This window comes from Paroedura picta, chromosome 7, assembly GCF_049243985.1.
Source record: "Paroedura picta isolate Pp20150507F chromosome 7, Ppicta_v3.0, whole genome shotgun sequence".
Taxonomy (NCBI): Eukaryota; Metazoa; Chordata; class Lepidosauria; order Squamata; family Gekkonidae; genus Paroedura; species Paroedura picta.
The window spans coordinates 21,611,947-21,733,842 of record NC_135375.1 but is presented as its reverse complement, the minus strand read 5'-3'; the positions used below and the strand labels follow the sequence as shown (position 1 = coordinate 21,733,842).

Below are 121,896 nucleotides of genomic sequence, written 5' to 3'. Positions count from 1 at the left end.
CATCTGTCTCTCCCATGCTAAGTTGTGGAAGACGAAATAAAGAGACAGTGCAGCTATGGCTGAATGGGAGAGCAGCCACTGGGCATGCAGTGGGTTCCAGTTTCGATCCTCAGCATCTCTAGCTACATAGATCAGGTGATATATGAAAGACCTCTGCTCAAGACTCCAAAGAACTACTCGGTAGTCAGTACTGACCCTTGAGGAACCCATGCTCTGATTCTATTTAATGCTGCTCGGAGGATCCAGTCTTGCAAAGTACATTGCATGTAGAAGAAGAATAAGAAGAGATGGGTCTTATTTATATACCTCTTTTTTTTCCTACCAGAAGGAGTCTCAAAGCAGCTTACAATCACCTGCCCTTTCCTCTCCCCACAATAGAAAACCTGTGAGGTAGGTGAGACAGCCCTGAGAGAACTGCTCAGTCAGAACAGTTCTACCAGTGCTGTGTTGACCCCAAGGCCACCTAGCTGACTGCACATGGAGGAGTGGGGAATCGAATCCAGTTTGCCAGATTAGAAGTCGCCGCTCTTAACCACTACCCCAAGCTGGCTCTCTAAGCACAGCATATATGATACATCATTCCGAGGCCTTTCTGGACTCCACTGCCAATCAGCCTTTGCATAGAGAGAAAGAGCTGGGGTGTTTAAAAGAGGTAAAAGGCTGAGTTTAGTTGTGTTTGGACTGCACAGAAAATGCTGGAAAGTATTACTTGAAGGCGTACGAAACAAATGATGCATGGCAAAGAGAAACTGGATAAAGTTTTGGGGGTTTTAAAAATATACCTGAATTCAGAGTCATCCAGCGAAATTGATGAGCAGTAGATTCAGGACAGATATTGTTTTTAGAACTGGCAGCCTTCAAGCAAAGGTTGGATACACACTTTTCTTGGATGCTTTAGGATGCTTAGGGCTGATCCTGCGTTGAGCAGGGGGTTGGACTAGATGGCCTTCCAACTCTATGATTCTATGATTCTGTGTAAAAAGCCTTTAGTCTGAAGTCGAACCAATTGCCTATATTTGTTTCTTGGGCGTAAATCAACTTCCTTGGGAATAAATTTCACTGAACTCCTCGTTCGCCAGAAAATCATTAATCCACAATTAAATTCCAAAACGAAAAATCTAGTAATCCCTTTAATGAGAACTAACCCAAACGTCACACAACAAGCTTTGCAAACTTTGGCGTTCTTTGCCAGAGAGAAAAGTCCATTCATGACAAGGCGGCAGACCACAAAGTCGTGATTCTGATTTTAAAAGGGGGAATTGGATGTCCTGCAGATTAGAACGAAAGAGAAGGAGCCAGGTGCACAATATTCTTTAACTGGCCTTTCCCTGGATTTGGGGATGACACGCCTGTCTTTGACATGTCAAGGCTGGACATTGGTTGAACTGGTGGATGATCTTTATTTAAAGCTGGATGGATGAAGGCCAGTTGTCCTCGTGGGTATGGTTAGTCCCTTCAGCAAAATGGCCTGCCTACCCTATTTGGTATATGAGCCTCTTGTGGCGCAGAGTGGTAAGGCAGCCGTCTGAAAACTTTGCCCATGAGGCTGGGAGTTCAATCCCAGCAGCCGGCTCAAGGTTGACTCAGCCTTCCATCCTTCCGAGGTCGGTAAAATGAGTACCCAGCTTGCTGGGGGGTAAACGGTAATGACTGGGGAAGGCACTGGCAAACCACCCCGTATTGAGTCTGCCAAGAAAACGCTGGAGGGCGTCACCCCAAGGGTCAGATCTGACTCAGTGCTTGCACAGGGGATACCTTTACCTTTACCTTTTTACCCTATTTGGTGACCAGGGCAAGCGGGTGGCTGGGTCTTGGCAATGCAGGAGTGGGACCTCCACAGAGAAATGCCCACCCAAAACTGCCCCCCCCCAGGTGCCTGACATCCAGTCACCCCCACCGAGACTGCCACTTTCTGGTCGATCCCTCAGGAAGTGTGGCCCACCGGGCACATTTCTGTCTTTTGTTGCATTCTGTGGAATGGGCTTCCTAAGGACTCCTCCACTTGGGTGACCTCAGCCTAGTCACAGTTCTCTTATAGCTGCTCTCTTAGAGTTCTCTCAGCCCCACCTAGCCAGGGTGAGGAAGGGAAAGGTGCTTATAAGCCACTTTGGGAATTCTTGTGTAGTGAAAAGTAGGGTATAGAAAACCCAGCTGTTCTTCTCTAGATTGGGGGAACTCCTATTTCTTTAGGTATTGTAAACCTTTGTGTTGTGGGAAAAAGTGGGATATAAATGTACAACTGAGTCTGCACTTGTATTGTGAACCACAGCCTTTAACCCAAATTGGTAATGAAATATGTTGTGCCTGTAGCTCTGCCCAGAACCAAGCTTGAGGTCCAGGCAGGATTGGAAGCCTGCACTGTAATTGATCCAAGAGCAGCTAGATCCTAGTCAGATACAGTCAATTTAAAGTGAAACTGACCAATAGCACACACTGGCTGGAAGATCTATAGGGGGGGGGGGGGCTGTATATAAATTTGGGCTGACTGTGGGTTCTTTGGGTCAGTGTTGACTCTCCTACTATCAGGCTGGGGTCACAATAAAGAGACCATTGTCCTGGCTTCCTTGAACCCAGGGATCTAACAAAATGACAGTCTACTAAGAACTATGAAGACCTATCGAAAAAAGCCTCAGCAGGACTACTCAGAAGCAATACCCGTGTTATTCCATGGGGCATGATACAGAAAGCATGCAAGGTAAAAAGGTGAATCATAGAGTAGGAAGGGACCTCTGCGGTCATCTAGTCCAACCCCCCCACAGAATGCGGGACACTCACAACTACCTGCCCACCCACAGTGACCCCAATCCCATGCCCAGATGATGCCTCCCCCCCAAAAAAACCCCCAAGCAAACCAGACTCCTTGGCCAGTCTGGTCTGGAGGAAATTCGCCTTCTGACCCCAATCACTTTGCAGCCTCCTAAAATCAGGCTTCCAGCTACATAAAACGGAGCCACAGCAGTCATGAAAGCAAACGGCTCGAGTCGTCAGTGCCAGGGAAAGGCCACCAAACGCGGCCCCAATAGCTTTTGAGGACTGAGCAAAGCCATACGGTCTCTCATTCTTGGTGGGGGGGAAAAGACCCCCTTCCTCCCCCAGGCCTCCGCTCCCTCCTCCCTCGCGCTGGAGGCTCGGAGCCCGCGGACGCGAGCACACGAGAGCGCGCTTCCGAACGGCCTCCTCCTTCCTTCCCTCCCCCGCGGGAGGGAAGGAGTTAAGTTTGGGCGCCCCAGACACGTTGAGGGGGAGTCGCCGGAGCCGAGGCAGCAAAAACATCGCGGCGCATTCCTGGGCAGCGCTCGGTTGCCAGCCGCTGATTAAAACCAGCTCGCGCGCTGTGAGTGGCTCGCGGCGCCGCGAAGGGGCGAGCGCGGCCGAATATCTCGCCGGCCCGACGGGGGCAGCTCAGTCGCCGGCTGCGGAGAGGAGGCGGTGGCGGCGGAGGATCATGCACGGCGCGGCGCGGCTCTAGGCGGGTGAGTCGCGCATCTCCCCCAGCCCCGGCAGGGAGGGCGGCTTGAAGGGGCCGCGGCGGCGTCGGGGCGCCCGGCTTTTGCCCCTGGGCCGCCGCAGATCGTCAATGGGCCCCGGCGGCGTTGCAGAGCCCTTTCCGGGCGCCTCTCCCTTGCAGCCTCTCGGTCTCTAGGAGACGGGCTTTCTTCATCCCGGCGGTGGGCATCTGGGGCTGCCAGCCCAGGCAGGGCTCTTTGCAAGGCTGCTCCGGGAGCGGAGGTGGGAATAAGCCGCCTCAAGCGCCTTCCAGGTCTGTGGTCCGTTCCGAAACGCCTCCCTTTCGCCCTATAGTACCGGGCCTTAAGGCTCAACTGGCTGGCACGGATTAGGAATCGCACCCCCCCCCCCAAAAAAAAAGCAGCCTTTCCTAAGGCTTTTTCAGAACCCCCCTTATCCATCCCTGCCTTCAGGGGTGGGGGAGAAATGAGAGGATGAATTGATGGGGTGGGGGGGGGGTATTGTAGTGCCAGCGGTTTATAGGATGCCACATCTGTGTGTGTCCCGGGTGGTGTCGGAAACTTGGCCTAAGGGAAGGTGTCCTAGTTTAGCACAAAAAGCCGAGATGGAAAATCCCACCCTGCAGCAGAGCCCTGGCTCTCCGCGGTGGAAGCCGGAGAAGCGGAAGACAAATAAACACGGCTTCCATAAGCTGGGGTGGGTGGGAGGACTTGAGGAAGGCAGGCGATGCATCCATCTACAAACAATAAATCTTTCCCTTGATAGAAATGGCTTCCCTAAAGAAGCTGCTCTGGGCCTGTTAAAGACAAGAATGGGTTTTTAAAAAGGAGGCCCGGCGGCATCCTTTAAATTTAGGACTGGAGGCCTCATGTTGGGGCACCACGAAGAACAGCGGGGTGTAATGGCTAGAGCATCTAGACCTCAGCTATGACCCCCAGAGTAGCAGGTAGAGAGACAGACCACGTCCGGACCTCTGTTCCATCATAGCCTTTGGGGGTCTTACCTACCTTTGGCCAGGTAGATGCTCAAGCCTACTCACAGGATAAAACGGAGGGGAGGAAATCTATGGGAGCTGGTGTGGGTTCTCCCCAGTGGGGAGAAGGGGCGAGGTAGACGTAACCAAAGCTTGCTGTACAACCTTGAGCCTAATTGAACGGGCACATTGGTTGTGAGCTGTACAGGGAGGTGCAGGGAGCAGTAGGTGCCTCCCCCTCCCAGCTCTTTGGAGAAAGAATGGGATTAACAAATGCTCCAGACCCTAATTAAATTCTGTAGCCAGCACTGTAGACTGGTTAAGGGAGCTCTGTTAGTATCCAGCTAGTTGTCGTGGCTTTCCCTGTGTCCTCCCAGGTGCAAATCATTATTGTAACCTCCTCCTTGCAGGAGTGAAAATAAACAGTGGCACACTTAAGTGGGCCGGGGCGGTAGTAAACTGTCCTTGTAAGGGGGCTGCTGGGTGAATGGGGTTCATTGTTCAGTGTGTGGTTAGCCGTGGATCATCTTGAGACCTCATTGCTTGCAGGGTGGTTTGGCGGCCCTTAATTAACTGGGGAGGCTTCTGGGACTCAGAGGAGTCCATCCCTTTTCTTCTCCCCTGCTGTGGGGCTCCTTAAAGCAGGCATAGTCAACCTGTGGTCCTCCAGATGTTCATGGACTACAATTCCCATGAGCCCCTGCCAGCGGTTGCTGGCAGGGGCTCATGGGAATTGTAGTCCATGAACATCTGGAGGACCACAGGTTTGACTACCCCTGCCTTAAAGGATCTGTAACTGGGAAATCTGGGAGCTGTTCTCCGGCAAGCAGTGTGAAAGGTCTGGGGCTGTTAGTTTCTAAGGAGGAAGAGCATCTCCCAGGGTGTCTGAAAGGTGTGGGATTAACATATGCCAAGTGAGGCAAGTTCTTTTTAATGCAGTTGCCACCTTTCTGACTGCTTGTGTTCTGTGCCTTTAAGAGCAAGGGCCCTTAACCAAGCTGGGCCAGCTGAAGCTTTTCCGGGCCTGCTGCTAAGTGGCAAGGAAAAGTTTCACCTTGGTCTTAAAGGCACAGGAGAGCAACTGTTGTCATGTAGGGGTGGCCAAACTGTGACTAGATGGCCATGGGCTATAATGACTGTGAGCCCCTATCAGCATGGTGCTGGCAGGGGCTAATGGTAATGGTAGTCCATGGACATCTGGAGGGCCACTGCTTGGCCACCCCTGCCTAAAGCATGACATTTCAAGCCATGTTAAAGGGGTCCTGCAGGGAGGGAAAAAGATAATAGATGGATTCTGGAGGGTCACGGGAAATCTCAGTGTCATTAAAAATAAGTTCTTCTCCTGGTGTGACTTGAATGAAGCACCAAGGCAGGTGGACGGTCCTGTGAAATAGGAACGAATGAGCATGTGTTTTTGTAGGAGTGTGAAAATGACTGGCACATAAGTAAAGGGTTGGTAAGCAGGATACTCCAGCGTTGCTAGGTGTCATGACTTGTGCCAGCGGAATAAAAAGGATCCAAAGCGGGCAGGCACTGCGGGGATGAGTTCATTTTCTACTCCTACCGTAGCCTGTAATTGGCTGAGCAATTTCTTGCTGTGTTCTGGCTTGCGGACACTCTGAATGGAAGAGTAAAACCTGGCAAGCAGCTGACTTGGCAAAAGCAGTCGCCCTGCAGTATCTCCTGCCTCTGAGTTTTTGAAGATGGCTACAGGTGGGACTTCAACAGGTACAGAGGCCACTGATATAGAAGCTCAAGTTTTGAGTTTTTGTAGGACAAGGCTGACTTATTCCAATGGCAGCATGGTATAGGGCAGGGGTAGTCAACCTGTGGTCCTCCAGGTGTCTATGGACTACAATTCCCATGAGCAAATGCTGGCAGGGGCTCATGGGAATTGTAGTCCATGGGCATCTGGAGGACCACAGGTTGACTCCCCCTGGTAAAGGGTTTAGAGTGTCATCCTAGGATCTAGGGCTCCCATTCTTGTATCTCCACTCTGCAGTGAATTTCAGTCACCCCCTCACCTTGGGTCAGTTCACTCCCTGACCTGGCCTACGAGCAGGATTCTGGCTATGAGGGTTAAAAAAGTCCCAGTTTAGCATAGTATTGGACTGGGATCTGGGCAACCCAGGTTCAACTCCTTAATCTGGCCTGCGGTCACCCAGAAAGCTTCTGTGACGGCCATGCACTCTGAGCCTAACCTACCTCACAGGGATGTTGTGAGGATAATAGGGAAGGTAGAATGAAGTAAGCCCCTTTGGGTCCTCATTGAGGAGAAAGGTTGCACAAAAACGATGTAAATACAATAAAATATAATACAATGTGTGGAGGAAGAAAAATATTCTCAATCCCATTGGATAGGAAAGCGTGGTTTAAAATCTAAATCTGCTTCCAATACTAAGTGGGACCACTTTTCAGAAGAAGGAGAGCGAGCCCAGTAGTGCAGTGGTTAAGAGCACCAGATTCTAATCTAGAGGGCCAGATTGGATTCCCCACACCTCCACATGCAGCTGGGTGACCTTGAGCTAATTACCGTTCTTTTAGAGCTGTTCCCAGAGCAGTTCTCCCAGAGCCTTCTCAGCCCCACCTACCTCAAAGGTGTCTGTAGTGGTGAGAGGAAGAGAAAGTTATCTGTAAGCTGCTTTGGGACTCCTTCAGGCATTGAAAAGCAGAGTATAAAACCCCCACCTCTTCTCTTCAGAAGACTCTAGAAAGCGTCTCTAGAACTTCAGGAGACAATGCAATGCAGCTGTCACTCAAAGGCCTAATTCCTTAATTGAGATAAATTGACTGGTGGAAGGAATTTGTTCAGAGGTACAATGATGAACAACCTGTCAGTGCCGCGAGGCGTCTTTCAGAAGCTTGTTCCGGATTGCTGCTTGTTCAAGTCTTGATCCGCGGTTGATGTGGTCAGTACAGGCCTGCCAACTCTGGGAGTTGGGATATTCCTGAAGATTTGGGCACACAGCCTGAGAAGGGGCCGGCTTTGAAGAGGGAAGGGACCTCAGCAGGGTCTCATGCCTTAGCAGGGGTGGCCAGACTGTGGCTTTCTAGATGTCATCGGGAGAGCCGCAGTTCGTCCCTCCCTGCTCTAGAACCAGTCCACCAAAGCAGCAGGTTCTCCAGAGGGGTTGAAAATCGTAATCTGGAGAAATTATAATTCCAGGCACCCTTCAGAGACTGGCAACCCTGGTTCAAAGGGACTGGACGGGGTCCCTCCTGCTGTAATTCTAAAGATAGTACAATGAGCAGTGTGGACAGGCGTTGTTAGGACATGCTGTAAGGAGAAACTGGCTAGCTCTGTATAATCGGTGGGTCATTATGCCAGAATTTGCACATGGAGGAGAAGGAGTAAGTGCTCCTTGTAGTAAGTTTGAGTGATACTTAGAATGTGCCTGGTCTGTGGGGCAAAGGAATGGCAGGGCCAAGACCTAGACCAGGGGTAGTCAAACTCCAGATGTCCATAAAATACAATTCCCATGGCTGGCAGGGGCTCATGGGAATTGTAGTCCATGGACATCCAGAGGGCTGCAGTTTGACTACCCCTGACCTAGACTGATGATTAGCTACCACTTGTGAGTTCCTTAAAATCCAGTTGACTGAGCCTTCCTGTTCTTGAATGATCTCGTTGAGTAGCTTTAACGGAGTGAGTAGACAGGGTGGCCTGTTGTTGAACTCTTTGCCACTGGCTGTGCCACTCCCGGCTATGCAGGGCAGGAAAAGCTACGCAGTTATTTCCAACGGTGCTGTTATGGCATTCCTGTGTGAAGAGGCAATCCATCCAGAGACGCAAAGAATGCGGTGCTCCAGGAAAAGGTATGAGATTATCTTGTGGTGAGGACGTTTCCTGGGCTAGGTGGCCAGCAGGCCTGGTTATCTGCATTTCAAGCTTACTCATAAAATAAACTGGGGATCGGGAGCAACTGTTACAAGAGGCTAGTGTTGCAGTGTAGAGTTCAGTGTTGAACTGTGCAGTCTGTTCAGCCTAGGGTATGAATCCCTACTCAACCATGGAGACGGGATTGCCCAACCCCTTGGAGAAAAGAAGTCCTGTCTACCTAATAAAGGCTCAGATGCAGTTTGCTGTTATGTCATTCAATGGACAATTTCTGCAGATCAAGACTCTATTAAAGGGGAAGATTTCTCCTTTTTCCCCCTCCAGGGTATAGCCACCCATTCAGGGGGACTTTGGACAGGTCACTCAGCCTAACCTCTCTTACATGGTAACTGGCGATGGAAAATTGCGGAACAACTTATAAACTGCTTGCATCCCCACTGGTGGGGAAAGCAGGATAGATCTTTCCCATTGGTGAAGAGTTGTAGACTCCAATCTGGAGAACCCAGTTTGATTCTCAACTCCTCTCTCTGTATGAAGCTGACTGGTGACCTTGAGCCAGTCACAGTTCTCCCGGAACTTTCTTAAGCCCCACCTACCCCACAATAAACATTTATGCAGTACAGTCGTACCTCATTTTAATGTCAAGTTGAAGACCCATATTGTGCTCCGAATTTGTGGCAGTCGTTCCAGATCAGACCTGCTTAATGGGCCCCACGTTTACTCTAGACGGGGTCAGTGCTCCTTCCTGTCACATTAACAGAGCCTTGCTTTGTTTTGCACATGCCCAGTAACGTTACAATGTATTTTGCATTGTTAAAAAAAGTCTTGCTTTGTAATGGGGGAAATACTACTTCCATTTTGACTCCTGTCACTGCTGGTTCCCTCCTAGCATCCTATTCAAGGTCCACTAAAACTCTGAAACCTCTGCTTGCCTCCATTTTCACCCATCAACTGAGTTCACTTGGGCTTCCCCCCCCCCCACAAACAGCAGCGTCACAACATACTTGCATTGGCAAAAAAAAAGAGCTTGCTTTGCAGAAAGTCTGGCTTACGTCCCTCCCTGTAAAGGGAACTATATTTTTATTAGCGTAACAATGGAGCAGATCCTGCAGGAAGAGCAGGACTGGCTCCTTTGCAGTCATTGGGCTGATCATAGAATCATAGAGTTGGAGGGGACCTCATGGGTCATCTAGTCCAACCCCCTGCACTATGCAGGACACTCACAACCCTATCGCTCATCCACTGTAACCTGCCGCCCCCTTGAGCCTTCACAGAATCAGCTTCTCAGTCAGATGGTTATCTAGCCTCTGTTTAAAAATCTCCAAAGATGGAGAACCCACCACCTCCCGAGGAAGCCTGTTCCACTGAGAAACCGCTCTAACTGTCAGGAACTTCTTCCGGATGTTTAGACAGAATTTCTTTTGGATTAGCTGCTTGTTATTAATATTACTGTTAAAATTATGTCTTAATCAACACTTTTTAAAGGCTTGGGGACAACTTTGGGGGTGGGAGTGCAATAGGCGGGGTTAATGTAGGTGAGTGCCAACACCAAAATGATGGCACGAAACTGGGGGCACAGCAGGAAAAGAAATTCAAGTTGGGGAATTCCTCCCTTGGAAACTAGGAGTCACAATTCAAAGGGAAAACATCACTAAGGGAGGGTTTGGAAAATGCAGGGTAAGGGGGCATGAAATTTGAATCTACTCCTGAGGAGGCAAAGTTTTCTGTGGAAATTTTTAAATTCTTTGACGCTTTAAGAAAACCGGTAGGGTTTGCTCTTGTGTGGAATTGTTCAAGGTGCCTGTTGCGGGGAAAGGAAGGTGAGGCGACTGTAAGCCGCTTTGAGACTCCTTGAGTTAGAGAAAAGCGGGGTTTAAAAGCCAACACTACTTCATCTATTACTGAGCCTATCATTGTACTTAAAACGTTTAAAATATTTTAATGCTGACTTTCCACCCAATTAGGCTTTACAAGGCAGTGAAGAGTAAAACAGTAAACACTAGGATTAAACAGTAAAATACAGTTAAAACTATAAAATTTGGTTGAAAACACAGCACTTCTACGGTACCATTGCCTGGTGCTTTGCCAGAGGAAACACAAAGGTGTTCCAGCTGCTAGCAAAAGACACAATGGAGGGAGACGGATGACTCTTCCAAATGTTTAACTGTAACATCCCTCTTAAAGGTTAACATTGTAGGCAAATACCAGATGCAAAACTAGGCTCCTTCTGGCATGACTGGTATCAACTGTGGTGGAGTTGTTATCTTTACTGATCAAAGTATGTTTAAGGCAGTTCTTCCCATACACACCGCTACCTCATTCAAGGAGGTAGGCTATGATGGCCCCGTCCATTTCCCTCCGTCAGCGCAAGTTTTTCCCTCTGTTTTTCTTTTCCTTTGCTGAATGAGCCATCCTCGTAATGTGTTTTCTTCTTTGCTGAAGAACTCCCACCCTGTTTTGGGTTTTGGCTCAAGCTCAGGATCCTGAGGGAATGATCAGGGGCCTGCTTCAATTTAAACAACTTAAATGACACTTGAGGCATTTTGCCATTCAAAAATATCAAAATATTTTATTTAATTTAGAGGGGAAGATCAGATGAAATCAAGGGCAGTAATTTTTCAGGTAAAAGCAGTAAATGCACAGACTTTAATCCTCATGTTTCAGGATATTGAGTTTCTTAAGCTGTTCAGAGTGACTTAAATCTTTATGTTGAGGGGCTTTTGTTCCAGTGTTTTCCCCAAACACTTTGAGTGATCTCTAACTCTTTTGTTTTCTAGTAGGCTGGTACACTCTTTCCAGTACCCAAAACTCTTCTCTTGAAACACCAATAATCATTATAAGTCTTTAACTGCAGTTTCTAACCTACTCCAGACCAGGGATCTCTGCACTTAACTCCCTCTTTGACTGGGTAGGGAATTTTCTTATTTCTCTAGTTGATTTATCCCCTTTCCTTGGCCCAAATGTCTAATTACCTACTCATCCTTGCCAACTTCCCCAAGTTTTCCTGTCTATGTTAAACTGCTCTCAGTCAGGGCTAAATTCTGAAACTGTCAGTTTCCTTCTCAGCTAGGTCTGAAATCAGAACCTTCTCAGTCAATGCAGAAATATGACTAACAGTCTGCTCAGCATGCACCTCTGTCTTTCTCTTTACAGTTGGTACTGACCAGTCAGATCGCTTGGAGTGGCGTGTCACTCAAAGCTCTGTTTCTGAGAAGAATTAACCCTTCAGAGTCATTTACTCTGTCCAGCGATTCCTAGCTTTTGAAGAGAGTAGTTCATCACATAGGCATAAGTTTGCCGAGGTCTTCCTCTTCCAGGGTGGAGCTTAGCTCTGCAGGCCAAGTCATGTTTTTTCACAGTACAGAGAAAAATAGGATCTGTGCTCAAGCTATAGGAAACTGTAAAGAAAGTATGTCTTCAGCAGAAGCTCAAGTATTCCATATCAAAAGCCCTGCCAAAATATGAAACCATCTTAAACTGGGCCATTGATTTGTCTAGCCTAGAATTATCTACTAAAAGGTTGAGCAGACTAAGAGCTTTTGGACTCAATCCGTTTCATAGGTGACTTCCCTAGTACTATAACAAGATGTGACTAGTGGTGTTTGAGTGGCCAAGAAATGGGACCAAAGACCTGTCCTTCCTTCATTCATGTTCAGAAGTGTATCTAGGATTCAAAAATTGAGGTGTTACTGTAGTTTCAGCTAGGTCAGACTGGAGTATGCCCTGTTACATAGCTGAGAAGCCTTAAAGAAATTAAAATGTACAAAATATTAGGACTGCTGCCCCTCATACTTGAAACCACCTTGGAAGTTTAACTCGTGCATGAACACATGAAGCTGCCTTATACTGAGTCAGACCCTTGGTCTACAAGCTCAGGCTGGCAGCAGTGCTCCTGGATCTCACCCTGAGATCTTTCATATCACCATATATTTTAACTGGGTATGCTGGGGTTGAACATGGGGCCTTGTTTATGCCGAACAGATGCTCTACCATGGAACCAAAGCCACTCCCTGTAATTAGCGTCTCAATGTATGAAAGAGTTAAGAGTGGTAGGCCACTCTTGTATCACGGCTATTCTGGTCCACACTTATACCCCCTCATAGTGGGGGAGCAATCCTTAACACGTCTCCTCAACTTGCACAATGGGACTTAGTCCCAGGAAAGTGCCCTTAGGATAGAAGCCTTTGTAATACCTCATTCCTCTGCCTTTCTAGTCTGCCATGCCACCAGACAGCCAAGTTTAAACTGAGTGATTGCATTGCATCAATGTCACACGTAAACACAACGTGACCGGGTTTGACCTGGTCTCTCCTCTTTGCTGAGGTTGTAAGAGCGCTCGGTTCATCCTGGGACTACAAGACTCACTGAAACTAGCCTGTGAGTGGTATCATATTGACTTGGCAGGCGCAGGTCCCAGAAGTCAGACAAGGGAAGGATATGAGGGTGGCCCTTTGCTGGTGCAAAAGGTGAACTGGCCATTAACAGGAGGTGAAGCACCTCCCAGGACTAGGGCCAGCTAAGGACAGCTACTTGGCAACCGACCTGCATTTCCCACTAGCTCAGCGATTCAGACTGCCACTGAGTAATGAGACATGAGGGATGGCTGAAACAGCCCTTCTCCTAGAAGGGGAAGTTGTGTGTCCTGCATGTTAGTCTGTGTTTGGTGACATGCTTGGATCTACCAACTGATAATCTCCGAAGCTCTGTTCCCTGGAGGGAGAAATGGGGGGGGGGGGAGAAAGACGCTCCAGTCCATGGCCAACCAGCACAAAAGCACTGTGAAAAACACAGGTAGCTCATCCCACTGCCAGCAAGCACTTCTTACAGTTGGGTCATGTTGATGGACTCTTCTGATATGAGCACCCTGAAGTCATGAATTAATTGTAGTCAACATAATCTCTCACTTGCTCTGCTTCACCTTTAGGTTGCACTGTGGGTTCTGGCCCAGAATCTGGGCATGCAAAGCTTAGATGTGAGGATGCCTTTCAAGATTAAAGTTGGGAATGATGTGGCACTACAATGGACCTCAATATGCAAAGCACAAGCTTTCCTTCTAAACTGGCCTTTCTCAACTTTTTTTACCATTGAGTAACCCCTAAAACATTCTTCAGAATGCGAGGAACCCCCGAAGTGGCACAGTCATGCAGAATATGGTTGGGAAGTGTAGCTGTAAGGATGGCCCCTCCCTTTCCCACCGCTCCAGGCCCATCATTGACCACTTGGGGCAGGTTGACATGAACATATATGGTCATAGGACCCAATGAATGTTTAACAAATTTAAAAAGTGTATTAAAAATGAATTTCCACCCATTCAGGAAACTCTTCCAGGGCCATCAAGAAACACCAGGGTTTCATGAAACCCTGATTGCAAAAGCCTGTTCTGGAATATACAGTAGGTTGCTGCTGAAATGCATTGAGGTGGAGCATCAGGCCATGGTTTGCATTGTATGAATGAGTCTTGAGTTTGTACCTGCCCTTCCCTCAATGCAGGGGCGTCCTTGATACAAATGACAATGATTGCTTGCCTTGGTACAAGTGACAAAGCTATGGCTTGTATAGTGAACCATAATGTAACTGTGCATTTGAACTTTCAGTTGCATCACAAACCATAGTTTGCTGTTATCAACTGTGGTTTGCCTAGGAATGGTAGAAGAGAGGGATTGTGGTACACTGAAAGCACACTTGGGTCTGTTTTCAGGTTTAGATGCTCATGGTGCTCATCTTTTTGAAATGAAGAGAAGACCCTGTCTGCACTTGGGGAAACACTTCCTCTTTTTTCCCCCTTTCAATCTCCTTCCACATGGCAAGACCTCTGTAAGTGGCTCACTTTTTTAGAAAATGCCAGGCCTCAGTGGGAGTTCCTGCTGAAGGATAAAACAGGATGCAGTCAGTTTGTAGCTGTACCTTTTCCCTTAAAACAGGCCCTATTGCACGGCCGTGGAAAAACAAAAGCCTGTTTCAGAAGGAAGAGACCAAGAAAAAGGTAGATCAGCATACTTCTATCTACTGCAGGGCCTTAAACAGTCTTCATCTCCTATGTGAAATGTGGACTTAATTCTCCCTCTGCTGGGCAGACTGCAGCTACGAAAATTCTCCAGATTACAAATACAAATGAGAAAACATCACTCACCTTGCAGCTTGGTAGGATTGCATTTCTAGAGCTTAAAGCCATGTCTGCCTTTGGAAATTCAACGCTCAGCATAATTAATATGCGGTTTACTTTTGTCTCAAAGCCCAGTAGCATCCATAACTCCAAATGCAGAAGACTCAAAGGAGGGAAATTCCCCTTTCTGGAATCCCAGGGCCGGGAGGACATTGAATGTAGGGCTGGTGATATAGGCATGGGGATGTCTTAGTTTATCCAAGGTTTGTTGCTGGTCTAGTAAATACAGTAATTCTGTTAGCTGCTGGTAAAAAAGGGGAAAAAGATGTTTTGTGGCAAGCCAAGTAATGGGTTTAAACTACAAGTACAACGATATAGGCTAGATATCAGGAAAAAAATTTTCACAGAGTTCAGCAGTGGAATAGGCTGCCTAAGGAGGTGGTGAGCTCCCCCTCACTGGCAGTCTTCAAGCAAAGGCTGGATACACACTTTTCTTGGATGCTTCAGGATGCTTTGGGCTGATCCTGCGTTGAGCAGGGGGTTGGACTAGATGGCCTGTATGACCCCTTCCAAGAGCCTCTTGTGGCGCAGAGTGGTAAGGCAGCCGTCTGAAAGCTTTGCCCATGAGGCTCGGAGTTCAATCCCAGCAGCCGGCTCAAGGTTGACTCAGCCTTCCATCCTTCTGAGGTCGGTAAAATGAGTACCCAGCTTGCTGAGGGGTAAATGGTAATGACTGGGGAAGGCACTGGCAAACCACCCCGTATTGAGTCTGCCAAGAAAACGCTAGAGGGCGTCACCCCAAGGGTCAGACATGACTCGGTGCTTGCACAGGGGATACCTTTACCTTTACCTTTATGACCCCTTCCAACTCTATGATTCTAAACCTTGTCCCTATGACTGACAACCCCTACAGCGGGCTTTCTTAATCAGTGTTTCTTGAAAACATGGGGTTTCTTGATGGCCCTTGGACGGGTTTCCGGAATGGGTAGGAGGTAATTTTTAAATGTTTTTTTAGTTTGTTAAACATTTATCAGATAATACGGCCCTATGTTGACACCCCCCCCCAAAAAATTTTTTTTTCAATGATGGTCCTGGAGGGGGTGAGAAGAGGAGGCACCCTGGGTGGGCCTGTGTACAGCTATGCTTCCCAACCACATTCTGCATGATCATGCCACTTCTAGGCTTTCTCAGAAGTTTCAGGAGGTTTCCAATGGTAAAAACATTGAGAAAGGCTGTCCTAGAGAATAGCAATCCAGAGAGAGAGAGATTGTTGGCCAGTTCTTTTGGCCTTGCAACACAGGAAGGGCCTGATGTCAGGGTGGCTATACATCCAAAACTGTCAAAGGTTTAGCCTTGCCTGTGGAACAGTCCTAAAACAAATCGGCTCTTCTGTTGCGGTTTTCTCCTTAAGAGTCTTCTGGTCAATTCTCTTACAAGGAATAAATCTATCCTGTTAAATGGTGAGTTGGTACCTAAATCCTGGTGAGAGCTTCATCAGGTAGCAGCTATGAGTTCCCCTTGGTCTATCATGGGGCAAAAGGTTAGTGCAACCTGGTTTCAGTGGATGAGGGCATTCTCCACCTGCAGAAGAACCCAGGGTTCAGTCCCTGTGATCTCTGCTGGAAACAGTTCAAGATACATCCCTCCCCTCCCAGATGGGAGCTGTAGTGTGAGCCCTAGTGCTCAGAAGCAAAACTGTTCCAAGGTTGCCCAAAATGAAAATCTTGGTCTTCTAGGGGGATGGACAGTTGGTATGTTTGTACTAGACTGATTCTCATAGTCTTTTCACCTGGTAAACCTGTGAAGTTCTTCTGCAGGTGGTAGAAGAGGATTAGAGTTTGCTTCTGTAGCTCTGGCAGCTTTGGTATACAGGGGTGCTGAGGCCTCTGTAGAAAGTAATCGTTGTAGCCACATTGGAAGAAGAGTTGGCTTTTTACACTTCACATTTTACTACCCGAAGGAGTCTCAGAGCCGCTTACAAACACCTTTCCCATTCTCCCCCCACAATAGGCACCCTGTGAGGTAGATGGGGTTGAGAGAGTTCAGAGAGAACTGTGACTGGCCCAAGGTCACCCAGCTTGGCTGCATGTGGAGGAGTGGGGAATCAAAGCCAGCTTTCCAGATTAGAGGCCGCTACTCTTAACCACTACACCACTGGGATACTAAAACCAACTATAGGCACAATCTAGGAGGGTAGATGTGACCTTCAGGTCGGGTAGCCAGATCTGGGTAGGGGAATTCCTAGAGGATTGAGGGTAGAGCTATGAGAAGGGTGAGGGCTGAGGATGGGAAGAACCTCTGCAGGGTATAATGCTAGAGTCCCGCCTCCAAAGCAGCTGTTTTCTCTAGGGGAACAGATCTCCAGCCGCCGCTCTGAGGCACCACTTTTGGGAGATGCTAATTCTGTCCACTGCAAGAAGCTTCACTAGAACCTCTAGGAAAGGTAGTGGTTGCTTCTTTAGAAAAAGAAGCTGTCGCAGACATCCTCCCCAAGAGGTCTGTCAGTGCTAGAGGAACAAAAATGGAAAGGCAGGTTCTGCAAAGGTACATAGTCGCCCACACTAGGTTCTTAACCGTGCTGAGAACCAGAGAAAAAATGCACCAGATACCTGTCCTGGAAAAGATGGGAGGGCATGGAAGAGCCTTAATAGACCTGATTTGACTTAAAGCTTGTGTAGGGATGATGGAGATTCATTTAACTTCCCTGGAATAATATGAAATTTAAAAGGAATCCAAGAACACCACATTAAATTTCAGTAGAAAGAAGCTGAAGTTTTTAGGGTCCTTTGATAGGTATCAAAGCCACAGGAGACTTCATCCTCCGGATTGCTAACAAAGTAAGCTTCATTTTTCCGGAGGATGACAGACTTGTACGGCGGGATGCACACTAGGGGGAGGAGTGGCCTTTAAGCCAAGGTTGGAGTGTTCTATTTAAAGACTTAACTTCTCAGACTAGGCGCTTGGGTAGAGAACAGCCCAAAGTAAATCTAAGCCAAGTGGGTTGGATGTGGGGGTTTTCTTCCAATGGTAGAGGTTCGTCACTGAGGGCTCCGCTGTCGGGCTGTGTAGAGATCACAAGGAAGGATGCAAATAGTCTTTGGGTCCAAAGTAGTGAACCATCTATAGAGGCACTTAAGGGAACCGTCTTACCATTTCATTGTGGAAGATAACTGTGACCTCACACATCAGCCATGACCTCCTGGTTTACTGACTTCATCTCCTACCCCTTTCCTTCCTGGCACGAGAGCAAGCATGGTATAGTGGTTAAAGAGCAGCAAACTCGAACCAGGTTTGATTCCCCAGTCTTCCACATGCAGCAAAGAGGGTGATCTTAGGTTAATTGCTGTTCTCTTAGAGCTTTTCTCACAAAGCAGTTCTTTTAGAGCTCTCTCAGCCCCAGGGTGCGTGTTGCAGGGAGAGGAAGGGAAAGGTGCTTTAACCCTCTTTGGGACTCCTTAGAGTTGTGAAAAGCGGTGTATAAAAACACCAGCTCTTCTTCTTGAAGTCTTTAGTTTCAGGAATGACCCTTAAATGCATTATCTTGGTGCAATCGTGGGGGCCATGCTGGTTTATTGATGGCCTTAATATAATAGATACGCTGGCCTTGCAAGTACTTAACATAACTGTTGGTGCAATTTGAATTCTAATCCAGAGGAATGCAAGGAGTCTGGCCACATGGATGCTGGCCTCCTTTATCTTTGTGTGCCTACCGCTAGAGGAAAATGTACTCCCTGGAGCCTTGCCTTTCTTCATCAACCAGAGATTTCTGCAAACCTGATAAAAGTTTCTGATCTGTAGCAGATAGAATGGGCTCCCTGTTGCAATGAAGGTGAGCATGCAGTGGAGTGAAAGGGAAGCTTGAATACAGAAAAGATGGCAAAATTGCACGTTCATGTCAAGATACGTGATTTCTGTGGGTTCTCTTGTAAACCAGGCTAATAATGTCTTGCTGTCCAAGCATGCATTCCCTAGGTCAGGGGTAGTCAAACTGCGGCCCTCCAGATGTCCATGGACTACAATTCCCAGGAGCCCCTGCCAGCATTCGCTGGCAGGGGCTCCTGGGAATTGTAGTCCATGGACATCTGGAGGGCTGCAGTTTGACTACCCCTGCCCTAGGTAGAGAGATGTGCTACTTGCAGCGTGGAGTGGACCCAAGACAGAATCTGACCAATATATCGAGGAGTCTTCTCCCCATGGCCCTGTTTCAAGGGAGGAAACATTAGAGCACTTATGCTTTAAATGTAGTGTTTACAGTGAACCCGATTAACTTGTAAAATCCAAGTTCTCTAAACAATAAATTCAAGAAGTTTAAAAAAAAAACCCAAATACCTTGGAGCCAAAGCATACACTTAACCTCTTGCCATGGAGAATTTTATGAATTACAGTGAGGCCCAGGAGAAGGGCGACGTGTACTGCAGCCTGATAAATTAATGGAAATATGCAACACTATGAGCCCTGCTTGCCTGCTTGATTGTGCATAGATCACAAGGGAGGAAGTAAAGCCTGAATAATAAGGACTCTGGTCAACAGACTGGGCTACATGTTAATACGGCCGAGGGTCATAAGCATCAAGAGTCTGAACCAAAGTCCAGAGTGCTTTCAGCTGTTAGTGGTCTTGAGGAACTAGAACTAGCCTTTATTGACCTCTAGCATAAAGAGAGACAAGTAGGTAAAAGGAGTTACCTGCAGGGTTGCTGGCTCTGGGTTGGGAAATACCTGGAGATTAGGGGTTGCCAGGTCTCTCAGAACAGCTGATGGAGGATGGGGGTAGACTTAGCAAGAGAGGGGAAGAACTATGGGAACCAACATGATGTGCCTACATGACCCAAAAGTGACTCAGGCACACCAGGGGACAACATCTTGGTATTGGGTAGAATTATCTTCTACCGTAGAGTTTCTCCAAAAACCAGAGCATCAACCCCCCCCCCCCCAACACCCTTTGCATGCTCATGTCACTTCCTTGTCATGTAGGCACATTATGTCAATTTCTGGTGTTCCTCCTTTTTTGTGGGGTAATTATCCCTGCTGGCTAGCTGGTCGGCAGCGGTGAGGTAGGGACTGAAAGTGGGAGACCTCTGTCTCCACCGCTGGGGTCTGGCATCCCTGTACCTTGCAGCTTTGTTGTGAGGATAAAATGGTACAGAACAGAGTGAAGTGAGCTGCTTTGAGTCTCGGTTGGGGAGAAAAGTAAATGAGTTAAATAATAAAACTTCCCACCTTTAAGGGATTCTCATGCAACACTGAATATTCAAGCTTTGGGGTCTTGCACATGACTCTGTTCTCTCACTATGCTGAGTAGACATTTTTTTTTCCTTCATGTTAATGCGTATTATGTATGTGTATATTTGCTCATGTAATAATAAATGAATAAAGTTAATGTATCTGAGTTTGTGGCGGGACTCACTTCAAAAAGGATAGATTCAAATGAGTAACCATGTTGGTCTGAAGTAACACAATAAAATCAGAGTCCAGTGGCACCTTTAAGACCAACAGAGATTTTTTTCAAGGCGTAAGCTTTCGAGTGCAAGCACGTGCAAGGACATGGACAAAATTGAGAGGGTGCAGACGAGAGTGATGAGAATGAACTGGGGCCTGGGGACCAAGCCCTGTGAGGAAAGGCTGAGGGACCTGGGAATGTTCAGCCTGGAGAAAAGGATGTGGAGAAGGGGACACAATTGCTTTCTTTAAGTATTTGAAAGATTGCCACTTAGAGGAGGGCAGGGAAAGATTTCTGTTGCCATCGGAGAATAGGACCTGCAGTAATAGCTTTAAACTATGTGTAGAACAGGACCAGCAAGTCAACAGGGGGAAATTTCACTGTCAGCATCATTCAGCAAGGCCTAAGGAGGTGGGGAGCTCCCCCTCACTGGCAGTAAGCAGCAATTGGACACAGACTTAGCCTGTATGGTTTAGGCTGATGTTGCACTGAGCAGGGGGTTGGACAAGGTGGCTCCTTCCGACTCTGTGGTTCTATGGCCTGGCTCCTGGGTCCTCCGTTCCGATTCACTAGAATGTTTCAAGCAACCAATCGGTAGTGTTTTGTAGCTAATAGTAAGGGTGCATTAATTAAGAAGAGTTGGTTCTTATAGGCTGCTTTTTTTCTCCCCGAAGGAGTCTCAAAGCGGCTTACATTCGCCTTCCCTTTCCTCTCCCTACAACAGGCATCCTTTGAGGTGGGTGAGGCTGAGAGAGCCCGTATATTACTACTTGGTCAGAACAGCTTTATCAGTGCTGTCGGGTGGCCAAGGTCACCCAGCTGGCTGCATGTGGGGAAGTGGGGAATCGAACCTGGTTTGCCAGATTAGAAGTCCGCACTCTTAACCACTACACCAAGCTGACTCTCCATTAAGAACCAATAATGCATTTAGAGGGCATGGCCTGAAGCAGTTGGCTATGTCAATGAAGCCTGTGTGTTCTCCCTGTTGCTGTTCAGTTTTCCTCCTTGTTAATAAAAGTTCTCTCCATCTTGAAGCTGCAGTGTCTGCGTCTCGACTGAACCCACAGATCTAATAACTTGCGTAATAGTATTCAAGGCTTCTCAGAGCTACTGCAAGGCCCTGTTGTCTTTATGTTCAGCCACCCTCTCAGAAGTAGGTTAGAGCACACAGAGGTGCATGAATATGCCATTGTGCCGTCCAAAACTGGGGATGCGTGCCATGCCAAAGTGGGCAGCTTCTTGGGAGGTATTTGCAACGAGAGTCCCTAATTTGCAATATTACTTCAGCTATTTTCTTCCAAATGTGCATTTTGGGAATCTCTTATTTCCATGAATGAATGAATGTATATATGAATGAATATATATATATATATATTGTCCATGGGATGGTTACCTGCATCTCAAGCAACTAGACTTGCTTAGGTTGAGTATAGCAGTACAACTGTTATTCAGAGGACATTTATCCAGTTGAGTTACTCTAGAGCAGGGGTGGCCAAACTCTGGCCCTCCAGGTGTCCATGGACTACAATTCCCATGAGCCCCCTGCCTTGTAGTCATGGACCTCTGGAGGGCCACAGTTTGCCCTAGTAGACATTTGAATGGGGAGAGCTGCTGTTAGTTCAGGTTCCATGGTTGCTCTCCAAATGTTTCAGTAGATACCAGGATTCTGGTCGATAACTGAGCTGTCCTTCCAGATATAGAGGCAGCTAGTTTCAGACCACAGCTAATGTTTGAGACTAACTTCTGTTTAATACCAGTAACTTCAACAGGGCTGAGCTCAGCTGTTTTGACAATTTTAGTGTCAACCACACATGGAGGAGCTGATGAGGTTATCTCTGCTCCCTCAACCTTGATAGGCCTACAGTCATAGCATATAGATCTTGCGAATGAGACCTTTGACCATACGGGAAGGGGGCAGATATTTCCAAATATCTGCTGTTTATGTAGACAGAAATAAATTGCTTGTCTGAAGCCGCAGTATCAATGTTACTGAAATAACTTTGAACGCGCTTGAAGTAATCTATTGGCCTTCCAAACATTGGATGGGGAATGAACTTGCTAGGCCACAAAATGGCAGCGATTAATCTTTTCCCTAGTAAGGAAGAACAGAGGCGTTTAGTCTACAGCAGAACTCTGAGTTTAGGAAAAAATTCTACTGCATCTTCACTCCTGTACATCAACAGTAAAATGAGATGGAGCAGGGGGGGGGGTCTCAAAAAATCCATTGATGAAGGGGTCTCTATCCACTCAGACTTCCCAAATGTATGGGGGGAAATGACTTGGTAAACTCAGAGGAACAAAGAACTCAAGGTGCCTGATGGTATTCCAAGTGGGATGGGATGTTCAGACTCTGGTTTTCTTGTTTGGGGGGTGTAAATTGTCAGGGCTTAAGTAGGCCTGCCTACAGAAAGATTGAAGGGGGTGAAGTAGGATTTCAAGTTTGTCCATCTGGTTCTCTTCATGTGGTTCATGGTTTACTACATGGAACCAGAGGATTGACCTGAGGGTCTATAAAGACACCATCTCCCGCACCCCATCTTCTTCAAGCTCCAGCGTAAAGGGAGACCTAGTGTGGTTGGTGTTGGTCTATGAAGCATTCGGAATAATCCAGGGCCACATGTGCTGCTGGTCTTATCACCCAATAGAGTTGGCTATAACATGGAGAGGAAGAGCATGTGCCCTGGTTTCCTTGGAGATTGGGATGAATGAAGTAGGTTGCAAGCTCAGGCTTGGAAAATTCCTTGACATCTTGTGGGGGGGGGGGACTGAGAAAAGCAGTGTTTAGGGAAGACGTTCAATGGGGACCACCCTCTGAAACTGCCATTCAAGAGCTCATCTCTTGTAGTCTAGAGCAGGGGTACTCCTGTGGTCCTCCAGATGTCCATGGACTTCAATTCCCATGAGCCCCTGCCAGCAACATGGGAATTGTAGTCCATGGACATCTAGAGGACCACAGGCTGACTATCCCTGGTCTAGAGATCACTTGTAATTCTAGGAGAACCATAGTTCCTGCCTGGAGATTGACCATCCCGGTGAGAAGAGACGCAGTAGATGGGGAGAATTTCACTCCTGTGATGCCAGGGGGGAGGGGGGTGCCCAGAGTCAGTGTTCCAAGGCCCCCTGTTTTCTGGGGTGACGGTCCCAGGCACATCAAAGGCATCCAAATCTCTAACGTATTAACTCTGCAAGACAGTAACCTTTGTACCTCCTGGACTACTTTGGTCAGCACTTCAGAGGCTTTAGCTAAGTGATGCATTACAAGCAAGAAGTAAACATGCTTTCATGTCTCTTTGGAAGGTACAAATCACTGGGGAAAACAGAGGCATGAAAGTGGCAATGAAAGCTTGAATTATAACCTTAGGCCAGGCGCACAATCTCAGCACAATCTGCCTGTTAATGCAAAATAAAGTGAGAGCAGTGTATGATACTTCAAGTATTTTGGGGGGTGAAGTGGGGTATAAATGAAAACAAACCTTGGGAAAACACTACAAATGCTGCCACCTGAGGATGGGCAGTCTTCCGAAAGACGTCAGCCCCCATGAAGCAATGTGACTCCCGAGTTGTGCGTTCAGCAACCAAGATTTTCCTGTGGGGCTCTGGAAGGCATGAAAGCCATTTCAGAGAAAGCTAACCCCAAACATCCAAGTTTACAGTGAATGGGGTAGTAAATGCATTACCATGCAGGAGTTCCCCTCCCAAGAACTTCCCCCAGATAAAGCATGCCGATAAGGCCAGGGTCCCCTGCCCTCTGAAGTCCAGTCTTATCTTGACTAGGATTTCCACCTCAGACTCGAGAGGAGCAATTCTGCCATTGTCCCTGGGTGTTTACTTCATTACTGGTCTTTGTTCCTCTTGCAGGGAGGCGTTCATTTCAGTTTGCAGGAGCGTTGTCTAGCCGGCAGTGATCTAACCAACCGGAACTGTCCAGTTTCCAAAATTATTATTTAATTTATAAGAAAATAGTTGGATAAAAGGCTCGACTGCATCTCTGTATGAGGTACTTTTATGGCAGGTTTCCCTTAAGGAAGCATTCAAATAGAGACACCTGCACCAGGTTTCTGAAGTGGGTATGACTTCCCAATTCCACGGTTTCTCTGGATGAACGGGTTCCATTACCAGCTTTTGCTGTGTTGTTCCGTCTTGTCACACAAGAGTTAAACGCCACTGCTGCATCCCAAGTGCTTCGTCCTCGCTTCTTGAAGAGCCATGAAGTTCCAGAGGGAGGGTTAGGAGAGCTCTCACAGAATAGATGGGTAACTTCTCCAGCTTGCTGCAACCAAACTATCACCCAGGAGTCATAAACCGGTTAATCTCTAATCTACCCCAAGGATGTACCTTGATCCTGCACCTGCCGGGTGCTGATCTTCGTGACATTCCTTTCCCCCCCCCCCAAAAAAAACCCATCTCCAAGCCAATGTGCTGAACAAAGTTATGCCTTGCTTTGATCCTGCAGTCTCCTGGTTGGTAACTGATTTAACAGAAGAAGGGCAGATGTTGAGTTTGATACCAGCAGAAGGGCTTGGCTTCCACCTACAGGCTCCTCCTCGGACAAGCTGGGGGCCAGGCAAACAGCTCTGGGCTATCTGTGCCTTGGTATGGGAATGTGCATTCCCTTGGGCACGTTTCCCATCAGCTGCATCTTCCTCAGACACAGGAGTGAGTGTTTCAGATCCATCAGAGCAGGGGTAGTCAACCGGTGGTCCTCCAGAGGTTCATGGACTACAATTCCCATGAGCCCCTGCCAGCAACAGCTGGCAGGGGCTCATGGGAATTGTAGTCCATGAACCTCTGGAGGACCACAGGTTGACTACGCCTGATTTAAGCAGTCCCACAGCAGGGGAGAAGAAAAGGGATGGACTGGAAGACCACAGGTTGACTACCCCTGCATCAGAGGAACAATGCTAAGGAAAGCCCGTTCGTATTGAGAAGAGGAGCATTGCTGCCCACTGCTTGTCACCCTGGGCCGGTCCAGAGGGGCAAAGGAGAGGAAGGCAGCTCAGTTCACTTGCCTCACTGTTCAACAGGCCATGCTGCTGAAAAGCGCATTAGCTCTGCCTTGTCCCTGCCTCAGCTCTCTGCAGTCTCTCGGAGGCCTTGTCCTTGCAGTGGACCCTCCTCTTTTGACTCCAGTACTGGGCAGAAGTTTCCGGGAAGGGACTGTTGATTGGGGGTGGGGGGGGTCACATATAAGCTTTATCACTTTTGTTTCTAGCGGAATGCATCTGTGTATTTGCATGCCTCATATGTGGAGGTGCATCACATCTGGTTTGGACCCCAAAGCCCTAGAGCAGGGGTGGCCAAACTGTGGCTCATTAGATGTCCATGGACTATTTATTTATTAGATTTTTCTGCCGCCCTCCCATATGGCTCATGAGCCTCTGCCGATTGGCCGTTCTGGCAGGGGCTTGTGGTAATTGCAGTTCTAAAACGTAGGTGTTTAAGAGGCCATCTGTAGACCCTGAGGGTGGGGTGGCTGTGTGAGAAATCAGATGAAGCAGTGGTGGTAGGAAAGAGCCGTTAAGTATTCCGGGCTTTTTCCTCACTTCCTATTGGAGTTCTGTTGCGATTGTGTAGCGTAGAGATCCCCAACCTGTGAGCTGCGGACCACATATGGTCCGTCAACTAATTGGAGGTGGGCCACGAAGGACGCCTCCTCCCCCCCCCCCAGCCCTTTACTTCATCCCCGCCGGCCCTTTACAACACACTTCGGGTGTCATTGTCTCCCATCACTCCCAGATGGGACTATCTCGTTGCAGAGAAACAAGCTCAGGGTTCCCATTGATTTGTCATTGTCATGAGTTAAAATTCCCATGAAAATAAAATGTTCCTTATGTTCATTGTTGGGGCGTGTCTGTATCTTATTTTGAAGGGGTGTTTAAACGTTACCACAGCGATCAGAGAGTGCTAGGGCAGTAGTTGAGAGTAGAGGAGTAAACTACTCCCCCCCCCCACCAGGCCTCAGTAAAAGGCGTTGAGTGGTCCCCAGTGATAAAAAGGTTGGGGACCACTGGTGTAGCGTATTCTGAGACATTTAATAGCATCTACGGCTGTGCACAAATATTGCTTTAAAGCAGACATCTAGGAAGCCACAGTTTGGCCAGCCCTGCTTTAAATGTTCTTGATTAGAAACATCGTGGCAAGAAGCTCAGTTGACTATTGGCAAGGTTCCTAATTCCTTGCCAGCTGGTGGACAGAAGAGCCTTCTGCCACTCAAGAGCCATAATGGGCCTCTTTACAAACAACAAGTAGAACAGCCAGATCAGTTGACATGCTGACTCTCTGGACTTCCTTCTTTCTCCAAAGGTAGAATGATTATCCCTGCCCATTGAGAAGCCCTAACTGGAATCCAGTGGCCTATTGAGTGAAGCATTCTTTAATGCTCCTGGCGTTGTGAGGCTGGCTTCGATCTCACCATGTCCAACGAAGCAGAAACTGCGAGCGTAAGCAGCCAGCCTGCCCAGCAACAGGCCCCCGTGAAAACACAGCCATCCAAGAAGGAGAAGAAGAAAGGTAAGCAGCTATGGGTGCATTCCCACCCATACACTTGAACGCCTCTAGCTTCTAACCTGCTATGTTCTAAATGGCGTAATGCAGGGGTAGTCAACCTGTGGTCCTCCAGATGTCCATGGACTACAATTCCCATGAGCCCCTGCCAGCATTTGCTCCTTGGAATTGTAGTCCATGGACATCTTGGAATTGTAGTCCATGGACATCTGGAGGACCACAGGTTGACTACCCCTGGCGTAATGAGACCTGAGAAAGGGGTGGTGGGTGTCCTGGTGCAGAGGACATGAGTGAGATAATTTATCTAAGAAAAAATGCCAAGAACCCAGCCTGGCAATAGGGCGGGGACGGTTTTTGGTGTGTCCTGCTTGAATTCGTGGCTGTCCCTACTGGCACCACTGGGCTTGGATGCCTTAAGGCAGGGGTAGTCAACCTGTGGTCCTCCAGATGTTCATGGACTACAATTCCCATGAGCCCCCTGCCAGTGAACGCTGGCAGGGGGCTCATGGGAATTGTAGTCCATGAACATCTGGAGGACCACAGGTTGACTACCCCTGCCTTAAGGAAGTGTGGCATCCAAGCCACACAGGCAAGACTAGAAGCTGCTCAAGGCTGAGAATCTGGTCAAAGCTAGCCAAATGCTGCCACCTTACGGCCTTACTACACATTGCATGTCCCCAAATATGGGCCTTGTTGGTCAAGAACTGCACTAGATACAATTCGAATATGTGCATTCAGTGTGTGCTCTTAAACATGTGACTGTCTTGCAGGGTTCTTCCACAGCAAGCACACGAGGGTAGCAATTGCATTCCAGAAAAAACTACATCTTTCATTCTTTTTTTTGCCTATGGAACATTTGTACATTGAAGATAAGCTTTCCTTGCACAGATGTGGGACAGTGGCCATCATAAACCTATTAGCAGGCATGCGGAATCTTGTAACCGTTCGTTGTGATTACTGCATGATCCTAGATATGTATATGTTGTGTATAAGGCTGAAGCCAAACCTGTATCGCTCTAATGTGGCTTGAACCTCAGCCTGCTCCGAGCTCATTCAGCTCACTGGAGCAAACTGGGAGAAGTAGAAGGTGGTCTTTCTGCTGAGGCATGGTGGTCATTTGGACACGCCATGTTCAAGGTAAATGTCACTCATCCATGCTCACTTTGGAAAAAAATAAAACCTTTCTGCAGGGTCTGAGAAGACAGACGAGTTCCTCTTGGCCAGATTTCAAGGTGATGGCGTCAGATACAAGGCCAAACTCATTGGCATTGATGATGTTCCAGAAGCAAGAGGAGATAAAATGAGCCAAGATTCAATGATGAAGCTGAAGGTGGGTCAGTTGTAAGCTGCCTTCAAGCTCGGGAGAGCATCCATGGTAGGCTGAGACTCAGTGGTAGAGCATCTGTTTGGCATGCAGAAGGTCTCCAGTTCTAACCTCGGCATCTCCAGTTAAGAGGACCAGGTAGTAGGTGATAAAAATCTCCGCCTAAGACCCTGGAGAGCTGCTTCCAGTCTTAGCAGGCAATACTTAATTTGACGGACCGAGGGTATGATTCAGTAGAAGACAGCTCCATGTGTCCAATTGGCCAGGAAAATTCACACATATAGAGATCAAGCATTTTTTTTACTTCCCACCAAGAATGTTATTTTGTAATGTAGGACAGCTAGGGATGGGAGTGCTCTCACTTCTTGTAAAACTGTTTCCTATTTGCATTGTTAAAATAAAGCCAGCTCTTGAAGGTGCTTAACTTAGTTTAATTGGACAAATATGCCATGCTGAACTTTTCCTGGCCAAGTTCAGATGTCTAGTGATATGAGTTTTGCAGTTCAGCTGCCCCATCATGACAGTTTTTTACCATTGTGCTCAGATATGAGCTTTGAACGTGTTGAGCAGCAGGTGGCCCTGTTGGTTGGGAGATCAGATCACGGCCCCAGCTGCCATGCCTCCACTTCTGATTGGGCACATGCAAGGCTGGAACACAACCTGTTCATGCCAAATTGGTACAAACTGTCATGCATTGACTTGATGGACTACCCGTCCTAACAGGTGGATGTTCGGGAATCTCTACAAATATCTAGTTCTGCTGGATGAATAGAAAATAATGCTAGAACGGTCTCAAATATGGTACGGTTGGAGGTGCCAGCATTTGATCCACATATGTCTTGTTCAACTTCTTGGCTAAAATCTGGATCCTCTTGCAAATGGGGGACCAGGAAATACTCTTTTTTTCCACTGGAAAAAATACCTCTAACACATTCTAGGGCAGTGTGTTCCAGGACCTCTATCTAAGGTAGTCAAATAACATTGATGATGAGTCGGTATTTGAGAAATATGTGACTGCAGATCACAGCTGCCTTCCTGTAAACACAGAAGTCAGTGTTTCAGTATGCTTGGATGAGAGCCTCAAGTAGCCTCCAGGTAATCATAAGTTCTGGTCAAGTCTCTTGAGAGTTTTCCTGGCTGCAACTAGGCCATAGCGCAGGTGAGAACAACCACATTTGCTGTGAGAGCTTCTTTGTAAAAATGAGTGCTCTCAGCCATAAGGAAGAACCAGTGTTTGAAGAATGCTCCTGCTGGGGCCAGAATGCCTCTTTGGGTCATCATAAAAATCAATCAATAGAAGCTTGTTCTTGGGGGGGGGAGGTGATTATAAGCTCTTGTGCTTATGTTGACTGCTCTTTTAGGGAATGGCAGTAGCAGCCCGTTCTCAAGGACAGCACAAGCAGAAAATATGGGTGAACATCTCCCTGTCTGGGATCAAGATCATAGAGGAGAAGACAGGGGTAAGTTCTAGTAAATAAATGGTCTGGAAGAGCACATGTTGACTTAGGCTAGTAATGTAATTTCGGAGAGCGATCGATTCCCGGTGCATAAGAACTTCTCAGGTTCGACGACTACTTAATTAAACATCTGTACTGGATATGCATCCAAGAACTAGCCAATTGGGGCTGACGTCATTCTTCTTGTGCATATGCAGAGCTGGATTTAAGCACAGGCTAAGTAAGCTTTGATTTGGGAGATCTGAAACTAAAAGACCCACATTTCAGTGTTGACATGAACTTTGTTTTTAAGACTACGGGGGCTCTTAAACTTGACAAAGTTTGGGTATCTCTGTGCCTGTTTTAATGTGGCCGTGAATTTGGATCATGCATAATGTTACGTTCTTTAATATGAGGCTGAAGCATCAAACATGTGCGTGTGTAAGCATAGTATAAATCTGAGCATATGGAAGCCTGCTTCCTGATCCGATAGCGCAGACTAGCCTGAAGCTAAACAAGATCAGCTCTGATTAGTACTACGATGGGGGAACCACTAAGGAAGTCTGAGTCAGACAACGTCAAACCAGCTCTGCCCATCTCTTGCTTTGGAAATCCTACAGGGTTCCTGGAAGTCAACCGCAATTTGATGACACAAAAATGGACTCTTGCAGATGTTCATAGAGCCGACTAGTTTTGCGGGTCATGTTTGCCGTGCTTTAACCAAATTTTGACATGAAAAAATATGCTTTGTAAGCAACTGGTGACAGTTTCTCAGTCACTGGTCTCTTCTATGCCTAGCCTCTTGAGTTTAAAATATGGAGACTAAGCTGGGTAGAAGTAATTCTGACAGTTGCTCTACATATGTTTATGGGATGCACCGATCAGACATAGTATCTGTGCATGGTTAGTACTGGACTTCTCAATTTGGTGCTTCCCACATTTGTCTTCGGCTACAGTGTACTTAGCCAAACCATGAATATTAGGGATGCCAGCCTCCAGGTGGGACCTGGGGATGCCCTGGAATTACAGCTCATCTCCAGACAATAGAGGTCCCTTCCCCTGGAGAAAATGTATGCTTAGAAGGTGGACTGAAGTCCCTCTCCTTCTCAAACCCCAACCTCTGCAGGCTATTGACGCTGTAGAGCAGGGATAGTCAAATTGTGGCCCTCCAGAAGTCCAGGCAGGGGCTCATGGGAATTGTAGTCCATGGACAGTTTGACTACCCCTGCTGTAGAGGATAGAAGAGCTGCTTTCTAGATCTCTAAGACAAAGGAATACATAGAAAGATGAGCAAGCAGCTTATATAGGCTTGACCCTTTTGATAGGCAGGGCAGCTTCCTAGGGGAACTAATTCTGTTCTTCCATTTCAGGTTATTGAACATGAGCATCCAGTCAACAAAATCTCCTTTATTGCTCGTGATGTGACGGACAATCGTGCCTTTGGCTATGTTTGCGGAGGGGAAGGGCAGCATCAGTTTTTTGCCATCAAAACAGCACAGCAGGTAAAATCTCCAAAACAGAGTGGAGCATCTTGGCACCAGGATGTTGCTGGTACTGTCACTTCCCAGTTGTGTACACAGCAAGACAATAGGCTTCTTTTGGAATCTGTCAAATTTAAATTTACACTAGATTGCAAATGCCATTAGTGTTAAACCATCATTCCAGATACTTGAATCTTCCTACTTCCATCTTCCAGGCTGAGCCACTAGTGGTAGATCTGAAGGACCTCTTCCAAGTTATCTATAACACAAAGAAAAAGGAAGAAGAGGACAAGAAAAAGGTAAGGCCAATTAATCACTACTTTTTAATAGAACAAAGTTTGAGGCCAGGGGCAACTTTTAAAATCAGCAAAGTTTAATTCTGGGTATAAATTTTCATGTGCATCCACACCTCTTCAGATAATGTAATGTAAGCCTTTCTAGATTGGCAAGGAGTCCATCCTTCCAACAAAATCTTTGATGTCCAGGTACAAAAACCATACCACAGACGTCTGGGTTCTCAAATCTGCCTGAGTCTGGAGGTTAAAAAAGTTGAGGGAGGGACCTCAAAGCATTTTATTAAGGCCTCATTGTGTTCAGAATCAGTTTGGTATGGTGGTTAAGAGATTGAACTAGGATCCAGGAGACTAAGGTTTAAAGCCCCACTTTGCCATGGAAGCTTGCTGGGTGACGCTGGGCAAGTCACCTGCAGAGGAGAAGGAAACTGGATGGAATTCTATGGAAATATCTGGCTGGATCCAATCCAGAGGAAGTCTTCTGACTTGTAGTTGTCTGTATTGTTACTGAACCCAGTCTTCTGATATAAAAGGATGCCGGGTGTCAAATTGTGACTTGCTAAGTGGTGTTGCCTTGTGTAAAAAGTAAGTGAACATGAGACACTTTCCCTTTTTTTTCAGAATGAAGAAGCCAATAAGACAGCAGAGGTAAGAAAAGACCAAATCAAAAGGACATAAGAGAAGCTATGTTGGATCAGACCAACGGCCCATCCAGTCCAACACTCTGTGTCACAAAGTGGCCAAATCCGAGATGCCATCAAGTAGTCCACCTGTGCCCCCAAGGATACAGAGGATCACTGTCCCAGACATAGTGTCCTATTTATGGACTTCTGTTCCATAGGTTTATCCAGTCAATATATCTTGAAAAGCTATACATATATATTAATTTAGTTGAGTAAGCTTAAAGTGCATGAACCTAAGCAGATATGGATGTGATTACTGCTGGGATGGGAGATCTCCTGGGAATTCCATATAAGATGCTTTGAGAATTGGGGGGGGGCAAGATACAGATGTGGACGTGTTGGTGCTTGCTAATCAAGACGTGTATCAGAACACAGTAATTTTCGGCACTGCCTCAACTCTCAAACATGACTCTGCATTCCTTTGTTCCAGAATGGCAGTGATGACTCAACTGATCAAACTGGAAAAATAAAGATGGTATGTAGGTGTTTCTAGCCTGGGTAGCCAGTTAAACCAACCTTTTGTAGTGTGGTCCAGCCAGAACAGATTGTGTTATTCAAGCACATGTTGGTTGTGTTTTGTAAATCAAGGCAATGTAGCTTCTGGCTGTGTTGTTGCTTAGGCTTAAGTGTGATCTCTTAACACCGACTCCAATTTTTGTCTCCGGAAGGGTGTTGATCAGATGGATCTATTTGGAGACATGTCAACTCCCCCCGACCTGAACATCCCCACAGTGAGTAATAACTTAGCTTGCACTTGGTGGAATCTAGAAGTCGGTACAGTCCTTCAGCTTCAAGAACTGGGAAATGATGTGAATGATGACCAATTGGCTACCCATCATGGTGGCCTACTGCCTCTGCTGGCTAGAATAGCCCTTCTTGTCGTGCTTTCAGCCATGCAAAAGACATGATAACATGAACAGGTGCTACATGAAACTCCTCCTCGGAAGAAAATAGGGTGGTAAAATCCGAGGCCTTGAGCCAACAAGGCAATAGCATCACAATATGGTCCCATTATAGTTCAAAGGGTTCTTCTAGAACAACCAAAGAAGCAAACACTCGCCAGCATGTCACCTGCCATGTAGGACCAGGGGAAATATTTCAGTGCTAGTATTCAGAAGACTGTGCTGTGGTTGCAACACTGAGTGTACTGAGTAGTGTTGACAATCCTGCAAGAGGCATGGGAAGTTCTGGGCCAGCCTTCTCCGTAGGTGGTGCCAGCAGCAGAGAAACAATAGTTCAGCGGGAGGCAATGTTTAATTGGTACCCCACTTGTCCCTGGTCAGCTCAGGGCTGCTGACAGCAAATGCAAAACCAAATCATTTTGATATTAAAGGCTCTGTGATGGTGGGGAGGGGAGGAGCGTGACACAAATACTATCCAGGGGAGAACAAACAGAATAGCAGAGACCTGTAATCTATCTGGTATCCCCATGTAGCAATGCGTAAAATAATCAGGTGGAGCAATAAAATGTTGTATCTCTAAACCCAATGTGATTTTGGGGAAGCTTCCTTCCTTGGTTTCTTATTCACGGAGAATCCCTTTTAGGCTCCATGCAACAAATTGCCTTCATCCCCTGCTTGTAAATTCAACCATCTTCCAGCTTGCTATACTTGGATCGGATGCTGAACTAAACTTTTGGTCCCAGTCCATTGAGGCTGCCTCTGCTCAACGTCACAATCCGAAGCAGCTTCCAAATTGCTTTCCCTTTTGTGTCCTGTCTTGCGGCATTCCAAAGTTGATTCTGTCTATGTGGCCTAGGAACACTTCCGAGATAAAACTAGTTACGACAGCTGGCAAACCTTGTTCGTAGCTCGTTGGGTGTGTTTGATTTTTTTTTTGAAGACTAGAAGTTCATAGTGAATCTGCTTATGCTTTTTTGACAACTGACCAATGAGCACACAACTGCTTGCACATGTCTAAACTCCTTGGCTAATTCATCCACTAATCCATCTTCTTTCCCAAATGTAATAGGAGGAGGACAAAGAGGTCCTGTTAGTGGATTTAAATGCTGAAGTTGAGGCCCCTCCCACTTCGGTCAAAGAGGATGATCTTTTCTTGAATGACATCACGCCTTCCCTGTCACAGCCAAAACCACCGCCACCTTTCTTGCCTGAAACCGCTTTCTCTGCAAACCTCAGCTTCTTTCCTACTCCCAACCCCGACCCTTTCCGCGACGATCCTTTCACGCCACCCGACCAATTGGCACGCCTCCCTCTTGATTCTTTAAAACCTCCCAATCAGAAGATGGCGAGCGTGGCTGCCAGCAGTGGTGTGAATGGTGACGTAGACTACTTTGGGAAACAGTTCGACCGGATCTCCAACCGAACGGGCAAGCAGGATTTGCCGGCCGGCCCGTGGGGGCTGGAGAGTATGCCAGGTCAGCTGGCCACGAGGACTCCCAACGGGGTGCCGGAGAGAGAACAGAACGGCTTCGGTGCCACCACCCCTCCCAACGCATTCACAGAGAGCCCTTCCAAAGGACTACCCCTGCAAAATGGATTGCGGCTAGACTCCGACAGCGGCCTCCAGTTGACGGCGTCTCATGACTCGATCACCATTAGCCCACCTCCGCAAAGTACCAAGCCAGGAAGAGGAAGGAGGACTGTTAAGGTGAACATTGGGGCTTGTACACAAACTGGTGACGTGCATGTGTTCTACCTGGGCTGGGTGAAGAAGTCGTCTTCTTCCTCCAACAGACGGGCATCCTTTTCTGGCAGGCAGACTTGCCTTCAGTCTTGAGTGGTCACCCGCCACTACAAACCTTACATGTGTGGCTTAGTTGTATGTCTGCATCTGTATCTCTTTCTAAACGTACCTTTCTCTCTTCTCTAATGCTGACATGGCTTTTGTAACTCTGGTAAGTATAACAAAAGCTCTTATTGCTTGTACCAAGAATAGGCTATGCTTCAGGGCAATCAAGTCCTAGAGTGGAAGAGAAAGCTTGAGCACTTTCAACTGAGAAGGGAAGGTAGTAAAGGTAGTGGTAGCGTAGCATACTGCCGAGCATGAGCTACAGACCCGGTAGGGAATTTTGCAAACTCAGTTGGCCTTTCCTCAATCTCTAGAGTAATAGGAAATATCCCTTTGTCGGAATGAGCTTGCCCCTTATCCTAAAGCACTAGCAAAACTGTGGGCTAGGGATTCAGTTTCATTGGTAGCCTGCTCAAGGTCTAGGCTTTGATACAATCCTGAGAAGTCATCTGGCATATCCACTGTCTGCTCTTCCACTTGACCAGATGTCGAAGCAAGAGAAAACCAGCAGATCTCTAGCTGTGAAACCAAAACTTAGGCCCAAAATGCTAAAGAAGCATGTTCAGAGAAGGTGTGATGTGACAGCTCCTTGATCATGGGCCTCCAAGCAGGCAGTGTATATAAGGCCCCTAAATAACATAAGCTCCCTAAATAACATTTGTTATGGAAAACTCTCGATTATTGTGGTAATCTAGAAAATGACCTTTCCCTTTCAGAGTGCAGCTAATGACTTGTTTGGATCAGACATTTTTGCTCCTGCCCTTCCCACATCAAGCACCTTCACAGCTACCGCAGTCCAGCCGGCCCCTGTGCAAACCAGCCCTCTGGATCTCTTCAAATCTAGCGCTCCTGCAGTGGTGCCTATGCCTGGACTAGGTTAGTAAGAACTGTGGGGAAGTGGTTCTGTAGAGAGATCCTCTCCGTACAGGTGTGTCAAAGAATACAAATATCACGGCTGCAGGCCTAGCAAGGAAGAGTGGTGGCCGTCACTGACCCATGTCAGGGGCCATCTCCAAGGCATTAAACCTTCATCAGAATGAGCATGTGGAATGTCCAGAAACTGCTCCAACATAACAAGTATGGCTTTTTCCTCCTTAGGTGGCTTGCCTACAGTGACTTCCCCAACACCAGCATGGGGGCCTTCACCTACTGTCTTCAGCCAGCCCAGTTCAGTATTTCCTGGATCCGTTTTGGGTGCTCAGCCAGCCGGCTTTCCTCAGCCTCTTGGATTTGGTGCTACTCCACAAGTTCCTGGTTGGAATCCGTCGGCATCCCTGGGAGTCCCAACCCAGCCTCCCGCGCCTGATCTCTGGGGTCAGCCAACACGTGTTTCTCCTCCAAATGCTTGGGCACAGCCGTCCTCCACAGGAAACCCATTCCAGGCCAGCATGTTCCCGTCGACACTAGTTACCCAGCCCCCAACATTGCTGTCTTCCATGTCCTCAACCAGTCCTCCTCCTCCCCTGTTGCCTCCCAGAACTGCACCTATGAAAGAGCCGGCCAAGAAGGAAAGTGATGCCTTCACCGCTCTGGACCCTCTTGGAGACAAGGAGATAAAGGATGTAAGAGAGATGTTCAAAGACTTCCAGCTGACGAAGCCACCTGCTGTGCCTGCCCGGAAGGCAGAGCAGCCACAAGGTCTGTTTGGTGCCTCTGGAGCCTTTGCCAGTTACTTCACTAACCAAGTAGGGGTTCCTCAAGACGTGGCTGACCATGATGACTATGAAGCTAGTCAGCTGTCTGCTAAAATCAGTGGTAAAGCTGCCTCTCTTGTTTTCGATGTTCTCTAGTGGAAGGTCTTCTGACCTTTCCTTCTTCTCCTACCCCCTTCCTAGTAGCTAGAGGTGTGCTTGATGGGCTGTCTTCGTATGTGGTGTCTTGCTGAGAGTGCTTTCATTAATCTAGTGCAAATTAGTTTCAGTTGTAGCCATTTTGGTCCGCAATAGAAGAGCTAAATTAGGGTCCAGTAAGAATTTCAAGACCAACAAGATCTTCAGAGCGTAAGTTCTTAGGAGTCAACGCTTCGTTCATCAGGGAACCAGACATCTGATGAAGAGAGCTAAAACTTATATTCCAGAAATGCAGTTGGGTTCCATAAGGTCCTCATCTAGTACACATTAGTTTCCAGTTAATAATCAAACAGATTCAGTACCCTGCACTTCTGCCCTTATAGACTGGATTGTTGGCTCTTGTTGCATGAGCTCCTTTATAAAAAAAAAAAACCCAAAACTTCCTAAGGAGTTCTGCTTTCCAGCATTAAAATTGACTGCTTAACATCTTTTTCAAGAGGTGTCAGGCTGTGCCTTCTGTGATGAAATGCTAGAAGGTTTGCAGTGAGTAGAAGCACTGTACCGAAAACATCTTAAAGATGCCATTGCACTCTGATTCTGAAGTAAATGATGGTTCATGGTCTCATTCTTCCTGTAACAAGAGCTGTAGGTCAAGCCTTTTCCGTGTGCTTGTCTTTAGCAAATGGGTGCAGGGAACTGGTGCAGTCAGCCCAGTCATGCCATGGATAGGGCATGATTGACCTAAGACATCTGTACCCTTCGCATTTTGGATATATTCAGCCCCCAGATACAACACATGGATTTGCAGTACATGGATTTTTAATACCCATGTAAAGCAGCATGCGGGTTAATGAGGGTTAGCTACAGGTCTGACCTAGACCGTTTATGCACTGGAGGTTTCATGCCGGGCTGCAGGCTGGAGTTTTAGTCATGGCAGGTTGCCCCACCTCTTCCTGCACCAACATGGGGGAGAGTTTGGCCTGGTGCACCTCAACTGCCCCCGATTTGTGCTCCTGGATGCGAGCTGGGGCAGTGAAGTTCCCAGTGCATAAACGGTTCTAATGGTGCCATCCTATGCAGAGTTTCTCCCTTTGCGTCCCTTAACCTCCGTTTCAAGTGTCAAAGGTTTGTTGCTCTATTGCATGAAAGTGACTTAAAGCTACAAGTATTTTTTTTCCCTCACCTCAGCGCCACCAAAGCCTGCTCCCAGACAAACCACTGCACCCCTTAAAAATCCTGCTGAGGACCTATTTGAAAACCCTTTTAAGACGGACCCCTTTGGTGCTCCCTCACTAAATTCTGTAAGTATGGCAGCTGGCTGGCATAGTCAAGTGGTGTGTCAGTGTATCAGCAACTAGCTAGGAACTCCAGGGCTAGGTAATAGTAGGATGCTTAGGGCTGATCCTGCATTGAGCAGGGGGTTGGACTAGATGGCCTGTATGGCCCCTTCCAACTCTATGATTCTATAGTAAGGTTTTCATTTCTACAGAATGTAGGCACGAGATCAGAGACCCTTAATTTGCTGTATTTGACCATGAGGCACAGGATTTAATGAATCAAAGAAGGGACCTAGTCCCACCCCTGTCTTATAGGGCAGGGGTAGTCAACCTGTGGTCCTCCAGATGTCCATGGACTACAATTCCCATGAGCCCCTGCCAGCAAATGCTGGCAGGGGCTCATGGGAATTGTAGTCCATGGACATCTGGAGGACCACAGGTTGACTACTCCTGTCTTATAGGGACCATCCTGGAATGATCACATGTAGGGTCTTCAAAATCCACTGCTTCCTCATTTCTGTGCCACCCAGACTGAAGTATACAGAAAGAAGGCCCTGCCCATATGCATTTCCCTGAACATCTTTAGAATTTCTGCACATCCTTTAAAGGACAGAGGTAGCTGTGAGTAAGCATACTAGATGGTAGCAAATCCGTACATGGAACAGATTGCTTATTCTATATAGATGTTTATCTGGTATTCCATACAGTTATGCATCTAGTAAGAAGCAGCAGAATTTGTATGTGGTGCATAATAGTTACTGTAGGCAAGTGTAGTTTAAGCATCACAAAATCATTTTGGTTAATAACCCACTTCTGGTCTCTTTGCTACCCAAAGGGATAACCAGCTATGATGACCTAGCTCCGGTCCCTCACTCAAATGCAGAATTTTCCTCCCTTTTTCACCCCCTCCTTTCTGATCCTTTATGAATTTCCTTCTTACCTGAAGGTATGGGGTTGTCACAGCCTGTCTCTTTATTGTCTTTTGATGCTGGCTCAGCCCAGGGACTTGAAGGAAGAGGCAGGATCACTCTCTTAAATTAAACTTTGGAAAATGGCACACAAGGTTTTAGAACATTCAAAAATAAATATTTTAGTCCACATAGAGAAATCCAGGAGAAATAAAGGGTAAAATGTCTGAGGTAAACCAATAATAAACCTTGTGGTAACTTAATATAATCACAAACCCCAGTTTATATGTTTCCATCATATGTGAGTTCTTAAGCTTTTCACAAAGTCTTAGAATCTTAGAGCTTGAGATGCTTTGGTTTCACTGTTTCCTAAACACTCCCATTCACTTTCTCAAGTTTAACTGATTCTTCAGGTTTCAGAAGGCAGGGATATCCTACCAAGTACCTAAATTCTTTAAACGCAACAGGGATCTCTACACTCTTTAAAGTTTTTTCCCTTTTGAATGGAATCTCTTCTCTTACTAGATCTATCACTTTTCCTGGCCCAAATCAGGGTCTTCACTGATCCACCCACTTCTCCTTGCCAACCTTTCCAGTCCTCAGTCAGTATGAAACTGTTCTCAGTCAGAGCCAAATTCTACTCAGTTGGAGTCTCCAACAGACAGGGCTAAATTCAAACTGAGTTATTTTAATCGAACTCCTTTGAGCATCTTGCCACTCAGGGCTCTCTGACTTTGTGAGGCATTAACCCTTCACAGTCCATTGCATGTTTATACAGCCCCTATGAACTTTTACAGCATAGTCCACCTCACCAGATCTGAGCAATAATATCTAGAGTAATTTTCTTCAGAGGAGGAGGGAAGGCTGTATAAACTTAACAATGCCATGGTAGCCATCTATATTCTAGTACAAAGTTTGAGTTGCTATTACTTTAGTATTAATCTCCAGGGATGGCGTTGGTTCAGATTATGTAAATGAAACACATTTTAACTTGCAAGTTGGTAAGATACTTCTATGAAGATCAATGTATTCAAATACGAAAATCCCGTTTAAATCGTTGAAGGAGTTTTTTTGGTCAATTTCTTCTAGGCTGCAGTTCAATCTTCTGCTTTATTTGGGGATCCTTTTGGAAATCCGTTTGTATAGACTTGGTAAGTTTTTTAATGTTTTTTTTTCTTTGTAGCAGTAGCCACAGCCTGATTCTTGCTATTCATACCTGTCTCTGTCTAAAGGCTTAACCCAGGGATAGTCAAACTGCGGCCCTCCAGATGTCCATGGACTACAATTCCCATGAGCCCCTGCCAGCATTCGCTGGCAGGGGCTCATGGGAATTGTAGTCTATGGAAATCTGGAGGGCCGCAGTTTGACTACCTCTGGCTTAACCCATGGTCAACTTCTTAAAGCCTTAATTCTTCTTCTGTTCAATGTGGTTTATATGCTGAAGGTTCCAAAGACTCCTATTGGTGGAATCTCCCCTCCTTCAGGGCCAATTGCTGCTCTTGCTCAGGATTCCACACACCCTTCCTCCCTTGAAGCCTGCTGTGAAGGGAGCCTCTGACAGCCCCTGACTGAGGGGAGAGATGGTTTTCCAAGAGCAATGCAGGGGGAGTCTGAGTGTCCTTTCCTTTTGAGGGGGGAAAGCTTTTGCCTTCTGCCCAATGGTTTGCTGTCAGGGAGGCCACAGAAAAGCCCCTTCACACTTAAAATACTGGTGTGGCCAGCCTTGCAGCCTTGTGGCCACCCCCCCCCCACTCCTACCACCCACCACTGGCCTGCTACAATGCTGAGCATAGTATTGTCTTTTTTGGAGGATTTGGTAACTCCTCCCACACCCTTTTTGAAAAGTATGGCATTTTCCAGGAAATCTGGAGGCCTCTACCAAGTATGTAGGAAAAGTCTTTTCTTTCTGCATAGCCCCAGTGTACAGATTTAAATATCTACTGATGCGGCCATGTTGCAAATTTGACAATGTTGCAGTAGTCAATAAAAATACACACCGGTGAAATTAGATCTTTGGATGTGCTTTATTTTTGCAGTATGTTATTTAGAAACAAAGCAAGTCAGAGCATACTCAGCTCAATGTTGATATTTTTAAGATCCGTGGAAATTTTGAGTCCTCTCATCTCACTCCTCCTCCAAGGAAATTCAGGATAGTTTACTCTCCACTCCTCCTTATGAGGTATGTTAGGCTGAGGGAAAAGCTTACTCAGGCCAAAGCTTACTCAGTGTACTTCATGTGGGCAGGAAACTTGAGTTTCCCAGATGTGCTTACCTGCAGCACCACAACTCTAGCTACACCTGCACTCTGAAGAAATGAGCAGTGATCCATAGAATCAGAGTTGGAAGGGACCTCCAGGGTCAACTAGTCCAACCCTCTGCACAATGCAGGAACTCGCATCTACCTGTCCACCCACAGTGATCCCAAGTTCATGCCCATGTGATTCCCCCCTCCAAAAATCTCCAGAATCCAGCATGTCCTGGAGGAAATTCACCTACCATCCCACAGTGGTGATCAGCAATTCCTTGGGTATGTAAGAAAAGGCCACAAGAGACAAACACTGACACATCCCTTCCTGTCCTCCCACTCACAACCTAAGTTTATAAAATCAGCATTTCTATGAGATGACTCTCTAGCCTCTGCTTGAAAACTTCCAAAGAAGGAGAAGTCACCACCTCCCGAGGAAGCCTTTTCCACTGAGGAACCGCTCTGTCTGGAACTTCTTCTGGAAATTTAGCCCAAAAATCTTTGGAATTTATTTCAACCCAATGGTTCTGGTCCCGACCGCTTAGGGCAACAGAAAACAACTCTGCTCCATCTTCAGTGGTCCCCAACCTTTTTTTCACTGGGTACTGGTCAACGCTTGACAATTTTACTGAGGCCCGGGGGAGGTAATCTTTTGCCGAGGGATGTCGATGACACCTGAGCCCCTGCTCCACCGGCGACCCTAACTTTCCCGCCGGCGACCCTAACTTCCCACTGCCCACTGGGGGGCGCTGCCAGCAGCAGCTGCGCAGTGCCATGCTGAGGGGGAGCCCCAGCCATGGCGGCCACTGGAGAGCACCATAGGTGAGCAGGGCAGCCCCTGAGGCAGCAGCCGGGGAGGAGGATGAGGAGCCACGACCCAGTACTGACTGATCCACGTCCCGGTCCCCGGACTGGGCTTTGGGGACCGCTGTTCTATATGACAGCCCTTCAAGTATTTGAAGATGGTTATCATATCACCTCTTAGTCATCTTCTCTCCAGGCTAAACAAACCAAGCTCCTCCAACCTTTCCTCATACGACTTGGTCTCCAAACCCCTCACCATCTTCCTAGCCCTCCTCTAGACACACTCCATTTTGTCTACATCTTTCTTCAACGTAACATCCTGAAAGTGCATATTCTTCCACAGGTCTCATTAGTCTAAGGTGCTACTAGACTTTTGCTCTTATCTGTACCTATCCTCCAGTGAGAGAACATACACATGAGCCTGCATGTTAAACCCTCTTATTTTTTTTTCCCCCCCACCAGAAGCAAGGATTACTGGATTTCATTGGCAAAAGATGTTATGGATAACTGGACCCTTCTGTTCTGGTCTTCACTTTTGTCTGCCTCATTGATCCACTTACGTATTATGAATCATTCCAAAAAGACTTTGGGTTACTGCTGCCTGAAGCGATGGAAGGAATTTGTTAGAGACCAACGTACATCTTGTGGGGAAGGACTTTGGCCCTTGTGGCTATAAGGTGAACTGGGGAAGGGGGGTTGTCCGCTAGTCCTTCACTCCTGTCTACAACTTAATGCTCTTCAACAGTGAGGTGAATGGGAAACTGGATACTTGTTGGATGAAGTCACATAGCCTTGCATTCACCTCCACCCACCCTCCACCCACAAGGGAAGGAAACCACACAGGGTTGCCTTGATTCTAATACTTCTAGCTTTAAGAACTGTCAGCACTCCAACCCACACCAATGAATGTCAAAGGTGAGAAAAGGGCAAATTGAAGAAATAGAGCATGTGGTGTGTTTGCATCCTACCTGGCCAGTTCAAAAAAGTGTATTTGGCTCTAATGTATCTAATCCCATGGGAACTGAGAGATACTCTCTGGCCCTGTTTTGTCCAAGCAGACAAAATTAGTCTTTCTTTAGTCAAATATCGACGCACAAGATCCTGCTTCTATAAGCAAACCAGTGATGAGGAAAGGATGGTGACAAGTGCTAATTTTGAAGGAATACCCTTTCTGTTGTACAACTGGAACAACTTTAGAACAACTTGGTTTGTCCAATGAAATTGACACTTTCCTGAGCAGGCCACATTTGTGGCTGGGATTATTCGCAGGGGGATGTAGTATTTCAGCAAGAAGTCTTTCACTATCAAAATGGACATCCAGATTCTGGAGAACTGACCCAACAGTTGTCGACTGTATCTCAGTGGTTGTTCTTGGCATTTTAGGAATATAAACTTGAAACAGTATCTGTTTAAATGAATGGAATCAGTGCAAACCTGGTGATCCTCTTACTAGAAAATACTGTCTGCACGGACCAGTTCGGAGTTGGTTAAGCTGTTTGTTTTTTTAAGTGTACATAACTCTCCTGCACTTTCCTGTAATACAAGAAAAAGCTATCCATTTATATGTGTCTTCTCTGACTGGAAATGTAGAAATTTATGGATCTTGTTACAGTGTAAAAAATAGTCATCAAATGTTCTGTCATTAAATATAACTTGACTTCACGATAGGATCTCCCTTGGATTGTCTTGTGGAAACTGGCACATTTTCTTTGTTTAGCCCACATTTCAGGGGTCATGGTGGCCTCAACCAACCAAGTAGTAGCAGAGATCATGGAGGCCTAAACTGACCAAACAGAAGCGATAAATCTAATAGCTACAACTTCTTTTATCTAAAGTGACTGTTCTGTTACTTGCCATGAAATAATAAAGCAAGGCAGAAATATGGGGTAAAATCACAATGGTAGCAGAATTAGCCAAGGCTTCAGTGAAGAATATTTACCAGGTACTTAGACTACCAAATGGGTACCAGCCAAGTGGCAAATGTTGAAGTCTAGGAGAACATCGGCCTAGGCCTTCCACAGTAGTACCTAAACATCCTTAGACACCCGCCTGGTACTCAGAGAATGCACAAAATAAAATAATAGCCGTACATGCCACCTAGTCCAACCCCCTGCTCAATGCAGGATCAGCCTAAAGCATCCAGGATAAGTCCAGCTGCTGCTTGAAGATTGTCAGTGAGGGGGAGCTCACCACCTCCCTAGGCTGCCTTCTAGGGAATATGCAACATCCAGGTTGGACGACTGCAGTTAAGTACAAGGCTGACAGGTCAAATGATACTTGTCCCTCCTGCAATCCCAGACGTTAGGGCCTTCCCCAAGAGGTAAGTGCCACTCCATCCAGAACAAGCTCAAATGCCGGTGAGTCTTTTCTGCAGTCACCTAAATTGATGACTGTCCTAATTAGGTCTTCACGTTCCAAAAAGGGGTTCAGGATATCTACTGAACTATTAGTTCTGACCGAATGAGTTGAGAGTTACTGACATTTGATGGTGACCTGCTCCAAGTCACCAGGTCAAATTGCTGGAAAGGTAGCATGAGCAACCCAAAAATCCTGCTTTACAACAGAGTTCAGATGTCACAGGGCTTCCATTAGTGGACCCCCTCTGCTGTACCACCTCCCACAGCCAGCCATCTGGATAGGAAGGGGACTGTTGGAGAACAGAACAAGCCCAACTGGTCTAGGAGAATCATATGATTTGATATGGAGTTCATTCAGACGGTGAAGAAGTTTACATGGCAGGTGTGGCCAAACAGTAGCTCTCCAGCTGTCCATGGACTACAATTTCCATGAACCCCTACCAATGGGCAATGCTGGCAGGGTCTCATGGGGATTGTAGTCCATGAATTCTGAAGCACCACAATTTGGCCGCCCCTGTCTATGTGAATCTAAGTGCCATCTACTGAACAGAAATGCAAGTGTGTGTGTGGGGGGGGGATGCTTAAATGACATTTGAACAAATTGCCCTAGTTGCTGTGGAAGACCTGAATTAGAAACAGCATTGAGTAGCACTGGCAGAGCGTTACGTACACATTGCTTTGATATGTAACCTATGTTGGAGCCTTATGATAGAGTAGTAGTTTGAACTTTTTGCACTCGAGGCAAACAAGATTGACCAGCATCCTATCAGAATGGTAAGCTTCCCCCCATCTGCAGAGCTCTGTGGTCTCTTCCGCAGCATAGAAAGCCTCAAAAGCTGCTGTGCTCTATGTATGCGGCACACACAGAGGAAGGCTCACCCTCCCAGCTCTTACTGTGATGCTGTAATTTGTAGTCATGAGTCACAGCATGTCAAAAAGCCTTTTCAGTGCCAATAAACCCACCCTGAAGGTTTTTCTTGTTGGGAGGCCCCGACCGCACACTGTGGTTTTTCTGAGCCTTGGAGGACACTCAATTTAATCTTGTGAGTCTTCCAGAAACCTTTCAGAATAAAGGGGTTTCTGTGAAAGCTTCAGAAGTCCATCTCTGTAAAGTCCAAGTGTGCTCTGAACTGGTTCTCGGCTAACTCTAACTCGTTTGGGGAATTTTCAGAATACCTAGCATGGCAAGTGTTAATATTGGGTTCAGAATTGCTAAGACTCCAACCTTGGCATGCTTTCAAGGCCTTGACCAGTCAACATGAAATAGCAGCCTAAGCAAAATGACATCACGTTTGCTTCGGATACACCCAGGTTTCTGCTGCAGTGTTGGTTGTGGGGTGTGTGTTTTGACAAGCTGCTCAAAATCGCTAGCCGCCACGGGAGACAAACTTTTCATGTTGACTCCTGATGACTGAACCAGCGTGGAATGCAGAAACATTGCTTTGCTGAGGCGAGACATAGAGCCTACTAGTCCTTGCTCTCCAGATACACCTTGCCCCACCTGAACTGCCCTCCCCACTCACCGAAGCCTGGAAGAACATCGCAACATGATGACATCTCCTGGAAGTGATGTCAGCACACCAGGGTTGTGGGGGGAATGCCTTAGCTTTGGGGTAAAACTCTATGGTTTGAAGCAAGTTCTACCATAGAGTCTTGCCCAAAAGCCAGAGTGTCACCCGCTCTCCAATATACCAGTATCACTTCTAGGTGATGTCAGCATGTCCTGGAATGCTCCCAGCCATTCCTCACTGGCAGTATTGAAGGACCTGACAACCCTAGAATAGGGAAAGAGAAACGCAAAAGGCTGACAGCTTTCCTTTCTGCTCTCATCCAGCTTTGGAAAATGTCCCAGTCAGTACTGGCAGCCCACCTAAGGTTGCCAACCTCCAAGTGGTAGCTGGGGATCCCTCAGCACTACAAATGATCTGCAGGTGACTGAGATCAGTTCCCCTGGAGAAAGTGACCACTTTGGAAGGTGGACTCCATGGCATCAAACCCCACAGAAGTCCCTCCCTTCCTTAAACCCCACCCTCCACAAGCACCACCACCACCTCAAAACCTCCAAGCATCTACCAACACGGAGCTGATGACCTGAAATCAACCCCCGGACACTTTGTGAAAGACGGTGCCAGACTCGGCCTGCATCCGGCAATGTTTTTTGTTTGTTGTTCTGCTAATATGTAACACAAAGGACGGGATGAGAAGCTTCCAGTTATAGCACCGCTTATCGGGGGGGGAAGAGCTGCATCATGAATGCCTTTTGGTCTCTGATAAGGGCACTGTGTGTTTTAGAAGCAAGTCGCCTTGTCTTGGCAGGCAAAAGCAGGTAAGTTGCTTGTTTCTTACGACAATAAGCCACCCTAGATGGAAACATGGCGGCCTGGTTAGGGCAGACATGCTATTCCAGCGTTTCTGGGTGTTCGGCAAGGTCATTCTAACCCTTCCTGTCCGTTTCATTCTGATATATACAGGGCGTATCAATTAGATGCCTGAGCACCAGTCCTAAGGAGGCTCACTTGGGAGTCAGCCACCTTAGATCTGTAGGAATTACTCCCAAGTAAACCTGCACAGGAATGAGCTGCTAGCAGTCCTAGATGAACTGAATTGTGGTTTGTCCGGCATGCCGGAGTTTTGAGATGAAAATGTCCGCGTGGGTATTTAAACATTGCTGAATGATTGAAATCGAGCCTTGGTCAGATTTGCAAAGAGGTATTCTGCCTCGTGGCCTGACCTGGATCGATTGTGCGCTTGCATTTTGCTTTGCGTTATCCGAGCAGTCGACCCATTTGACCTTTGAAACTGGTGCCTGTTCCGGTTCTGAGTGTGCTGAGTTAATGTGAGCCTGGCTGGCCTGACCCTGCTGAATCTTGGTTGCTAAACCCATTTCTCTTGGTTCAAATGTGGATGGGAGAACACCAAGGAATACCCGGGGGCTACACAGAGTCGGGCAATGGCAAACAGTCTCTGTGCATTTCTGGCCTTCAAAACCCTATAGCAGGGGTTGTCAAACTGTGGCCCTCCAGATGTCCATGGACTACAATTCCCATGAGCCCCTGCCAGCATTGTAGGGTCGCAGTTTGACTACCCCTGCCCTATGGGGTTCTCATAAGTCACCCATGACTTACTGCCCCCCTACAAAAACCCTGGCTTGTATCAAGGACGTCAATTTTCTTTCAATTTGCTGGCAGGGGGTCATGGGAATTGTAGTCCATGGGCATCTGGAGGGCCGCAGTTTGACTACCCCTGCCCTATGGGGTTCCCATAAGTCACCTGTGACTTACTGCCCCCCCACAAAAACCCTGGCTTGTATCAAGGATGTCAATTTTCTTTCAATAAGTCATCATTTAAACTATTGAAATATCTGTCTGAATGCTTAACTTTTAACCAGCTGGTCTATCTAGCCTGCATACATATTCTTATATATTACCAGCTCTGCTAACAATTTTCGTTAAGAAAAATTAACATAATCAGTCTCAGCCTTCCCTTCTCTCTCCAAATCCCATATTTTGTGAGTGCCATCCCCAAATCTCCAGGAATTTCCCAATCTGAAGTTGGAAACCCTAGCTGTGAAGCCCTTGGAGAGCTTACTACTTTCCATAGGTCTGCAAAACGGAGCACTTCCACCAGGTTTATGGTCAGGGCTAGTGGTAGAGCAGGTGATGCGGCACTGGTACCTGAACATCTGGTACCAAACATCTTGCTTCCCCCATGCTGCCCTCACAAGGGTCTTCCTGTTTTAAGAAGGGCCATGGGATTTTAGCCATCGATTTTGTGTATGGTGATGGGGTTTTAATGGGGGGGGGGGTTATTGAATTTTATTGTATGGATTTTCTTTTATGTTACCCGCCATGAGCTGATTTTCAAGAGCTGCAGGTTATACATACAATAAATAAATAAGGGGGGGGGGGAAGGCCTCTCTTTGGTTCCCACTGCAAAATCTGTTTGGTTTCCTCCCACTGTACAATTGTCCCATGCAAGGGACACCTGTCCCCACCATAGTTGACAAGCATGTGGTGTTCGATTTGGGCCTGGCATATGGTGTTGGCTGGGGAGCTAGCACTGCATAGTGGTCAAGAGTGGAAGACTAATCCAGATAAATCAGTTTGATTCCCCACTCATCCTCAGCTCAGTCACCTTTGGCCAGTCCCAGTTCTCTCTGAACTGTCTCAGGCCCACCTACCTCACAAGGTGCCTGTTGAGGAGAAAGGAAGAAAAGGCCCAAATGTGAGCTGCTTTGAGACTCCTTGCAGCAAAGCAGGATATTAAAAATCTTCTCTGCTGTATCTCTCCAGCTGTGTCCCTCAGTCCCCCTAAATTCTCCTCCCTGCTGCAGCCAGTAACTCATACGGCTTTTACACATGATCCCCAGCATAGATCATTCTATGATCCAACATAGAATCATAGAGTTGGAATGGCATCCAAGAAAAGTGTGTATCCAACCTTTGCTTGAAGACTGCCAGTGAGGGGGAGCTCACCACCTCCTTAGGCAGCCTATTCCACTGCTGAACTACTCTGACTGAGAAATTTTCCCCCCTGATATCTAGCCTATATCGTTGTACTTGTAGTTTAAACCCATTACTGCGTGTCCTCTCCTCTGCAGCCAACAGAAACAGCATCCTGCCCTCCTCCAAGTGACAACCTTTCAAATACTTAAAGAGGGCTATCATGTCCCCTCTCAGCCTCCTTTTCTCCAGGCTGAACATTCCCAAGTCCCTCAACCTATAGGGCTTGGTCCTTGGTCCCTTGGCCCCAGATCATCTTCGTCACACTCTTCTGTATCCTTTCAATTTTATCCACGTCCTTCTTGAAGTGAGGCCTCCAGAACTGCACACAGTACTCCAGGTGTGGTCTGACCAGTGCCGTATACAATGGGACTATGGCATAGTTTCCTTCAAGGGACAGAAGCTTCTCCGTTTCTCAGAAACGGAGAAGCTTCTGTCAGGATACCACCCCAGAACTATTGTCTAAGCTTAACGGTAGGAAGGAAGGGAGATAAATACCGAGAGAAATATGGACTTTAATATCATGCTCTATTTTTGGTTGTTTTTCTCTCCCATTTTAGAAAAAAAATGCAATTCCTTATATGCCCAACTGCCCTTACAAATTTGGTTCCCAGTTTACCAATTTGTTTGTTTCCTTTGCTCAAAAGGTGTTTATCTCCACTTTAGAAAGAAACTCTTCAGCATCTGGCTGGCCAAAAGTGCATCTCATTGTCTGTCATCAGTATCTGAGAATCCTAAATGAGTGCAGTTTGACTTCCTCTCCTTGACCTTAAAGCTTTCTCTCTCCCTGACTCTCAAGAATCCGATCTCATCATTTCTGTCAATGAAGGAGCTGTTTTCCACCTGATTCATGCAGCTCTCCCCTTAACCCCAACAGGAAGGAAATCCAACTAGAAAGTGGGCAGGGCAGAGGTGTCCGCACCACAGACTGCCTCACTAGAGGCAGGTGCAAACACACCAGTTGCACGCCAACATAAGAATGCCGTACGAGCTCCTGTAATAAAATATTTCCATGGTGAGCACAAATTTCCCCTCCTCTGCAAACTCACCATTTCCCCACTCCACGCCTCCTTAGTATGTCTGCTAAATAGTCTATCACAATTCTCTTGTATTTCTGGCAAGACTAAACCACTTCCTTAGGAACTCCCCCCCCCCCTTCCTGGGGTTTTTGAATTTCCCCAATGCAAGTGCGAGCATCTTGTGGGAGGGAACTGCAGGTCAGAGCGTTCTGAACAGATTGCAGGTCGTTTGTGTGTGTTCAGCGGTGCTGAATTATTTTCAAGGACTATTGCCAATTTGTTTAACACTGCCGTTTCTCATGCGGTTGACTCATGCGGATCCCACCAGTTTGCCTGTGGTGGGAATGGCAGAATATAAATGAATATAAATTATATTCATTAATGAAATAATTAATATCCTCGTGCAGGAAAACTCTTCACTCCTGGAAGTGCTGCTGGGGATGAATCTCAAAGGGGTGTATTTCTAATTGCCCATAGGATCCAAGTGTAAGGCTCCCTTTATGCAGTCTCACTGGGAGACAGCAGCTTCACGCTCCCCATAATTTCTCCAGGAACAATGGATATGATTCAGGCAGTGATGGGGCAGACTAGCAACCTGGGAGTCCCTCTGGAGGCAGTCTGAGACCGTGATGTCTCTTATTAACATGATTCTCCTGTTTTCAGGGCATGGTAGACTCTAGAGGGGGCCGATCTTAGTAGCCATTCCAGTGATCTTAGCAAGTGTCCCCCGGTTTAGGTCCCAAGTTGAAGACAGATATGTTCCTAAATACAGAAATCATGCAGGGTTGATGGGGATTTGCTTACAGTCTGCTGAACCACGGAGAAGAAGAATTTTGTTTATTTTATGTATCCTTTAGATTTTTACCCTGCCATTCCCAGCAAAGCCGGCTCGTAACAGCTTAAGACCAGCCTAAAATAATACGAAATATTAAAACTATCATAAAATGTTTAAAACATCCCAATACAACCCAATGACAGCATTATTTACAGACCGGAACGACAATTAGGCATGCTCTGCCGCCGGTTCTGTGATTTTTCTCCTAACGGGAGCATCTTCACTCAAAGGAGGGTCCCAGATGGTGTTGATGTCTTTATCCTGGCTTTTTCTTCCTTTGTCCTCAACTGGCATCTTGTGAGGTAGGTGGGCCTGAGAGTGTTCGGAGAGAACTGGGGCCGGCTCCAAGTCAACCAGCTGGCTGCACATGGAGGAGAAGTGGGGACTCAAACTTAGGGTCTTCCACTCTTGACTACTACATCATGGTATCTCTCTGTCAATCCCGTAGCCAACACCTTAAGTTTGTGGATTGTGGTGGGGACAGGTGTGCCTTGTATGGAAAGACAGTGCAGTGGGAGGGAACCTAATAGAGATCATTCCCCTTATTTAGGAGCTAGGGCTGCCAACTCCAGGTTGGGGAATTCCTGGAGTTTTTGGGATGGAGCTTGGAGAATATTGGCTTTAGGGAGAGGAGGGAAGGCTGACAGTAGAGAAAAGCTCTGTCTTGGAAGCTCTGTGGAACTGAACCAGCTCTGTCAGAACCCTAATGTCTTCCAGGAGCTCATTCTACCAGGTAGGGGCCAAGACCAAAAAGGCCCTGGACCTGGTCAAGGCCAGGAGAAGTTCCCTCAAGCTGGGGACAGCCAGCCTATTGGTGTTTGAAGAGTGGAGTGCTCTCCAGGGGGCATAGGCAGACAGGCAGGCCCTCAGATATGCTGGACCCAGGCCACAAATGGTTTGGGGTCCATGTATATTCTTACATATTCATATGTATTCCTACATATTTTCAGCTCTGCTAATAATTTTCAATAAGGTATGATTCCCAATGGACACAGATATGGAGTTTTCCTAGGGGGTCCAAACTCCAGGTAGGACCTAGAGAGCTCCCAGGATTCCAACTGAGCTCCAGACTACAGAGTAGGAGGTCCAGGTCCCTGCTGGCCACCAGTAGGGGTGGAGCTGAGGGTTGCCAGATCCAGATTGGGAAACTTATGTATGTTTGGGGGGGTAGAGCCTGGGAGTCTTGCTAAGCTAATGAGTATGTCCAGTCATTTGGATAGGTTTTCAGAACAAGTGCTGCGTCGAGTGTCAAGAGAACCTGGCGCTCCACCCCCCATCGACTGCTTGCTGAGCCCCTGGAGTGAATGGGGACCTTGTAATCCATGCAGCAAAGAAAGAGTAAGTGGTTTGTCTCTGAACATGTTTTGCATTTTTTTTTTGCATTTCACTCTAGTTTTCCTCTCTGCTGTACATACACACATTTTTGGGTGTGGAGCTGTCACTTCGTGCATCCAATGCAGTGAGTTCTAGTTGGAAAAAGTATATGCCTTAATAAATCTGTTAGTGTTGAAGATGCCACAAGGCCCCTCTTTGGTTTCTGAGGCAAATTACCAAAACAGCTCCCCGGCTGGATTTTTTAAATCCTCCCTTTCAAAACAGTACAATAGAAATCTTTTCTGACTAGGGATCACGTTTTGTGAAAAACGGACTGAATAATACAAACTGTATGACAAAGAATTGTGAGCCACCCTTTCCCGGACCAGATTATTACTTTCTCTTTAGAAACACCTTGTTTTGTTTTGCTTTCAAGTTTTCGATAAAGAAAAAATGCTCCTAAAATGGATTTTGAGGTGTTTTCTAGAATAATGGATTCCCTAATACTTTGGGGACATGAAAAGTTTACAAACCTTTTGTTTCTCTCAACATTTCTGCCGTAGTTTCAAAATTATTGGGATGCAAAAAGAAAATTACATGATTTTATTACTATTTCCCTTGTACTTTTGAGCCTATTCTTCTTTCTTCTTTCCAAAAGTATCGCTCAAGAAGTGTCTTGAATTATGGACAATTCAGAGGGAAGCCATGTTTTGAACCTCTGGGTGACAAACAGAGCTGTGTATCAGACCGTGTTTGCCCTCAAGAAAAAAATGACTGTGGAGAGAATGACTTCCAATGTGCTAATGGTAGGCTTTTGCATTATTCTTTGAAAATATTGTTTCATGTAAACTTTGGGGATGCTACAGGATCTATTGAATGTGCCACTATGGTCTGCCATGAGGCCATCTTCTGTAAGAATGGGCTTTTCCATGGTGGCACTGATTCTATGGATCTCCCTTTAGCAAACTTATTCACACATGTCCACTTTATTTCCATCTCTAAGACCGTTTATGCACTGGGAACTTCACTGCCCCAGCTCCCATGCCGGAGCACAAATCAGGGGCAGATGTGGTGCACCAGGATAAATGCTCCCCCATATGTGGGTGCAACCTACCACAACTAAACCCCCAGCCTACATCCCAGCATAAAACCTCCAGTGTGTAAACGGTCTAAGCTCCCCTACGTATAGACTACTTGTCCCACCTGTTTTTCTTAATGATGTTGAAACCTGATCTGTTTGCTTCACTGTGTCACTGTTCTTTTATTTCTGGTTTCAAAACTTTGGTGCTGTCGAAATGATTGTTAGACCTGATCAGCCATAATCCTCTTTGACTATCTTTCTCTGACAGAATGGAGGCAGTCGGTCCAGTGTAAATAAACGCATACTGCCATGAGATCCCGCAAGGTGGCTTTAAGATTCATTTCGAGTTCAACGCTTAAAATTTGCCTCCTCTGTGAAGATTTTTATTTTGTACACATTTTGAGAGGGTGGAGTATGCAGAGGGATGCAAAGCAGTAGGCTGCTTAAAAGAATAAAATACTTTTATCTTGAAGAGAAACAACTTTGTATAGAAAGAGGAAAGAAAGTCCTATCAAATTGTTCCGTTGTCTCCATTCAGTCAGTTCAGGAGGCAATCATAGAATCATAGCGTTGGAAGGGACCTCATGGGAAGAAGTTTGCTCAACAGAGCTGGAAGTCCCCAGATGAGCCAGTCAGGAACTGTAGGGCCTATAGCCTGTGCTATATGTCCTACAAGAACAAACTGCTTCTGTTCTTTGTTCTTTCCTCAGGAGTCTGCATCCAAGAAAGATTGGTGTGTAATACAGACAATGACTGTGGAGATTCCTCTGATGAAGATAATTGTAACGACACCAAACCCCGCCCGCCCTGTCGTGGTCGCATTCTTGGCATATCAAAAATTGGGAAGAAAGCTGGCCGTGGGTAAGGGCTGGCGAGTCTGCAGAAGGAGGCAATGAAATGGTCCAGGCAACAGCAAATGAGGATTACTTTCATGTATTTTAGTAGCAAAGTCGGGATATCTTTGGATCCTTAAATCTGGGGTCTGGGGCTGTGCACAGGCAAGGCAGATCTTTCTACAAACCCAAAAAAGATCCTTCAGTTTGCAGGAAAATGTGAAATCTAAAACAAACCACTGGGCAGCTTTAAAAAGTTGATAAAAGGGGTACCTTGACATTTTAAAAAGTGATTTGCTCAAGAGTTGGTTCTAAGCAACCACAGAGTTCCAAGGCTGGTTCTGTTTGTAAAGGGCAGGGGGAGGGAACAGGGCCTTTTCCAGATGTATTTTGGCCTTGAGCCAAGCCTGATGAGGGTTGCTACCTCCAGGCCAGGAAATTCCTGTAGATTTTGCAATGAAATCTGAGGACAACGGAGTTTGGAGAAGGGAGAGGCCCAGCTGGATATAATGTCATAGAGTCCATCCTTCAAAGCAGCCATTTTTTGCAGGGATTCAGATCTCTGCTCAGTTGTAATTCTGAGGGATCTCTTGGTCCCACCTGGAGGTTGGCAACCAGAGGCTTGGCAGCACCTTCTTGGGTGACTTGCAACCACCTGATCTGCATAGCTCAACTAAGCTTGACTGCTTGCTACTGTTCAACCTCTGAAAGCCAGTGTGGTACAGTGGTTAGACCTTCAAAGTACTGTCATGCTGCATCATGCTGTGGGAGATTCCTGGTTGACCAGTCACATACTTTCACCCTAACCTACCTCACAGGGTTGTTGTGCAGATAAAAAGGAGAAGAGAACTATGTAAGCTTGCTTTGGCTCCCACAGTGGAGAAAGACTGTAGAGGCTGTGGGGTAAGGGAAGAGAGCTGGAAAGCTGAAGACAGAGGGACAGATAAAGGTAGGCCGGTTTGAGACTCCTTTGAGTACTGAAAAGTGGGGTATAAAGACCAACTCTTCTTCTTCTTGTTAGCTGGGAAGAGATAGGGTTGCCCACTCCAGTTAGGGAAATTCTTGGGCATTTGAGGGGTGGAGCCTGGGAAAGATGAAGTTTGAGGAAGGACTGGTGTAATACCATAGATTCCATCTTCCAAACCTGGCATTTCCCCATGAGAACTACCATTGCTAGCCTCCAGATGAGGGCTAAAGATCACCCAGAATTAAAACTTCTCTCCAGATGACAGAGCTCAGTTCCCTGATGCTTGGCCTTATGCAATACTGGGCTTTGCAGCTGCTTGTCGCTTTCAAAAATAGTATTGTCCATTTCAAACTTGGTTTTCTTGCCTTTCACTGCAGTTCCTTTTTGTTTCATTCAATGAACTAACACTAAAATGCATGTATAAAACATGGACAGATCTAAACTGATCAGGAATTGGCTGGTCATTGAGTGAAACAAGATATTGGACTAGATGGACCCCTGGTTTGATCCAGCTGGACTCTTCTTGTAAAGACATTAAATATGAGATCTTACACACACATATAAATGTAACAAAATAATAAATAATAAATAAATAAACCATGAGGATTTAAATGGAAGGTGCTTGGACACCCCCCTTACACACACACATGCACACACACAAACATTACAAGTGATGGTCCACCTCAATTTAGAAAAGTCCAGGGGTTTTTATTGTAGCTGCAGATAAATTCACCATAGGAAAATGAACTGTGCCTAAGCTAGACACAGAATCCAAAGTCAAGCCTGCAAAGTCAAGCTTAAAGGCTTACTGCTTGGAAAATCTGCAGAAATATGTGCATGTGTAACATACCAGTGTCTGCAGAAAATATTAGTATTGGTTAAGGTCATGGAAAACGCTAGGTAAAGGTAAAGGTATCCCCTGTGCGAGCACTGGGTCATGCCTGACCCTTGGGGTGACGCCCTCTAGCGTTTTCATGGCAGACTCAATACGGGGTGGTTTGCCAGTGCCTTCCCCAGTCATTACCGTTTACCCCCCAGCAAGCTGGGTACTCATTTTACCGACCTCGGAAGGATGGAAGGCTGAGCCAACCTTGATCCGGCTGCTGGGATCGAACTCCCAGCCTCATGGGCAGAGCTTTCAGACTGCATGTCTGCTGCCTTACCACTCTGCGCCACAAGAGGCTCTTGATGGAAAACGCTGAACCCTAGTTATTTCGTGCCATGCTATATGTATGTGTGTTTGTGTATATATGTATATAGATTGGAGGTTCACTTTTAAATATATAAATATAAATACAGACAGACAGACAGACAGACAGACAGACAGATAGATAGATAGATAGATAGACAGACAGAACCTGCATCATATTTGAATAGTATGATAGGACATTACTGGGAATAAATAAGATCCTAGAACATACTCTTGTCCTGTTTTCTTGCAGAGTCAACATTCTTGGAATGATGCCAAAGGAACTCCCATTTTACAATGAATTTTATAACGGGTTTTGCAACCGGGAACGTGATGGGAATACAGGCATCTATTATCGTACACCGTGGAATGTTGCAGTGGTTAATTATAGAGTAAGCCTCTTTGCATAAACTGGAGTTTCATACATGCTTCTGTTCTATAGTAACTCTTCTAAGTGTCCTTGTGCCTAACTACGTACCACAACTACCTATCTCCTTGGGAGAGGGGTAGCCGCTTAAAACACAAAAACTGTTTTTGTTTTCCCTGCTCTGCAGCATCTGTGTTCAACTTTCTTAATATCATGAAGGTGAGCATGTTCATTTATACCCATGCATAGCTTTATTATATGTCATCTGGACCTGTTTGCACAGTTCACTGTAGCATTGTTTACTCTGTTTATTGTTACAACTACCTGTTATTAATATTATTATATGGTTATTCATATGTTATAGATTGTTTTATGTATCGTTCATGTTCCATGTAAACCACCCTGAGCCTTCGGGGAGGGCGGTACATAAATTAAAAGAAATAAAAAGAAATAAATGTCCTAAATCACTTATGGCAACAATTAATAAGGCTGAATCTTCGCTTTCAAAGCAAGCAAAACATAACCACTGCATTGCAGGGTTTTTTTAAGCAGATTAAAAAAAATTAAAACTCAATTTTGTATATAAAAAGTGAAATTGCACCATCACCCAAAACCAGTCACTGAAACAGAATCAGAGTATCCTGCCAGTAATTTCAAACTCCTGTTCAAGTGTGATGAGATGTGTGATGCATATAGTCCTCCTTCTATTGAACTTGATTGATCTATTTTATATATTTTTCACCCAAAGAGAAATGAAGATAAGAGCTTCTCTTTTGGGGAGTATTCAAACGAGGTGGCAGCAGCGAGAAAGATGTTTACAGAGGGGAAAAAGAATTTCCAGTCTAGCCTTTCACTGAAATTCATCCCTACTGAGACTCATGCTAATACATCAATAGAACTCAGTCCAGGTTTGAGTCCTTCCACAAACATCACTCGCTTCTTGGAAGAGTCCAGTGGAAGGGTAAGTTAAAATCAAATGAAATTAAGGGGTGCGGCTCTATTCATTCATTGGCATGGCATCAGGAACTCAAAGACTTCTTTACTCAGAGAGCAGTTAAAAGGTGGGATTCGCTGCCAGAGGATGTAGTGATGGCCACAGGAATAAAAATCTTTAAAGGTGGATTTAAAGATTGATGAGCCTCTTGTGGCGCAGAGTGGTAAGGCAGCAGACATGCAGTCTGAAAGCTCTGCCCATGAGGCTGGGAGTTCAATCCCAGCAGCCGGCTCAAGGTTGACTCAGCCTTCCATCCTTCCGAGGTCAGTAAAATGAGTACCCAGCTTGCTGGGGAGTAAACGGTAATGACTGGGGAAGGCACTGGCAAACCACCCTGTATTGAGTCTGCCATGAAAATGCTAGAGGGCGTCACCCCAAGGGTCAGACATGACTCGGTGCTTGCACAGGAGATATCTTTACTTTACCTTTACCTTTAAAGGTGGATTAGATAGATTCATGAAGGAGAGGTCTTTCAAGGACTACTAGCCATGGAGACTGAGGGAAATGTTCAAGTTCAAAGGCATCAAATCTCTGAATCCCAGAGACAGGAGACAACATCAGGGGAAGGCCCAAGCCTCTTTGCCCTGTTGTTGACTCTCCTGAGGAATTGGCTGGTCACTGAGTGAGACAAGATCCTGGACTAGATGGACCCCTGGTTTGACCCAGCTGGGCTCTTCTTGTAAAGACATTAAAGCTGAGATATTCCACACATACCTGTGAGCAAGTGACATTGAAAACAGTGGAATGTATCCAAGTAAACATAGGTAGGACCAAGTTGCAATTCTGCAACCTCTTGTAGATGCCATAGCTTGGTGGTAAAAAAAAACAAACATTATTTGTCTTCAGAAAGTCCTGTGATCAATCCTTTGAATTTTCACTTACAGGGAGCTCAGGTTAGAAGGCTTTGAGGTGTAGAAATTGGGGGGCAGGGGGAGAGAATGAAGCCAGGCAAGATGGCCCTGTGGTCTGATTCATTTAACACTTCTGCCAGTAAATCTTGAGGAAACGACACAGCAATTATAGAGCTGTATAGGTTTCCAGCAGCCAGAGGAAAACGTTTAATTGAAATGTATTAATATAGAAATTCACAAGATTGCCATCGTCTTACTGTCAAACCTTCTTGCCTTCAACAACTGTACAAGCTGAAAGAAACATGTTTTTCTCTGGCATGTGAAACAATTTCCTTGGCAACTTCTCAAAGGTGAAAAATGAATCGTTTTACTTTTAAGGACAGGAACTGAAGAGGCTGGTAGGACCTCTCATCATTCAAGGCACTGCTCACAATAACACACTATGCTAAACTGTTATAGTTTGACCCGTGGTCTTAAATTATGACCAATCTGAGCCTATGAGCAACTAAGCCTTCTTGCAGAGCTACAGTTCCCAGAATCCTTTGCAGAAAAAGCGTTGGCAGTTAACATGGCTGATGTCTATAATATCTGGGTGGCCCTGACTTGGGTGGCCCAGGCCAGCCCAATCTCATCTGATCTTGGGAGCTAGACATGGTCAGTCCTGGTTCATATTTGGATGGGAGACCACCAAAGAAACCCAGGGTTGATATGATGAGGAAGGCAATGATGAAAACCAGTTCTGAATATCTCTTGCCTTGAAAACCCTAGGTCAGGGGTAGCCAAACCATGGCTCTCCAGAGGTCTATGGGTTACAGTTATCATGAGCATACTGGCAGGGGCTCATGGGAATTGTAGTCCATGGTCATTCTGGAGAGAAACAGTTTGGCCACCCCGGCCCTAAACTGCAGCTGTAAGGCACTTTTATACACACCCAAGTGCTGTCAAGTCCCTACTGACTTATGGTGACCCCAGGAAAAGCCTTTTAAAGCAGGGGTAGTCAACCTGTGGTCCTCCAGGTGTTAATGGACTACAATTCCCATGAGCCCCTGCCAGCAAACGCTGGCAGGGGCTCATGGGAATTGTAGTCCATGGACATCTGGAGGACCACAGGTTGACTACCAAAGTTTTAAAGCAAATGAGAAGCAGAAGTGAGTTGCCATTTCCTTCCTCTGCAGAGTCCCTCTTCCCTGGTTAGCTTCTGAGATCTGATCAGGTTATACCATGCCACCTTTCCTCCCATCTATAATGTCGACAAAACTTATATTGTAGACAGAAAAACTCTTGCAAGTGGGAATGGAGGCAGAATCTGCAGCCCTTCCTTTTCTTGTTAGAAGAAGGATATAAGAAATAACCCCTCCGTTCGGCATTACAGGAACAAATCTTTCTATACCTGAAAGGAACTGTAGAAGTGGGAACATACATAATGCGAAACCGTGACATGCGGCTGACTGGAGCGTTCCTTGAAGATTTAAAACATCTGCCCAGCGACTATGACATGGGAGAATATTTCAGGTTTCTGGAAACGTACGGGACTCATTATGCCGAAAAGGGAAAGGTCGGAGGAATATATGAACTACTATATGTGCTGGACAAGCAGAATATGAGAGAGGAAGGTATGGGCTCCGAATTTAAAGTGCACCCCCCTTCCAGACCCAACCTGGTTCTGTCACAGTGCAGCTGCAGTTATTGAATGAGCCCTGTGCCCTTTAGGAAGCTTTGATCATGTTCTTTCGATAGCCTCCTTGAGGAAACAGCTTTACGTTTATGGATTCATTTGGTTTATTGATTTCGTTTCTAATCTTCCATTTTCCCCAAGGAATTTAGCTTCCAGCCCATGCAGCCAGCTACTTAAAGTCCCTGAAATAGGGAGAGAGAAAATAGAAAAGCCCCTTAAATAGGATGCAACCTCCCATTGTCCCAAGAGCCAGCTTGGTGTAGTTGTTAGGAGCAGTGGCTACTAATCTGGTGAGCCAGGTTTGATTCCTCACTCCTCCCCCACATGCAACCAGGTAGATGACCTTGGGCTCATCACAGCCCTGATAAAGCTCCTCCTCCTCCTCCTCCTCCTCCTCCTCCTCTTCCTCTTCTTCTTCTTTTCATGGCAAGAAGCACTGAGATATGATTTGCTTCTGGTGAGCAACCTTCAGTGATCCAAACACTTAACAGAACTGACTATGCTTAGCAACCAAGATCTAGTAAGAATGGGCTAACCAACTCATCTGCTATCTACTAGATCTCAATAAATGGCAGATTTTTTGGGGGGGGTACAACTTTTAGTCCCATTGATTGACCAACAAATTCAGGTTTTATGCACTCAGTAACTCGAGTTTCCATTTTTGATATGAAGCTAGAATTTTCAATGTAGTAACTTTTGCAAATCAGGCAGGGATAAAAGCAGAGAGACTCCGTATATCATTGCTAAATATATCATAACTGAATTGCTACGATGGAGATAATTTCCATGCAAACTCTTTTGGTGCTGTGTGGCTCAGGACATTTGCTATTCCACGTTCTGACCTCTCTGATCTTTTCTGTTTCACCCCCGTTGACAGGAGTCACAGTAGAAGATGTCAAAGCCTGCCTGGGATACGATCAAATGGTCCGTTTTACATCACAAGGTTTTAGTTTGTCTTCTGAACAGGAAAACTGTAAAAGAGAAAAAGTGTTAAAAGGTGTGTATTATGATGGTTTTGAATCTAAAAGCTAAGGAGCATAGATATTTCACTTTCATTGGTAGCTTGCCTTTTCAGAAACAGGCCAAAGTAACCAAATGAAACCAAGGCTGCAATTTTACAATGACAAAAAAATAATAATTTTAGAATATGTGACTGGTGGTGTTACTAGTGCCAGCGTGACCCATATAGCATGGTAGAGCAAGGTAAATGGGCTGTCGGTCCATCCGTAATGGTCTCATTGAAGAGGCAGCAGAAACAGCCAGGTACAGATGCAGGGATGACCCAGTAGTCAATTTAAAGAGTTTTCACACTGACCATTTATGCACTGGAGGTTTCATGCTGGGCTGCAGGCTGGAGTTTTAGTTGTGGCAGGTTGCCCCACCTCTTCCTGCACCCACATGGGGGAGCATTTGGCCTGGTGCCCTCAACTGCCCCCTATTTGTTCTCCTGCATGGGAGCTGTGGTAGTGAAGTTCCCAGTGCAGAAACGGTCACTAAGGTGAAAAATGGAGAGGAAAGGGAAAGCAATTGTAAGCCGCTTTGAGACTCCTTTGGGCATATAAGAGCCAACTCTTCTTCTTCTTCTTCTTCTTCTTCTTCTTCTTCTTCTTCTTCTTCTTCTTCTTCTTCTTCTTCTTCTTCTTCTTCTTCTTCTTCTTCTACATGCTAAATAATGCACTTTCAGTCCACTTTCAGTACATTTTAGCAAGTGTTTCCAAGGGAGTCCTGCCTTTTCACACTGGACAATCCTGTTGCATTAAAGTGGATTGAAAGTGCATTATATAGCATGTGTGAGCTCAGCCATCTGGCCAGCTACCCTTTTTGGCTCTGCCTGAGCATATTATATGCTCACATCTCTCCCCATCAGAGTCTATCACCATAGTTGAGGGTGTATAATAGCATTTCCAGGGGATCTGCCCAGACTAGCCACCCACAACCCACACACCCAATGCGTGGCCATTCTCTCACTCCTGGGGCTCCCTCCAGCCTGGTGTTGTGATTAAGAGTTGGCAACCCCTGATCTGGAGAGCTGGGTTTGATTCTCGTCTCCTCCTCCGTATCAGTTTGTAAAAGTTCTCTTCCAGGTTAACACATAATATCAATTTAAGCCCTTTTTCAATGGCATTCTTTCCCATTATTCCATTAATATGCCATGCACCAAATTCTTTGCCCAATTTACCATACGTGCTTTCGCCTGTTCTTCTTCTGTTTCATATTTTAGCAAACGTTTATACGTACTTTGTAAGCAGCTTTCAGGGGGTGGGAGTGTGGATGACTGTTTGCTAGAAAGGCCAGATGAAAATATGTTAGTTGATGCATAAATTGGGCACGTTGGGCAATGCTCATGAAATAAGCGTTTATCCCAAGTGCAGGTGAAAAAACAAAATCAAGTGACTCTGTCTTTTATCGGTTCCCTCCCCCATTGTCCTGTTGGCTTCAGGTGGTGGGCCAGCTCTTTTCTAATGCATGTACCTGTCCTCCGTAGCAAACAACTCGACTGGACAATCCATTATCCACACTGTGGTCCCTCGAATTCAAGGAGGGACAAGTGCCATTTTAGCACAACTGGAGGAAAAGTTATCAAGGGGTGCCAGGCTGGTCAATGAAAAGGACTTCATATGGTGGGCTGCTACACTCACCAAAGCTCCAGCTCTCATAGAATATATAGTAAGAGGATTTTCTTCTTAAACTTTATGCCTCTATGAAAAGGTTGGAGATGGGCAGAGTTGCAGAACTGTTGGCTGGTTGGTTGACTTCATGGATCAGGATGTGTCACAGGCAACCAAGATCAAGCTAATTCATGCCCCAGTATCTCCCCAGCACTATGTAGGGGTAGATTCAAGAGGAAATGTTGGTCTGAAGCAGCAGAAGAAATGTAGCGTGTAGTGGCACCTTTAAGACCAACAAAAGTTTTATTCAAGGTGTGCATGCACACTTCCTCAGAGACAGTGTTGCAGAATGGAAGTAATCAGTTCATACTTATAGGCAAAGTGTGAGGGTAAATTTACGTACAACGTAATGAAAATGGGTAAAATAAATTCCAGAGATAAAGAGGAGAAACCAGCAATCTGGATTTGTTTGTATTCACTTGAGTTTGAATTGCAGGGGAAACATTTTGTGTCCAATAAAGATGTCTGCATTAAGAGAAGAATGAGCAAATATATAATCAATTGCTGACTGCTGACTATGCGTGAGTGTGAAAGCTGGACAATGAAGAAAGCTGATGGGAAGGAAGTTTTCATTTGAAATGTGGTGTTGGGGAAAAGGTTTACAGTTATCATAGACAGCCAAAAAGACAACTAAGTGGGTTCTAGATCCAGTCTAGCCTGACATCTCCCTAGAAGCTAAAATGGCTAAACTGAACCTGTCGCAGGAAAAGACCATTGGGCTAGGAAAAGCTGAAGGCAGCAAGAAGTCCCAAGATAGATCGATTCAATGAAGGATGCTACAGCCCTCATGTTGCAAGACCTGGACAAAGCTGCTAACAATAAGACTTTGGGAGGTCACCAATGCATAGAGTCAACATCAATTGGAAGCAATTTGATGTCCCTCAACACACACACAGTACCTGCCCTTCTCACTGAGACTCGTGGCAGATTACAAAATGTAGACACAATCCAATCAGACATTATAAGACATCCAGGAATCAGTGCCAGTGTTCTTTCCCCCTCTCTGTCCCAAAAAAAGACAGACTTCAATGTCATTTCCCAATGTTTCCGGCCTTTCCAAGTGATACATTTGAATGTGAAAGTGCCATTTGCTTGTAAGGACTCAGATGTTTTCCCTGCAGGGAGTGTCATGTTAAGCAAGAGGCTGTCTAGACAGTTTGGGTCACACTTACATGAAGAATTGAACAACCATAACAAATTATTGAAAAAATAAGTTCAGTGTTTGGTTTCTTTGCAGCCATATCCAATCTCTACCCTTGTACCTGCCAAGATGCCCAACGCCCAAACAAAGAAACAAAATCTGGAGCGAGCCGTGGAGGATTATGTTGCTGAATACAATGTGTGCAAATGCCGGCTCTGCCAAAATGGAGGGACGGTGATACTGGTGAATGGAGAGTGTATTTGTGCATGCTCGCCTTTTTTTCAAGGAGTGGCCTGTCAGATACCCAAATTGGAGCATATAAGAGGTTAGCAGCAGTTCAAGAATTCATTCAGTATTATTAGGGATATCTGTTCTACTTAACATTTCTGGTAAGGCCTTGGGGGAGGAGCATGGCTCATGGTTTAAGCGCTACTCAGCATGGCTGTCCCATCCCTGAGTGCCTCCTCCTCCTCCAATCAGCTTGCCTGTTTGTCCAGTTGCCAGCCAATCATCTTCTGTCCCCCACCCCCTCCTCCTTCCACTTCCCGCTGAGGCTTGGAGGCTGCAGATCCTTGCCAGTGAGAGCTGCCCCTGCTGGTGATTTCCATAACAGCTTCTTGCAGCCGTTCCAGGTCCTGGGAGGAGGGGGATGCCATCTGCAGTGTTCGTCCACCCCACCGCCCTAATTTAACACCTGTTGTATTCCTGAATCCAACGTGCTTGGCTCCTAGCAAAGAACATAAGAGGCTGTTTTCTGTGGAGGAAAACTGCTGGTTCGTCTATGTCTGTGTTGGCTCTTCTAGCCAAGCTCATTCAAAGACCCATTAAGTCCCTAAACTTCTGACTGCAGGTGGGGAAGTGTATGATTGAAGGTTCCAGCATATTTTTTCATAAAGCTTCTGGTGTACAGGAAACCGACTGTCACAAAGAAGAGTTCAAGCAGAGCTTTATTTGTGCTGTATGGATTATATTTTTAGTGATCTTCACCCCTGTCTGAAGTTTGGAACGGTACAATGTCTTGGAACAGTTTCTACCAACTGCTGTTTTGTGGAAGTTAGACTGGCAGGCGGCAGGTCTGCATGGTGAAAAAGCTCAGAGGCATCTGGACAACTTTGAAGTGGGAATTTTTTTGGAGACTCTTGTCTCCATGTTCTTCTTATCTTGCTATCTTGTTACCCTTAACTGAGCAGGATAGATAGCTTTTCCTGTCTCCACCAGCAGCAGCATAGTCATCTGACCCACAGAACAAAACTACTTCCCCATCTATTCCATATTAATGCCACACTGGCCCTGCAATTATTGGATTCATTTCTCTATGTAATCTTTGGATGTATTCATAAAGTTCAACTGCAACACATTTCACTTGAATAATTCATTCGTTTATATTGATTGCTTTGGCACTACGATTAAGCTGCTTTGAGGTTAGAGCATTTGCCTGTTTATAAAAGATGCCTCATTGAGCTCCAAGACTGAGCCATTTCCAAGGTGATATAATTACATATGAGCTAGATTCTAATACAATAGCACCTTACGAGACCAACCAAGTTTTCAGGGTATAAGCTTTCAAGAGCCCAATCTCCCTTTGTCAACTAATTACCTACAATCAAATCACTGAATCTGAATTTTCTTAAGAGCCCAAGAGCGAAACTACAAATTTGGCAGAGGTCAGTGACTGGACATGGGTCTAAATCAAAGAATCAAGAGAACCAGATTTCTTGATGTGTATTTTCTGTGGGGTGGGGAGGGGAAAGAGCAGCTTCAGGATGCTGGAGTGGTTCGTTTCCCCATTATTTCAGCTGCCATTCAAGTATTGCGAAAATGCCGCCGTAGAAACAGATAATGTGAGAAAAGAAAGGCCTGTCCATTTCTGATATAGAAAGGAATAAAACAGTTGCAATCTGATCTTCATACAGGGCAGACGTTCACTGACGGAGGCTGGAGCTGCTGGTCCAGCTGGTCCCCTTGTGTGCAAGGAGAACGTACTCGGACACGGGAATGTAATAACCCGGCTCCTGTATCAGGGGGCAGGCCATGTGAAGGCACCGCCTTAGAAAGAAGACGCTGCACCGAGGTGATCAGTCAAGAACAGGTTTGTAGCTGTGCAGAACGAGGAGCAAATAAAGGACCGTTGTCTGTAACTTTGGAAAAAATCATGTGGTTTCAATAACTGAAGACTAAAACTGAGATTTCCAGACTCTATGTGGTGAATACCATGGGCTGTCAGGGGACTTTCCTTCCTTACTCCTCTCTGTCTCCTCTATAAGCCTTAAATTCCCGTTCAATTTGCTTAAGTGGAATAAAGCCTTGAGGTTTCCGGCTATTGAAATATTTATGTCCACAAGCCTAAAATCGAAACAGGCAACAAGTTCAACTAGTTTAGGGTCTTTTTTTCCCTTCTTCTTTAAATTCTAGCTGATAGCCACTTTCCAGGTGTTCAAGCAGGGAAAGGTATTTCTCTGTACCTTTAGAACCATTGCCTGGGATTGACCCTGGAACCTCATCTAGGGTCTCTTGGGGGATGGGGGGGAGTTGAAGATCTCCCAGAATTAGAGTTGATTTCCAGACAGATATCCGTTCCCCTGGAGAAAATGGCAGGTGGACTAGATGGCCTCTATGGCCCCTTCCATGATTCTATGACTCAATGACTCTATGGGATCAGAATCTGCTCTCTTCTGCAAGCCCCATCCTTCCCCAGTTTCAATCCACAAGTCTCTTGGATTTTCCCAGCCCAGGGCTCTCAACCCTAGCATTACCACTGAGTGGCAGATTTAGTCATTATTAAGGAAACTTCTAAATATATGGTCAACATCTTTATCACAATGTAACCCCCCCCTCCCCGTTCAGCACATTTTGGCCCCAATGGGTCCATTCAGAACTCACTTGTATAATCATTGCTTCGAACAAAGGCTGCACATTCAGATTTACAATACCATTATTCTACTGACTCATAGGAAATGTCTGTCCCCACAAAAAAAAGGAATATACAATTTTCGCCTAGTCTTGCTTTGGACTTTTGGTGTAGTTGCCTTGATTAAGCCATGGATTGAATACAGTATTATGAGCAGGTGGAGTTGCAAAGTTAATAACAGTTTTGTGCAGAGAGACCTCCAAGGCAGCATAAAACTATGGGTTGGATCCAGCCAATTTTTCCACTCAATCTCACCCCATTCCTTCATATATGGCTGTTGTCCGTGCAGGTTTCAAGACCCTCTAGCATAACCTTGCTCATGAATGATCATTTTGGGAGCCTCTTTGTAGCCATAGCAATGTTTGCTCTCTGGGGCTGGCCCATTCCCTGGATCCAGCTCCTGCTGATCATCTATGGCAGGGGTGGCCAAACTGCAGCTCACCAGATGTCAAAGAATCCTAGAGTTGGAAGGATTAGGTCATCTAGTCCAACCCACTGCTCAATGCAGGGCCAGCTTAAAGCATCAGAGAGAAAAAATCCCTGTCAAAGTAGCTCGGCAGTGGACTCCGCTGCCTAAAGAGGTGGTGAGCTCCCCCTCACTGGCAGTCTTCAAGCAACAGCTGAACAGATACTGATCATGGATGCTTTTGGCTGATCCTGCATACTGCTGGCAGGGGCTCATGGTAATTGTAGGTCATGGACATCTGGAGAGCCACAGTTTGGCCACTCCAATCTATTGCTCAGTCCCCAGTACACTGCCATTGTCATGCATTAGACGTGATTCACATTTGCTGAATTTCATCCCTTGCAGCTTGTCCTAGAAATCTCCAGTTTAGCTTTGCCTTGATCCTCTGAAAGTCACAGGTAGAGAACATTAGTGCATCTTCAACCACAAACCTAGAGGGCCAAAGGTGCTTCACACCTGCCCCTCATGAACTGTGGATTCTCCAGCGTTTGATCTGTTTTTTGATGTCTTCTGACAGGTGTCTGATCTGAGAGAGGATGCAGCCTGAATACCCACCCAGATCTGCAGACTGAGCTTTCAGCTGTCAAAGGGATGCAAAGGATAATACAGATGCTTTGCCGAATTATAGAACTCCGGTAGCTGTTAATTAAATTTTTTTTAAAAAAGAACTGAAAATAAATTTAAGCTGATCATTTGCTGGGAGGAGATCCATTTGTGTTGTGTATTTGTTAAATGTGAATTCCACCAAAGAGTTCAAGAGAGAGTTGTGTTCTTCCATGAACATTTTAGAAGAGTTAGAAGGCTTGTCCAAAAATACCCTGTAGGGTTCTTGGAATAAACCTGGTTTTCCTTCATTCAAACATCTGTCTATCGGGGCAAGAAACATTATTCAAATCAGCAGTGTCAAGTTTCCTTTCAGTTAAATGAGGTCTGGCTTACCTTGTTTCTGATCAAAGTTTGAGTCCAGTGGCATCTTTAAGACCAATCAAGTGTTATTCAAGATTTTGGCTTTTGTGTGCAGGCACAGGTCCTCAGATACAGTGGGACAGAATGTCCTCAACCATCCATACAGTTAGAGAGAAGGGAGGCCAGGGTTAAATGCCAGGAGGTCTTAGGCAGAGTTCAGATGCATAATTGACTGGGCAATTATCCCTGAGATAGGATCGAGGCTGTTATCAAAGACTTGCAAATAGACGGCAATCAGTTAAACCTGATTAACCCCACCCCTACACACACACACACACACATGCACACAGCATCTTCTCTCCCTATATGTAATGGATGAGAGAAATTAGTGCCATTGTAGCTAAAGAAGAGAGCCTCTTGTGGCGCAGAGTGGTAAGGCAGCCGTCTGAAAGCTTTGCCCATGAGGCTGGGAGTTCAATCCCAGCAGCCGGCTCAAGGTTGACTCAGCCTTCCATCCTTCCGAGGTGGGTAAAATGAGTACCCAGCTTGCTTGGGGGATAAACGGTAATGACTGGGGAAGGCACTGGCAAACCACCCTGTATTGAGTCTGCCATGAAAACGCTGGAGGGCGTCACCCCAAGGGTCAGACATGACCCAGTGCTTGTACAGGGGATACCTTTACCTTTACCTTTTAGCTAAAGAAGTGTGCCTACACACGAAAGTTTAGACCATGAATAAAACTTCATTGCTCCCTCAAAGTGCCACGGGACTCTGCCGTTTCAGACCAGCACGGCTACCCACTGGAATCTACCTTGCAGGGATGTTGTAAGGATAAAGTGGAAGAGAAATGAACAGCATAAGTCTTTTGTGGATTGATTTTCTTATGCTGTGATTTATTGGATGCCGCTCTCAGCAAGCCGGGTCGTGGTGGCTTACAACCAGATAGAAATGCCAAAGACCCAACAATAAAACCCCTGTTTTAAAACCTCCCAGATGCACCCCCATAAAATTAATAAAATTAAGCGGCTTCCAGGTGTCCCAACCCCACTCTTGCAGGGCCATCTCTCCTAGCCCTCACGTCCATCCTCTGCTCCTCTCCCAGCCACAGAGGAAGGAGAAACAAGGGCAGGCCTCCGCTGCAGAGAATCTCACACAGAGACGGTGAACCAGAGGGATGCTGCCGTTGCAGCAGTGGGAATGCAGAAGCAGTGCAAAGGAATGACGCGCACACATGCGCACATGCACCCTGCACAGCAGCCGTGGCCTAGGGAGGAAGTGGGAGGAGAAGAAAAGAAACCCTCAAGGAGTCAGTGCCCTGGTGCAGGGTAGCTTGAAATGCTTCTTTCCATATTTCACTGGGTGCACGGTCGGGCCCATGTTTCTCTATGTTTTAAAAAAAATGATTTCTAATACTGCTTGCATTTATAGACCCTCTGTATGCTGCATTGTCCAGACTGCGGCTGGAGGGCTGTGTGCAGTTCTGGAGGCCTCCCTTCAAAAAGGACGGGGACCAATGGAGAGGGTGCAGTGGAGAGAGATGAGGATGATCCGGGGTCTGGGGACCAAGCCCTATAAGGAAAGGCTGAGGGACTTGGGGATGTGCAGCCTGCAGAAGAGGAGGCTGAGAGGGACATGATGGCTCTCTTGAAGTATTTGAAAGGTTGTCACTTGGAGGAGGGCAGGGGGCAGTTCCTGTTGACAGCAGAGGAGAGGACCCGCAGTAATGGGTTTAAACTATGTGTAGAATGGTACTGGCTAGATATCACGGGAGGCAATTTTCACAGTCAGAGTAGTTCAGCAGTGGAATTGACAGCCTAAAGAGGTGGTGAGCTCCCCCTTCACTGGCAGACTTCAAGCAGCTACAGGACAGATACTTATCTTGGATGCTTGAGGCTGATCCTGCACTGTGCAGGGGGCTGGACTAGAGGGCCTGTCTGGCCCCTTCCAACTCTATGATTCTCTGGAGAGATGCCTGTGGTGGTGGGTGGTGGTGGTACCATCCAGATATTATCCCCGAGCACCTATATTAATCTTGAACAGCTTCCCTCCCCTCTCCTACGAGAAAGCTGCCAGATCTCCGTGTCTCTCCCTTTTCAAAACACCTTTGAATGTCCTCCTTTCCAAATCCTCTCCAAATGCGGCTTCTGATCTTACTCTAATCCCCACTTCTCCCCCCCCCCCCCGCCACTGAGCTATGCCTCCTAAATACCTACCTCTTTCTTACTGGCTTTGGGGATGGAAGATACAAGCAGGGGAGGGGGGGGGGAGAGGCAAGAGCTCGCCCTCTTCAGTGCATTTCTTCTGAACCCATCAGTAAGCACCTCTCCGTAATCCTTCAACAACCTCCGCCCCCTCCTGCTCTCCTCTGAGGAGGAATTAGAAGAAAACCCTTCTCAGTTTCACCTTAGGCCCCAGAGCTTCTCTTGACTTCTGGAGAGAAAGGGAAGCCCTGTCTATTTCAGGCATGCCGCAAGAATCTGTTAAGGAGCAACAACAACAACAACAACAACAAAACCCTCATGATTTATGCATGCCCCTCTTCCCAAGCCGTTAGGAATCCAGTGGTAGTGCTGGTTTGCTTAATTTCCTTTGGGGGTAAGAACGCTGGAGGGTTGAGCATGTTTTTATAAACCAGCAAGACATTTGAAATACGACTGTAAATCCAGTTTCTGGAACGGCCATCAGTGGAATTTAAAAATCAGATTGCACTTTGTTTAAAACTGTAGCTTCCCCATCCATTGTCCCAGAATAGCAAAGAGGCTCAGAGGAAGGGGCAATCCCAAATTTCAGCGGCACACACAATTTGAAAATTCCAGGTTTTGACATGCATTTTCCACCCCGCTCCTCCCTGCCCTCGTTATCTTGCTCCCAACCCTATTCAGAACATTTGTGTTCTATTTTGCATCAGATATACATATAGGGCATTACAGTGGTGAACAAAGGGCTTTGAACATCTCAGAGGCAGAAGAAATAGTATTAAAAATCCCCTAAAAGGAACAAAGACATTGAAAACACCATCAACAAAAAGCTGGTGGAAATGAACAGGCTCACTAGCCGGGCAAAGGAAGAAGGATAGAAGGATGTCTACTACAATGTTAAATCAGCCTCAGAGAGGCTGTAAGTACAGGTTAAGGGTACAGTACAGCGGTAAGTAGAGCCTCTTGTGGCGCAGAGTGGTAAGGCTTGACATGCTGTCTGAAGCATGAAGCTGTCTGCCCATGAGGCTGGGAGTTCAATCCCAGCAGCCGGCTCAAGGTTGACTCAGCCTTCCATCCTTCCGAGGTCGGTAAAATGAGTACCCAGCTTGCTTGCTGGGGGGTAAACAGTAATGACTGGGGAAGGCACTGGCAAACCACCCCGTATTGAGTCTGCCATGAAAACGCTGGAGGGCGTCACCCCAAGGGTCAGACATGACTCGGTGCTTGCACAGGGGATACCTTTACCTTTACCTTACAGCACTAAGTACAGGTCAATCGCTCTTCTGCAAGGAACAGCCTCTATGAACCAGAAGAACAGCTGTTTTTTTATGCCTGCTTTTCACTAAAGGAGCTTCAAAGTGACCTTCCCTTCCTCTCCCCACAACAGACACCCTGTGAGGTAGGTGGGGCTGAGAAAGTTCTAAGAGAGCTGCTCTGCGAGGAAGGTCGCCCAGCTGGTTTGATGGGGAGGAGCGGGCAATCAAACCCAGTTCTCCAGGTCAGAGTCCACCGCTCTTGATCCACACCACCACACTGGCTGCTGCACGCCCAGGTCCTGCAGCCGATTCACTGCCGATCATCCCAGCCCGCCCAGTAAGAGGGAAGAGGTGGCTCTGTGCTCCGTACAATCAGGGCTTTGTGCATTACTAAGGCACTCCGTTTGCAAGCTCCTCTGCGGGGTTTAGCAGAGTCTGCTGCTGCATCTGCATACTTCTGGATCAGGGGCAGCAAATTGGGCATTTATGCTGTGCTCTCTCCTGCATTACACCTCAAATACTTGCAAACCTTCCCCGGGCTGCATGGCCTCCTCACCAACTGATAAAGAAACGAGCCGAGCAAATCTCTGAGAGAATGCAGAAGCTCTAGAGCAGGGGTAGTCAAACTGCGGCCCTCCAGACGTCCATGGACTACAATTTCCAGGAGCTCCTGCCAGCGAATGCTGGACGGCCGCAGTTTGACTACCCCTGCTCTAGAGGAAGGCCGATCCTACGCTGCAGCCTCTGTGCAGATTTCTCGGCACTTGATTACGCCACGCTGGCTGACTCACAGCAGCTGCATGAGCTGCCTGTGTGGCACAACGTAGCATGTGAAGTGATGGGAGGGGAGAAGGGAATTCCGCATGGGGAGGGCTCATGCACACACGCAGCCTTCGAGGGAGAAGCACGCGTGCATGAACCCACCATGTGGCGTGCAGATTTAGTTGCTATAACAAGGTCTCTAATAGAATCATAGAGTTGGAAGGGACCTCCTGGTTCATCTAGTCCAACCTTCTGCACTATGGACACTCACATCCCAATCGCTCATCCATTGTAACCTGCCACCTCCTTAAGGCTTCACAGAATCAGCCTCTCCATCAGATGACTATCCAGCCTCTGTTTAAAAATCTCCAAAGACGGAGAACCCACCACCTCCCAAGGAAGCCTGTTCCACTGAGAAACCGCTCTGTCAGGAACTTCTTCCGTATGTTTACATGGAATTTCTTTTGAATTAATTTCATCCCATTTGTTCTGGTCCGTCCCTCCAGGTCAAGAGAGAACAACTCTGCTCCACCCTCTATATGGCAGCCTTTTAAATACTTGAAGATGATTATCAGATCCCCTCTCAGTCGTCTCCTCTCCAGAAGAAGAGTTGGTTTTTATACCCCACTTGTCACTACTTGAAGGAGTCTCAAAACAGCTTACCAACACCTTTCCCTTCCTATCCCCACAACAGACACTCTGAGAGGTAGCTGGGCTGAGAGAGCTCTGGAAGAACAGCTATGCAAGAACAGCTCTACAAGAACCAGCAAGACATTAACATCTGGGGGAATAGCTCCTGACCATATCATTTGAAACAATCATCTAACAGAGATAGTTTCATAGGGTTAGCTGTGCTTGGTCTGTTGTTGGTTGGACAAAAGGAGCTTAGAATCACAACTCATATCCAGACTACAGAGATCAGTTCCCCCCTGGAGAGAGTGGCTGCCTTGGAGGGGGGATTCTACGGCAGTGTACCCCACTGAGCTCCCCGTCCTCCCCAGGCCCCACCCCCAACTCTCCAGAAGTTTCGCACCCTGGCAACCTCCTGCCCATGGAAACCCTAACTTTGACTCTTTGAAGTTCATACCCTGAACCCCTTGTTGGTCTCTACGGTGCTCCTAGGTTCTAATCTCAATGATCCATTAGCTTTTTATTTTGTAGGCAGACAGATTGTCCCTCTTTTTGCATTGAAATTCTCCAATCTGGCCGAACTCTATCTCTGAGAATGTAGGGCATTTCCTCCCCTTTATCTGTCCAGTGTTTTGATTATAAAGGAATTTTCTCTCACTCAGCCACCAGCTCTTCCTGGAATAACTCTCTGATTGCAAAGTCCCCCCACCTTTTAAAAACTTTTCCTTTGATAAATGAACTAAGCCGAGGGCTGTTCCCGCCCCGCTTTTGAACATGAACTCTGATTATATCACACTAGCCCTGCAGCTGCCCCAAATGAGCAATATTTACCCACATATATATGAATCCAGACATTGTCTTGTGCCCTAGATCCTGAGCTGATGCCCTTGAACAAAGGCATGTATCACATCATCCTGGCTTTTAAGACCAGGGTTGAATATGTGGACATACAGTGGATCCCCCATATGATACAGGCCTCTTGGCTTGCGTTCCTTTGAACAGCCGCTCAAGGTGCCACCCAGGAATGTGATTCAGAACCCAGCTCAAAAGCAGGGAATGAAAGAGCATGGAGCATGCTTTCTCAAACATACGCCTACCGTCCTTCTTTGGAGCCTAGTTGCAGAATGCAACATCAAAATGGGAGAGCTTTAAAAAACAGAAATGTATTCAGAATTGGGAGTTCTAATGGCCTGGTCTTATTTCCAAAGCAGGAAAGAGGCACAGGATTCTTCCATGGTTCCAGCTTCAATTTTGAAATTTCAGTACGGAGCAAGGCACATGGGCAGACTGTTCAGCTCCTTCGATCCATTTGCATCTTCCCCCATTAACATTGCTAATGCACACAATACTGTCATCGAAGCATTGCAAAAATGCAACACTGAAATAATTGTAGATAAGGATGCAGCAGGGGTCTTTTTGCAGTCACCCCCATGCCATGGAGTACATATGCACATTCCATTTTTATCCTCCAGAGTTCAGGACAACATACATTCTCCTTGAAAAATGTTGACATCACGAAAGCCCCGTGTGGTGGATTAAGTTGATTGGCCCAAGATCACCGGTTTGGAATAAAATAAAGAATCTTGCTTCAGCCTTATGAGAGCCAGTGTGGTGTAGTGGTTAGAGCAGCCTATACTTTTTTACCTTTCAGAAACCCCTGAAACATTCTTAATGCTTCAAGACAGGGGTAGTCAACCTGCGGTCCTCCAGATGTCCATGGACTACAATTCCCATGAGCCCCTGCCAGCGGTTGCTGGCAGGGGCTCATGGGAATTGTAGTCCATGGACATCTGGAGGACCGCAGGTTGACTACCCCTGCTTCAAGAAACCCCAGAAGTGGCTCAATCATGGAGAATATGGTTGAAAAGCAGAGTTGTAGACACGCCTACCTAGGGCCCCTCCCACTCCGACCCCCTAAAAGCCCATCATTGGCCATTGGGGGGGTCAACATGGCCATATATGGTCATATCACCCTGATCGGGAAACCCTGGTTGAGAAAACCTCGGTTAGAGTATTGAACTAGAATATGGGAGCACCTGGCTTGAATTCCCAGTCTGCCACGGAATCATGTTTAGTGACCTTCCTTAAGCCAGTCTCTCAGTTCAGCAAGGAGTACGAATGAAAAAAAAGGGGTGTTAACTTTAAATTTGCAAAGAAACACTGTATTAAATTGGTGTTCTTTGTTTCTGGAGACTTCCTAGTCTCGGCTTCCCGGCACTACAGTTCATTCCAGGTTATCGCTACCAGCTCTGTGAGGTACTCAATAATAATATGCAAAATTTGAATGACACTGACTCGTTTTTCCTACAGAGGCTGGATAAACCACTTGCAATTTCAAAATAGGAAGTTCCAAACGAGGACAAAGAAAATGTTCTCCTTGCCGTAACACTGCGTTATTCAGCAGGCCCCTGAGCACAGAATTTCACCAGCCATGGTAAGTGCCGAACTTTATAACCATTCTCAGGGAAGCAGATGGGCAGGGGGGGAGAGATAAAACAGTTCCAGACGTGGCTGTTTTGGAAGCACTGGAACCTGAATTTCAGTTCCACCTCTTTAAGTAACCTGCTGTGCAGTGTGCCTCGACCCCTTGCAGATCTTTGTTCCCCGTCGCTCATGCTGCACAACCTGTGGCTACCACAAAGCCAAGTTCCTTGCACCAGCTGGTTACTGTGGCCCACTAGACAAGGGACAATGATTGATATAGGGTGCGGAGCTGCATTATTGGGCTGCTTTCCCAAGAAAAGGAGGGTGGTGGGCCACTGTTCACGGCTGGAATGCAAGCTGGGGTGGGGCATGGGGTCACGTTGTGCCTGTCATAGATCCAGCTGCTCTTTTAGGACTAGAAAGCAGGCAGAGAAGACCAATTTGGTCCTCTCTGCAAAGGCACAGCTGGCACAAAGAGGCCCAGAGGCAAGCAGGCACTGTGGGTTTTACGAAACCTCTCTCGACACATCCGTTATCAGATGCAAGGAAGCTCGAAGGACTAATCAACAGATCTCTCTTGACTGCGAGGCTGAAGTTGGGCAATTCATATAACAGTATATGAACAGCCCTGCTGGATCAGACCACTGATCCATCGAGTCAAGCACAGTTGCCCTGCCTGGAGGGCCAGCAAACAGCCTAGGCAAAGACCTTTCCCAGATGCTTCTGAGCAGTAGCTATTTGCTGCCTATGGATATGGACATGCCCTTTACTCCCTACGTCTAGATAAACTGAGAGCCAGCTTGGTGGAGAGGTTGATCACAACAGCCTCTAATTCCCTACTCCTCCTCCACACGCAGCCACCTGACTTTGGGCCAGTCACAGTTCTCTCAGGGCTCTCTAGCTCAACTCCCGCACAGGGTGTCTGTTGTGGGAAGAGGAAGGGGAAGGCGATTGTAAGTCACTTTGAGACGCCTTCAGATAGTAAAATGTGGGGTACAAAAGAACCAGCTCTTCTTTTTCTTGATCTGTCCAGTAGCATCTTAAAAACCAAAACAACAACAACAACAACAAGTGATGAGCGAGAGGGGAGAGCGACTTCTGAGGGAGGCAGGCCCAGCAGTGACTAAGTCTTTTGTGACTTGAGCATAATCTAAGCGAAATGGAGCCATGGGGTCAGCGTCCGTCTGTACCATTGATTTCAGTGGGACTCGCTTGTGCTGGATTATATTTCAAAAGGAAGCCCAAAACAAGATACTAGTTTGTGACCAGATCGAGACCACTGAAGAAGAGCTGTTTTTTATGCCCTGCTTTTCAAAGGAGTGTCAAAGCAGCTTACAATTGCCTTCCCTTTCCTCTCCCCACAACAGACACCCTGTGAGGTAGGTGAGGCAGAGAGAGGCCTGATTTTATTGAAGAAGAAGAAGAGTTGGTTCTTATATGCCGCTTTTTTCTACCCGAAGGAGTCTCAGAGTGGCTTACAGTCGCCTTCTCTTTCCTCTCCCCACAACAGGCACCCTGTGAGGGAGATGAGAGAGCCCTGATATTACTGAAGAAGAGGAAGAGTTGGTTCTTATATGCCGCTTTTCTCCACCTGAAGGAGGCTCAAAGCGGCTTACAGCTGCCTTCCCTTTCCTCTCCCCACAACAGACACCCTGTGAAGTAGGTGGGGCCGAGACAGTTCTGAGACACTTCTCTATGAGAACAGTACTAGCAGGACAGTGACTGGCCCAAGGTCACCCAGCTGGCTGCATGTGGAGGAGGAGTGGGGAATCGAACCCAGTTTACCAGATTAGATGCTGCCACGCTTGTTATTTATTTATTTAATTTGTATACCGCCCTTCTAGCAAGCCGGCTCAGGGTAGTGAACAACAAAATTAATGAGAAATACAAGTTTACAAATGCTAACATCATAACAATAACAATATTAAACCAGTTAAAAAACATATTCCATAAACTAGCAGCAACATTACTATATTTCTATCATGATCTCTGTTCAGTGAGGTTTCCATGGGGAAGTGCAAGGGGGGCCCACTACACCATGATGGCTCTTTTCTTAAGTGGAGCTACATATTCAAATTAAAGGGAAACAGGACCACATTACACTGAACATTTCTTTAGGAAGAGATGGTGCTGTTGCAAAGTGTGTGTGTAAAATCTCTGGCTCCTATCTGGCATGATGGGGTTGTTAAGAGGATCAGACTAATATCTGAGAGACCTGGGATCAAATCCATATGTACCATGGAGGCTCTCTGGGGGACTTTGGGCCAGTCACACTCTCTCACCCTAGCCTACCTTGCAGGCTTGTTGTAAGGATAAAACATAGGAGAGAAATGTAAACTGCTTAGGGTCCCCATTAGGGAGAAATGTGGGATGTAAATGGATTAAATAAATATCTCATGTCAGTAGGGTTGCCAGCTCTGGTTTAGGAAATATCTGGAAACGTTGGGGGTGGAGCTGGGAGTGGGAGGGATTTGGGGCAGGAAGGGACCTCAGTGGAGGATAAAGCTATGGAATCCAACCTCCAAAGCAGCCATCTTCTCCAGGGGAACTGGTCTCTGTTGCCTGAAGATGAAGCAAGTTGGTTATTATATGCCACTTTTCTCTACCCGAAGGAGGTGCAAAGTGGCTTACAATTGCCTTCCCATTCCTCTCCCCACAACTGACACCCTGTGAGGTGGGTGAGGTTGAGGGAAGCCCTGATATCACTGCTCGGTCAGAACAGCTTTATCAGTGACGTGGCAAGCCCAAGGTCACCCAACTGGCTGCATGTGGGGGAGTGCAGAATCGAACTCAGCATGCAAGATTAGAAGTCCACACTCCTAACCACTACACCAAACTGGCTCTCTATGCATGGAGGTTTCGCAGGGCACTTTTTAGTTATTGTCCATGTGAAGCACATCAAAAGCAGAGTCCAATAGCACCTTTAAGACCAACAAAGATTTATTCAAGGCGTGAGCTTTTGAGTGCAAAAACTGAATACATCTTTGTTGGTCTTAAAGGGACTACTGAACTCTACTTTCGTTGTGCTGCTTCAGACCAACACGGCTGCCCACTTGAATCTGTGTGCAGCGGTTATGCCAGTTTCAACAATTTTCAGCACTCGTCTCTGCTGACTTTGTCTGGTTCCGTAAATCCCCTTGGATTACCATGGGAAAGGGAGGAAAAAGAATATCCCAATAAAGAAATGTATGTTGTTGTTGTTAGGTACGAAGTCCTGTCTGACCCATCGCGACCCCATAGACAATGATCCTCCAGGCCTTCCTGTCCTCTACCATTCCCCGGAGTCCATTTAAGTTTGCACCTTTAATGTATAAAAATTTGCACCTTTAATCTATAAAGTATTGCAATTGCCTTCAATGTAGGTGCTATCTAGGAAGAGCTCCACCAGCCTCTAAAGAGCAGAGTCCAACTCTCTCTCCATTTTCAGATTTTCATATGTAAAACAGGTGTGCATTCAGATGGGCAAGCTGTTTGCCCAGTTCTCATGAAAGAGTCTAACTGTTACCTGCCCAGAACTAAATGCAAAGTAGATTGAAATATGCTTTCTGCAGAGACAAGCCGCTTCCAAGTCTGTCGATGGGAAATGGAGCACTTTTCAATCCATAACAGTTAATGCAGTGGAAAATTGGACACACGTCTCTTTGGCTAATCCACTTTACCACGGTAGGGCTAAATTTAGATATTTTAATGCTCACTGCTCATGTCCGTTCCCCGTATCATCACCTTTCGGCTTGCAGCATGGCCCCAATTTCTCACTTGACGTTTCCCGAATATCCTGTATTTCTGTACTGTCACTTACAGGCTGAGTTTGTATCCACCAATATGTGCATCCCAGGTTTTTTTTTCATCACAGTGAATTGCAGGTGCACGTGTACATTTATTTAGAAACATTTCACCAAAGCTTTCCGGGGAACCTACCTGAAGCAGCTTACAGAACAAAACAAGGAGCAAGAAACAGAATCCCGCATGAGGACTATATGAAAACATCAAATACCCCCCAACGCACACACACTGTGAAAGAGAGACAGACAGGGGGGAGACGGGAGAGAGCATGGCTGTGCCCCTCCCTGCCACACATCTCCAGATACTCAGGAAAAATCTTTTGCAGCTGGATTTTCCTGTGCAGAACAGGATAATCTACTTCTAAAGTGCATTGAAAGTGCATTATCCAACATGTGCAGAATGGTGTGCAGGACCTCTCTCACTGAGCCACATTCCCCCAAATGACCTCCCCATTTGGAACTGTAGCGTAACACCTCCATGCTTCAGAGCTCAGCCCGTTTCATGCAAACATCTCTTGCATTAAGCAAAACATGCAAACAAGGCCAGAGAACACTCATTGGCTCGCGATACATTTCCCTAGGTCCAAACAATAAGCTCACCTTTGTTGCAATCATGTTTACAATATGCTTATTTGAAATTTGACACATGGCCATATTCTGTTATGCCCTGCTAACCACAAGCTATGGTGGACACCAGTCAAAAGAACAAAGGACCACTGTTCATTTCTCTTTGGCTGCAATTTTTCTCAGGTCAGTTAACACTGGCTTTTCTTTTCATTCTCTACAATATAAATATAAAACCAAAACTACTCACAGTGAACATACACTTTCCTCTTCCTATCCGATGTGAACCTGGAAGCTTGAATCTGGGTGAGACCTAAAAGCTACCAGAAGCTACTGAGTTCTGAGTTCCTTTAGGAAACTAGTGGTCAGTATTGGCTTGAGAGCTGGTTGGAATGAAAATTGAAAGCATCTCCAAGCACTTGTACTGTTGAGTTACCAATAAAAGACATCTCAAAGTACACACCTCCTTACAAAACAGAGCCCTGATTGCATTCGGGTGATGCACTGCAAATGAGGGTGTCTGTTCATTGACATCAATCAAAAACCATTGCAAACAATGGAAGTATTATTTCCACAAGACAGTACTGATTCAGACCAAAGGAATTGCACCAGAAGCCCTGTGTAGATATTATCAGTAGGGCTGCCAGTTCAACCCATCCTTCTCCAGGCTGAACATTCCCAAGTCCCTCAGCCTTCCTCATAGAGCTTGGTCCCCAGACCCTGGATCATCCTCATCGCTCTCCTCTGCACCCTCTCCATCTTGTTCACGTCCTTTAGGAAGTGAGGCCTCCAGAACTGCACACAGCACTCCAGGCGGGGTCTGACCAATGTGGTATACAGCAAGGGCTATGACATCTTGCAATTTTGATATGATGCCTTTGTTGATACAGCCCAAGGCTCCATTTGCTTTCTTCACTGCTGCATCACACTGCCTGCTCCTATTTAGCTTCCGGTCCACAATTACCCCAAGTTCTTGTTCACACACACTGCCACCCAGCAGTTTATCTTCCATCCAGTCTGCATGCTTCTCATTTTTGGGACCCCGATGCAGAACTCTGCCTTCCTCCTTATTAAGCTGATGGGCAATATGTTCAGGACAGACCAAAGGGAATACTTCTTCACTCAATCAGTAATTACATTGTGGAATTCACTGCCCCCCAAAATGTAGGGATGGCCATGAGCACGGAGGGAATTTGGTCTGTCAGTAACTACTAGACATAACGATAGCTGTTTGCCATTTTTGCATGCAGGAGAATAACTAGATTTGAGCCCAGTAGCACATTAAAGGGCTTTGTGTGTGTGTGTGTGTGTGTGTGTGGGGGGGGGGGGGTTATGAACCTTTGAGAGTCAAAGCTTCCTTCCTCAGTCAAAGGGAGTGTTAACTCTCAAAAGCTTATCCCCCCCTCCAGCTTTTGTTGTTGTTGTTGTTTTGGTTTTTAAGATGCTACTGGACAGATCAAGAAAAAGAAGAGCTGGTTCTTTTGTACCCCACATTTTACTATCTGAAGGCGTCTCAAAGTGACTTACAATCGCCTTCCCCTTCCTCTTCCCACAACAGACACCCTGTGCGGGAGTTGAGCTAGAGAGCCCTGAGAGAACTGTGACTGGCCCAAAGTCAGGTGGCTGCGTGTGGAGGAGGAGTAGGGAATTAGAGGCTGTTGTGATCAACCTCTCCACCAAGCTGGCTCTCAGTTTATCTAGACGTAGGGAGTAAAGGGCATGTCCATATCCATAGGCAGCAAATAGCTACTGCTCAGGCGTCTCAAAGTGACGTCTCAAGGCGTCTCAAAGTGACTTACAATCGCCTTCCCCTTCCCCTTTTTAAGATGCTACTGGACAGCTCATCACTATCCACCCCCAAAACAAAGTGGACGGTTGTTGAAGCGATTAGCATACCTAGAGCAGGCAATGTTCTCTCTTTGTGCTTATTTTGGACCGAGAAATAGGAAGCGGAGGAAACAGTATCTTTTATTGGCCCACCTAAGGTTGGCGTTGGGCAGAAAAGGATGTTTTAACAAGGCCGTGTTTCAGTTTTTCGTCTCCCCGGCGCTGCGTCCCTTGCGAAAGGCAGACAAAAGTTCTGGAACCTCCTCCTTCCTGGATGAGCCTGGACAGAGAGCTTAGGGTGAGCTGCTGCCCAGCACCAGCCAAAAATACAAGCAAAGTCCTTGTGGGCATAACAGGGCAAGGCTCTGCCAGAGTTCCTATTGATATTATGAACCCTTTGTCTGCACCTGGTTCACGGGAGACAGAAAACTGGAAGGGCAGACCAAGGGAGGAGCTTGAAGTTGGAAGTTTTATGGGTTGGAATGATGCAGAAATATGTAAGTTTTTGCGATCGTACTATATACAGTTGAATTTGGCCCAGGCTAGCCCAATCTCATCCAATCTTGGAAACTAAGCAAGGTCAGCTCTGGTTGGTGTTTGGATGGCAGACCACCAGGGATGTCCAGGGTTGCATGTTCAGCCCCCAGCATCTTCAGTTTTGCAATCTACAGCTCACAAAAGTGTTGGATATCAGCACCTGTCATGAGTGTGTGGTTTTTAAGACCCCGAGAAAGTGGAAGGCCCTTTAAGGTGACCAGATTTTAACATTGGTAAAGCGGGATACCATTGACTAGGAGGGTTCTTGATTAAAAATTTGGTCTATATGGAGCAACAAAAAGTTTCAAAGTCTACATGGAGCAACAAAAATTTCAACATAAGTACAATTTGCCAAGTACCCCCAGATGTCCCTCCAAAAGTGGGACAATCTGGTCACCTTATTCCTGGTAGGCTGGACTGGATGCCTCTTTGGGGTCTCTCCCAGCTCTGTGTGATTCTGATTTGGGGACAGTGCCTGGGAAGAGAAGCATTTGGGGAAGGAGATCAGTGGGGATGTGAGATCATACAGTCCACCCTCCAAAGCTATAGTTTCTTCCAGGGGTGAACTGATCCCTGTAGCCTGGGAATTAGTTGTGACTCAAGGATTACTCCAGCACCCCCCCTCCCCCAGAAGTTGGCAATGCTAAGTTAAAAGACTATGCTAGAAGGCAATGGGAAAAGACCCAAGGCCCTGGAGAGCCTCAAATCACAACAGACAGTACTGAACGTGATGGGTCAATTGTTGGAGTCAGTCTAATGTGGTTTTGTACGTTCCATGCCTTTAAGATCAGCCAGTGGTTACAAAAGTGTCTTTGTACATTTGGTGTAATCCTGAATGTTGAAATCACAAAACTATTAACAGAGCTGCTCAAGGTATGACCTGATGCATGCTGTCCATGGAGTACAGTGCATTGAATTTTATTGCAGAGATGAAAATGGCTTAACCTCAAAAAAATATATTGCTGTCAAGTATCTCCAGATTTTTCTCAGTGCTACCAGAAAGAATAATGAAGGTGGTCTAGTTCGGTGGTCCCCAACCTTCTTATCACTGGGGATCGGTCAATGCTTAACAATTTTACTGAGGCCCGGGGGGGGGTAGTCTTTTGCCGAGGGATGTCACCGCCGCCTGAGCTCCTGCTCCACTTGCTTTCCCACCGGCACCCCTGACTTCCTACCGACCACTGGGGCACGCTGCCAGCAGCAGCTGCACAGTGCCACACCGAGGGGGAGCCCCAGCCATGGCGGCCGGGGAGGAGTACGAGGAGGAGCCGCGGCCCGGTACCGACTGATCCACGGACCAGTACTGGTCCCTGGACTGGGGGTTGGGGACCACTGGTCTAGTTGGAATAATCATGTAGTAGAGTTGCCAACTCTGTGTTAGGAAATTCCCGGAGATTTTGGGGGATGCAGCTTTAGGAGGATGGGGTTTGGGGAGGAACTTCAGTGGGGTATAATGCCAGAGTTCACCTTCCAAAGTGGTAATTTCTCTCTTTGTGAACTGATTTTCGTCACTTGGAGATCAGTTGGACCCCGGGGAGATCTCCAGCCATACATGGAGGTTAGCAACCCTAAATGTAGAACCAGTTAGAAATGTTAGTTCCCAAATTTTAGCCCAAATCCAAGCTCCTCTCATACCCGTCAATCAGGTGACCTCACAACTTGCATAATTTCCAGCAGACACTGTGTGTTGCCAAAGCTTCTTCCATCTCCTTCTGTCGCAGCAAAGCAGAGGTTAACTGGATAGAGAGAAGTTCAGCGGGGTTGGTTAATCTTTCTTCCCCTTTCCCTGCCCTTCCTTCCCTCTCCTTCAGATCAACTGACTCCAGGAGGTAAGAGGAAAGAATAGTATGTGCAAAACTCCTCATTGTGAGAACGACGGACAAAGTTTTATTTACTTACTGAAAACATTTCTAAGCCCACGTTTCTCCCAGGTGCCCTGGGCAACAATAAAAACAGCACTGAAGTATAATATTAATAACAATAAAAGGGAAGTCGAAGGCACCACAAAGCAGCTTGGTGGGGTGGTTAAGAGCTGTGGCTTCTAATTCGGCTTGCTGAGTGTTGAGTCACTATGAGAAAGCTCTTCACAAAACAGCCTTCAAAAGCTACAGTTGTCGACTCGCACAAGCTGGCAATGAGTTAATTAGGCAATCAAGTTGAGCTACGGCTGCGGATCAGTTCGATAAACCTAACTCAATTTATTTAATTGCACCTTGCATTTTTGGGGTTTTTTTGGGGGGGGAGGGCAAGGGCAGTCCAGGAGATCACAAGACTGCGATCCTTTTCCTCCTAAAGAAAAAAAAATATGAGCTTGAAGACTGCACGGAATTTTCTATCGCTCCAGGAAGCGGGAGGATGAGATAACATAGCTATACGTTGCAAACCTCATATGCTGACAATTTTAAAAGTCACTGTCACAAAGCAGACATTCGAAACCAGGTTTTCGTGAAATCCTGGGGGCTTCTGGATGGCCCGGGGGGGGGGGTTCTGGATGGGTGGGAGTTAATTAATGTTCATATATATTTTTTAAATGTTGTTAAACGTTTATTGTGAGATGACCATATATGGTCATGTTGTGTCCCCCCTCCCCCATGGCCAATGATAGGCCTGGAGGGGGTGGGGAGGGGAGGGGCCCTGGGTGGGCGTGTCCACAGCTATGCTTCCCAACCTGGTTCTACATGATCCTGCCACTTTTGGGGTTTCTTGAAGCCTGAAGAATGTTTCCAAGGTTTCTCAGCAGTAGAACAGTTGAGGAAGACTGTCGTAAAATATCCTGTTTTTACTCTGCAATGCATTGTTAAGACACATGCTCCTCAATATGAAACATTTGTACGAAATGGATATTCATAGCCAAATGGAGCCTTACTGTTTTTGGGTTTGATTCTTCCTCCCACACCCAGGGTGCCGTTCCATGCCCATTGGGGCTCTCTTGGATGTTTTAGTGTCTGTTCCTCACAGCTGCTTTAAGGATCCAAGGAACACAGATCCAGCTCTTTAAAAGCAATAATTTTCTGTTTGGCCCACACTTTGTTGGCAATTAAGGCCTGTGAAAGATTCTGAATAGTAATAAGGCATCCTTATTAAGTGACCCCAAAGGAACATTATGTGTTTCACTATATATTTCTGGTAAGGCCTTGGAGGAGGAGCATGTCTCATGGCTTAAGTGCCACTCAGCGCTTAACACCCACTCAGGCTGGCTATCTCGTCCCTGAGTGCCTCCTCCTCCAACTGGCTTGCCTATCTGTCCAGCAGCCAGCCAACTGCCTTCTGTCCCCCACCCCTGATCACCCCTCCTCCTTCCACTTCCCTCTGAGGCTTGGAGGCTGCAGATCCCTGCTGTGTGAGAGCTCCCCCTGCCGGGGAGTTCCCTAACAGGTCTTGGGGGGAGGGGGAGGCCATCCACAGAGTTCTTCCACCCCACCCCCCTAATCTAGTGCCCGTTGTATTCCTGAATGCAACAGGCGTGGCCCCTAGTAAAGGAATAAAATTGGGGCTTCTACAGGGTGTACCCCCAACATGGAGTTATGCAAGCTACTGGAAGTCATGTGTATGCACATACTACATGATATAAATGTTCTTAAAACATGTTTCTCATGTTTGGGCTCACTGGAGAAGATTTGTTTATTCCTTTGCCCACTTGGTTTTGTGAATTTTAACAACAAAACTTCCCTTTGGTCTGTAATGTTTCAGCTATTTGCCCAGGTGGGAGTATTTCCATGTCTCTGAATCACATGAAAACCAGGTTAGCTTTCAGAGCTGCAGACAAACCTGCTTTTCTCTTTGCGGGTCATAAATGTGCCACATAATATTGTATGCAAAATGCAGCTATGAAGACAACAGTGTGTTGTTTTAGCCATAAAGCACAAGGAAGCAGGTGAATGATAATAGCCAGGAAGATTTCAGAATTGAGTTCCATCAATGGTAACTTTCATTCAATTGAAAAGAAAAGGGAGGCCATGATCCGCATATATCAGTTAGGGTCACCAGGTGGTGATGGAGACTTACCAGTAGCAGCAAGGAGGTCCAAACTTCATACAGAGCGGTGTCAATATCATTGCCCACGTGGTTTTTGGAAGTGATGTCCTTTGAGGATAAAAGCCCTTCTACCGAGGGAATAGCTAATGGTGGGGAAATGATCTATTGAAGGAGGAAAGGGGTGTACCCCAAGACTAGCCTAGCCAGTTGTTCTTAACAATAGACTTCTATCATGATACTTCCAGATGTATCCTCTTGGATTTAGTAAAATAACTCTGAAGTCTGCCCCATCCTATAAGTTGTTTTGCCTCCCACGAGAGTAGCCTTGGATCATGATACTAATTTTATTCTGGATTGCCTTCTGAGCACAAGTCTCAGACCCTGACGGTGTTGCGAAAGCTGCAGTATTCAGTGGAGTTCCATTTCTCTCCGATTTTTTAATGCCAAACTTAGCTGGAGCAGAAGCAGAAGCAAACTGAATGAACAGCTGTGTCGGTATGGGCTGTATCAGAAGAAGTGAGCAGTGATTCACGGAAGCTAGCAGCCTGTCACAGCTTTTTGTCAGTCTGGACTCTCGCTCTTTTCCACTGAACAGAAAGTTGGCGCAATCTTTGCCTTCCCAGTCACTTCCCCCCAGTTCAAAATCACTTTTCCCGAGGTGCTTTCTCATTCAAGGGACAGAAGCATGGGGGGGGGGGGTATTTACTGCAGGAAAATTCCCTGGGGAAGGGGGAAATGGAGCATTGTTGGAGAAATATGACACACGTTCCTGATGCCTTTCTTGCCCCTGTTATAGGAGCAGGGTTTTTCCTGCCTTAAGAACGATTTGCATGGTTTCCCCCAGTAGTTCCTCAAACCCCTGCAACGTAGTTCTAATTAACAGATATCACATGGGCAGGGCCTTTAGTTCCCAGAGCGGCTCAGACTATCTGAATCAACACAATTCTAGTTCCTTATTCTGTTCCCCCTTGTGTCTTTTCTCCAATATCCCACAATATGTGGCCTTAAATAACTACTGCAAGTAGACGCTTTTCTATTGGTAGAAGAAGAAGAAGAGTTGGTTCTTATATGCCGCTTTTCTCTACTTGAAGGAGTCTCAAAGCGGCTTACAGTTGCCTTCCCTTTCCTCTCCCCACAACAGACACCCTGTGAGGTGGGTGCGGCTGAGAGAGCCCTGATATCACTGCTCAGTCAGATCAGTGCCATGGGAAGCCCAAGGTCACCCAGCTGGCTGCATGGGGGGAGAGGGTTGTGTGTGCAAAATCAAACCCGGCTCACCAGAATAGAAATCAGCACTCCTAACCACTACATCAAACTGCAGCAATAAGTACTGAAGAGTGGATTCCATCGTGTTATATTTCACTGACATCCCTCTGCTCCTCAAATCCCGCCTATTCGTGGCTCCACCCCCAATGTCTCCAGGTACTTCCCGAGTCAGAGTTGATGGAAACCCTGTTAGCCTAGAAGCACAGTGTCAACAGACAGCTAGAGAGAAATGGTTCCTTCATGGCGTTAAATTACTTTCTATCTGCATTAAGAAGTGAATCAGTCACGCTTTCACCTTAATGGGCTCCAGGGAAAAGTAGCTCGGGGAGGGGGCTAGTTATTTGTAAGAGTGGATTTTCAGCATTTTCCAGTCCGGAGCTGTATCCAAAGGGTGGCAGGTGGCAAATGGGGGTGTTTTGTGGAATCAGTGAGAGGCAAAAGACCCACCATGACAATAGAGCAGCCAGTTTACAGGGGTAGTCAAACTGCGTCCCTCCAGATGTCTATGGGCTACAATTCCCATGAGCCCCTGCCAGCATTTGCTGGCAGGGGATCATGGGAATTGTAGTCCATGGACATCTGGAGGGCCACAGTTTGACTACCCCTGTACTAGAACAAGGCCAGAAGCAGCATTAAAAAGGCCAGTTTTCCCCCTGAAGCCGCATGCCAAAGGCTGCAAAACGTCTTAGACTGAGCCTAGTGGGATATAAGTGAAAACAAACCAGACGACGATGGTGTGCTTTTTATGGAGCCAGGACTCACAGGCGCACATGTGCACTCTCCATAGTCCAAGTGCTGCCCTGCGCTTTCACAGGCAAGCATGAAATCATGCATGGTATAAATATCACTTCCACGTTCCTCAAGTGTAAAGGGAAGAGAGAGAGAAATGACAGAAGCTGTAGGAGGGGCTGATCCAGGCAGCAAAATAAGGCCGGTCTGCAGTAAGCGACTCGGAATATTCTTTAACCACAATGATTGTGTAGCAAAAAGGCTGAACATCTTTAGCCATACAGGAAGCTAAATGCGGAGGTATCTCTAACCAATCAGGAGCGTCACAAGCCTCAGACCCAGGAAAGCCTCCAGAGCACAACGTATGTGAACGCTGCAACGGAACGGTTCTCATTCCCCTCGCTTTTCTTTTTAAATTATGTCGTAGGATGGCCAGGCGAACGTGAAGTCCATCATGGCAAAATTCAGCCCTTCTCACAACCCAGCCGGAGAAGTCCACAACCAGCAAGTCAAAGTGGCAGGACAATCTTCGCGGGCCACGAAAGCTGCATTTGAGATGTTTTCTCAGATGGAAAATGCTGGCCCACCTTCCAGATCCAGCGCTCTTCAAAAGTCTCCGTCTTTCAGACCTCCTTTGGGCCTCAAGCCCTCTCTTCTGGACACTCCGGATAAGGAACCCAAGCCGCCCCCTCTGAAAAGCAGCCCTGCAGCCAACAAGTTTACAGCGCTGGCTCAGGCAGCGAGCAGAGATATAAACGAAAAGGCGAGCTACCCTAAACCTTTGGGCCCCAAGCCTACCGAAATCCTAAAAGAGGACCCCAAGCCAGTGTTTCCAAAGGAGCCTGACAACAAACCGCTTGGCTCAATGCTGCCCGCAAAACATGACCTCAGGCCTTTAGGACCGAAGCCGAACTTTAAATCGGAACGACAAGAAACAGAGGTCAAACCTGTGTTCCAAAAGCTAGCGGGAGTGAAGGACACATTGATCGCTGCGTCACAGGAAAATGACCCCAAACCTCTATTTCCAAAGGTCGTTCTGAAGCAGAAACCTTCTTTAGCTCCTCATCCTGCCAACAATGAAGAGCTTTCCAGCAAAAACGCTTCTTCAAATCAGGCCCCTCCACCCTTCCGGGGCCCCAAACCAAAAACCCATTCATTTAAATTTCCCAGGGACGCCGAAGAAAAGAACACCAGTGGTGGTGACTCCAGTCCTACGCCTGGCCGTTTTCCGGTCAATTTGAAACCTGTCAGCAACCAGAACAACACGACTCAAGGGCTACCAAAATCTTATGGACATCAGAATGAAGAAACGAGGCCGAGTATCACCAAGGATCTTCATGGGGACTCGGGATCACCTTCTGTTCCTGGTAAACTTGCACCTTCCAGACTGGCTCTTTCAGGGCCTTGGGCCAATAACCTCGAGAAAGGAGAGAAAGAGAAGGATTTCCCTGGCCCCAAACGAAAGGCAATGCCTCCGCCGTTCAAACTGGGCCCGGCTCCAGCCAAGCCGAGCAGGCCCCCGGCCGTGGACCTGGCACGATTCCGGAAAGATAACAAAGACAGTGAGTCCTTACCCCCCCTTTCTACTATTTTTATTTTATGCAAGGTAAGAAATTCCCCAACCCAGTGGGGGACACGACAAGATGCTCTGCTTAAGAGAAAGACCCTTTTCGCTAAGCTATCTTGTGTTAAATGGCCAGCACTCTTGAGTTGTTTGCTGTAGTGGGCTCCACCTAAACTATTTAACTTGAATTTATAATTTCATAGTATCGTATCCCTGGGAATTGCAGTTGACCTACAGCAGGGGTAGTCAAACTGCGGCCCTCCAGATGTCCATGGACTACAATTCCCAGGAGCCCCCTGCCAGCGAATGCTGGCAGGGGCTCCTGGGAATTGTAGTCCATGGACATCTGGAGGGCCGCAGTTTGACTACCCCTGACCTACAGTCTAGATCAGGAGTAGTCAACCTGTGGTCTTCCAGATGTTCATGGACTACAATTCACATTTGCTGGCAGGGGCTCATGGGAATTGTAGTCCATGAACGTCTGGAGGACCACAGGTTGACTACGCCTGATCTAGAGGATGATGATGATGCTTTTATACTGCTTCTGTCCCAAATTGGACCTGAGATGGTTCAGTGATCAGTTTCTTTGGAGAAAATGGATGCTTTGGGGGATGGACCCTGGCATTGGACCCTGCCATCCCCATGTCCCACCCCCAAATCTCTAGGAGTTTCCCAACCTGAAGCTGGCAAACCTGCCTTGCTCCAGCCCCCCCCCCCCCGACACCCAGCAGGGTCCTGATAACCCTGTTACAGTTTTAGATCATTATTCTAGCAGGTTGGCCATTTCAGCCCTGTCTCTCTAGCTGTCCCTTTCATATCACTTTGCTGGTGTGCAACAATTATTGGGGGATGCTATTTAATTCCATGCCATGCAAAGCATGTGAAACCCCTATTAAAGCCACAGGACACCTTTTTCCCTGGCTAGTTGGCAACCTTGTGCCCCAATGGCCCCTTTGAAATAGTAAGTGCTAGTTTTAGAGGTAGGAGGTAGATTCCTACATTCCCTTTTTGCACAACCAATGCTTCCTTGTTGCACCATTGACCTTCCTGCCCCCTCCACAGATTTAGGGGGGGGGGCAGGAGGATTAATATCGACACACATCGACACAAAACATGAGGTTCCAATTGAGGGTTCCCTCCTCCAGCCAAATTAGTAATTCTGCAGGGGTCAAAACAATTTTGTAGATGGTTTGAAGTAAGGAAATGACGGACCAAGAATGGGTAAAACCGTTTCTCCAGGGAGTTAGAGAAAGGTATATATAAGTTTTGACTGAAATTCAGGAGCTCCATATGGAGAGAGGAGAATATTTGTCTAGGGGGGGAGGAAGCAAGAGGCCATTCTGGAGTCACACTTTTTTGGAGGCTCTGAGAGGGTGGAATTTGTTTATTTATGGCCCACCTTTCTCACTGGTTGCAACCACTTAGTGAAATTCCAGGTGGCTTTTAGAAAAAAATGTTTGAAAAAAAGGCAAGAGCTACAGTCTCCCAGACCTGGAGTTGTGAAGTGCCTGGAGAAAAGACATCCTTAACCCCTTAACACAGTCCTCTTTTCCAGGTGATGTTAATAACCTATTTGCCATGAAAAGCTTCACCTGCCCATTTCCATGCAAACTAAGCCTCTCTTAAAGGGACAAGACCTTTTCTCCAGGCCTGCTGGCAACCCCTGCCTCCCTCAGCCTTGTCGGATTTCAGGAGCTAAGCAGGATGTGGGGCCTAGTTAATATTTGAGAGGGAGACCACCAAGGAGGGTGGCTGCTCAGACAGAGGCCAACCACCCCATTTGCCTCTTGCCTTGAAACCCTTCCCATCATCAGTGACTTGGTGTTTTCCACCATCACAGTCTTCCTAGGCTGGCTTCAGAGACCATACTGGGGAATCACAACTCCATGTGCTTTGCTTTTTCAGTGTAAGCAGAGCCCCCCCCCCCCAGGTTAATTAAAAAACAGCACTTTGTAAAGGTAAGGTCAGCTTTCCTTGGCAGAGAAATGGATTGTTGGTATAGGAAGCATCCAGTTAGGCAGTCCCCCCACCTCCATTCCAAATACAGTCCAAGAAAGATCGGCTCCTGGCCCTGACCACATCCTAACTTCCTGTGGCAGAATTAGGAAAGGCTCCAGATCCTTGGTATCCTCCCGGTTACACTGGCCTCTGCTTCTCTTGGCCGAGATCACATGCTGTGTGGCCAGCAGACAGGACGGTTTCGACATCTCCCCATCCATCACTGCAGTATTATACCAGGCACGGTTACACCTGCTGAATTTCTGCATCAAACTCTAACCGCCCCTCCTCTCAAGCTGTCTAGGTGATAAGCATTCATGTTATGCATTGTTTTATGCAACCCAGGGGAAGCATAAGGGCTGCTTTGGATAAGACCAGGGGTAGTCAAACTGCAGCCCTCCAGATGTCCATGGATTACAATTCCCAGAAGCCCCCGCCAGCATTCGCTGGCAGGGGCTTCTGGGAATTGTAGTCCATGGACTTCTGGAGGGCCGCAGTTTGACTACCCCGGATAAGACGCATGGCATTCAAGAAGCAACCCCTAGGTACACAATGCACATGTCGCATCACTTCTGTAAAGTTCCAGGCATTTAGTAAGGAGAAAGATTCATGTGATCGGAAGAGAAACTAGGGGATTTAAGAAGTTCAGGGTTGTTGTTGTTTTTTCCCCTTTCAAAATAGCTTTCATTAAAAGCTCACGCTTTTCCCACAGGATATTTACAGGTACTTTGAAATAAAACAATAAATGCAGTGAAAGCCAGGGTGGAATCGTGGTTAGAATGTCAACCTGGGGAGACGTGGGTTCAAATCCCACCCTGGTCATAAAAGGCCATCACTTTCTCTGTCTGCCTGGCCTGGTTCATAGGGATGACTTAAGGATAAAGATTTATTTAACTTCAAAGAATCATGGTATCATAGAAACATGAAGGGATCTCCAAGGTCATCTAGTCCAACCCCCTGTACAATGCAGGCAACTCAAAACTACCTGCCTGTGTGCGGTGATCCCAATTCCATGCTCAGATGATGTCCATCCCCAAGCAAACCAGAATCCCTGGCTAATCTGGTCTGGAAGAGATTTGTCTCCTGACTCCAAAATGGTGATTGGCATATCCCTGGGCATGCAAGAGCACCGACACAGCCCTTCCTGCCCACCCACTCACAATTGGCCTAAGTTTACGCATGGATCACCCCAGTGAGAGCCAGTTTGGTGTAGTGGTTCGGAGTGCGGACTTCTAATCTGGCATGCTGGGTTCGATTCCCCGCTCCCCCACATGCAGCCAGCTGGGTGACCTTGGGCTTGCCACGGCACTGATAAAACTGTTCTGACCGAGCAGTGATATCAGAGCTGTCTCAGCCTCACCCACCCCACAGGGTGTCTGTTGTGGGGAGAGGAATGGGAAGGCGACTGTAAGCCGCTTTGAGACTCCTTCGGGTAGAGAAAAGCGGCATATAAGTACCAACTCTTCTTCTTCAGTAATTTCAGGGCTCTCTCAGCCACACTTCCCTCACAGGGTGTCTGTTGTGGGGAGAGGAAAGGGGGGATGAATGTAAGCCGCTTTGAGCCTCCTTCGGGTAGGGAAAAGCGGCATGTAAGAACCAACTCTTCTTCTTCTTCTTCTTGATGTTCTAATTGAATGGGCTGTTGATGAGGGAGGCCAGCAATTTGAAGGATTCTTCCCGCCTCAACCATAGGCATGGCAGAACAGGTCTCTCTTGCAAATCCTGCAGAACAACATTGTGCTATAGACTCCACCCTTCAAATCCATGTTGCCTGAAGAACTCTGTAACCCTATGAGATCTTCAGTCACCACTTGAAGGCCGGCAGCCCTAAGGATAAGCTATCAAGAAGAGGAGAGGAATGGGGGAATCATGCAGTAACTGCAGACGAACTGCAAGTCATGTTATGCTGGGGTTGGGTTGGGCTGGTCTGAGGGCCCATGGCTCAGGAACTGCATGTGGTCAGTCCTGGTTCAGTCCCCAGCATTTCTAGTTAAAAGGTTCAAGCAGTAGGTATAATGAAAGACCTCATCGGAGAGCTCAGAAAGCAGCTGTGAGTCAGAGTAGGAATTACCCTCTCCAGTGCCATCCTGCCTTCCTACCTTGAGAGGAAGAAAGTAGTATGGTCTCTGTCCTATTTAGGAGTGACGTTACAGAACAGTGTGAGACATTCAACCTTCTGTTCTTACTTCTGCCAGATCCATCAGCATAACTAGGAGAAGGATTGGTAGAAAGACAGAGACCATTTCTGCATTGGAGGGGGTGTGCCACGTTGCCATCTGGTTTTTGGCCCAGGGCGGGTTGCCCTGCCGCTTCCCGGCTCTGTACGGGGATCATTCAGCCTGCTGCACCTTGTTCGTCCTGGATTTGTGCCCCCGGATGAGGCAGCCGAGGTGATGGGATTCCACCCCACTGTGGGGCTATGGGGGCCTCTTATTTGTTCTTTGAGGAATGTGGTATTGCGTACCAACACAATACTGTGTTCTTCAAACAAAAACATGCCCCAGAGCCTTCTGGGGCATTTCTCTGCTCCTTCCAGGATGCTGTAGGCGCAGGTGGGGAGGAGCCAGGCCAGGGCGGCCCGTCTCTTCCCTGCCAGAAGGACCTGGCTTGACATAAGCCTAGTTTCTCCACAGCCCCATGCAAGACAAGCAAACTGAGAAGAAAACAACCATCTGTGAGAAGCAGACGAAAAAGGAAGTGGATGTTGGTTTAAGCAACAGTGGAGGTTCTTTGTTTTATAAGCTCATCTGCAAACATGTACCTTCCTAAATGCCCCAGAATTTCCACTGGGCAAGGTTTTGCCAAATAAGCAAGTTTCTCTCTAAAAGTTCACAACACAAAAAGCAGAAATCAACCTGCAGTAGCCCTGAACTGGATAGCCCAGGCTAGCCTGATCTCATCAGATTTCAGACCCCAAGCAGGATCAGCATTTGGATGGGAGACCACCAAGCAATAACAGGGCTACTGTGCAGAGGCAGGCAATAGCAAACCGTGCCTGAATGTCTCTTGCCTTGAAAACCCTACAAGGGCCTCCATAAGTCAGCTGTGACTTGATAGTTGAGGGGAAACTGCAATAAGCCCTCAACAGTCGCAGTCTCATGTCAACTGAATAAGGTAAAAGATGCATCACTCATAAACAGGTCACAAATACCAAAAAAGGCCAGTGGTCTCTCAAGGCACTTAGGATGAATGTGCCCTGACTTTATCCCCGGTGACCTCAAATTAAGAAAGTCATCTACACGTTATTCGATTTGATATTTAGCCCTTTCAATTTTCCTTATGCAGTGTCTATGATTGATCCACAATATCCAGGAGAGGATATAACTTGCTACATTTGAGGAAACCACTCCAAGAACCCCAGTATTAAGTGTCTATGTTCTGCGTTTTGCTGAATTAACTTCCTGCCCCATGCCTCCAATGCTGACATAGCGAAGCAGTCTGTCACTGATTAGTCAGGGCGTCAGTTCTGGTTCCTGGTTGCCATTCCCTCACAAGACTTATTTTTGCGCTCATTTGCGCTGATTTAAAGTGACTACACTACAAAAGCCCACACTTCTCTCAGCAGAGATTTGCCTCTTGGATTTACTTTCCCTTCCTCATTCTCTGTGAGGCTGCTGTGTCCCTCCCCCCCCCCACTTGTGCAGGGAAGGAAAGATAAATAAGCAGCCTTATGCTCCACTTGCCCCTCCCCTGGCTTGTTCTAGCTGTATCATCAGGAGACAAAAGGCAGGAAATAAAGCACTCTCCAGCCTTGTGCTCCTTCAATGCTGGTGACGTGTTTAAAATCAGGGAAAAGGAAGCCTGTAGATACAGGTTCAAATCGACCAGAATTCAGCAAGATTTACAGTGGGGGAAAAATGTGAGTGCAAATTCTCCCTTGGTATTTCAGGTAGAAAATGCAAATAATATCTCCACCCCTACCCTCTCACCTACTTGACAATCCCTGTAAATAAGTAATAATTCAGTACCCTTTATCTAAAAGGCTGTTGCCTTTGGCAGTTCTCTCATGCTAGAGGGGGCCATTCCATAAAAACATACCCCCTAGCAGAGAGAAGAGAATATACCAGCAAATTAGGAGTGCCAGTCTTCAGGTGCAGCCTGAAGATCTCCAGGAATTACAGCTCTTCCACCCGTCAGTTCTCCTTATAAATGTCCGCCCTTCCCGGTGTCCACACATAAAACAGTGAGGCAAACATGAGACTGAGAACCCTTAATAAACCCATATATTCCTGCAGAACAGAATCAGCTTCCCAAGTTTTAAGGGGTTTTTTTTAAGGCCAATCATGAATGCTACCAACCTCTTATCCCAGCCTCCAATACAGATTTGCATTGAAGAAGGAAAAAAGGAGTGTCATGTTTTTCTACAATGTTTGTGTAGTACAAGTCACACAAGACTGGTCTCATGACAATGCAACACAAGAAGTAAAACTATGAGATTCAATAGAATAGCTGATTCAACATAACTGGCTACTAAGTGAAACTTAACTGCAGATTCACTTCGATGTTCAAATATATAGCAGTTTGAAAGGTAGCTGTATATGCAGATAGTTGGCTCAAGAGTTGCAGTATGAAAATGAAGGATTTTAACGTGACCAGTGAGCTATTTGCATTGGGACTCTGTTAGGGGCCAATCAGGTTCCTTGGCAGACCAGCTAAAATGTATATAAATTCCATGAGTTCCTATACTTGCTGTTTGGTGTTCTAGTCGGTGCTGGTGTTGAATAAAGTACTGTTGGAGTTGAAGAAACTCTGTCTGTATCTTGCTGAACCCACAGAACTAATAGCCTCGCATATGGAGGAAGGGGCAAGACTGTGGAATGACAAAAAAAGGAGGAGCTATTTTTTTGTACCCCACTTTTTACTCCCCGAAGGAGTCTCAAAGCAGTTTCCAATTGCTTACCCTTCCTCTCCCTACAACAGTCATCTTGTGGGGGAGGTGAGGTTGAGAGAGCTCTGAGAGAACTGTGACTGGCCCAAAGTCACACCCCAGCTCTCCAGATTAGAGGCTGCCACTCTTAACCACTACACCATGCTGACTCCCGAAGGCGGGCTGCATTGATAGTCCACTTCCCTCTTCAAATTACGAAGTTAAGTTTGCTGTGTTGAGTAAGGAATTGGCCAGGGCTTCTTTTAAAGTATAGTTGTCTTCATTGTTGCTCTCCCTTGTGGCTTTTCCTTCTAGGTCCCAACAAATCCCATGCCGTGCCTTCACCCTCAGCTCTTCCGCCACCCATTTCTGCCACACCTCCGCCGCCACCGCCACCACCTCCCTCAGCCTCCCACCCATCAGCACAAGCGCCTATTCTCCCTCCGAGAAACATCAAGCCTAGGACTGACGCCAGGTTCGTAGCTAAATGGAGCCCTGCCTTCTTTCATGTGGTCTTTTGTACTTGAGGGAATCATTGATCGCAGCTCTGGTGAAATAGTTTCCCCACGTGGTCGTCTACGTGGACCTTGTCTCCGTCACTCCTGGCCATGTTTACTGTCTTCCGTGGCTACGTGAATGCTGTTGAGGGTGCTATTCTTGAACAGGAGGTAAGACATTCTCCCTATGAGTGCCATGTTGTTGGACAAAGAAGAAATTCACAGGGGTAAGCCGGCCTTCTGTTTTCCGTCGCAGCAGATTTCCAGCCGCTGTTTTACAGAAAAGGATAATTTTTGAGAAATTTTGGGACGAAGGTGTGTCTGCATTTGGTTTTCTATTCGCAGTCTCCAGGGATGGTGGGAAGTTCAACCCACATTGAAGTCCTTCCTCCCCTCAAACTCCTCCCTCCTTCAGCTCCACCCCCCAAATTTCCATGTATTTCCCAACCCAGAGCTAGCTATTCAATGGATGGTTCCAGAGGGTCCAAAGATGGAACAGATGTGGAAGCCTGAGGACAAAACTTTCAAACAAAGGCATCCCTTATCTTCCTCTTAGTCTTAACTTCAATGTCACAGCAGCTATGGGGAATGGCAGTGCAGTCAACCCTCTGAGAGCTGGAAGGTTATCCTTTTCCAAAGGGATCTTCTGTAGCTTGACTGGGCAGGCTATCCAACCTGGGTTGCCTCCAGCATGTTAAGTGGCTTCACTGGTGATCATTTACTCACAAACCTTCAAGCAGCCAGCTGGGGGTCAATTCTGGTCCCTGCAATTTTTCAAAAATGTGGTTGTCCTCAATAGAGACTAGAGGTACCAGTCCTTAGGTGGAATTATGGCTCTTCTCCAAGCTAAGGAGATCAGTTCCCCTGGAGAAAATGGCAGCTTTGGAGGGTGGACTCCATATAACGTTATACTCCAATGAGGTCCCTCCCTGCTCCAAATCCCACCTACTCCTGGCTCCACCCCCAAAATCTCCAGGTATTTCCCAACCCAGAGCTGACAACTCTACAAGAGACAAATTACAGGTTGTGTGTGTGTTTGTGTGTGTGTGTTGGGGGTAATCTGCAAAAATTGCCCTTTTCTCCCATCAGTGGAAACAGCTGGTGAAATCCAGTGCCCTAGACAAAAGCTCATTGGGGTTATTGTAGTTGCATCCTCCCCACCCCAATTTAAGATGTTTGTCTTTTCATTGTTATAGTAACTCAGAGATGGAAGAAAGCTATGATGATGTTGACGTTACTGACGGTAAGGAGAGCTCCATTTCATTCACCTTGGGAATGAGAGAGGTTATTGCAATGCAGCTTGCTTCCTTTGAATAGCCCGGAAGGAATCCAAGCACCAAGAAACTCCAAGAAAATCCAAGCACACTGCAAACTTAAAGCCTGTTTATCAATTGCCCCCTCTTTTTGGATAACCCCAAGGTTTATATTTATAGAAGGCAAAGGTTATTTATTTATATATATTGCAGCCAGGAGGTCCGAGGATTGTCTGGCAGTCATGGAAGGGATATTTAGAGGTGATGAATCACTAAAAAGTTTAGTATAATATTGAACCCATCCCTCTGCCTGAATAGGGGAAACAGGCAAGTGTTTCTGGTCTGCCACAAAGGACCTTAGTATTTTTGCTCTTTGCTGCAGAGAGAAGTTGGGGCCACTTTTTGATGGAATAGGCATGTTTCTTCTCAGTTAGCAAGACGTGACACTCTTCCTGTTTCTCATAATAGGAAGAGACGGCCCTTGAGGAGTAATTATAGTCTAATTCATGACATAGTTGGCACAATTGTTTTATGGCCGAAAGACATGCAGCATCAAACCAAGAGTCTGCAGTAACAGAAAGTGTAGCAGAATTCTTAGCCATCGTGCTCCAAGAAAGGACCCGATCTTGTACTACTAAGGATTTGGGCATTGTGTTTTCTAACGGCAAGTGAGAGAACACCTAAATGTTTGAGGTGGATAGTGAGTTTGCACTATTTCATTTGTATTTCTATTATACACTCTGTATCTTAACCTATGATACGCTGGTCTTGAATGCCAATAAAGTTTTATAGGACTCGTTTCCGCCTGAGGAATCTGCCCCTGGACAGCCTCTGGTTGTTGGTGGGTTAAAGAGCCTCTTTCACATGACATCGTCTGCATCCCGAAGCTGTCCTGCACCTAGTTTGAGTTTTGGCCCGATTTGCCTCAAGGTGAGGGAGATCTCCAAAACTGGATTTGCCACCTTCTATCATGCTTCTCATCAGGGAGCAACCAGGAGCAAGCCCGTATGGAGGTGTAAAGGCACGACAGTCTCTATAGCATTGTCCCACCCTCGCACCTGCCCTTCCTTCTCCATTTCCTGCACTGAGAATTTTTAAAAAATGGTGTGGTCAGCATTGCTGCAGGACTGCAAAGCTACTTTGTCAAAGTTAAAATCTTCTGTAAAGTGTCCACGGTCTTTTTGGGATCAGGCAGGCAAAACACAGCCTCATTCATTTTTTCTGGTGGTGGGGAATGAACGGGGAAAGGGGGGCGCGTTATGAAGCAGCCCTCTCCCAATCAACCAGGTGTCTGTACGTTTTGTTTTTAAGCCCACTGTTTACACAAAATCATTTTTCAGGGTCCAGTTACCATTTCCAGCCTCTCACAGATCTACCAAGACAGAGTTAGAATCTGAAACACCAAGAATCCCCAAAAGGAGGAGGAATGATGTATTGGTCTGGCATTTCTCCATAGCAATGAAGAAGTGTTAATTTTTTTACTTAAAATGCTTCTGTGTTGTGACATTACCGCATAGCGATGCGGAAGTGCCTTTTTTAATAAAAAAAAAATCAGGGGGGGAAGAATGTTTGAGTCCACAAGAGAACCGCTGTGCTGTGATTGTTGGCTTGCTGTGATTGACAAGCCAAGGAGCTGGGGGAGAAGTTTGGCTTGTTTTCCCTTGCAGTCTTGTGGGGAGGCAAAAAGCCATGATGAGTCAGAGGGAAAACGCGGGAGGGGTCTCCCATGAGGAGGCTTGCAAACGCGTGGCTTACAACCGCATGTTTGCAAGCAGGAGGCAACGCCTCTGTGCGGAAACGGTCCAAGATGGAAAATAATTTAGAGGGGGTTTGCCATTGTCTGCCTCCATGTCATGACCCCTAGTGTTCCTTGGAGGAGCTACCACCCAAATACTAGCCAGGGTCAGTCCTGCTTAACTTCCAAGATCTGATGGGGGGTAAGGATCCTCAACAGGGAATTCTCAGCGTTTTATTCAGCTATTGTTTTCAAGATTCTTTAAAAACCATGATACTTTAAGAAGTATAAAATAAGTAGATAGTGTACACAGAATGATACAGATTATTTTGAATGCCACAGAAGTGGGGGTGGGGATTGTAGCATAATTCCATATTCACTAGAGCAGGGATAGTCAGCCTGTGGTCCTCCAGATGTCCTTGGGCTACAATTCCCATGAGCCCCTGCCAGCAAACACTGGCAGGGACTCATGGGAATTGTAGTCCATGGACATCTGGAGGACCACAGGTTGACTACCCCTACACTAGAGGATATACTTTCTTGCACTTTCAGAAAAGTACTACAAGCTTTCAAATGACTAGTTGGGCAAGTAGAGAATTGTACCCCAAGGTCAACAAGGCAGTCAACATTCATATATTTTTGTGATAGTTTCATATAGTAGAACCTCAGTGATTGTTCAAAACGAGGGGAGACTTGCTGGCAAATCTATGCTACTCATCCTGCTTGAGACTTATTGGGGTAAAAAAAGATGAGCCTCTTGTGGTGCAGAGTGGTAAGGCAGCTGTCTGAAAGCTTTGCCCATGAGGCTGTGAGTTCAATCCCAGCAGCCGGCTCAAGGTTGACTCAGCCTTCCATCCTTCCGAGGTCAGTAAAATGAGTACCCAGCTTGCTGGGGGGTAAACGGTAATGACTGGGGAAGGCACTGGCAAACTACCCCGTATTGAGTCTGCCATGAAAATGCTAGAGTGCATCACCCCAAGGGTCAGACATGACTCGGTGCTTGCACAGGGGATACCTTTACCTTTAATTATGAGAAGCATTATTATACTATTTACCACTGCATTTCTGCAAAAGTAAATTAACAGTCTCTTTTTGGCTGCTGACTTTTTCAGATCCTGGAAATACGGATGAGGTAGGTATTATATTTTAAGGAAACTCTAGCGTCAGACCCTTCTCTGTCGTGTTCCTCTTATTTATGCAATACCCTCCCCAGCTGTCTTCTTCTCCAACCGCTTCCTGTCTTGTAGATACAAAGTTAAAAATAATGTTATTCTTTCAGGCCTTTGCCAGGTGATATAGCTAAATGTTATTTGTCAAAACAAAGAGTTTGTGATGTGCTTGCCAACCTCCAGGTGAGGGCTGGGAGATCTCCTGAGATTACAGCTGGTCTCCAGACTACAAAGATTAGTTGACCTGGAGGAAAATGGCCATTTTACTTACTTCATTTATACCCTGCCTTTCTCCAAAATGGGAACCCAAAGCAGCATAGCTTGTTCTCCTCTCCTCCATTTTACCCTCACAACAACCCTGTGCAGTAGGCCAGGGTGAGAGTGTAAGAGTGGCCCAAAGCCACCAAAATAGCTTCCTTGGCAGAGTGGGGGGTTACTACCTGGTTCCCCAACATCCTACACTCTTACTAAGGCTCAATGGGGGACGACGACATTTGTTTGTGATAAGGAAAGACCGATATTTGATATATACGATTAGAAAAATAATCAGGTTCTAAACAACTTGTTCGAACAAACATTTGGGACTGAAATATTGGCATTCATACTTTTCATTGAAATTTTGTTGCTAACTCTTGAAAGCTGTTTGTTGACTTGTCACGATTGGACCTAGATGTTCAATTTGAATGTTTCTCCATCAATAAGACGGGCACACTGTTTTTGTTTTGTTTTTTCCCCTTGCAGAGTTTGAACAGTGATGAGGAGACCTATGAAGACATAGACGTGAGGTATGAAACAGGAAATGATCAGAGACCAAAGATAAATCGTGACAAGGCTGTCCGCAAAAGATCCAAATGGCAGCATGGGGGAGCCAGCACCTTTCCACACCGATGATTTCTGCTTCCTAGGCTAAATTACTTGCAAAGAGTAGGGATGCCAGTCCCCAGGCGGGACCTGGGGATCCCCTGGAATTACAGCTCATCTCTAGGCAACAGAGATCAGTTTCCCTGGAGGCTGCTTAGAAGGTGGACAGTATAGCCCAGGGGGAGTCAAGCTGTGGCCCTCCAGATGTCCATGGACTACAATTCCCATGAGCCCCTGCCAGCGTTCGCTGGCAGGGGCTCATGGGGATTGTAGTCCATGGACATCTGGAGGGCCGCAGCTTGACTCCCCCTGGTATAGCCCATGGAAGTCGCTCCCCTCCCCAAACCCTGCCCTGTGCAGGCTCCACCCCCAAAGTCTCCAGATTTTTCCCAACCCTGAGCTGGCAACCCCAACAAAGAGGAGGGGAAATTTGTTGCTGCTCACCTAGTGCAACAAGTCAGCAGGGCCTTCCCTCAGTTCCCTTCTCTGCTAGGAATGTCTCTGACTTTAAGGTAGATATTGCTTTCTGGACTCTTATCCTGCCTTTCTCTGCAATGAGAATACAAAAGGGGGTGGTGGTGGTGGACAAAACACCCCATTGTGGGCTTGTTCTGCATACGTTGGATAATGCACTTCCAATATGCTTTTGCAGCTGGATTTTCCTGGGCAAAGCAGAAAAATCTACCAATGTGCATTATCCAACATGTGTGGAATGAGCCCTGGACCACCCCTGGATCTTCTGGCCTGCTTCACTTGTGTTCTCAGGCTGCACCATGGGCTAAGAGCATATAGCTTTCCCAGGGACATCTGTAAGAGGCAGAAGGCTAAACTAGATAGACCTGTGGTCTGATCCAGGTGTGGTCTAAGGATTTGAGGGCTCGTAGCACCGGAACCAGATTTGCAGGGCCCCAGCAGAGTACAATTGTGGTGGGAGCAGCCAGACCAAAAGTAAAGCCCCCCCCCAGTAGAAACGGGTGTCACTCTGAATGTCCTTAAAGAGGGAAAAGGGAAAGAGACAGACACTACGATCCTGATTCATGGGGGGGGGGGGGAGGCACTGGGGGAGCTGAAAATGCAGGGCCCATAGCACGTACTACATGTACCGCATAGTCATGGATAAACGGGCCCTGGTCTGATCCTGTCACCAGCTTGTTATAGTGAAACAAAACTTTTCTTTGTAGGCTTTGACTGAATGTTTTAGTTTGGCTCCTATTCCTGATTAGGCTTTTGTCTGCTTGTCTGTATGATGCCATATTGATCTTCCCCCCATCTTTTAAAAATTATTTTACAGACATGCCTCTAGAAATAATGAAAGGAAAAGGGAGAAGGGAGAAAAGAAAAAAGGTGATCAAGAGAGGAAAGAACAGAAGGAGCAAAAAGAAAAAGAGAAGAAAGAACAGGAAGTGCGGAAGAAGTTCAAAGTAAGGTCTTTTTTCAGCATGGTATGCAATGCAATCCAGGGTTATCCTTTAAAAGATACTCTGTTTGACAGATAATCTTTGTGTATTGGAGCTACAAGGGAACATTAGGGGAAAGCCTTGGCCTCTATAGCCTTTTCTGCATGCACAGATCACTTTTGTTTATCACTGAATTGGAGTTGGTATGGCTTAAATTCAAATCCTGTGACTGCATTCTGCACGTATTTTTTTCTCTGACTTTCTCTTGGGAACCGTGGAGTCTATGTTCTGCATACCGTGGAGTCTATGTTTTGCATGGAAAAAATTGGATAGTGTCACAGCACTGAATTGCCGGGGTGTTTTAGTGTGGTTGGTCTCTCCTTATTGGTCAGCGTTTTTTGTTTTGTTTTGTTTTGTTTTTTTTAGATTGCAGGGTAATGAGTCTAGCGATACTACAACTTTTAGCTGAACCTGGAACACTGGTCAAAAATTGTTGACAGGGAAGGATTTAAATGTTGTGTGTATGTGAGTCATGTTTAAACTTAAAGAAGATACATGTCCCCTTCCCCGCATACAAATGACGGAGTGGCACTATGCTGGACTAGATAACTTTCCTGGTCTGATCCTGCAAGCCTCTTCATGTATAAATTTCTGGTAGCATCTTCTTGCATGGACCGATGTTGATGGAAACAAATTACGCAGACCCTCCTTAAGACCATGGCTATAGCATCTTTGCTGACCTGTAATCCAAATTCAGTTTTAAAAAGAATAGTATCGCTAGACTAAGCCTGTTTACATAACAAATTAAAAGGATATGCAACAATGCTTTATTACCAATGAAGGGAAGAGGAATGGCAGAGGGTGCAGAGTGGGAGGAAAGACCTCAATGTGGACAGTGGAGAAGAGTCCTCCAAGGAGTAGGAAAAGGGCAAGGGGGAAAGCCAGTAGAATCTCTATGCCTTAGAATTGGGAGCAAAGCAAAGGGGAAACTGACACCAAAGCACACTCAGAGACCTCGGGGAAACAGCAACTGGAAAGCAAACTAAGCACCGAAGAGAGGAAAATCAATGCAAAATGACAAATAAAGCCCAACAAAGGTGCAAAGTGAAATTGAGTGCACAACAACAATGGGAAAAAAAACCTTGGTGAATATGCACTGCAAAATGGAAAACACCAGTGCAGAAAAGGCCTATGACTCGTTTGTTGTCAACATAGGCTCTTCAGGAACTTTATGCTTCCAGTGCAAAAATGTAAGAATGGTCAACCTAGACAAGATGTTGGCAGATCTATGGACTGGTGCCACACAGATAGAGAAAGAGGGAGCTTAACTATTCCCCAGCCATCCAGTTTTGCTAACTAAAATGTATGCGCCATTGGCAGCCTGTCTTTTTTCCTTTGAAAGCTACTAGTAGTCCCAGGCATCAATTTTGATTAGAAAAAATATGTTGATCAGAAGAACTGCATTCCCTCCACCACCATCCCCTACAGAGCCAGCTTGGTATAGTGGTTTAGAGCAGCAGCTTCTAATTTGGTGAGCTGGCGTTGATTCCCCGCTCTTCCACACGCAGCCAGCTGGGTGACCTTGGGCTGGTCCCAGGCCTGTTAGAAGCTATTGTCACAGAGCAGTTTCTCTCAGAGCTGTCTCAGCTTCACCTCCCTCATAGGGTGTCTGTTGTGGGGGGAGCAAGGGAAGGCAATTGTAAGCTGCTTTCTCCTTTGGGCTATGAACAGTAGGTTATAAAAACCAACTCTTCTTCTTCTACATACACGCGTCCAATTAGGCCCCAGTATGACTGCTGGGTAGTAGGACAAGGCTAGTAGTACAAGAGTGCTAGCAGCTGTGATTTGGCCATGGTTGTATAAACCAGTGGTCCCCAACCACCGGGCCATGGCCTGGTGCCGGGCCGTGGTGGCCCCGGCACCGGGCCGCGGCTCCCTCTTCCCGCCCCCCCTGCAGTGAGAAACTTCCCAGGCCGCAAGCAAATCTCATATGTGCGAAATTGCCGCGCGTGCGTGTTTGCAGATGTGCATGGCGCAAATGCGCATGTGCATTTGTGGCGGCTGGATTGCCCTCCCCCCCACCGGTCTGCAGCCTAAAAAAGGTTGCGGACCAGTGGTATAAACCATCTTCCTAATGTTCATTTCCGAATGCTTGTCAATCTCGTATGTTTCTTTTGTGTAGCTAGTGGGTCCCATTGAAGTCATTCACCAAGCCAGAGCTTGCACTGAGTACAAAGGAGGGAAGAATGAATTGACTTTCAAGCAAGGGGACAACATTGAAATCATCCGTATTACAGACAACCCAGAGGGGAAATGGCTGGGAAGAATAAGAGGCGCCTGTAAGTATCAAGAACACAAATTAAGTGAATTAATGTTAACGCATTTAATCAGCAAAATGTAATCAAAGAATCCGAACATTGGGGGGAGATTTTTTTATGTGACTTACCTTAACGATAGAGCCTCTTGTGGTACAGGGTGGTAAGGCAGTCTGAAGCTCTGCCCATGAGTTTGGGAGTTCAATCCCAGCAGCCGGCTCAAGGTTGACTCAGCCTTCCATCCTTCCGAGGTTGGTAAAATGAGTACCCAGCTTGCCGGGGGGGAACGGTAATGACTGGGGAAGGCACTGGCAAACCACCCCGTATTGAGTCTGCCATGAAAACGCTAGAGGGCGTCACCCTAAGGGTCAGACATGACCCAGTGCTTGCACAGGGGATACCTTTGCCTTTACCTTTACCTTAACGATCTATTCTCAAGCAACTATCCTGAAATGTTCTGCATTTTAGATGGCTACATTAAAACCACTATGGTGGAAATTGACTATGACTCTTTGAAAAGGAAGCCACGACCTTCGGCCATCATTCAGCCAAAGGAGCCAGACAGTGACCAAGAGGTATATGATGACGTTGGGGACCTGGACAGCTCTGGCAGGTATGTTCAAATTCCAGACAGGATTGCAGGTTTCTAAAATATGGCAGTTTTCATGTACTTTCTTTTGATGATGGGATTGCCACTTTGACTCTCATTTGCAAGAGACCACATGACTATAGTAGAAGAAGAGTTGGTTCTTATATGCCGCTTTTCTCTACCCGAAGGAAGCTCAAAGCGGATTACAGTCGCCTTCTCTTTCCTCTCCCCACAACAGACACCCTGTGAGGGAGGTGAGGCTGAGAGAGCCCTGATATCACTGCTCGGTCAGAACAGCTTCATCAGTGCTGTGGTGAGCCCAAGATCACCCAGCTGGCTGCATATGGGGGAGTGTAGAATCGAACCCGGCATGCCAGATTAGAAGTCCACACTCCTAACCACTGCACCAAGCTGGCTCTCAGTAGGGTTGCCAGTCCTGGATAGAGAAATTCCTAGGTATTTGGAAACAAAATCTAGGGAGAGCCATAAATGGGGCCCAGTGTCATCAAATCCACCCTCCAAAGCAGTCATTTTCTCCAGGGGGAGGAGACTGATCTCTGTCATCAAGAGACCAGCTGTAATTCTAGGAGATCTACAGGCCCCAGCTGGAGGCTGGCAGTCCCGTTGTACAGGGGTAGTCAACCTGTGGTCCTCCAGATATTCATGGATTACAATTATTTGCTGTCAGGGGCTCATGGAAATTGTAGTCCATGAACATCTGGAGGACCACAGGTTGACTGCCCCTGCTGTTGTATATGGGTGGTTTCCCTTTTCTTTTCAATAATTTCCCACTTTTGTTTTTACAGTGGAGGTCACAGTGCCACAGGGGGTAAGCTCTACTTTTCTTTAAAAAAATGAAATCTATCAGTCAACCAGTCTGTCTGTCTGCCTGCTCGTCGTTCTGTCTGTCCGTCCATCTGTCCATCCATCTGTTAGCAAGTTCCCTCTAGCAGCATCAAGAAATAGAAAACAAATAAAAATCCAGAATGCCAGGAGAAATACAAGTGGAGAGCAGGTTGACACCCATAATGCTTTGGTAACCCAGTTCTTATATACTACTGAGAGGCAGAGAGGTGCTCAACGTAGGCATGCTGAGATCTTTGCTGCTCACCAAGCTAAGGAGTTCCCTTAGACTGAATCAGACCCTTGGTCCATCCAGGTCGATACTGTCTATTCAGACCGACAGGGTCTCAGGCTGAGGACTTTCAGATCACCTACCATCTGATCCTTTTCATTGGAGATGCTGGGGACCGAACCTGGGACCTTTGGCATGCCAAGCAGAGGTTCTTCCACTGAGCCACAGCCCTTCCCTAAGTCCCTTGATTACACTCAAGGCAAACATCTGATCTGATTGCCTCAGTGTTCCCTGGTGAAGGTTGTCTGCTGAGCAACTGTGGATTTGTGCAAAACCGCTTGGCTGTTGTCCTTTGCATCTTCTCTTGCCTCTCTGGAGAAGAGACAGCATCCTCTGAGGTCACGGTTGGGTCATTAAAGCAATCAACTCTTATAAAACCAGGAATCTCCAGTCATCCTTTGCTTGGACGGTAACTGGAATAGGAAGATTACACACTCACACCCATCTTTGCTAGTAGTTTCATAAGAGCTCCATTAAGTCTGCACTGATTTCTGGGCAAAACTTCAGCTCCAAGAAAAGAGCAACTTGACTCCAAGGCCCATTCCACACACATGGGATAATGCACTTTCAATGTGCTTTGACAGCTGGATTTTCCTGTGTGGAACAGCAAGATCTACTTCTAAAGTGCATTGAAAGTGCATTATCTATTGTGTGCAGACTAGGCCTTTGTGTCTACATTGCGTTTCGTTCTGTGCATTCTTTGTCCTCTGCTATTGTTCCCAGTGGATTTTCTTTCCCGGCTGTATAAGTACAAGCAAAGTATGAAAGAATGTTTTGACTCCTCAGAAGAAGTATGAGAAAATCACTCTTTTCTTGAATCTCCTAATTGACAGCGAGTGTATTTATCCCAGGACCCCTCCTGTATCATCTCTGGGTGGAGATGGGGTGGAGAGGCATAGGCCGGGATCAAAGGGAGCACCCCCAAAGAGCTTGATACCCTCAAAGAAGCTTTGAAGATCTGAAAGAGCTGCCAAGTTGAAGCACAGGATTCTCAAACACAGTGGGCGACATGATAAATAATTGTCTCCTGCACAAAGAAACAAAGCGAAAATAAAGCTGATGTGCCGATAGCAATACATAAATAGCTGGAAAGATGGCAGTAGATGCTTTTGTGGCGTATATATAAGACAATGGCTCTTTTCTGTGTGATAGATGTTTTAAAAGCTCTGTGACTAAATTTGAGAGAGGCAGCCATGCCCAGTGTGTTGCAGCAAGCATATACTGGAGTCTAGTGGCATATATTGGGATGAAACTTCCAGACAGCTTTTCCCCCATTTACTTTCTGGGGAATTGCTTTCTGAATTTGCTCTTATTTATTTGTGCCTTTTTTCATATTAAAGTGTTGTTCCCACCTCCTCCTCCCCCGGATGAAATTTATGACGGCATTGAAGATGATGACGGGCCATCAGGGTAAGAACACTGGAGTTCTGTCCGCCTTGAGTAGACAGGGATGAACAGATGGTGGGCAAGTTGTAAATGGCGTAAAATGCAGAAGGTTGGAGACTCCGGGACACCTATCAGTGGCTTGGATCTCCTTGTGCTTCTGTCTGGGTCAGGCTTTCTCAACCAGAGTTTTGTGACACCCTGGGGTTTCTTGATGGCCCTGGAAGGGTTTCCCAAATGGGTGGGAGTTAATTCATTTTTAATATATTTTTCAAATTTGTTCAACGTTTATCAGGTGATATTGACCATGTATGGTTGTGTTGACTCCCCCAAATGGCCAATGATTGGCTGGGGGTGGTGGGAAAGGGAGGGGTCCCGGGTGGGCATGTACACAGCTGTGCTTCTCAACCATATTCTGCACAATTGCACCACTTCTGGGGTTTCTCGAAGTCTGAAGAATGCTTCAGGGGGTTGGGGGAATCAATCATATAATTCAATGGAGTCCACATTCTGCTCAGAAACCTTTATTGGCAGATTCACACTGGCGTACACTGGCGTACACATGCATCATGTTGGCTTGAGATGTATTTCTAAAAATTGTACTGGCTGTGCGGGAAATGGTTGCTCGTGTGAATTCAATACACAAAACAAAATAGAAACACGGCAAAATAGTCCTGTAAACATGTTGTCTTTCATTCTGCAACGTGATAATTGCATGCATACTCCAAAGGTCTGTGTCGCAGGATGAAGACAAGAATAACACCTGGCCCCGAGGGCTATTGAAGATTATAAAGGGAAAAGATTACCTAAAGAAAAGTGTAAAAGAGACAACACCTAAAGTCAATGTGAAAGAAGATAACGGAGGTCCCCTGTAAGAGTTCCGCTGTGGGGGGGAAAAGAATTCACTAAAACTAATTGCTAATAAACCATGGATCACAAGCTACTAACAACTTCTCACAGCAACTTAACCAGCCGTGTCTCACTTAACCCCCACCAAGCTTTTGAAAACAGTGCTATTCATGTTGAGCCATGTCCTGGGTTGGATTCAACCAGCTGTTTGGCTAGTGAAACAAGGAGAATTGCTTAATCACATATCACTTTGACCATCAGAAGTGCTAGGGTAACTGGATCATGGGACCTGCATGGGCAAAACCCATGTGGGTCAAGGACTGGCATAAAGAGAAGAGATGGGTGAGATTAAGCCAACAGCTAGCTGGATCCAACCCTCTGTCTTTAACTACATTGCCATAATTTAGGTTACTAGTCAAAGCTCTTCCATGAGTTATTTCAAGGCGAGTCAGCCACCTCTGGTGACAGATTTTGGGGATTTCTGTCCATATTAGGGACACTGTTGGAACATATCTGAGCCATAGGGCACAACCCTTGGTGGATCATATCGCCAATTAATTAGTGGGAGTCTGTTCAGTTTTCAATCGCAGGCACCAAAATGACTTGGGCCATCACTAAATGATGAGCCAGTTTGATGTAATGGTTAGGAGTGCGGACTTCTGATCTGGCATGCTGGGTTCGATTCTGCACTCCCCCACATGCAGCCAGCTGGGTGACCTTGGGCTCGCCACGGCACTGATAAAACTGTTCTGACCAAGCGGTGATATCAGGACTCTCTCAGCCTCACCTCCCTCACAGGATGTCTGTTGAGGGGAGAAGAAAGGGAAGGCGACTGTAAGCCGCTTTTAGACTCCTTATGGTAGAGAAAAGTGGCTTATAAGAACCAACTCTTCTTCTAAATCTGAAGAATTTACTATGGTGTTGCAGTTGATCCATGTCACCCATTTTCTAAGCACCACGCAGCAGTTGTAACTGATCATGTGAAGAGAAATGTTCTTCATGGACCAGCCACTGTTTGCCTCTGGCAGATCACGTTGACCTCCACTTCAAAGATAAAAATAAATGAGAATCCATGGAGGGAAAATCTTTTAATTTTCTCGCTTTCTCTTTTATGTAACGTATTGCTTGGACTTGTTGTGATTCAAAGAATTTCAGAATGAGAAGCAACTTCTGAACTAACTGGAAATTGATCTCTATGGGTTGGCTCCAGACAGATTTTCCGCTGGTAAAAGAGAGAGAGAGCAAGAGGAGAGGGCCACCTTTGACTATCAAAAAGGTTATTCTAAGGATCATGGGATCAGCAATTGCAAAAGCCCTGTGGACAGGCTATAGGGGGTAATTGTCTGAAAATGAGTAAAAACAACTGGGCAGATCCAACTCATTACAGAATCCTAGAGTTGGAAGGGGTCATACAGGCCATCTAGTCCAACCCCCACTCAATGCAGGATCAGTATCCAGGTTAAGTATCTGTCCGGCCGCTGCATGAAGACTGACAGTGAGGGGGAGTTCACCACCTCCGTAGGTAGCCGATTCCACTGCTGAACTACTCTGACTGAGAAAAAAATTCCTTATATCTAGCCAGTACCATTCTACACACAGTTGAAACCCATTAGTGTAGGTCCTTATTTCCCTCTGAAAGACAGTTTCAGAAAGCTAAAATGACGAATGATCGACAGATTTGATACCAATGAATCTGTTTTAATGGAGTTTGGGCCCAAAACATAGTATAGTGACTTCGGAGACTCAAATACAAAACAGGAATAGTCAACCCTCATGATTCACTGCTCACAATTTGATTTGTTCAGTCTGTGTTCTAATCTCACGTTGTGGGCTTCAGCCTGTTTGCATTCCCATGGCACCATCATCATAATCAATCCACCATTAAGGATCATTAAAGTTGGGCTGTTTGGCTACCGGGGGAGCGGCAGGCCCATGTCTCCCACTATTCTAGGGTTGCCAGCCTCCTGGTGACACCTGGAGTTCTCCTGCCATTACAGGTGATCCTCAGGTCCTGGAGAAAATTGCCATTTTGGAAGGTAGACACTGAGGTCGCTCCCCTCCCCAAACCCTGCCCTTCTCATGTTCTAACCTCCCCATTCCCAAAGTCTCCAGTTATTTCCCAGTCCGAAGCTGGCAGCCCTACAAAGTTTGCAGTTTGCAGGGACTACAGGAATAGATCTGCCATGGGTGGAAGAGATCTACTGGATTCCCAGCTCAACTCTCCCCTCTAGTGTCAGCTCAGCAGATGGTTCTAGGCAGTCCACTACCTCTTTGCCTTCCCTTCTCCTCCATCATTTCCTGTAAAGATTAGCAAGATGATATATGTGAAGATCTTTGAAGACACTTACATATTATACAAATGTTATTATTCTAATAGCCATTAATCAAACCAGGCCGTCCACCTGTGATTCAGCTTTATATAAATGGGGCAATCTCATGCATGGTTATTCCAATTTAAGAAAACCATTGAAATCAGAAGGTTTTGAGTGGGTGAACTCTGCATGAGATGATACCATAAATCTTGCCAAATAGGGAAAAGGATGAAAAGCTAAGAAACTGCTTTGTACCTAACCTAACCTAATCTTCATGGCAGAGACGGGGAAGGTGAGACATAAAAATCAGGGACCCTGAAATTTTGCTAGCAGCGTCTCTTTCTGCCGTTACGAAATTTCAAAATAGTTGCAGATGGAAAATCAATTGTCGCTTCTGTAACAATTTTCAAATATATGAAAGATAGGCAAATGAATGCATGCCATTACAGCTGCTCAGTGAAGTTTTTGTTTTTCAATTTCCAGCTCTCCTGGAACAAAACGAACCGGGAAGGGTAAGTAGTAAAATTGAAAACGGTTTCTGCCCGTTTTGGTTGTATCATGATTCTAGGAGTGGAATCTACAATCTTTAGATGGGCACTTTCCGTGTTACTGCTCACTCCCTTAAGGCACCAGCCTCAGAGGATATCAGGGGTTGGCAGGGTAGGCCTTGGCAGGTGCCTGGGCACACAGGGACCACCTGAAATCTATTTTTAGGTTTTCCAGTTTCAAGTCTTTTGAGCTGTAAAGGGTCTTCTCCATAAATATTTATTCAGTCAAAATGATTTCTCCTAAACAGTCCCGAGGAGTAATGAAAGAGAAATTCCCTTCAAACTATTTCGCCTTATGTGCAAAGATCCCCTTTTGGAATGTTAAAAGGAAAAGTTCAAAGGGTGGGGTGGGGGGAGCTTGTACAGTGCTCTACGAAGAATGTCTTTAATATTGCATAGCCGTGTCATCCTTTGCTGTCGCTGCACACTTCGGAAAGCCTCACTTCTAAGAGTCTCTGTCTTGCTACGTCTGTTCATTCATCGCCCCATACAATGAACCGAGTGAGCTTTAAGTCTCGTCTACAAGAAACCGTGATGACACGTCTGCCTTGCCTGCTTGGAACCGTTTCTTAGCAACCTCTCATTAAAAGACTTTGAGGCCCTAGCAATGAGCTTATTGACGGCTTCTGAAACTCTTTTGTAGACACACAGGCCACAACCCTACAAAGCATCACACACACATAAGCACATCGAAATTGATACTCTGGTCATTCAATGTGGTTCCAAAGTGGGCCCCAAAATACGGATGAATCTGGGCTGATTTTATTAGGCTTCTCCCTCAAAACCATTCAAAGCCTCATAAAAATATGCTTGGATACAACTGTCATGACATGCCAAGGCATGAGAATCCTCTCCTATATAACGCTACCGAATATGCCGTGGCTATATATTGGTTTATTGTAAATAGTTCCAGGGTAGAAAACGTCAAAACATTGAACATTTTCCAGCATAAACAGATGAAGACATTAAAAGAGCATTTAAAATGCAGGTGTGTATAAAATATTTAAACAGTTCAATGAAGCATATGAGCGTAGCCTTCAAGGGCAGCCCCACATACAATGATTTGCAGTAATCTAGTCTAGATATTACCAGGGCATATACCACAGTAGCAAGATCTTTCCTGCCTCAGAAAGGTCAGCTGAGCTGGTAAAAGACACCCCTGGCTGCCGCTGCCACCTGTTTATCCAACAGAAGGCCCGGGTCCACCAGCAGCCTCCTCTTTTAGGAAGAGAGCAAGTCCATTCAGAACAGGAGACATTTCAGTTCCTCGGCCAGACCTACCACCTACCAGTAGCACCAATGTATAGTAGGGAATAAGTAGTCCTTATAAGTTGTCAAAACTGCTCCCAGGCATCTGTTCATACTTTCGGTTGCTTCTGTAGGATCTGCTAGAAGAGCGAAATACAGATGAGGGATATCATCAGCCCATATCTCCAGGTGACCTTTCTCAGCAGCTTCACATAAATGTCTTTAAAAATGTGGTGAACAAGGTGGAACCTTGCAGGACACTCTAGGCCAGTGATCCCCCAGCACCAAACTCTGAAACATACCTTGGAAATAGGACTGAAACCACCACAAAACAATGCCTCCCAGCCCCAACCATGAGAAGTGATCCAGAAGGACAGCATGATCAACAGATATTTACTTCCATATTTTTTTTAAAAGAGTTCTTCTTGTTTTAGAGTCTGGAGACAGCGATGTCTATGATGATGTAGAACCGTCTGATTTTCCTCCGCCCCCCAAAATAATCAGGTGAGTGAATGCATATTGCAACAGTGCATGCAAAGAACAGTTTTTTGGTTGGTTTGGTTACTGTTAGAACTGCTGTTCCGTCTGTTGTTTAGGGATGCCTCCAGGTGGGGATCTCCCAGAATTACAGCTCATCTCCAGACTACAATTTCCCTAGAGAATGTGGATGCTTTGGAGGGGGAACTCTGTGTCAGTGTTCACCACTGAGGTCCCTGCTGTCCCTGAGCTTCATCCCCAAATCTCTAGGAGTTTCCCGACCTGGACTTGAAAACCCTACCCATATCCTGCTGGTGGTCGGAGGGGGGGGGACCTGGCACCCCTACATTAGAATTGTAGTCATGTAGTCAATTCTAATGACTAATTAGAATTAGTCATTAGAATTGCTGGTCAGCCTTCTACCAATTCTGAAACAATAGAGTGGTCCACAAAGCACAAATTAAGGATTTCAGTTTCAAATAATAGTAATAATACATAGCATGTATATTGTGCTTTTCATTGTGCATGTGTATTGTCCTTTCATTATAACAATCCTATCATTATTCTCTGTCATAATTTCACAATAAAGAGCTGAAATGAACTCTCAGTCTGTGAACCCAAAGATCTAACACTCAATTTGTATCTTTTAGCCAAGGGATACCTACAAAGCCCCTGAACTTTGGGAAAAACAAATCAGAAGAGCGGGACTCACAGAAAGCTAAGAAGATGGAGAAAGAGGAAAAAGAATTCCGAAAGAAGTTTAAAGTGAGTACTAGTTGAATAGTCACTCAATCGCCACTGGCATTCATGATTTCTAATTTTTAATCATTCTTCCATTATTAAAAGAAAAAAGACCAGTGATGAAGATTAAGATATATATATTTTTATAGAGTGCAAATTATGGCAAATGTCTCTGGATTCTAATAAGCTAGGGGTGAGCCACCTTCTATCTTAGATGACCAATTTTAAAAATTAGAGCCTCTGGGAGCCATGCTATGTTTTAAGTTAACAAAACAAGTGTGCACAGTCAAGATCTCTTAATGCATATATTAAGAGCCAGCTTTGTGTAATAGTTAAGAGTGGCGGCTTCTAATCTGGCAAGCTGGTTTTGATTCCTCGTTCTTCCACATGCAGCCAGCTGGGTGGCCTTGGGTTTGTCACAGCCCTGAGAGTGCTGTTCTCACAGAGCAGTAACATCAGGGCTCTCCCAGCCCCACCCACCTCACAGGATGCCTGTTGTGGGGAGTGGAAGGGAAGGCAATTGCAAGCTGCCTCGAGACTCCTTCTGGTAGAGAAAAGTGGGATATAAAAAGAACTCCTTCTTAGTTAAATGTGTCACTGAGCCAGTGTGGCACAATGGTTACAGTGCTAGACTGGAATCTGGGAGATTCATGTTTGAATACCTGCTTGCGTTGTGGAAGCTTGCTTGGGTGACCTTGATCTAGTCACACATGATTATGCAGATTAAACAAAAAAAATGTACACATTAAATGTGTTCCTTCTCGTGACATCAGATTCTTTCCTCAGCGTTCATGCCTGTGAGGTCCAGCACCTGTTCCAACCTCCTCCCTGTCGTTCTTGCTCATGGGTAATAAGGTCTTGTTCAGACCATTCACACTTGGCAGGTATTGTTCCCCAGACTTCATACCCTTTCCTCCTAGATAAGCTCAAGAGGTAAATAATAATAATAATAATAATAATAATAATAATAATAATAATAATAATAATAATAATAATAATAATAATAATAATAATAATAATAATTTTAAAAAGCAACCCAACTTTGGTAAAATATTTATCACCAAAAAAGCTGTCCACAAAATCCAGGAAAACGTTGACCTAGGCCCATTCCGCACACACAGGATAATGCCCTTTCAATGTGTTTTGGCAGCTGGATTTTCCAGTGCGGAACAGGAAAATCTACTTCTAAAGTGCACTGAAAGCGCATTATCTAAGACTAGTAAATAAGCCCACTGCAGTCTTAATGCAGAGGGCGCTAGTGGGGCTTCGGAGTCGGCGGGGCCAGCTGGTCAGGCGCGGCCATGGTCCAAGGCGTGAGTGGGGCCCAGGAGTCAGCGGGGCGAGGGTGGGGTGGGGCGGGGCTGGCCAGCGCAGGGCAGGGCGGGCGGGGCACAGGAGTCGTCATTGGCGATGCGGGCGTGGTGCGGCGCAGCGCGGCCGTGGTCCGGGGCGCAAGTGGGGCATGGGAGTCGGCGGGGCAGGGGTAGGGCGGGGTTGCCTGGTGCAGGGCAGTTCGGCCAGGGCGCGGGAGTCGTTGTTGGTGATGCGGGCATGTGGCGGCGCAGCGCGGCACAGGATGGCACGTTGAGGCCACGGTCGCGTTGGCGGCTACCTGGGGCCGTCTGGAGGATTGTAGTGCGGCGGCAGTGCTGCGAGGTGGCGAGCGTGCTTGGTGGAGGTGAGGGTAGTTATGGTGGCGGGCGGGCGGCTGCGGGCAAGGACGAAGGGGGGCGGATCGGGAGGCTCTTTGCGCCTCCCAATTAGTCAGTCCGGCGGCAAGGGACCAATTGGGAGCCACGCTGCGTGCGGCTCCCAATTGGTCCCTTGCCACCGGATTGGGCCCCCCATTGTCATTCCAGAGGAAGGGGCCTATGGGCACCCTTAATCATCACGGACAGGGCCCACCTTTGGTGCCCTTAACGAAATATTTAATCCGCTCCGCTAGGAGCGGTTAAAGATATGCAGAATGGCCCCTGGTCTACATCCTGATCTGCAACAGAGCTTTAAGCTGCCTGTGCCCTGCTGAATCACAGTTCTGAAACTGCTGAAAGCCCCTCCGCAAGCAGCTTGCTGAAATCCCAGCAAGAATCACAGTCTTTACTTGCCCCAGGGAAGCAAATGTGAGAATGAAACACTTCCCCATTTTCTGAATGCCATCAATCAAAGCTGATGCTATGACTACAAGAGAAAGTTATTTGGCTCTCCAGAGAGAGTTTGAGGACTTGATCCAAAGGAGAAGAGATGTTTTTTTCTCAAGATTCACTGCAGAAATAATAAATGATAATCTCCTGCAAGGAAAATGATAGCATGTAACGTCGGAGAGCATAGCTCAAGTTAGGGATGGCCAAACTCTGGCTCTCCAGATGTCCAAGTACTACAATTACCATGAGCCCTTGCCAGCCAGAGTTCGACCACCCCGGCCCAAGATATTGTTCCTTGCCTAAAGTCTCAGTCTCACCGCTGGGCATGAGTTTGCATCTCCCATCTTCAGACTGTCCAGCTTTGTCTGTGCCAATACAATGTTGTACATTGAGATTCCAAATCCCTGTCAACAGACGATAATAAGGAGGAGCAAAGAGATAACTGGGGTGACAATGCCCTTTGTGTGAATGCGTGTGTGTGAAGTGTCATCAAGTCACAGCCCCAATCATGGCAAGCCTTTTTCCGGCTTTATCCATTCTTCCATTCTTGAAGCAGTGCTGTGATATTTAAATAAGAGCAGATTAAGCTCGTTTTTATTTTAAAAGGAAGTGACATAATTAAAAAAAAATTTTTTTTTTTTAGCAATATTGGAAATTGCACTCCGTGTCTCGGAAAAGATGGTCTCAATAAAATGAAACTGCAATTTAATCTTACCGTTATCATCATCGTTTTTCCAGTTTGAAGGTGACATTCGTGTCCTGTACTCGACAACCATCCTGCGAGCATCCTCCCCGAAGAAAAAAGCTTCCAAGGACTTGCTGGTGAAACTGGGAGATGCTGTGGATGTTATAAAAAACGTAGACAATACTAAAGTCCTGTGTAGGAACGAAGAAGGAAAGTGTAAGTAAACAACAGTAACAATAATAACCAGTAGTAACAATAGCAATAACAATAATGGAATGGCTCTCACCTTTGCCCATCTGCTTTCACTTTTAGGCCCCTGATGTGGGCACATCTTATTGCTGCTTTCCAGAGCAGTAATCCATTCATCTTGACTTTGGGTTCTGTGCCGCCTTACGCAGCATTTTAAATCTGGAGATTTGGGGGTGGAGCATGGGCAGGACAGGGACCTCAATGGGGTACAGTGCCACAAAGACTACCCTTCAAAACCTCCATGTTCTCCCGGGGAACTGATCCCTGTAGTCTGGAGATGAGCTGTAATTCCAGGAGATCCCCACGTCCCATCTGGAAGCTGGCATCTCTAAATTTTACTGGATTGTTGTAAGGATCAAACGGCCTGAGGGGAGTGCAGTTTGAGAATCCCGAGGAATCAAAAAATATTCTGGGTGTGTGTATGTATCCAGGGCATGCTTTTCTTCAGAGAAATTATAGATCTCACACCTGAGAAAAAATGCAATTTTTCCTAGTTTTGTGGCCGTTTTCTTTGTCAAGCACTGTCTTCAGAAATTTTTATAACTCCTCTGTTTAAAAAAAAAGACGTGATTTTCCCCTTCCATTCTGTTTTGTTGGTAACTCCTAGGAAACCAGCAGAAATACAAATATATTCCTCTTGAGAGTCCAAATATTTAGTTTCTGTGAAGCAGAGCACTCCAGTTTGTGAGATGTGCTTGGGATTTTTACAACAAACCACCTCATACGTTTTGCCCTTCCCCCCCCCCTCCCCTTTCTGTCAGCTGCTGCCCTTTCTGTCTTACTCCCTTGAAGCAGGTCAGCCGCTCCCCCACCCTCATGGAAAGCTATTCGGCTCCCCCACCCCAAGACATTCCTGGCATTCCGCTGATAGTGAAACCAGGGTCAGAAGCTGCCGCTTGTCCCTCTGCAGAAGAAAGGAGCCAACTTAACCCGCCCCCCTTTTGGAGGCCTGCTGGACACCTGTCTTGGCAGCTTCCGCAGAAATGGTTTGCAGCTGAAGCCGTTCATTGTTATTCACCATTTTGCACCCCACCCTTTCCCTAAGGCTCAGCATTTGGAAACCAGTGAACAAAAATGCTTGAGCTCCAATCCCTGACCAGCCTTCAATGGTCTAGACCAGGGGTAGTCAAACTGCGGCCCTCCAGATGTCCATGGACTCCAATTCCCAGGAGCCCCTGCCAGCATTTGCTGGCAGGGGGCTCCTGGGAATTGGAGTCCATGGACATCTGGAGGGTCGCAGTTTGACTACCCCTGGTCTAGACCAGGGGTGGCCAAACTGTGGCTTTTCAGATGTGTCCATCGACTACAATTCAGCAGGGACTGATGGGAATTGTAGTCCATGGACATCTGAAGAGCCACAGTTTGGCCACCCCTGGTCTAGAAGAAGCCAGAAAGTGTAGTTGCCAGTTATTTCTGCTGATGTGGTTTTTGATAGCGCCATATGCATCCCATGGTCATGTCAGGGGACTGGTTTTCACATGGCGCTTTCTTTCTTTCTTTCTTTCTTTCTTTCTTTCTTTCTTTCTTTCTTTCTTTCTTTCTTTCTTTCTTTCTTTCTTTCTTTCTTTCTTTCTTTCTTTCTAGTTCAAGAAAGCTAGAGAGGGGACACCTAATTGGATAAGGGCTGTGATGTTATGACAGGATAATATGCCCTGCCACCCCCCATCCCCAATTTTCTTGATCTAAGTGATTCCCGGTTAAGTTATTTGGAACTAGGAGAGAAGAAACAGATAACGTGATATAGGACAAACAATAGTCACTGCATGTGATATTGCGAATATTCCATTTCTCTCCAGTTCCCTGGCAATCAAGGCATGTTGAGGGGGGATTGATATGTTAAGAGAATCATAGAATCATAGAGTTGGAAGGGGCCATACAGGCCATCTAGTCCAACCCCCTGCTCAACGCAGGATCAGCCCAAAGCATCCTAAAACATCCAAGAAAAGTAGGAATGCAGTAGTGAGATGGATCAACTCCAGATTCAGCCTTGATTTAACCTTTTTAATCTGAACTAGTATTATGAATGGTTACTGCAACAGTCAAAGATTGAGCTGTGGAGGGCAACTGATGGCATATGGCCAATTGGTGGCCCCAGACAGAGTTGCGCAACCACAGAAGATGATAAGCTGACTCAATGGGATGTCAGATGAGCATGGCCATGTGAATGAGGACATGCTTCCAGCTGTTCACTCACATCAACCTCGCACATTGGAAGCTGTGGAACTGTCTTGCGACAAACATTACTAGATTATCAGAGCAACCTTAAAAACACATTCTTGGAAGTAAGCTCCATTGATAGATATTAGTAGGCTTCTGAGCAGACCTGCTTAGGATGGCACTGTATGTCTTCCCTGAAGATTACAAACCTGTATAAAACTTCTGGCCATTCAACTACTATGCCTTAAGCTGGCTGGCATGTTATAGTGGTTACGGTGTCAGGGTGGGGAGACCTGTGTTCCAATTATCTGCCACCATGAATTTCACAGGATGGCCTTGGGCCAGTTATTCTAACTCAACTTCATGTACTTCATAGCATTATTAAGAAGCCACAATGGGAGGCTATCTTGTATACCACCTGGAGCGCTTTGGATGAAAACTAAAAATAGATGGACCTCTTGTGTGTATATCTTTGGGTTTCAGGTCTCCATCAGTCTATTGCAATGAATTTAGGGCCAGGAGGCATTAGACATAAACCCCCCCAACGTTCTCTAGTAGATTTAGCTCTTTGCATGCTAACAGTTTTGCAACAACCACTTCACTTCAAACAAACTTTAATATGGGTTGTATTTATGGGAACTGTCAATTTAGACTTGAGACAAAAATCCACTCTAAACAACATGATGTCGAGTGGCCTTGGTGCTGGAAATCAATAATTTGCTCTAACAGGCTTGCTAATGGCCAAGATTATCTTTGTACAAGACAGGAAAGGGGAATAGAATCACTAGATATGAGCTCATTTCCCCAGGGAATTGTAGTAAGGCTGCAGTATTGTCCCTCATTGAAGGGGAAGCCTTTCTGCCTTGGAATGAATTACAGGAACTCAGTTTTCAAAGGCCACCAAGGGAGTTATATGATGAGGTTCCGAATGTTTGCCTTGCAGTTTTTTAAAACGCCACTGCAAGGAAGGAAAGTGCTATTTGTTATTCTTTTATTCAGAAGGGAAACTGAGTCACAAAGGCTACTATCTGCAACTCAAGACAGGTTGCCAGTCCCATAAGGGCAGACTAACTGAGCTAGAAGGTTCATAAAGATGTTAAACAATCTAGGGGAGAGTATCACCCCCTGTGGAACTCCACAAGGGAACTGAAAGGGGCATGACAACTCCTCCCCTCCTGCCACCCTCTGTGCCCAGTTCCAGAGAAAGGATCACAGCCACTGAAGGGCTGTCCCCCACTTTGCTCCAGCAAAGTGATGGTCCAGTAACTTGTGGTCGATCATGTCACATGCTGCCAACAGATGAAGTATCACGAGTATGGCTGAACCGTCCTGATCCAGTTGATGCTGGAGATCATCTGTCAAGGTGGTCAACACTGTCTGCATCCATGGCCAGGACAGAAGCCTAAGTCAAATGCCAAAGTTCCCTCCAAGTAAGCCAGGAGCTGGTCCACAGCAGCCCTTTCAACCACTTTGCCCAGAAATGCAAGATGGGAGGCAGGACAGTAGCTGGCCAGGTCCCGTTGATCCAGTAATGTTTTTTTTTTCATTAAGGAAGTCCCCACTAGACAGGGAGAAGTTCACAATCTCCCTCACAGGGCCTCCTATCTGCTGGTCACTCCATTTGAGCAACCAAGATGGGCAAGGCTTAAGGGGTCAAGTGGTCACCCTCACCGACCCCAGCAATTTGCCCACTTCAGGTTCTGAGAGCTGCCTGAAGCCATCAAACGTATCCCTCTGAGACAGCCAAGGGGCCTCTAGTCCTCTTTTGGTATCAAAAGTGGCAGGGAGGTCCTGGCGGAGCAACAAGACTTTATCTGCAAAGAAGCTTGCTGATACCTCGCAGCCTAATTCTAATTGTCTGATATTTTGGCACCCTTCCTCAAGGGTGGTAAGAGATGGGTGGATGCAACAGGTAGCAAAGGACTCTCGTTTAGCTACCTTCATGGCCATCTCATATACCTTAATAAGCGTGCAATAAGATGCTCTTGTCATTTCATTGCGAGTCTTCCTGCACATTCGCTCTAGCCATCTCACTTCCCTCTTCCTCTCCTGCAGCTCCCCAGTATACCATGTAGCAAGTCTGAGGCAATGGTGGAGAGGGCGTTGAGGAGCTGTCTCATCAATGGTCACAGCCAAGCAGGACTGCCAGTCCTCCACTAAAGCTGCCAATGACTTGCTCGGAGGCATCGGGTCCTGCAGAGCATTCAGGAATCCAACTGGATCCATAAGTCTCTGCAGGTGGGTTAAAATGCACCCGCTGCCCACACAGGGCAGCACATCCAATGGAGAATCTGTCTCATAGGTTAGAATAGAGCAGATGGGGGCACCGTCTTTCAGAACCCCTGTGCATGGACCCTGTGGTGTAATTGTTGTGAAATTTGGGGGGG

At 46.4% G+C, this 121,896-nt stretch overlaps 3 protein-coding genes across 11 annotated transcripts in view; all 3 read left to right on the top strand.

Annotated features, from left to right (window-relative positions):
- The first annotated feature begins 3,227 nt into the window (after positions 1-3,227).
- Positions 3,228-42,977, top strand: DAB2 (DAB adaptor protein 2). Of its 5 annotated transcripts, none has more exons than XM_077347028.1 (15): positions 3,228-3,473; positions 26,127-26,329; positions 27,514-27,653; positions 29,009-29,107; positions 30,454-30,585; positions 30,780-30,863; positions 31,479-31,505; positions 31,971-32,015; positions 32,209-32,271; positions 33,512-34,150; positions 35,008-35,167; positions 35,390-36,046; positions 37,270-37,382; positions 39,356-39,417; positions 41,778-42,977. In XM_077347028.1, exons 2-14 carry the CDS (start codon positions 26,233-26,235, stop codon positions 39,410-39,412), a joined length of 2,313 nt encoding a protein of 770 aa, XP_077203143.1. In that variant the 5' UTR covers positions 3,228-3,473; positions 26,127-26,232; the 3' UTR covers positions 39,413-39,417; positions 41,778-42,977. The 5 variants fall into 5 exon arrangements, with proteins under 5 accessions (XP_077203143.1, XP_077203145.1, XP_077203142.1 ...); XM_077347030.1 differs by having other exon boundaries at positions 26,123-26,329; positions 33,845-34,150; XM_077347027.1 differs by having other exon boundaries at positions 26,123-26,329.
- Positions 42,978-45,905: 2,928 nt separating this feature from the next.
- Positions 45,906-67,178, top strand: C9 (complement C9). 2 transcript variants are annotated; one of them, XM_077347025.1, is made up of 12 exons: positions 45,906-45,998; positions 51,237-51,366; positions 52,001-52,148; positions 53,134-53,284; positions 55,666-55,804; positions 56,528-56,740; positions 58,997-59,237; positions 60,177-60,296; positions 61,785-61,966; positions 63,206-63,434; positions 65,023-65,198; positions 67,001-67,178. In XM_077347025.1, the coding sequence occupies exons 1-12, from the start codon at positions 45,922-45,924 to the stop codon at positions 67,028-67,030; spliced, it is 1,836 nt and encodes a 611-aa protein (XP_077203140.1). In that variant the 5' UTR covers positions 45,906-45,921; the 3' UTR covers positions 67,031-67,178. The 2 variants fall into 2 exon arrangements, with proteins under 2 accessions (XP_077203140.1, XP_077203141.1); XM_077347026.1 differs by having other exon boundaries at positions 45,918-45,998; positions 51,249-51,366.
- A 7,351-nt stretch (positions 67,179-74,529) lies between these two features.
- FYB1 (FYN binding protein 1) overlaps positions 74,530-121,896 on the top strand; it is a 53,786-nt gene continuing 6,419 nt past the window's right edge. The window contains exons 1-16 of one of the 4 annotated variants that reach the window (XM_077347021.1): positions 74,530-74,669; positions 87,767-88,901; positions 96,084-96,243; positions 97,462-97,508; positions 100,366-100,385; positions 101,164-101,207; positions 102,575-102,704; positions 104,863-105,019; positions 105,464-105,608; positions 106,391-106,413; positions 108,060-108,129; positions 108,833-108,973; positions 111,747-111,775; positions 113,494-113,563; positions 114,187-114,301; positions 117,157-117,319. In XM_077347021.1, coding sequence (XP_077203136.1) covers positions 74,667-74,669; positions 87,767-88,901; positions 96,084-96,243; positions 97,462-97,508; positions 100,366-100,385; positions 101,164-101,207; positions 102,575-102,704; positions 104,863-105,019; positions 105,464-105,608; positions 106,391-106,413; positions 108,060-108,129; positions 108,833-108,973; positions 111,747-111,775; positions 113,494-113,563; positions 114,187-114,301; positions 117,157-117,319 — 2,452 coding nt within the window. In that variant the 5' untranslated portion in view covers positions 74,530-74,666. Of the gene's footprint in view, positions 74,670-78,228; positions 78,323-83,122; positions 83,199-87,766; positions 88,902-96,083; positions 96,244-97,461; positions 97,509-100,365; positions 100,386-101,163; positions 101,208-102,574; positions 102,705-104,862; positions 105,020-105,463; positions 105,609-106,390; positions 106,414-108,059; positions 108,130-108,832; positions 108,974-111,746; positions 111,776-113,493; positions 113,564-114,186; positions 114,302-117,156; positions 117,320-121,896 lie in introns of those variants that run through there. The other 3 variants (XM_077347020.1, XM_077347022.1, XM_077347023.1) reach the window with 3 other exon arrangements.

Excerpts from the sequence above, each read along its gene's own strand:
- C9 (XM_077347025.1), top strand. The coding sequence starts at position 45,922 with ATGAATGCCTTTTGGTCTCTGATAAGGGCACTGTGTGTTTTAGAAGCA. Across the intron at positions 56,741-58,996 it reads TGGAAGAGTCCAGTGGAAGG|GAACAAATCTTTCTATACCT; the intron begins GTAAGTTAAAAT and ends TCGGCATTACAG. Across the intron at positions 61,967-63,205 it reads CAGCTCTCATAGAATATATA|CCATATCCAATCTCTACCCT; the intron begins GTAAGAGGATTT and ends GTTTCTTTGCAG.
- DAB2 (XM_077347028.1), top strand. The coding sequence starts at position 26,233 with ATGTCCAACGAAGCAGAAACTGCGAGCGTAAGCAGCCAGCCTGCCCAG. Across the intron at positions 27,654-29,008 it reads ATTCAATGATGAAGCTGAAG|GGAATGGCAGTAGCAGCCCG; the intron begins GTGGGTCAGTTG and ends CTGCTCTTTTAG. Across the intron at positions 32,272-33,511 it reads CCGACCTGAACATCCCCACA|GAGGAGGACAAAGAGGTCCT; the intron begins GTGAGTAATAAC and ends CAAATGTAATAG.